Consider the following 133,132-nt stretch of genomic DNA (forward strand, 5'->3'; position numbering starts at 1 on the left):
TGATATCAATTATCATAGAGTTAAACTAGAATAAAGTTGAATGCAGGGAGATGAAATCACTGTGGTGAGATTCAGTTAGGCCTGTATGGATTACTTTGGATCGACAAGAGAAGACTTGCACTGTGTGTGTGTGTGTGTGTGTGTGTGTGTGTGTGTGTGTGTGTGTGTGTGTGTGTGTGTGTGTGTGTGTGTGTGTGTGTGTTTGTGTCTCCTGTTATGGCTGTAAGTCTCTTCTCAGTGACTGTGCCCTGGCCTAGATAAACCATATCACAACACCACTGAAATATTCACATCTCCATCTGCATTGTGTCTAACCATCAAAGTGAACAAACCATTTGCAATGACAAGTTCAGCCATGACAACTGCATGGGAACAGGGCTGTGTAGAGCAAATTAATAATATAGTGAACTTGTGTTTTATAAACTCTTCATTAGGTTGGCTTTGTTGCAACTGATAAATACCCTGACACTGCTCTTCTGTTCTGAAGCTGGAATAACCTTTCATTGCCATGTTTGTGAATGGAAATTGGGTCATATGCCTTATTTATTATGCCATATGCCATAATTATTATTATTTTAATAATATAACCTCATTCTTCTCAGGTCATTGGCCTGTTTCCTTAGTTTCCAACTTATCTTCGCTGTATGAAATATGCAACTTTTGATTAAAATTGTAAATAAAAGCCAGCATTTTGTATTTATTCTGTTGATTTAAAAAGACTTGAATGGTGTCCACATTACATTACATCATACCAACTCATCACATTCCCTTTACCTTTAAAGAAATAAACTCTGTCATAGAAACCTCACTAGTGTCCTATCTTTTTTTATCTCTTTATTTGTTTAGTCAACCCTGTTACCATGGTTTTGTATTATAAATGATTATTTAAAAGTGTATACTTATATAAACTTTAGCATTCTTTCTCAACATTCTTTCTAACAAACACATTGTAGTGTCATGACCCTCAGCACAAGGCTGGCTAAATTAATACCAAAACTTTTTTCAACACATTTTGTTACTATTCATTTTAGCTGATAATGACACAATAATTTACAAAAACAAACACGCCATTAAAGCTAAAAGACACATTCTTTGTCTGATAGAATTTTTAAACGGTTGAATGTAAAATCACCTATTATCACTCAACCTCAGGCAGTGAATTCTGTTTAGTTGATCTACAGCAGGTGGCAGCACATGCCTAATGCAAACCTGCCTTGAAAACTGCTAATTAAGATGACAGGACATTTTTAAAAAAAATCTCGGTTATTAAAATTTCCCCTTTAGCGTATAACAGAGTAAACATGAATACCTTACACCACAGAAACATTAAATTAGGCCTAATGCAATTCAAGAATGCAATATAACCTAAAGCATTTTACAGGTTCAGCTAACCAGGTGTTTTTCTTAAAAGGTTAGTTTTGAGCTTGTCAAAACAGTTCGGCAGTTTGTCTATCGTTTACTAGCGGGTAACTGGTTAGTGCGTTATGAATATTTGTTTCGGTTTATTCAGCGGAGTCCTGATTCCACCAATCAGATCGTAGCGCTCCAAACTTCCCACCAATCAGGGCAGCTCCTGTAACTTTCACGCGCAGCTCGCGTCTGTCGCTCTGTTTTGATCCGCGGTCTGTCTGTAGGTGGTGAAGCCTCTATGGGGACACTTTTGTTTTTATGCAAATATTTTCTTTTACAAACCGCGGCGCTTTTGTCAACGCTCAGGTTTATATAGGGGGGAATGATGACATCATTTATCTGCGGTTGAGGAAGCTGCCGTGTTTCTGAAGAGCCTCTTGAGACCGTCTAAGCCTCTGCCATGAGTTGTTTGGATGTTATGTATCATCAGAGTTATGGAGCTCATCACTACTTGCCTGCGACATCATCAGCAGCGGCGGCAGCGGCAGCTTACAAAGCGGCTTACTATCATCATCATCAACATCATCATCATCATCAGCAGCAGCAGCAGCAGGTAGGTGCTTTATTCTGACACAGACGACTCAAGAAAAGTTAGGAAAGCAAAGTTCTCCTTCAGACATTTTTGCTGAGATGATTTAAAAAGCATTTACAGCCTTAAGAAAAAAGTTTAAACATGTTGCCTTCTTTTCTTTATATACTAGGCTAACGTTACACTATTTTAATGAACAAGTCGGACGGGACATTAACAATTTTGCATTCGTGGTCATTATATATATATATTTACATTATATATATATATTATATATATATATTTGTTTTAATTCGTAATTCCCATACTTCTTTTTGTATTTTTTTTTGTAACATTATTGTTACTTGTGGAAATATGGAAAATAATAATAATGAAGACTGAGTTTTTCTCTAAATGCTGTTTCATAATATTTCACATAGAATTCTTCAAATTCCAAGCTGTGAATTACAGCTGAATGTGTTTATACAGTCTCTCGTATACGGAAATCTTCAAGGGCGTAAATCAGCGTACTACTAATGTGCCAAGCGTGGGCACTGGGCCACCAGTTCAGAGACAATCCTCAACAATCTATTTTGGTCGAAGACCAGGTGGTGAACGTGCGTGCTGCAGCTTTTAACCCTGCCCTGACCAGTTCAATTCTTCATAATGAACACGAACCTGTGTCTTTCAGCAGAAGAAGTTCGGTGCCTACAGCAGGATGGATTCAGAGGAGTTTCCCTCTCACTGTGGCCAGAATAAGCAGCCTGGAGCGCTGAAGCCCCGTCCCGAGCCTGAGCTTCCTCGAGAGGAGGAGCAGAACGCTGGGGAAGAGGAGCGCTGCAAGGAGGCGCAGCCCGCCGAGGCCGAGTACTTGAGTGCCAGGTGTGTGGTGTTCACCTATTTCCGTGGAGACATCGGGGACGTGGTGGACGAACATTTCTCACGTGCTTTGAGCCAGCCCAGCTCCTTCAGCAATGATGCTAAAACCGGCCGACTTCACTCTGGAGGACCATGGAAAGGTAGGAGACGGTGTTACCAAAAATCACATCATTAACATTAATAGTTCTCACACATTATAACATAAGATGGTTACACTTTATTTTACGGTGTCCTTGTTACAGTGTAATCATATGTAAGTACTAAGTCTGTGAAATAAAGAGCTACCACTACAAGTATATGTAATATGTAACGGAAAAAAAAAATGCTGGTTGAATTGAATACATTTGAATCATAATAAAACTGAATAACAGATCAATCACAATAGAAATGTTGAATGCACATTCCACAACACAGAATGTCGAAACTTTGCTTGCTGGTCCATGACTCTATGTGTAAAAAACCCTAAAAAAAAGTCATAGAATAGCCGATATTTATGACTACTTTGTGGGTTAAATTGACCCGCAACATAATATAAACGTGTATTTCTAGTCCTGGCTTCTGATTGGTCAGTACAGCATTGCTGCTAAGCTAAATGCATTCTTTCTTCCTGAACTGTTTTTCCAACATCAATATTGTATGTTAAAATGTATATGAATCTAAGGCAAAGTATGCATTTTTCTTTTAGGTTTTCAATCACGCTTTGCCTTCACGTGTTATTGTTAAGTGGTATGACAGAATACTACAAAACCATTTCAATCAGATATCCAGGTACTGAGGAACTAATTATTTGTTCTGTTTCAGAAGGAAACTCCCACTCCGAGGGTCAGTGTGGCTCCGTATCGTCGTCCCTGTGGGCTAGCGGTTACCCATCTCAAACCAGCCCGTGTGTCCCCTCCTCTCATCCTGACTTCCCCCACAGCGCCGCCTTCCACCCCGCAGACACTGGCATCTGGAGCAGCCACAGCCTGGCCCCTCCTTCTGCTCTTACTGACTCTTGGCACTACGGCCTGGGAGCCCAGAGTGGAGCGGGATACCCCCATGTACACGAGATGTACCCTCACATGCACCCCCGCCACCCACACCCCCACCGTGTGCTCCATCACGCTCACAGCCCCGTGCTGGACCCCCGCTTCAGCCCCCTTCTGCTACCCAGTGTAAGAGCGTCATGCAGTCCGACGTCCTACTCAGACGCCATCAAAACAGAGCTGGAACCGAGCAGCATCCCGGCACCTAACTGGCCCGTTTCTTTCCACGGGTCGGTGGACATCTATGATACAGGTGGGACAAGATGAGCGAACAGGTCATGTATCTGTACACTTTCACGGCATTCATGTGTTTGCGGTGTTATGCCGTTTGTAAATAATTATGTTGTCATTTTTATTGGGAAGTCAGCACGAAATGGTTCATATACATTAAATAACCATGTGATAATGCCTATTTTTAGATAATTCAGTGAAATGGATTCTTTACAGTCAAAAGCTTCATTTAATACACTTCAGTTTAAAGCTTTTGAAAGAAGTCTCTTATTATATTTGAATATATTTTAAAATGTGATCAAAGCTGAATTTTCAGCTTCATTACTCCTGTCTTCAGTGTCACATGATCCTTCAGAAATCATTCTGATATGCTGATTTGATATGCTGCTCAATAAACATTTCTTATTATTATCAAAGTTGAAAACGATTGTGCTGCTTTAATTTTTATGGAACCGTTATTTTTATTAGGATTCTTTGATAAAAAAAATTAAATGAATCGAAAGTTCCAAAAGAACAGCATATGTTTGAATTAGAAATATTTTGTAACATTATAAACGTCTTAACTTTTGTCTCTTTTGGTCAATTTAATGCGTTTGCTAAATAAAATGATACATTTCTCACTGACCTCAAACTTTTAAACAGTAATAAATAGCAAAAACATCTAATATTCATCTAGATCTAATATTATAATAAGACCCTTTAACTATTTCTTCCTTTACTTGATTAGTTTAAACATTTCCAACTCTTGGTTTTCACATTACCTTTATTTTGTTGTTCCTTTCACATATAAATAATGTAAAGCGGTCCCATTTGTATATAGGGATGCATGATATCTGTATTGGTCGAAATTAGAGATGTTTTATTTATTAGTCATTATTAGATATGTCAGTGGATGCTGCATACTAAATTGTGCATAATTTAGTTTACTTTTACCTATTTTACAGGAAAAGTTAATTTCCTGTATAGACCATATAGTATAAACTGTCATATGTTATGATGCAGGATGAAGCAAACTTGTTTCAACAAGATTTATGTCCTCACCCACAGCACCAGAGCAAGACAAAGCGAAGGCCAGTGCCTGGTTCTGACAGAGAAGATTCACTGGACTACAAGTTAGACTGGACCACACTCTTCTGCATGTGGAGTCTTTCCTCAGAGGACTGTCTTGGGAACTATTCAGGGGGTAGATCAGTCTCTATCAGTGAGACAAGCACAAAAACAGCTTTGGGGAAGACTAGTGTTTTTGTAAAGCATACCATCCTGTCTGAGATTGTGCGCTCATGGACAGATATCCAATTCAGGACGCTTCTTCTCCCATCTGGGCTTTCCTGTATGGATGCTAAACATCCCAAATGAGGTTTAAGAGGTATATCTTTACACAAAGGAGGTTTTCTCGACATGGTTGATGCTTTAGAACTGCGTTTATGTACTTGCACAGGTTCTGTTGAAAGAACTGATTGTATTAGTACAGTACAAGGCAGAAATGTGTTGAATGTCTGAGAAAATCTTTATTTACTTTAATATATTTGTCTAAAATAGTCTCGTGACTTTACTGATTGGTGTTTTCTGTTTGTAATATGTGTTAATAGATTATTTTTTTGATGTCAAATCGTCTCGCCTTTGAGGAATTCGTTTTACTGCCTTACATGAACTGCTAAGTTTTATTGGCAAACAACCTTGTTTTTGTTTTGGATGGATTTATTAAATCATTACAGTGGTTACTGTCCCTTTAAATGTTGTCAGTGGTAGTGCTTTCATCTGTTTTACTTTTCCCCGTCAATAGGATGTAAGGCATTTGAGAGGTCAGTGGCACCAAAACACACTGCAGAATAACTCTTGACCAATTTTGGGAACGAAATATGCAGAGCGCAAAGTCCCAGAAGGGATAGTTTCATTCCATTCACATTTAGCTTCATCTCTCGCAAAGCCACAGGATCTGGGACGTGTCATAAATTGCTCTGTTACACTGCAAAAAAGTTTATGTGAATGCTCTTAAATGTCAGAAGTTGGAATGTGCTTCCTGTCGGGCTAGGAAGTTCGATCCAAGACCACTTGAACAATTGCAGTGAAAACAGACTCCTCTTATCCACTGCAGAAATGGCCTAATGGAGAATGGCGATCGGCCTGTAACGTCAACCAAAATCCACTCAAAGAATGCTGAGAGTGTAGAATATGCACTCCGGTGTGAAATCGAGCATTATTTTGGAGAGATGCAGCTTGAAATATTTTTATACAAGCACCAGTGCCAGATATTGCATTATATTTGTCGTAAAAGACAGCTGTTGGGCTGGTTGTCCTGTGAGTTAGTGTGAATGTGGGGTTGGGAGTGAGATCTCTGACCAGGTGGCGGCACTGACCGCACTTTCCCTCTGCAGCTCTCAGAACATCACCAGCTGCTTCATACTGGGGTAGAATCACAAACTACCACGTTATATTTCTCAAACTCTAGACCAGAAACACTATTTTATGTAAACTCAATTGTAGAGTACTTTAAATCCTAAAAGTTTATTTTTAAAAAATTGTAAAATGATAAATAATATTAATAAAAGGCTACTTAAAGGGTTAGTTCACCCAAAATTAAAATTCTGTCAGTATTTACTCACCCTCATGTTGTTCCAACCCCGTAAGACCTTCGTTCATCTTCCGAACACGAATTAAGATATTTTTGATGAAATCTGATATCACTCCTGCTTTCTAGTCTATAGGCTTCTTGAGGAATTGAAACTTGCCGGGCTCAAAAAGTTATTAAAGACATCGTTAAAATAGTCCAAGTGACTACAGTGGCTCAATCTTAACTTTATCAAGCGACGAGAATACTTTTTGTGCGCAAAAACAAACTTTTCGAGGCCAGCAAGTTTCAATTCCTCAAGAAGGAATTAAAACTAAATTATTTTTATGATCTCTTTGTGAACTTTTTGAAGTGTGAAAGTTGCATAGATGTCAATGAAGAGTCAAAAAGGTCTTCATTTGTGTTTTGTAAGATTAACGAAAGCCTTAGTTTTTTGAATAACATAAGATAAGGGTGAGTAATTGATGACAAGTGTTTCATTTTTGGGTGTACATATATATTACAGTTAATATATATTAAATATACTAAACTGCAACTTCATCATTACACATGTAATTACAAATATATTTAAATCCAAGAATACAAGTTCAAAAAAATTTACGTTAAAGTTTTTTTCTTTCCCATAAATGCTTGTCAGAACAGTCATTCAGCAGTACAATTTAACAATATATTTAAAAAAATAATAATTATAAAATCACATATTAAGATGTATACAAGTATCTCAAAAACCACTCATAAGTTCAACTAATTACATTTAAAATAAATTAAAACAATAAAACATTTTAATTTAATTGCAGTTAAAGTGTCCGAAAACATTACTATTAATATTTCTTATTTCAGTAATCTTTTTTTTTTAAAGTATGCTTAAAAGTGTTCTTTTTCACAAGGGCATAGGAATTAGAGTTTTGTAATGCCAACATTTTTTTTAATTAAAATCATGAATGATGGCCCGCAACAAGGATTTTATCCTTCACAGCAAGAGCCTACTTTTGCAGGTCTGAATCTAACAGCCATTGTGCTGTACCTTGTTTCATCCATGTCCCTCAATGTTTTTGTCCATGTTGACCATTAAAACAAAATTATGGGACTTGAATAATTGCTTTTTTCTTGCTCTAGTGGATGAATAAGCCTGTCCATATCAGACGGGTACACCATCCTTCTGCTTTGCTAATTGCTCTACTTGATTATATAAGTTTTGAGATGGCCCTGTGATCACAAGCAGTAGGAGAGCTCCTCAAGTGGTCATAACAGACCCAAAAGCAGCAGATAAATGAGGGGTAAAGAGACCTGCCAGCTGCATTCAGCCGCTCTCCGCAAGAGTGACATAAACAGCAGAAAACACATGGCCGCTCGCTCGCTCTTATGAACCTTTGGGACTGCACAATATATCGGAGTGTTTACTGCATGACAAATACAGAAAGATCATTCATGTGATTGATGAACACAATATGGAAAGACAACAGGGCGACACTAAGTGACCATGGTGTTTATGATGTATTATATTTACAATTTTATCAAGACCCAGGAGTCATTTAAAGGGATAGTCCAACCAAAAATGTAAATTAGCCCATCAATTACTCACCTTGAAGACATCCTATGATATTCTTCTTTCAGACGAATACAATCAGAGTTATATAAGCTACAAAGTCGACATGCGTACGGCCGATAAAGGTTTAAAGATGGATATTTTTCTTATACGAACGCATCGCTTCACTTTACTAAGTGAAGTCCTTCACTAACCCACACAGAGCTGTGTCGGGCACTCTAATCCCACTCAAAAATATACCCATTGACTTTCACTATAAAGCTTAGAAGAGACTTTTAACATAACTCCTGAAGAACACCTATAGGCTGACTTTAAGGTGAGTAAATCATGAGATTCATTTTGGGCTGAACTATCCCTTTAAATGATTCCTGGATTAATAAACTCAATATTCTGTGTCAAATTATTGATTTATTTGGTAGGTAACAATGTTATAAGTGGGAAAATGTATAGCGAGGCCGTTGTTACAGAATTCAACCCCTTCAGGCTGAGTCAAGACCCCTCCTTCGCGTTAGAGTTTGCGGGGTTGTATTCGCTATAACAACCGCCTTGCTATTATCCCCTACTTTATTTATCTATTTCTATGAGGGCTGACGAGACAAAATTACTGTCAAGTGTGTTTAAAAAGTGCGGTACAGCAAACAAACCAGCACTATCATTTTTCAAGTGCCAAATTGGACCTTTCACTGATGTAATGCCGCAATGACGTGCACTTGCTAGCCTGTTCCATTTACGTGTTCTCCGAATGCTAAAGAGGACCCTCGCCTTGCCTCTGAAGGAAATGACTTGGAAGGACCCGTCCTGCCAAGGAAGAATCCATGACATTGAGAAACACCTTATGAAGACATAAAGGAAACACGGGGGGAAAAAAAGAGTTACAAACTAAGAGTCAAGGAAAACAACGCATTCTCACCCCAAGGCGTCACCTTTGACCATGCTTCAATATTTGACGTTTTAGGCGCCCTTTAGCGTCACTTACATGACGCGATCCTACGGCGTCATCTAACTGACGCTAAAGGAAAGCGTCAGTTAGAGGACGTGGTTAGGTTTAGGTGTGGGGTGGGGGTAGGGTACACGCGATCCTAGGGCGTCATCTAACTGACGCTAAAGGGCGCCTAAAGCGTCAGATATTGAAGCATGTCCAAATGCTTTCCAAGGCGTCAGTTAAGTGACGCCTTGGGGGTGAGAATGGGCTGAGGAAAATGAAACAGAAACCAAACAATTTTGTTTACAATGCATAAAAACACAGTGACAACACAGCAATGTCACAGTTCTCTCAATTTATCTCCTCATTAATTCTTAGACTCTCAGCGGTGTACAAGGAAGCTGAGTCTCTTCATGGGCTGCTCCACAGGCTCTGCCCCTCCTTCAGGAAACCGGCCATTGGAGACACGGAGCCCCTGCCAACCCAAGACTGAGACCGCAGCCTTCACATTAGCATGGGATGCACTTCTATGCTAATTCCTGTCAGCTCTCCATGGCACCCCTTGGAGATCACAGGCTCTTCCAAACCAGGACAGGGCCTATTCTAACGTTTAGAAAGTCTCCTAATCAAAACAAACACAAAAATACATATACTTTTCACAAAAGTGTGGTACAGTACGAATAGTATTGTAACAATGTGTGTTTGTCAAATGGATGAACTTCAAGGACACCTGAACTTGAGGAGAACTGACTTCACACGTCCAATAAAAATCATCAAAACATCAGAAGATTAAAATGAATGAGTTTATCTCTCAGGAAAAGCCATTTGTTTACAGGTGACGTATTTTTGGGGTCACTTTATGTAATTGACATTCATAACATTTGTAGCAGTTAAACAGTCAAATATTCAGACTATTTTTCTTTCATATTTGTAAGTTCTGCATAAGTGCCTTGGAAAGTCTATGAATACGTTCTTTTCTTTACAGTTCACAATCTGCCAATCAGAAATAGTTCCTCTAAATTGAGTGAAATCAAATGAATGGCCCGACTGTGAGTCAAACAAAAGCCCTGTGCATGAAAGCTGGATGTCCACGCCAATTCACACCAGGAGTCAGAAAAAGGCCAGATAAAGCTCTTGAGTCATATCATGATTCTTTTAGAGCGTTAATTGGTCAAACTGTCAGACAGACTGTATTTTCCTAAAGCTACATTTCTAGTTAATTATCAATTTACTCATTTAAAAACAAAAAGCGAGTTCATTGAAAGGCTCGATTAAACTTTAAAGATTTTTTTCTCCACATGATAAAACAAGATACAAAATTAACATGTTCAGGTATTCACCAATGTTACATTTAGATATTTATATCATCAACTTCTATTTCTGCTTGTGACTTATCATAGTTGTGACAGAAAATATTTACTATAAAAACTGTAATAAATCTATTTTTATTTTAATAATACAATTATTTAATTGTGTAATTTAATGGTGTCAAATTGTAAGAACTGTTCAATTTATTTTCTTGTTTTCCGTTTTTCTTTTTTTATGAGTAATTTATTTCAAAGGAACGTATTGTATTTTGTTTTTTATTCATGCATATGAAGGTTTGAGTAATGGACAGGTGTTTTACCGGTTGTGAGTGATAATGTAATCCCTTGAAGAAAATTAAAAAGAGAATAAAATGAAATGGTACATTTGTTTTAAGGACCTTCTAGAGATCCTCTGTGCTGCAAAGTATAAAATGTTGCTGTTTTTATTGGCAGATTTGACATTTGTGATGTTGCGGCTACATGATTTCTAGACAGTGTCTTAGAAGTCCATAATTATTTGAGGAATATTTCGAGGAAATACACAGATTAAATTGTCAAAGTGTCAAATCCGGAAAAAAAATGAATTTTTTTAGTGCTTAATGCTGGATAAATACATGAAAAGCATGGTGTCAAATTCTCAAGTCTTAGTAAAAGAGGGTCGGCCTGCAGAGAGGCTTGACTTCTCGCCCCTGGAGTGCTGAGCTGTCAAAACAGAGCTTTCTTCCTCGTCTCTCAGGCACATTCCTGCGTAATTGAGCTGATGATTAGTCTAACAATCACCAACACAATGCCAGCTGCCAGGATGTGAAATGGCCTAAATACAGGCATCCCTGTTTCACTGGACTCGATCGGCACTGCTCTGTTTGTTCAGTGAGGTAGAGAAGCATATGGCAATCATAAAGAGCGGTTTGACCAAATATGATCTGATCTCTCACATTCACATGCCAAAAACTCTTTCAGTTTGACGGATACATTTTGAATAATTTACTTTCCTCATGCAAGTCAGCCGAGATAAAATGCTTCCCTCTGGCTCTGTTTGGACGTTAAGGGCAGGGTCCATTTTCTCCAGCCATTACATGTCAACACCCTCCTAAGTTGAATTAAATGGAGCGTGGTGCTTGAATTAAACTGCTTATGTCTTCAGATTGGAGCTTTTGCTTGTTTTAGTGTCACCTGACCATTCAGTAGTTAATTGAGAATAAACAGGCCGCAGAAACGGTGTTGGGGGATAACGCATTACAAGTAACGGGAGTTATGTAATCAGATTACTTTTTTCAGGTAACGAGTCTCAGCAACTGACAGCTCTCCTGTTCCCATGATTAGAGAATTAGGAAAAATAAGAAAATAAAATTTAATTTTTATTTCCTTCAGCCTGAGGCTTATTCATTTCACTTTTGGTGTAAAAGGGCTATTACACTAGCAAAAAAAAAAAAAGCCTTTACATTTGCAAAAAACATAAACAAATAAACAGCCCAGCCCAGTAACTGAAAAGTAATGTAATGCATTACTTTCCATAAAAAGTACTGAAATTAGTTATTTTTTAGGGAGTAACACAATTTTTTAAAAGTGACTTTTTCCAACACTGCTCAGAGCAATATGATTGTTACAGCTCTGGTTCTTATAACATTTGCCATTTTTACAAGAATTTGTAAAAGATATTCATAAAAATGCTGTGGTATGAAATTCATCACAGATTTCTAAGTCTGAATTGCTCAAAACATGTTTACGTGTGACCAGGTACACTACCGGTCAAAAGTTTGAAATCGTTTATTTATTTTTATTTACTTAAGTCCCTTATGATCAAAAATACAGTAAAACAGTTAAACTGTGAAATATCTAAAATATCTGTTTTTCCATTTGACAATATCTGAAAATGTAATTTATACCCGTGATTCAAAGCTGTATTCATTAGTCCAGTCTTCAGTGTTACATGATCTTTCAGAATTGATGATTGCTGCTCACAAAACATTTATTGTTATTATCAATGTTGAAGGTTTTTACTGCTTAATGTGGAAACTGTTATACCATCCAAATACCATTACAAGAGTAAATTTTAAAATATTTTCAAATAGCAAACAGTTATTTTAAATAGCAATAATATGTATCATTTCAAATCAGAATCATTATCAATTTTACTGTATTTTTTGGTCAAATAAATGCAGCCTTGGTTCTTTCAAGTGCACCAGTAGTGTATACTTCTGGACTTTCTTGTAGGTCACTTACAATAATACACATGTACAGAGGGGACTGGAAGCTATACCTGTCTAGGGTTGGGATCCACCTATTCGAATGCATTAGGTTTGTATACATGTGGCATGTGCAAGCAGAAAATGCATATTTGAACAGCACTGTTAAATTAGTGGTGTGAACATGTGGTCTGCGGAAACGTTGGCAGCTGTCGTGGCAGTAAATCAAAGTGAAACACAGATGTAATACATGGGCTTAAGTCGACACTGATGAGGGTTTAAAATCAGCCTTTAGGAATATCCCATCAACATTTCTATTCAGTCCACCTGCAGAGCACAAGCCCACCCACAGTGTAATGAGAGTGCATACCTCACACTTAATGACACTTTAGTTTCCTCCCTATTCACACTGTGCAATAAAAACATAATTATGCTATCAAATATTTAACACCAGATAGTAACTGTATTTATTTAATATGCAAAAACTAAATGAACATGGTAGATCTATACTGCATTTAAAATGTCAACAATATAATCTGTGTTGGAATGCATGTCTTATACTAAAATATAAAGAGGGGTCAAAGAGTCTTGGCTGCATATCTAATAATAGTGGTTTGGATATGAGATAATAGCGCTTTAATTACTACTTTATTTTAGCCAAAGTTATTTTACGGAACTCTTATTACTGAGACAGATGTTATTTCATATAGACATGATATTTCCCCTTGAAGATTCCATTGTTCATGGAAATCACAATACCTACACACATTAAATGAAGAAATGCTATGACTCTTTCAGAGTAGTTTAGTATGGTATTTTGCTTACATCTGCCGATTGATAAATGTGCAAGGACTGTTAATGAAACCAAATGTCTATCAGTTCCAATATTTCTTCTTGGATCCAAACTAGTATATGATCACGCAGATAGCTAGGACATTTTAATAAAATAGCCTGCATTTATAACTTTTATACTTAGCTACATTATATTAGCCTACGTCTCTTTATGTCTCAAAATGACTAATCAGGTATCTTACTTGCATTGTACTAGTCTACTCTTCTACCCAGATCGATTATTTAAATGCAACCAATCAAATACAGAAACGGGCTGCAAATATTCACAATGCAACCAAATACAAAAAATACAGCAAATAGCACAGAAAGATAAATGTTTAAAGGGGACCCCAAGAAGTATGAAATGGAAGTTGCGATCATCTTCTCTTTTGTAACATATATCCGAGTGAACCTACGATGATGGCTGAGAGCTCAATGTGTTGCAACTGAAGAAAACACATGCAAATAAAAAAACACCAGCAAATTAAGAAAACATCAGATTGACAGAAAATGTGCTGCAGATGCTCACAACTCAACCAAATACAGAAATGCACTGCAAATACTCACAACTCAACCAAATACAGAAACTCACTGCAAATACTCACAATGTAACCGAATGCAGAAACGCACTGCAAATACTCACAACGCAACCAAATACAGAAACTCACTGCAAATACTCACAACGTAACCAAATACAGAAATGCATGGCAAATACTCACAACTCAACCAAATACAGAAATGCACTGCAAATACTTAAAATGCAACCAAAAACAAAACTGCATTGCAAATACTCACAACTCAACCAAATATAGAAACTCACTGCAAATACTCACAACTCAACCAAATACAGAAATGCACTGCAAATACTCACAACGTAACTAAATACAGAAATGCACTGCAAATACTCACAACGTAACTAAATAAAGAAATGCACTGCAAATACTCCAACCCTCACAACTCAACCAAATACAGAAATGCATTGCAAATACTCACAACTCAACCAAATATAGAAACTCACTGCCAAATACTCACAACTCAACCAAATACAGAAACTCACTGCAAATACTCACAATGCAACCAAAAACAGAAATGCACTGCAAATACTCACAACTCAGCTAAATATAGAAACTCACTGCCAAATACTCACAACTCAACCAAATACAGAAACTCACTGCAAATACTCACAACGCAACCAAAAACAGAAATGCACTGCAAATACTCACAACTCAACCAAATATAGAAACTCACTGCCAAATACTCACAACTCAACCAAATACAGAAACTCACTGCAAATACTCACAACACAAACAAAAACAGAAATGCACTGCAAATACTCACAACTCAACCAAATACAGAAATGCATTGCAAATACTCACAACTCAACCAAATACAGAAACTCACTGCAAATACTCACAACGCAACCAAATACAGAAACTCACTGCAAATACTCACAACGCAACCAGAAACAGAAATGCACTGCAAATACTCACAACTCAACCAAATATAGAAACTCACTGCCAAATACTCACAACTCAACCAAATACAGAAACTCACTGCAAATACTCACAACACAAACAAAAACAGAAATGCACTGCAAATACTCACAACTCATCTAAATGCAGAAATGCACTGCAAATACTCACAACTCAACTAAATGCAGAAATGCACTGCAAATAGCACAGAAAGATAAATGTTTCAAGGGGACCCAAGAAATTGCGAAACTAGCAGGGACTGCTTATTGTTCAATGTCTACTCTTCAGTGGTGTTGTCGATGACCTGTAAGATAATTTATTTTGTTTATTTTAACATTCTAATCGTATGTATGTTGTGAGTATTTGCACTGTGTGTCTGTATTTGGTTGCGTTTTGTGTATTTGCAGCACATATGTTGTCAAACTGGTGAAGATGTTTACTTAATTTGCTAGTGTTTTTGCTATTTGCATGTGTTTTCTTCAGTTGCAGCGCGTTTAGTCTCTTGAGTACAACATGAACTGGCTTCTCAGGAACATATGTAGGGTGGGGCTTGATTTTGTCCATCGGGAATTGATTGGATCCCGACCTCACGCCAGTAACCATCCTGACCCCAGTCTAACTAAGATCTCATTTAAGACTACAAATCTTATAATCTCTTGGATGTTCAAAGACAGATGAGAAAATTGATATTTTTAATCGTGCACAATGGTTAGTTTTATCTCAAGTATTAAGACCAATAAGAGTACATTTAGAAAACACACTGGCTACATTTAGTGAAATAATTAACTCACAGACCTTGCAGCTGTGACCCAACTTGAACACAAGAGGAACATAATGAATTGAAGAGTATGAGGGAGTCTGAGGGAGGAATCAGGCTGCAGACAGGTTCCCCACCCCTCACATTCGGCATTCTCACCAGGACACAGAAAACACTATTCTCATTCCCTTCCTTTGGACCACTTCCTAACTTGCGTGTTATGGTGGCAATACTATTGTTCAGAATGAACAACACTTTAAATGGTCCAAATCAATTAAGTGTAAACACAAGAAGCGCCACATTTTATAGGTTCATATCATATTGTTTCACCTTAAAGTACACTAACAATGTAAGTACAGTGTCTTGTGCTACAAAAAGTCATACTTTAGTTTATTTTTTTTTAACCACACGGCCCAGATGTGAGCCAGATCTGGGCCGACACTATGTTGCTGTCTGGGAAAGTTAGAAAAAGCCCCGTCATTCAATAACAGCATGATGTCAAGCAAACAACAACCTGTCCTGAAATGTTTTCTGTTGCTTGAATAGTAGAGCATGGTGCTAGCAATGCCAAGGTCATGGGTTCGATTTTGAGGGAATGCACTGATAAAATCCAATGTTTTTCTGGATAAATGTCAAATGAGTAAATGTGTAGCTCAAATTGTTAAGATCAGCATTTTAATCGCTTATTTCGCTTAAATATTCAGAGCAGTAGAGGCAGGGTCAGAAACGGCACAAATTTCTACGTTTTCATCCATTTTTTCTGGTATTTATGAATAATAGCGTCTATATGCTCAATAGGCATAGGGAATCAGTCTTTCCCCCAAAACATTTATTTCTTGCTCAATCTAAGTAAATTTAAAATGCCTGGCCAGTCCCAAACATGTTATTCCAAATCATATCCATCTTATCCTTGTCACAAGTGTGAATGCTATGTTGGAAATCTGAGTATAGAGCTCTAGAGTCCAATACAAAGTCTCCTCCTGCAAAACTCAGTTATAAACATTCCAGTTCCCTCCACGAAGAGCCAGTCTTCAAGGCTGTGGTGTCTAATGTGGATGCAGACACACAGCCAGAGTTATTCAAATATCTGAGCTCTGGCCTCCAGCCAGATAAAAAATTTGGTCTGGGCACGGTCAGTGCTTATAAGCTTTAAGAGAGGGATTCCTCTTTCCTCCCAAGAGCTGAAGACCAAACATTTTCATTAGTGGTGCTAATCACTGAGACTCACGGTCATCTGACGAGAGGAAGACATTCATTAGGAGGCCTTCTCCCGTTCATAGACGGGCACCTCTGTTTCCTTTGCTCATGTCTAAACTTTCTGTGTTCTGCTGATGGATGAAGTGAGCAGGTGGAAGTCTGATTCTTCAACAGGTTTATCATCTCACTCACTCTATCTTTACTCCACTGCAGAGACAGTTCAATCTATTTAGCCTGTCTAAAATCTCTGATTTTAAATGTGTGTCATTTCTGTGCAACTAGTGGCAACAATGCAAATTGCAATGTGTTTGTTTGAACAGCCTGACTGGGCTCAATGCAGGACTTCTACTAACATGGAGAAAGCTATCTGTTAACATTCCCCTTACAGTTATTTACAGAATCTGAAATGTCATCTTGGCTGAAAGCGTGCTCCGAGGACTCAAGGTTTGTGCCCTGTTAACCACAGACTTTCTTCAGTGGAACACATTTAAAGATTTTTAGGAGAACTACCCCTTTAAGACTAATTGGATGCTTTAAGAGTTCTTTAAGTAAAAATCCCATTTGTTTTCTTCATAGGGGACTTTTAATATTATACACCAATAACTATACACGTTAAAGATTTTAAAGACTACCGTGGTTGCTAATCATCAATGGTCTATGCTTTTACTGAAACCATCAGCCAACGTTTTTACAGTGGAAGAAAAACTACATAAACCATGATTCTACAGAGTAATATATTGCAATAAACAAAAAATATATTGTTTCTATATATATATATCAATAGTTTTATATTTCTCCATCAATGTCATTCGCAATGCAATGCCTCATGGGATTTTAGTTCTTTTCATTTTCCATGGATCTCCATTATATGACTGATAGACAACAATAAAAATATCAAAAATTTTAAATACTGTGGAAACAAAGACACCTACATCTTGGATGCCCTTGAGGTAAGCTAAAACAAATCAAAAATTTATTTCAAAGTGAACTATCCCTTTAAGACAGCCTTACTTGTCAAGAAAATTTTCAAATGCTCTTTTGCTTCAAAGTGTGTAATGTTGTGATTTACCTTGTTGCTGGTTAGTTTAGTTCATTCAGACCCTTTAAAATCCCTATGGGGAAAAAACGACTCGGGGTAAATAATTCCAGAACCAAGGCCGCTGAAAACATGGACGAACACTGTTGTGTTCTGAAGGCATCGAGATAAATGCTACTTTACACAACATGGCTAATCAGGTAGCATAGGTTTTGCTTTTCTCTGAATGACATATCATCGATATGTGAGCTGTGTGGGGTAAAATTTACTTCATTTTTCAAATGACCAATTTTCCATGGGAACGTGATTTACCATGGGAGAAGCACTGCATGACTTTTCTCTGGTCTGTTTTCCCTTTTAGCCAGAGGCACTTAACTAAGCCTGTGAGCCCTGGCTGTTAGGTAATGAAAGGCAGTGCTCAGCCAAAGGCTAGAATAACAGAGCGGAGCATATGCATAGCTAAAATATTTCTCCTCTTTAATAAGAGATTAGTAGGCACCCTCCACCTGTTTCTAGGGTTCAGGCGCTTGGCAACGGGCAGAGTGGGCTCAGCGAGAGTGCAGCCCCTACATCTGTTTGGCATGTTGCGCTTTTCAATCACTGTGCCGGGCCACGGGCTTCTCATGCTCACAATGAGATCACTGTGTTCTCCGAGGCCTAAACCGGCCCTCAACAACCACCGCAGCAAAGTAAACAAACTCAGGGGAATGTAAATTCGCAACACCACCATGTATTTAAAATCTACTTACAAGCGGTAATTACATTGTTGGCTAAAAAGGAAAAACAACTGTCATGCTCGTGAGATATAAATGATACTGTAGAGTAGGCCGTGTCCAAAATTAACCAAGGGAGAATTTAGAACATTTAAATATCAAAAAGATTTTTATTGTTTTATTTATGACAATGGGATCTATTTTTCCTTGTTTATTTGTGACGAACAGCACCGGTCACTCACAGCATCGTATACTATGTGGCTTTTAAATGCTTGAATCTGATTATTACACTGAATTATTTTCAGGGAAATCAATTTTAAGCAATGGCACGATGTAATATTTATGTGTATTTCACGTTACCTCATGGATATTTTTTTTCATTATTAGACAATTTGTAGCCTATGTTTATGATTTGAATCATGTACACAACTTACATCAGCAACTGTTTGATTTTTGTTCTTACTTAAACCAGGTACCCTATTGATGCTGCTCCTATAAAAATAAATAACTGTCAACTACAGGCAAGTCAATCCATTTTATCTACTCACCAAAGCAATTTTTCACATTTGGACTGATAATGGATGGTCAAAAATACAAGGCGTTGTGCACAACAGGAAAATGCCATACAATAAAAGCCATGTAAAACTTAAGATGGTACTTGACATGAGAGTTTAAGACAGACAGAAGTACCAGACAGGCATCTGAAATCACTTAGAGGTCGCGGCTGAGAAGCACTGAGGTATGTAGCAGACAGAGGAATGCTGCATTGAGTCTGACATTGCAGTCTCTCACATAAACCAAACAAATACATGCAATGACTCAACGCAGGTAATAAGGAAGAGTTAACCAGCCAGAGCTCCAATGTAATATGCAAGCCAGTCATTCATCATTGGCCTGTAACATGCAGCCCAGTCATTCATCACTAGCTTCCTTACGACCTCCAAGGGAAAGAGGCTGAGACTGTTGCCCAGGCCATACTGTATTAGAGTAGCTTTAAGGTACAAGCAGCATGTCAAATAAATTAAGTCCGGCACTGTATCTCATTCATATGGAAGTGACATGAATTGCTTCACCTGTTGATGGACAGTTTTACTGGAATAAGTCGACACTGCTCATATTTCACTATGTTGAATACAAAACAAAAGCAAAATAAACCCTTACAATGGCCGCTTCAATGATATTGTGTCACAATCTTGATAAAAACACCATAAAAAGTAGAATACAATATTACTTGTGCTGAAAAAGACAGTTATAGAGGTTTGGAATGATATTAAGGAGAGCAAATCAAGTCAGAATTTTCATTTTTGCATGAACTAGTCCTTTCATAATGATGGAAAGATACAATATCTGTGTCAGTGTTGTGTGGGGTGGGGGGTGCTCTTTTCCTCTCCTTGTCATTGACCTGCTGGTTTCTGACGGCCCCCTGTAGATCCGAATCAGCCTAAATCTACAAACTGCCAATGCACTCCCACAGTGGTCCCACACTCCACCCTATCCCTACAAACATGGCCATTGTCAACTAACTGAGTTAGAACAGGCGCTAAGGTTCATCCAGGAAGCGATCCGTCAAAATCCTGTCTTGTCCCCAATTAGGCTCATCAACTGGACCGCCATTAGCCATTCAACTTTGCAATTTAATAATGCACAGCATTTAATGCCTGTGCTATTCATCCGCTCCGATTTACTTTGGACCAAGGCTCCGGTAGAAGCTCCAGGATCCTCGCGACCCTATAGAGTATTGCAGGGATGAAATTTTTTTAGGCCAAACCCTGGAAACAAATTAGCATTTTAGCACTGAAACCAATTGTTTTTGTTTTTGGCTAAATGCATGAAATAAGTTATATGATTAACACAAGCTTAAAGCTATACTCTTTTAGTCTATTCTTTAGCTAAAAACACTTAGTTCTTTCAAAATGTGCTCATTAATGTATATTTACTTCATTCAAGTAATAAAGCATTCTCGTGAGTGTAGAATGTGCCATTGAAAATACATACTGGTAAGGGGTTCTAATGTCGGTCGCCATGTTGCCCCTCCATCTTGAAAGTACATTAGTCAAAGAGGGACATACCCGTTAATTCAAGCTTCGCCTTTCGCGTTTACGTTTGAGTTAACCCTCATGGACAAGTTCGAACTGGAAGCCATGTTAATCTTGGACTAAATTAGCCACCGTAGGAGTTCAAACAAAATCGGAATTGAGAGGAACGGAAACTAATATTCTCTGGATGGTCATATAGGCTACCTTTTCACTGTTAGATGGGGTAAAAATCACAAAGTGTAGCTTTAGGATACTATTTTTTTTTTTTTTTTTGTCTTAACTTGTTTTTATAATGGTGGTTGATAAAGTGGCTAAATGGGACTACATAGGCTTTTAGGGACAAGTAACGAACAACAAACAGGAAAACTCATCAACTCACTGGTCTGTTTTTTACAACCTCATTGTGTTTATGATTGTGAACTATTCTAACTCAAACTTTCAGGGAAAATGCAATCATGTTGTAGTTTGTTTACAGCCTACATTTAGCTTTGTACTTCTGTTGTTTACACAGTGTTCATTTGTGAAGATTATCATAATGAAGTAAACATGTAAGAATCTATGACTTTTATTGGTCACAGAGTTTATTTCCTGATCCTATTTGAGGGCACCAGGGTAATGCTAACCTCCAAATTTGCCTACAGAAATCCCTGCAGAACTCTAAGTAGTTTTGAAGAATAGATAGTAATCCTTCCTCTATTCGATTTCAGGCTTAAACGCCTATATTCAGAGTCTTCCAAAAGAGGAGTTGTTCGTTCCTGCAGCTCAAACAGTAGAGCATAACGCTTGTAATGCCAAGATAATGGGTTTTACTCCCAGGGTCAGGGAATGCTTTTACTTACACCTTGAATGCGAAGCAAATCACTTTAGATAACAGTGTCAGCCAAATGCATAAGTGGAAATCAATGCATTCCTGGGCTATGTTTCCCAAAAGCACTGAAAGCCATAAGAAGATCATAGAAACCATTGGCACCAGTGGTCTCTACGATGTGCTTACACTGATTTTGGGAAATGCAGCCCTGATGTGGTCACCACCTCGTTGATTCTGCTCTGATATTCATAACCCACGCTGCCACCTGCACCCATTAACACAGTCAGGAGAGCCAGGGGAGGGAAGACATGACAGGAAGGAGGCATCTCACATATGTCAAATGTCTTCGTGAAGCCAGGCCCCTTTAAACAAGTGTCAATCAGTTGCTCTAGGAGCCCAGAGGAAGTTGAGTTGAGGAGGTGGGTGCGTGTAGAGCTGGGCCGGGGCTCCTGTCGCTCACTCTAAGACAAGCCCGGCAGGGAATCTGATCCAGACCCTACCCCAACCCAGCAGGCTGGGCAAGCAAGGAACAAGCTCTCAGTGGGTAGGCCAAGCCCTAAACAAGCAAACCTGCCAGGACCCTGAGAGAGCAACCCTGTTGCTGTCGAGGACTGAAGCTGGATGGCAAGACAATGCCCGGGCGAATACAGGACAATGGAATTAGCTCCCAATTTGTATCACTTCCCTGAAGGATTGAGATGTCTTATCCTGTTAGGAGCTCCTCTCTGCTGAGCGACACATCCCTGCTTTGAAGCATGAGAGGGATAAGCAGGCTAAAGCCCTTGTTATCCCACTTTTTCCTCAAAGAGATTACAATCTTAGCTGCGGTGCGGCTTTTGGGTGGCGTGCGCGCGTCAACTGGTGCTTCCCACGCTTGACTGACACCGTGCCCCGGGAGGCGTCATTCCTCCAGGACACATCAGCTGTCATGGGACTGTGTTCAGGTGCTGAGCGCTCTTTGCGACGCCCAGGAACCGCCGCTTTCCGGCAGCGTCCGTCCTGTTTCTCGCACGACAGCTGTAATAGACAGGTGTAATAAAGAAGGGCCCACGAGAGAGAATTGGCCCCACTCGAGGAGAGGGAGAATGGAGGGGAATGCACTCTCTTGTGCATCAGGGGGCAGCATGAGTGGAATGTGTTGGTGATAAAGACTCTTGGCGGGTTGGTTCTGTTCGGCTCATGCCACAATGGCGTCTTTGACAGCTGAGAGAACAGCGCTTTTGTGGGGCCCTTCCAGTGACACTACACATTGTTGTGAATGCTCCGCATAGCCGGCATTCTCCATCATGCCTTCCTCTGTGCTCAAGGCTTATCAAGAATTCCTTCTTCTTTCTCTCTCGCACTTCTTTTTGTGAGTCTGTACATTGTGTTGCATGCTACTGTGGAGGCTGAAGGACTAGCACAGAATGCCAGCTCCTGCTGATGACCTCATTCACACATGGACTGAACAGTCAAAGACTGGTTAATATGCTGCCATTACAGATCTCAGATACCATGTCCAACGAACTAAAGACAAGTTTAGCAAATTAAGTTTCTTAATCAGCTCTAAAACAGGGTGTCCTTCCTTGAGTACTTGATAACAGTGTCTCTTTTAACAGAAATTACTCTTGATGTCACTTAGCATTTTCACTGATGTTATTAAAATGGTCATTACAGTGGTTCTTTTTTTTAATTAAACAGACTTGGTGTCTTTTCAGACAAACAAACAAATAATTACTAAGTAAATAAATAAATTGGATGGACAAAACACAAATTATTATTTTCATCATCTTCATCATCACCACCGCCATCATCATTATGTCTTTTTTATTCATATATTTAACCTATTGTGTTGTTAATAAAAAAAACACACGATCAATTGGTTTTATGTATATACATCACTTGACCACCCAAATATTTTAATAGCATATTCATATTATAAGGCAAAGCAAAAACAGTAAATCTTTTAAATTTCCCTTTTACATGAAAACACATTTACTTGTGTTAACTTGGTTAATAATCAATGCTTGGAAACATCTCTGGAAGAAATGTTTATTTATTTCAGAGAAACTTATCTCAGCTACAGATGTGTCCATCCATGCTGCATCCATCTGTGACCCACAGCTGCTGAACGGGAAAAACAGGATTATTAATAAAATAGAAGATTATATTGTTTATGCCAGTCTCCCATGAAGCTGGGAAGTAGCGGAAAACACTTCAGTGTTCTTCTTTTATAACATCTCTGGATGTTTCTGATTAGAAGTAGAGTGCAACCACAAGTGGGCAAAGCTAATTGAGTTTCCATCTTTTGAGTGGATTTGATCACACACACACCCCCACACATGCACGCACGCAACTTTCTGCATTTTTACATATTCAAAAAACATCAATTAGTATGTTTCATTTTTCCTGTTTTCCTCATGTGGAGCAAAAAGTGTCCCCACAAGGTCAAGGATTTCAGATAATGCCACATTTTATCACCATAACATGATGATTTAACATTGGTTCATTATAACTCTGTACAGTAGTCTCCACCTTAACTTTTAAAATATTGATATTTGGAAATAATGCATGTTAATGAGAGTATAAATAATAGCACTTGCAAAAATTGCATACTGGGTAAGGGGGAATTAAACTAATAAACAAGTGTAAACTTGTTTTGTATTACAAGTTTTATGAAATGCCATATTGAAATATGCAAATAATTTTCAAATATACTCATTAGCATACATTTTCAGAATCTAAACAATGGTCAGGTTCAAAATTCTTGTTTTTTAGGGGTTTTGGATATTTCATTGTACTGTATTACTCAATAAAATCAGAAAATACCGTCAACAGCCAGAAAAAAATGCTGAATAGATCAGAAACCTTCTGAATAGATCAGAATAAAACTTTAAAATTTAAGCGCTCTAGTGATTTGGCTCAGTGCATTAGAAAAAAACCTCCTCTTGACAAAATAAGAGATGTAACGGAAATCTACAGAAGCAAATATATAATCCCCGGTTTAAGAAAAAGACTTAAGCCTGGTCCAGACTAAAATGCATGAGCTGTTTGAACAGTAAAGGAAAGTAACTTGCATGGACATATCTTAAAATACATCACTGCCATTGTTTTGTCTCAAGATATTTTATTTTTTTTCAAAGGTAGTTAAATGTTGCACTAAGGCTTAATCCTGGCTTAATCTAAGCCCTTTTTGTGAGACTGGGCGAAAGTGTAATAAAATAAACACTTAAATGTTTTTGATGCTTTTCCACTAGTCTGAAAGAAGACAAAAAGCAAAAAAGTCTGAAAAAACAGCGCTTTTGCCTGCCTGTAATGTTTTGCCTTAAAAGCACTTAATAAACAGATTCAAACAAATGTATCTAAGGTCACAATGGTCACTCCTCTGATTCTTCTTTAAATACTTTGACGAAAGCCTCTGAATACAGTCTAAATGCGAGTTGTTAGTGAACAGTTTGGCCCTGCTCTTATGAGGAATCACACTGTGCAAATTGAAGCTTTGCCAACAGAGCTGACATTATAGTATCTGAACCGTATCCAAAAGGGCATGGCAATGAAGCTGGAACTGGGCCGGCTTCGTGTCCTTTCACCATGCGACAGAAAATAAGGGATTTTATGAAGAAAAAACAACTTTTTGCCATGATACAGGACTCCTCTATTTCTCAGCATAGCTCAGTGTGAGTGTATGACACACACATGAATTCTCTCTCTCTGGTGTACGATGAGGATGCTGAAGTTTCTGATGTCATGTTCACAGCACTTCTGTTAATGTGCTCGGGCAAACGCACCATATTTGCTAAATTAGAAACTAATGAGTTTCTGCACATTAGGGAATAAAATACATAAAATGGTGACAATATCGATGGATAATTGACATGGTGCTCTGTACACGCATAAATCGCTAACAAGTATTTCCAAACACATGCAATCACGCTCAAGCCTGGCAAACATTCACCTCCAGCGGCTGCTTTGCCAGCTTGCTGATGGGCGCATTGTTTGATCTTTTCGATCGTGCAGCTGTAAACTGAATCTGCTCTTGTTTAGTGTGTTTATGTCTCATTCACACGTGTTCCCTGATATATGGCACAGATGTGACAGATAAAGGACATCAAAGACTCTGTCCAATGCCAGTAATAATACTGCACTGAAAGATACACACATTGCAATGCTCTTGCTTTTAAACTTCTCCAAACCAGATCACTTGGGGGGATCTAATTAAAACTATACTTTAAAAAATATTATCAAACATGTGGTTAACCTTTGTTCTACTGACGTGATGTTATAATTGTTAACGGAAATTCACTAATAAAGCTGTAAACCTCTGAAAAATTGGTCACTGGTAAACATCTAATATGATTGAATAAAATGACATAATTGAATATGAATTGTTTTGAATGTGCATTTGTGTTGTACTTTTAAAAAATCACTTTTGTAATAATGTCAAGTTTTACTTTAAACTCCATTTTAAATCATTATGTTTTAATCATCGTTTGTTGTGCTTAAAGAAGTACACATATTTTCATGTGTTGACTAACATACTAAAGCTCGTGTAAAGCTCTTGATTATAAGTTTAACTGTACTGTGTTATTCAGTATTACATTTAAAGTGAATGTATTTTAAATGTGCTAAATAGCAACTGCATTACAAATTAGAAATTACAAATAATGTGTATTTAAATTCATGACACAAGTTGAAATGACATTAAAGTATATTTTAGTTTACAATAGCACATGCGTCAGTACACTTTAACCGCATTTCAAAGGCAAACGAAGTAATTATGAAATATCAAGATGTACTTAAGTCCTTAAGTACTCTTATATATTATTTTCATAATGAGTCTTTTAAAAGTAACGCTAAAGTGTACTTCTTTTTCACAAGGGATACCTTTCATACTTTGTCACTCTGAAAACAAAGGGTCTGTATAGCCTACCATAAAACATCCGTAAGTTTATTTCTCCTTTACATAAGAAAGTGCTGGAATTTATTTCATTGATTGCAGTGCAGTTTTTTTAATGCCCACCAAACACAGATTCACTGTGGTGATGATAATGGGCTAATGTTCCACTCCTTTCTCATCCTCCAATAACTGAATGGCCCTTCCCAAAGATAAGATCATGCACGTTCCATTAAACCTTAGGGCTGCCCTGGGAGATTCTGAAATAGTTTCTAGACGACTTTGTTCAATTTATAACCCCCTGCAATGGGAATAAAATAATGAAAGGAATTAACTGTTATTGTCCTTCTGGGATTTGGCTTGTAAGGCAGAGTGTCTGTTTCTGCATGGGTGACTTTTTATTTGCGGTAAGACATGTTAAGCAGTTTACAGAGCAAGGGAAATGGTCTTTAAAGACATCATGTTTTGAAGAAGGAGATAAAGGGAGGTGCTTTACAACTACAAGGGACAGTTCACTTTCATAGTTATAGTATTAATGTCCTCCTCTGTGGAACACAAAAGGAGATATCTAGAAAAATATCCAAGCTACTGTTTTCCATAATAATGAATGGCGACCAAAAGAGATATTTATCCAAAATGTCCAAAAAAAAGAATAACATAATTTCTTCTTATGTTTCCGAAAATGTGTTCATGTTTGATGACAGAAGTTTCATTTATGAGTGAATTATCCCTTTCAGATTCCAGTGGGAGACACTGAAGACTCTTTCTCCATTAGTGTGGACACTTTGCCAAAGGGCATCAAAGCACTGGTCCTGCAACATGAACATCAGCAGCAAATGTCCTCCCTTCAGCAGAAAATAAGAGCTGTCATCAAATGATGGACCTCAGCGTTTCGATTCACAGTATTGCTCAACTGTGATAAAAGCTATTCTTAGAAGTGCTTTTCCGTATTGCATGCGGTGGGAGGAGAAGGATGATCAGCGGTACCTGTCTGGGTGTCCCTGAGAACCCTCTGCTATTCGGCCCGGCTGACTCCAAACACAGCGCTGGCCCTGAGCCGGCTACACATTCCACAACTTCCAGACAGCTCCAACTTTATTTTCAGGCAAAACGGCATCAGCGCACTCACATGACATTCCCAAAAAAGGCACTGCGGCCCCAGACTACCCTGATTCTCTATATGACTTAACCATTGAGGAATTAAAACAACATGAGTTATGTCAAAACCAGTAGGAGAGTGGCCAAAGTCTCCAGTGCACTAATGATACGTTGATGACGCTAGATACAGTGGGGTCCAAAAGTCTGGGGCCACTATATTTTGCATAGCCTAAACACACACAGGTTAATACATTACTAATGCTAACAAATAAACCCTTATTGTCAAATAAAACACAAGCATGATCTCCATACTTTCCATTTTGTTGATTGAAAATCTAATATCGATTGTCCACTCAGTTCCCATCAGATTTATGAATCTTCACAAGTACATATTTGTCTAACTATGCAAAAATGAACCTCACAAAATCCACACTTTCTAATTCTGTGATTAAAATCACATTTTCTGACAGTCTCTTACAGCTTAAGGGTATAAACTACACATTAAAATATTCATATTCCAATTAAACACAGTAAAATTACTGCCATAAATATAACCCGACAGCATGCATGAACAGCCAATAAATGGTCAAAGTAAATCTTTGAAACCTTTAATATTTAAAAACTTTCATTTCCCAAAATCTGCATGAATGTGCCCATTGCTTTCCCCAAAGAGTCAAGATTTAAGCCGTCTACAGATTACACATTTGAGTTTTAAGCAGGATATTGACTGGTTTGCATCATACGAGTTTATGAAAGGTCTCACAAGCGTTGACTTTTCTCTATGCCCCAGATAAAAACTGGAAAGAGGTTCATTTTGATAAATCACTCTGAGTCTCATCCCCAGTTTGAAGAATTTAATTGCACTGGGCATTTATGACCCAATGCATCTCTTTAAGCAGCTCATCTGCATATGCAGCATATCTCTAAGGACACACAATCCAACACTGATTGAAGGACAGTCATTTTCAGCCCAGAGTGTAAGCATTTTATTGTAATTGCGTCACTGGCTGTTGTATCAAGGGCCAGCAGATAATTGGACAGTCAGCTGAACCTGGGGAAGTTGTTGGTAATTTGAGAATTTGATTGCTTTTTCTTGTTATCTCTCAAGTGGATAGGTGAGGTGCCTTGAAACAACTGGCACATATTGTTAGCTGTTAGCATCACTGCTGCAGGACATAAGTGAAAAGAATAATCAGGTGCAGAAACATTATAATAGCCAACTTTAAATTATTATGCTATAGCCTTCATTTGAGAAGATCTAATTGAAATGGCCTTTCTGTATATTTAAAGGAATTGTGTCAGTTTTAAATGCATTAGTTCCAGAAGAAACGTGTCAAATGTGGCTCAGACTCTCTGTAAGTTCAGACCTTAGAGTAGGTTCAGACAGTAACGCACTACTGCCCTCATCTGGATATTAGTGTAGGCTATAGCTGTACAAGTGCTTTATAATCTGTTAGCAGGCAATGAATAACAGTCACGTGGCAATACCTAGCATTAAAACAGAAAAGCGGGGGATTTAATACAAAATAAGGTCCGTTTACTTTATCTATATCCCGAGGGGGAATGAAATCGGTTGCAAATGACTTAATTTTGCCCAGATACTAATTAGACAAAAAAGGCAGCATTAATCATCTGTCTGTGCTCAAAAAGCCCCCTAAGCAGTTTTTTCAGCATTAGATTAGATTGTGTTTACTAGTTCCTGCAACCCGGTATCACGACAAGACGTGAAATAATCACGTTGGTCCACATTGGAAAACGTGTAGATTTCACGCTTTAAAGCGTTAGTTCACCCAAAAATGAAAATTAAGTCATTAATTACTCACCCCCATGCTGTAGGCCTACCAACCCCGTAAGACCTTCGTTCGTCTTCGGAACACAAATGAAGATATTTTTGATTAAATTTGAGAGCTGTAAAACTAGCTACCACATTGGCTGCCTAAGGGACTGCCTCTTGACGGCCCAGAAAGTCAATGAAGAAAATGTTTATATCCCAAGTGACTACCGTGGCTCAACTATATGTTTATCAAGCGACGCGAATACTTTTTGTGCGAAAAAACAAACAAAAATAACGAGTTTATTCGACTATTTCTTTTCTTCCTTGTAGGCCAGAAACGAGACTTCCTTAGATTTCCACGACGCATGCGCGAGAATTGCGATCTGATCAAAATTTAATTCTCTCAAATTTAATCAAAAATATCTTCATTTGTGTTCCGAAGACGAACGAATGTCTTACTGGGTTGGTACAGCATGGGGGTGAGTAATTAATGACTTAATTTTCATTTTTGGGTGAACTAACCCTTTAACCCCCTCAAACGTGAAACTAACACGTTTGCGTTAACACGCTCCAGTGGAGAGATACCCGGATGTTGGTTTTCATTAAACCGAGAAAAAAGGAATTTTTATTCATTAGGCTACTTCATTAAAAACGGCGTGGATCAAGGCATGTGAACCATTTTCACCTTGAAAATAATAAATGTTTTTTTGAATTTTAAATAATAGAACATTTTCTTAGTGATCGTCAATAAAACAAAATTCCATTTTTCTCGGTTTAATGAAAACTAATAGGTCGTTATGGTATCTCTCCACTGGAACGTGTTAGCAAATGTATACGTTTCACGTTTGAGGGGGTTAAACCGTGACATCTACACGTTTTCCAAAGTGGACCAACGTGATTATTTCACGTCTTGTCGTGATACCGGGTTGCAACGTTCATGAATTGTTTCAGTATTACGGGGGTTGATGATCAACATTAAATAGGTGGAGGCTGATGGTCTTATCTTCTTATCTATTGAGTTAGACTATTGACAGCATCAGCATGATCTCTTTTTTTAAGGGAATGAAAGCGAGGCTGTTTACATCTTTGTTCTTGTAGCATAGGCCTACTGATATTATTACATTTATTTTGGGATTGTTCCGATGGCAAAGGACTTTTTTTCTAAGTGAACTAGGCGGTTTATACAGCGGATGCAGTCCAGGCAGTCCAGTCATGGCGCTGCTCTGAATAAGGTCTATCAGATTGAATGGCTTGTTGAATAGCACCACCTGCTGAAACTGAGAGCACAGGCAGGACTACTGACACAGGGAACCTGTCGATCTAAATAGCATATGTGGCTACATTTATATAAAAAAGGCAGGCTTATGCAATTAAAACAGCTAGGCTACATGTGTATTACCATTAAGAATTGTGTGAGATAACAGTGGGCATTTTTGCATTGTTTTTGAAAATAGAAAGATATAATATTGTCTAAAAAAATATAACAATGGCTTTCCACTAAATGTGTCTGAATAAATCAATAGATATTAAATAAATTATTATTTCTTTCTGATCATTCCTCCTCCGAAACCTTTCGAGCTTCATCAAATAACCACGGTTGTGTTACACCTACACCTGCTGAATGTTTGTAATACTTAGATCTAACTTAAATAAATAAATAATTCTACTGCAACTTTAATTTACTGTTAATTTTCTGATGGAAATATATCTATGCAGTTCATTAGCCTATTTTAGTTTTAGTTTTTTTTAATACATCAACTTAAACTAAATGAAACATGTTGGAAAGTAATTGAACTAATAATTTCCGATCAAATTTATCAGCGACAATGACAAAATTAAATTAAATTCTCAAATATTTCTCAAATATTATAGTCTCAAATATTTTTGAGTGATTTTGGTATATGAGTGTAATGTCCTCTAGGAGGCGCACGTGTCCACTCGATAGGCGGAGATGTGAGAGAGGCGAGTGATGACGTATTTCCTGCCGCTTTTAAACCCCGGTGTCTTAAAGTTTCTCCCCCTTTTCGAAGATATCGCAGATGAAGCAGAGGATCTTAGAGTCTTAGTCCCTGTTTACACGAGAACGCTCCGCTCGCTGGTGAAAACGTAAAAATATTTGATCGGATGTTCCTTTCGTTTACACGGCGACGGCGTTTTTGAGGCTTAAAAACGCAAAAAAAAAAAAAAGAAAAAAAAGTGAAACCACCCTCTAGAGTAGAAATCTTATAAACGCTCCACCGCCGCGTTTCCGTGTAAACATAGCCTCAAAAGAATCAGTGAGCGAAATTACTATCCGCTACAATGACTCCTCAAGACGGCATAGCAGGTAATCTGAACTTTAACAACAATGTTAAATGCACACGTATCTGGTCTGAAGGTTGTGGTTTTCCACGCTGTCCAGGCCTTGGCCTGCGGACCACGTGTTCACCATCATGCCTCGGCCACCATGAACTACTTGATAATTTATGTTGTTCATAACAAATTATATTTTAACATGTTGTGCATTTTTTACTTTTAAATGTATAAACTATCTTATTTCAGACAAATATTAGTCTCTTGGTGCAGTTCAGCTTAATCTGGAGTTTGTATTAAATATACTCGGTGTTAAAATATTTTCATGCTAAATGCTTATGAATTTGGTCTAAAAACAGATTTTATCGAATTGGACCAGAGGTGCACGTGACAAGTTTTTAGATATGTAATCAGAATCAAATCATACAAAGCTGCAATATGTATGCATCATTTTCTATACCGTTAAATGCAATTTCCGCTCATCTATTTTATTAACTTAGTAACGTAATTTTTTTTTTAGTTTGATTTTTTCACCTGAAAGAAAAACGCCCTCATAGATTTGTTATCATGAATTGCATGCAGTATGTAATGTATTTAATTATTTTGACAAAAAAAAAAAAAATCCCCTGACCCTTGATAATGATTGAATGGCCGTAGTTCTGGAATGGTTAATTGACTCTCCTCCTTTTCTCACTAGATGGGTTGCAGAACCGATATGGATCGCTCTCTCACACTGGAGTCCGAGCATCAGTCGAGAGCAGAGGGAAGGTGCCCATTAAATGAAAATGCGTTTAACATGGTGCTGTCAGGTACTGCTTTAGCATACAAGTGCTCACTAAGTCAAGAGCCCTTCTGCCTCATGAATATGCAATAAAATTGATATTATACCTGTGTGGCATATATGATGGTGAATAAGCTTAATGTGTTCTATTTTTTTCCTCTTAGGTTTGCAACTTTAAAGACAAGATGAAGTCAAACTGAATGTCACTCAAAGAAAATAAACAATGTAAATGATTACAAGGTATGATACGTTAAGCTAACTTAGATGCACCTTTATTGCAAATAGTTAAGCAACATGGACTAAAATGAATGGGGTAAAGTTGTGCAATGATGACTACAAAATTGCTGAGGTCACGACCAGTGAAACTACATAATAGCATGTATTAGCTGAGCACACATTTTCTCTGCAGGTTTGTATGCCTGAAGGTCTGAGGACTCTATTTTTGACTCCTTCTCTTTTGTCAGTTTTTCCACAGGCAGAACTATAAATCCAGATGGCATGGATGATCCACCCAAGCTGAAGAAAAATAACAGTGGAGGACCGAAAGGCTGAGAAAAACAAATGTATGAAGGTGGTGATGGAATAAGAATTTCACACCTACAGTACCTACCACACTTAGCTCTCACACATCAGATAGGGAGAAAGCATAGATGAACACATGTAAATGTAGTATACAAGACATTAGGTAATGTTATTGTCTAAAGTTTTCCACTAGATTTTTTCCTGTTGTGTTATAAACATCCAGCAAGGAATCCAAACAAAGAATGCTGCAGTTGTTTGATGCTCATTGTAATGACAACATGGGGTGGTGATGGTGCAGTGGATAAGACACATGCCTTTGGTGTGACACCTGGGTTCAAAATGAATAAATTTAAATGAAAGTGCCTTTGCCTTCATCTTAAAAATTGTAGCTCATTATTGAATGTTGAAAGAAAAATATAATTTTATACACTACACTGCTAAAGGCACAACTAAAACATCCAAAAAACACTAGAATGGTGTTACATATTGTTGATTTGTGTATTTAAATCGTCTTGTAAATCAAGAGAAATCAGCCGTTTTAACCAGTGTAACATCTGTCCATGACGTCATATCTGCCTTGCCATCGATTTCCAGTTTTTCTTCTATGGCAACACCACAGACACTTGAATGTGTTTTATTAGGTGGACAACAGTTTGGATGGCTTTATCCAATCTAAATGAAATGTTGCATCCAAATAAAAAGTCTATGTAGTGAACATTGTGTTGCCTTCATGCTAATTTAATGGAAAAAAGTTTGAGTTAAAACTGTTGAGAATAATGATTGCAGCAGGTCTAAAAGATGTTACGGCAGGGGATTACAACCCTAATTAAACACACCTGCCTTTAATTTTCAAGTGATCCTGAAGTGATAAATGAAGTGTGTAAATTTTTGCACACTCTAGACCTTGTTTATGCACTTTTACTGGAATGAGTGAAGAAATCAAGTTAACGATTATTTTAACCATTCTCATTTTGATATACAAAGAAATATTTTACTCAAAGTTAAGGACACAATTCAATTACATTAAAAAAAAAATCCAAAAGGCCAGTAAAAAATTATGACTACATAAAAATATTTGTAGTGGATGTACTGTTTCTGAACATTTCCTGTGGCACACAGTTTTAATGTTTGACACTGAAGAGTGCTAGGTGCATAATTTCTAAGTACTAATAATCAGCCAACATCCTTATCATTTACATGCTATTAGGCAACTAGTTTATAGTGAGAATTGGACACTAAAGTAAAGCGTTAGCAAAATACTATTTGACAAGTGAAAAAGAATAAATTATTTTGGAAATGTATTAAAACAAGACTAGGATACCAAATGATTTTTAGAAATGCAATGTAACTGCATTTTTACTGCATTCAGGTTTACTTAAGATATTGTACTGTTAAACATGCATAACTTGGAAATGAGGATATGCATAGTAAACCATGTTGGGGAAGCTACTCAAACTAGCTTCACAAGCTACTCACAAGTTGAACGAATCTTTTTCCAAGTCATTTTGGTTCAACGAACGAATTGACTCAGAAAAAGATTCGTTCATTTTGATGAACGAGTTTGAACAGGAGAGTCACAAACGTATATCACAGTACAGAGCAAGGCGAGCATTTGAGCTTATAAAACTTAAACTTTGTTGTTGTTTTTTTTTTTAAATGAAGGATCGTTTCGCTTGATAAGACCCTTATTCATCATCTGGAATCGTTTAAAGCCCTTTGAACAATTTGCACTGAAAGTGTCTTTTGGACCTTGAACCGTTTGGTGCCCACTGAAGTCCATTATATATGGAGAAAAATCCTGGAAGGTTTCATTAAAAACCTTCATTTCTTTTCGACTGAAGAAAGAATGACATGGACATCTTGGATGACATGGGGGTGATTAAATTAACAGCAAAAGTTTTTTCAAAAGTTAACTACTCCTTTAACTGATGAGAGTTATGCAAAATATTAAACTAATGGGAAAAAGTCCAAAGGGTATCTGCGTTTTCATTTATATTATATGCTCCTGTAACAATCACACACAAGTGCTCTTAACTCAGAAGAATGCAAGACTCATATGCAAATTGAAGTATTCATTTCATAATGCTCTTGGAGAAACACTTTATGTAACCCAAGAAAAAAAGTATATCTTCATTTCTTTTCTACTGACATCCATTCCACCTGAGAGTTAACAAGGTCTACGAACAAGAGACCAAAAAAATCTGGCAAAGCCACAGAAAGAAACAACAGTTGGCATGAAAGAAAACAGACCCCCAGGCTTATGTAAACTGGATTACTCCATTTTTTCCTCCTCCTCCTCCTGTCCTTCCTCATAGTGGCGATACTCTGGTTTCAGCTCCCAGGTGCTCTTATGAGGCCCTCTAGGATTATACACACCGATCTCCCTGAGAATCTCCTTCAGGTAAATCTAGAGGAAGAGTAGATAGACAGGGTGAACATGCTGCCAAAATCCAATCATACATGCAACCATGCTACAACTTTCTGTGTCATAATCATTTGCTAACAGACAAGAATTCATTACTTCAATGAGCTTAACTAATACAACTTAAAAAATAAAAAACAATGTAAAAAGACAACTTTGTGAAAAGTAATACATTCTTTATTTAGCCTCACTGGTGCAATCTATCCTCTAAATGGCGAAATCACTGTGGGGAGTAATTTTCTTACTCAGTTTAGTTTCTTTTTAGTTATGACTCATCTAACTTCAATCACATTTATATTTCCACAATCCTTCAGGGAGACAGAGGCAGCAGTCAAGTGGCATTTATTCATAGGAGCTCACTTATCTATGATAATATAATCAAGACCAAATCCATGTTAAACATGTGTGATTTCTTGTTATTTGGTTTAATCTCTCTTGTGTATGATTTCTGATAAGAAAGACAAATGAGATTTACGACTGTCATCATTAATGTTGTCAGAAAAAAACACTTGTGAAAAAGAAAAGCTTAATTGTATTGAATGCACACTCATGTACAGCACCTCAAAGTAGCCTATATTAAAAAAGTACTTTTTCTCAACACACTTAGATACACTTAAAAAGTGCGCTTTGCAATAATATCACCTTAAAATGTTTCATTTAAAAGGTGCAGTATGTAATATTGACAGCTAGCAGTTAAAATGGGTACTGCAGTCCAAATTAAAAATACTGGAGAGAGCCGTTTCTATTCCTATGGCACAGTGTTTGCACGTTTAATCATCTTGAGCTGAACAACTCACCACCGGTTGCTTTGTGATGTCCACCAGGTCTTTTATGTTGTAGTACTGGTGCTTCTCAAAGGCAGAGAAGAGCATTTCCAGAACCTTCTGTTTATCAGCTCTTGAACGCTTGCCTTCTTCTTTCTTTTTCTTCTCATATTCCAACTGAACAGAAGCATAAGCAAAACAGAGCATTCATTAATAGTTTTGCTATCTAAAACTCAAACCGGTCCGCATGAAAATAGTTGTACACACATTGGGTTTTCCATATTTTGGAGACTTTCCATTAGCATTATACTGTAAAAACTGTATAGTCTATCCCATAACCCTAAACCTACCAATCACAGCAAACTTCCTGCCTTTTTAAATTTTCAAAAAACATAATTTAGTATCATTTATGCCATCCTTGTAGAGATATTTTTTTACCCCATAACATAGGAAATACCCAAACCCCACACACACTTACATTATAGCTGTGGTTGGACACAGGTTTGTAATTGGTTGTGATTGCTTTCTCAAGCTTCTGAGAAAAACGAAGAGGTTTGGTGGATTCTTCAATCTGCAGCCTGTGAATAAAACATGAATAAAAGACGATCAGATCAAATACATATGACAGGATCAAAGTATTCTGAACAGTTTTGACTTACTTCTTTAATTTCATGTAGCTCTCACTGACTGCAGGTCTGCATTCAGCTCGCTGAACAACCATGCCTTCAAGAGCCAGCTTGTCTTAAAAACAACAACATTCGACTTGGTACCAAAAAAAATAAAAATGTCTGAATTTTGCAAGGGCAACTAATGGCCTTTTCTCTCTACTAAAACATTAACATACTTCAACAGAAAGCGCTCTCTAATAAAGCGTTGGCACAAAACCCCTCTTTTTAGGTGACAATTGAAATACTGTGATTCAACCAGGTGGTTTTTATGGCACTATTCTGAAGTGTTTGACTCTTGTATGAAAAACGATGGGGTCAACTAGACATGAGTGATGATTTTAATCAGACCCAAATGTGCCTCCCTCCTGCAGAACATCATTGTGTTGCCCCGCTGCCATTTACTGGCACACTGTGAAGCCAGTCTAATGGTTCAGCTTGCTTCTATTGATTGTATTAAATGTACAGAGGTGCCTGTAATACCTTGTGGTTATTGTCCCACAGGCCTTTTTAAAGGGCAGAAATATTTCACTCACAAAATCCATCAGAGCAGCACTAATGCGCACAATTATTGGCAATTATTGCCAGATGAGTGTTAGCACTTGTTGGAGTAACTCCATAAAAACGCCCACTTGTGTTTCACAACTTCAACAAAGCATCCATTTTCCTCGCAATTACCCGGAGGCTATGAAGAGGGGTCAGGGCAAACCAAGACCTCAAGGTTCGCATCTCCTCTGCGCGGTCCCTCCCCAAACAACACATGACTCGCCCATCTTATGAGGCCAGTAACGTTACATAAGCATTTCCATAGAGGAATCCATATTAATCAGCCGGAGTTGCATTAACGCTGGCTCTGAATGGAGTACTGTGTTTGGGGGTGGCGTGAGTTGCTCAACCCGTTGGTGGGCAGCAGATCCGATGCTGAGATGATAGAGAGGTTACGGGGGTCGGTCTTCCACCTCCGCGCAAGATCCCACCAGTTTGACTTCCTCAGAGACACCGAACAAGAGCAATAACATCCCGAGCATTCAGCAGGACACAGCCTCTATAGCCCCACAAACTCGCACACACACACACACACCCACCCACCTGTAGGCAGATCTTCAATCCCTCCATGTCTCTTCATCAGCACACAGCAGCATAAAAAGAAGCCTTTCAAATGCCTCAAGGTCTCAAACTCACTCACTCAGCGCCTGTTTATTTTGAAATGTGCCTAGCACATGGGCGCCATCCAAAAACTGTATTGTACCATTTAATTTATCCGTTTCAATTAAGATTTTTCATAAGGTATCACTTACTGATGGACTATCAGCCTTGTTCTTTTCAACATCGAAATTTGTGAAGTGCCATAACACTGAGAAGATTTGCCAAAGCATAATAACAGTTGTAATCGGTTTAAAGGACTCTGAGGGAGTAGAGGAAGATATTTTGGGACAAGATAGGACAGTAAAATAATAATAAGCCTCTTAATCATATGCCTCAGGGGCTTTTAAAATCATATTTCTCCCGCTCTCTCTCTACTGGCTCCATTTCCACATCTGTTTTGAAATACTGTGCATTTAATACTCTAGTGTCTGCTAGCACCATGCAAATATGATAAACGTCAAGCAACCGTGTTTTTTCACTCGGCTGCCAATTTCACAAACTGCATACAATGGCATGTATGGCAGCCCCAAATGTACTGTATTTAGACACTTAAGTCACAATTAAAAATGCATGAATTCCATAGCATTCGTTTTAAAAGCTTCCCTTCCACAATTGGTCTCAAGGCGATTCTAATATCCGAAGAGCAGATCATTTGAAGTGAGTGCGGGGTCATTACTGTCTCATACAGCCATACGTCACTGCCACTTTATTTTGAATCGGAATGTTTCCATGACAACAACATAAAAGCTAAATTCATACTTAAAGGGATAGTTCAGCTACAAATTAAATTTCTGTCATTAATTTCCCACCCTCATGTCGTTCCAAACCGGAGAAGAAATTGTTAGTAGTTCATTTGGGGGGTTTTTTGTCCACAAAAAGTATTCCCATCACTTCATACCATTCATTAAGGTTTAACCACTGTAGTCACATGGACTATTTCATCTATCTTTACTACCTTTCTGGGCCTTGAAAGTGTTAATAACGTTGCAGTCTGTCTATGGGATTCCATCAAAAATATCTTAATTTATGATCCGAAGATGAATAGTCATGGGTTTGGAATGACATGATGGTGAGTAATTAAAGGGATACTTCACCTCATGGAAATATGAATGTGAATAAAAGTTAAAAGTGAGTTAAAATGGGTCATTTATGAAATGTGAAATTATTTCTGAATTTGGAGCTTTCTAGACTGAGAAAAGGCAGAACATTTATTTTTGGCTTATGTGGATGAAAGACAACAACTCCCTAAGACAACTAGAGGTACCCTTCCTGAAGAGATATGGTTGCTTGCTTTCTTTTGGAATGACAAAGTTGCACACTTTTCTTGCAGTTTCCTGCAAGGTGAGAAAAAGCAATTTTGGAATTTGCTTTTAGTGGATGTACTGTATGGAGTAGATGGAGATTTGTGGGATGCACATCCAGGGCACAAAGCTCCCGTTCCACCACATCCCAAAGATGCTCTATTGGGTTGAGATCTGGTGACTGTGGGGGCCATTTTAGTACAGTGAGATCATTGTCATGTTCAAGAAACCAATTTGAAATAATTAGAGCTTTATGACATGGTGCATTATCCTGCTGGAAGTAGCCATCAGAGGATGGGTACATGGTGGCCATAAATGGATGGACATGGTCAGAAACAATGGTCGGGTAGGCCGTGGCATTTAAACGATGCCCAATTGGCACTAAGGGGCTTAAAGTGTGCCAAGAAAACATCCCCCAAACCATTACACCACCACCAGCCTGCCCAGTGGTAACAAGGTATGATGGATCCATGTTCTCATTCTGTTTACGCCAAATTCTGACTGTTCATCTGAATGTCTCAACAGAAATCGAGACTCATCAGACCAGGCAACATTTTTCTAGTCTTCAACTGTCCAATTTTGGTGAGCTCTTGCAAATTGTAGCTTTTTCCTAACTAATAACTAATTATATATCTGGCCAACAAGCACAGCATTTGCTCCAATTTGTGTTTGTCAAGACTTCATATTCTTCTGCATAGGTTAACTAGAATAGTTCCTATCCAAGTGCTCTGACATTTGCCTGCTTTTGCCAGTCTGCCACTGCTGGACTAAAATCAATTTGGGCTTCTTCAAGCTGAACAAACAAGTGCACCAATTAAAACAAAAAGATAGATGAGCAAAAGCAGGTCAACCACCCACTATTTTCTCTGGCATAGTTATTATTTAAATCCTGTTTGCAATTCAAATGCAGATGAACAAACCCAGTGATCAAATGATGATTAAACCATGACCAAGCTATCGTCTATAACAACTATAATCAGTCATATATGACCATAATGAACTGTCACTGAATCTATAATCTAATGACTATGTGCACTGGCGGCACGGTTTAAAAGAGTAATGAGGACTGTGGCTGCGGTGCACATTTGAAGGCTTCGCTTCTGAATATTAATTAGGCGATTTTAAACAATTTAATATAATCTTATAAAGTTTTAACAACTGTGACATTTGACATTAATCTAGAGATCTAGTTAACTATAACAATTTGACACAACTCTTTTGATTATGCCGTTCTTCAAAACTCATCCAAGAAAAAAAAGTGTGAAATTTAAACTATCTCATGAATATGTAAAGCCAAATTGACCCCAGCCTCCACCCCGTCTCAGCTGCTAATGACGTACACAGCACAACATGTGGCTCAGAAGGGTCCATCTCCCGTCCTGGGGCAACAGTAGAAGAGCGCCGTCATTCAAGAATGATTGACAGACTGTCATCTGTTAGGGACATCACATCACTGAGAAAGATGTCATGGCGATTCTGCTGCTGTTTAAGGGCACGTCCTCTTTGCAACAGTCGACGGTTTGAGCTTTTTGTTTGAGCTCACTTTTATAAGGAATTATATTATAAATATCGATTTCGGGTTCTCTTCTCTAGGTGGTTTATATGGTGACACAGCACGGTACATCTTTGTAGCATGTACAACACCCTTAAAGACGGCTTGGGGCCAATTACGAGCTCAGACCCCATGACTTCAAGTGAAGGCATAGGCTTCCTCATCAAAGGCTCACTTCTTGGCGTCGTCGATAACTGGGTCATGGACGAGTGCCTCAAAGCGAACCCAGCATCTCAGAAAGAGCGAGAAGGCTTCAATGCGTTCATCCCTTTTGATATGAAGACTGACAAAATAATTTACATAACTACACCTACACTGTACACGAAATGGCTCGTTTGGCGATAAAGCTGCCAGTTGTCGGCACATCACACAGACGGCTTTTCAAAGCAACGACTTAACACGATAGACGTGAAAGCATTAACATCTCGCTCCTCTCACACTTTTGTTGGAGGGAGTTCATTATGTGGGATCCCTGTGATTTGGCCCTCTCGGTGAGTTCACGTGCCGCCACCCAACCGAGGACTCCTTTCATCAGAGGGCAGTGACGCTAATTGCAGAGCCAGAGAAGCGCTGAAGTGGAAAGGTGATTAAATTCAGCCTTTAGAGCGGAGAGCAGCGAGCAAAGCACTCGCTCTTTCCGAGCCCACACCACTGACGCAGTAGAGCCCACCCTTAACACCCCTCCTCCCACTGCATGTTTGCGTGGCTGTGAAAGGCTCAGACACTGTTGGCAGCGCACACTGCTCCCGCGCTTCATGCCAGCGCCGCTCAGCTGCGCTCCTATTTGTCCGCCCGCCCGCTCACGCGTGCGCGCACTCCCCACACACACTCCGCCAGGCTGGGTGTGAGGAACGGCATGGAATGGAATCTCAGAAGGATGGAGAGCGAACTGAGACAGATCAATCCCGACTTGCTGCAGCCCAGCAAGAGCTTTAAGAAACCTTCCTCCGGCACCATCACCATCAACGTGGGGGGCTACCTGTACGCCGCACAGCGCCAGACCCTGGCCAAGCACCCCGGGTCCCTGCTGGAGGAGATGGTAACCGGGAAGAAGCCCGTAGTGCACGTGGACTCCATGGGTAACACCTTCATCGACCGTGACGGGCCCATCTTCCGGCACGTGTTGAATTTCCTGCGCCTGGGCGAGCTGGTGCTGCCCGAGGACTTCAAGGAAGGCGAGCTGCTCCGCCGAGAGGCCGACTTCTACCGGCTGAGCGAGCTGGCCCAAGCCCTGCAGAGCTGGGAGCATCAGCAGGCCACGCAGCGCGAGCCCGCCTTTCTGGAGGTGACGGACAGCCACGAGCGCTCGCAGGGTCTGAAGGTCTACAGCAGCGACAACAGCTTCATCGAGAAGGTGAAAAGCCGCCTCGTGCAGATCTCGAAAAGTCGCTTGGACGGCTTTCCGGAGGAGTTCGAGGTGTCGTCCAACGTCATCCAGTTCCGGCATTTCATCAAGTCGGAGCAGGGCTCTCGGCTTGTGCTGAAGCAGGACAGCACGTTTTTGTGTACACTGGAGTGTCTGAAGCTGGAGACGGTGATGCTGGCACTCAAAGGAGGTTTCCGCCTGCTCACCAGCCTAGACAGCAGTCGCGGATCAGTGGTTCAGTGCGAGGCACTGCATTTTGTCAAGTGACCCGAGCGGAACCGTCACCACTAACCACACGACCTGCCGAAAACCATCTTGCATTAACAAACACCAGCGTCCTCAACCGAAAACCTGTTCTGGAATACTCCGCTAGTCTGCTTCTACATGACACACTCGAAGGACAGCCTTGAGAAACAAGAGAGATGATGTGTACCGTATTGTGGGGTTTTGTTTGGCTTGTGTGTGTAGTCGTCTTCTGTTTGCAGTTGTTTTTACAAGAAGAGCAACGGTTTGTGATAGTGATAATGGATGTGGAACTGTTGTGGGAAAAGGCTGAGTGTGATGATCATTACATTTGTGAGCAAGTTTTGTGATTTGTGAACACGTAGTAAACAACAGGTTGTAATTTTGAGTCTGTGAATGTTTTGCACAATAAAGCCGCATTATAATGTATTCAAAGCACTGTTGAAATGTTTATGAATGAAACTGTGGTTCATCTTCTAGGTGAAAATATACACTGGCAAACACTGCATATGGTTTTGTCTGTGAACTGTGGGATGTACGCTGACAAATTACTGTGGGCTGTATAAATAGAGCTTTATTTTTTCTTATTCGCAGTGAAGTATGCTTGTAAGGAAGATACTCTGCCCTAAATTGAAAGTTTGTTATATTATGCAGCAAAATGTGACCTAAAATTAAATTTCCTCCAGCATTGATCCAAATTCAGATGGGTGTGATCATTTCTAGAGCACATGGCATACATACACATTTTTCATTATGTGTGCACCGATTCATACACATCTGATCCATCTGATGTTGCCAGAAAACTCATTTAGCACAGAAAAAAAATATATATATATATATTCTTATTCAAATAAGAAAGTATTCAAATGTTGCACATCCATTAGTCAAAGCCATTACCGTGGGAAAATATTACGTTCAAAATAGATCAATCACCCTGTGAATTTGCAACAAAATACATTCAGAGCGCAGTCAGTAGCGCTGAGTAATCCTAAAAAACAGCTCTACTCGACACAGCTAAATTCAGTTACAGTCTAAGTCGGCCGTTTCAAAGAAAGGCAAAGGCAGACATATGGTTACACTCACTTTGGATTAGCCGACATCTCCACACACTACTATCCATCTGTTATCCATCATATCTGTCATGCAATATCCCACTAAAATGAGTCAGAAGCACATTTCTGACACGGAGAAGAAGAAAAAAAGAAACAACTTCAAATCTCCACAGTCTGTCATGTGGACATCAAAACAGGGTTCTTTTTAATTGCAGATATCAGTCATTCATATTTGATGAGACACAGCAGGGCTTATTAGCCCACCGTCACTGTCTGATGTGTTTCTAAACCACTGCCAGCAGGGGACTGGAAACCTGCGGGAGGGTGCTGGTAAGCGGGAGCATTTATTTCAAATGGAAGAAATCCATTAACAGCTGAAATATTCATGGATTAGTCTCACATCCAATTGTTGCCAGGCAAATAAGACTCCTACATACCATAAAAGAAGCCAAAAATTTCTCATCGTGTGCTCCCAAGGAGGCATGACTAATGGCTACCTCTCAATTTGATCAAAATGAATGGTCAGGCGAACATGTGACTTCAAGGACTCATATACCCTCAAGAGACCAATGTCTCATCCACATAGAGAGAGAATGGAGACAAAGCAAAGAATAAAATTCCTGCTAATGTACTTTTCAAAGTGTGAGCTTGAATAGAGGCACATCGCCATGTTAGAACAATGTGAAATGGGCAATAGTCAAGGCCATCTGTAAAAGAAAAGCACGATGGAAAGAATCAAAGTAAATATTTGGAATAAGAAAATGGCATGTTTCAACTGCCGAGAGAAACAAAGCCTGCATATCTTCATGCTGACTTTTGATATTCAACAAGTATTCACCAAACCATCTATTATCACAAATACTCAGATTAAAATTAAACATCTGTAACCAAGAATGTGCCAGCTATAAATGCATTAAACATTCTTACAGCATGTTTACTGTGCATATCTAGAAAAAACTACCTTCTCAACCCCCAACATCCAGCCTTGATTACCAGTCACATGACTCTTTTGTGCAAGCTGAAAAGCGGCATCTCTATTTCAAGCCACAGATGGAAATCGGCGCTACTGTGTGCACAGAAAACAGCTTTCGCAACTTTCAAAAGAGTAGCGCACATGTGCGCAAGAGTCCAACTCTTTGAGTCTAACTTTAACCTTGCAACATGGAGGCTTTAAGTGCCCATATGTCAATCAGTTCAAGCTTCCTCTTCAACCTATCATTGTGAAGGACTTAATAAGAAAAAAAAAAAAGCTTAAAGTCTCAGCAGCTCCTCCACACACCACTGCACCTGGTCCATTTATACGCTGCTGCTTTCTGACAGATCGACTGTTTCAACAAACACTGAAAAGCTGTTACAGAAGTCAGCCTCAAAATGAGAAGTTATATAATAATCAAAACTAGGGCTGTCAAACGATTAATCACGATTAATCGCATCCAAATATAAAAGTTGTGTTTACATAATATATGTGGGTGCACTGTGTTTAATTATTATATATAAATACACACACATGCATGTATATTTAAGAAAAAAAATATAAAAATATGCTGCATATTCATATTCCCCTCAGCAGGGTGAATACACATCGTCTTTCCTTAAAAATAATAAGCTGTATAAAATATTTCAACTTACCGTGTGGTTTTGAGAAGCATCGCGCGACGCGGAATCATGAATTATTCTACTACAAGCTGAAAGATTTGAATTTTTGAGTGACAGACAATTAGAAGGGTGGGGGCACACTGGGGGGCCAATCAGTTTTCAGGAGGGGCCAGTGCCCCCATGGCCCCTCCCCTGGCTACGCCACTGAATATGCACCCACATATATTATGTAAACACAAACTTTTATTTTGGATGCGATTAATCGCGATTAATCGTTTGACAGTCCTAATAAAATCATGTACTATTTACCCCAAGTCTGCCAATACGTTGCTTTGCAGAACACAAGGCTACAGTTAAAGGGATAGTTGACCAAAAAATTTAAATTTTGCCATCAGTTACTGACTCTTTCTAAACCCATAAGACTTTTGTGTAAGTCTTTAAAACACAAATTAAGATATGTTAATGAAATCTGAGAGACTTTAAAAACAGAGCACTCAAATAAACCAAAAATCTTAACTGTACAAGTACTTGACATGTGAGAAAGAACCTTACTGGCTTGAGCTTGCATTTACCATCTTTGAGTTGTCGATGTGCGTTCGCTGATTAATGTTTATATGTGAAAAGACTTAATTAAATCTATTAATCACATAAAGTAATTGTGTATACTCAGAAGCCTTTGGATTAAATCGCTCAATTATTATTGATTTGTTTTACACTCTTTTTTGAACAGTTTTGTGTGAACAGACTTTCAATGGAGAGGACAGACATCTCAGATTTCATTATAATTATCTTTCATTTGTGTTCCCAAGAGGAGCAAAAGTCTTACATGTTTGGAACAACATGAGTGAGAGTACATTTTTTGGCCGAACGATCTCTTTAAATCAGTGAGCTTAAAGCCAAGGACACATGTGTCTTAATCACATGCATCCCAGCTAGGGTTACTACTATTAAAACACATAGATGTGCTGTTCAAAATCAATCTCTAAACATGCACACCCTCGTTATGAAGGTTTTGTTTTAGCCTTTATGACAGAAAATACAAAAACGTGATCTTTCTGCATGACCTCAATCTCTCAAATAGTATGTCCTCTTAAACACCAAAAAAGAAACTAATGCCAAAGAAACGTGTTTATGCATGCATTAGCCAATAGAGAGCAGTTCATACCCTGAACCATTTCAATTCATAACTTACTGAGAAAAAGACACTGTTACCCTTCCACCCCCAGAAAAAGCTTTTAACTGTACAAGTAGAGCCTCTATTCATTGCCAACTTCTGTGGCCAACCTGTTGCTAAGCAACCACTTAATCAATACCTGGGGCTTGTGAGCGCTAAGCAGACAACTGGCGAAAAAAAAATATCATAAGTGAACAAAAGCGCACAACACAATGATTGCAATTCTGCACTTAGCCTTGTGTGATTTTCAGTAAGACTGTAATTATTAAGCTGTGCATATGAGCTGCAGTTATACAGCGATCTTCAGTGGGGTCACTTATTACAGATCTATATCTGTCATCTTCCAATGGGAAGTAAAAGGATGGCCATTCAAGTTCGCAAGTTTATACAGTGTACAATTCCAGCTTTGAGGAGTTTGATAATGAACGATAAAATGCTGCATGGCACAATACAGTCGTAGCAACACACAATTAAAACAGTAAAATATCTTATTCCAATTAAAAATTATAAATATTTCTATTTGAATATATTTGTCAAGTTGCATTTAGTGTCACGTGATCATTCAGAAATCATTCTAATATGCTGATTTGATGCTCAAGAAACATTTCTTCGTATTATACATTTTTTTTAGGATTCTTTGATCAATAAAAAGTTCACAAGAACAGCATTTGTTTGAAATAGAAATCGTTTGTAACATTATAAATGTCATTACTGTCACTTTTGATCAATTTGATGTCTCTTTGTTGATTAAAAGTATTGTTTCCTTTCCATTCAAAAACGTTTGAAATTTGCTAATGTGCTTTTTTTTTCATTTGTTGCATCCACGCCGATGCTGTTTTCAATATCTAGAACAAGGAGCCAGTATAAAATTTATTCTAACAATAATATGTACAAAAACAAACTGCTAAATAGATTAAGCAAGCAAATGTGATAAATAAAAACAACAATTTTAAATGATCCTTTACCAAGTCTGTTTTTGAATTATCCGCACACTCATTGGATTTGGCACAGGTATTAAGCCGGATGCCCTTCCAAACTGAGAGTGCTGAGACACACACACACACACACACAGACGCCTACCCTTCCACCTATCCAGCATGTCTTTGGAATCGGGAGAACACAGAAAGGACTCCTGGCTCTGGCGGGCTCGTCCCGGGCACCTTCTTGCTGTGAGGCGACAGTGCTACCCACTGAGCAACTGTGCCACCCTCAGAAGAATGATTAATTTATGCTGATAATCTCAACATATCCAAATATCATCCAATAATTTGGACTGCTTACTGGATATAAACACAGACTTCAGACTTAAGCCTGGATATAACACTTAAAAACTCCGGAAGGTTGCGTTCTGCAAGTGAACGGCGCCTTGTGGTGGCATCCCAGAGAGACACAAAATCACTTCCACTGACCTTTAACTTGACTGTTCCCTGCTGGCGGAAGGACCTTCCTAACTCAACCCGAGCTGCTGAGTTGACAAGAAAAGGCTAACGACGAATGTTTTTCACTTAAGGGTTTGTTCACCCAATAGTGAAAATTCTGGCATTAATTACTCACCCTCACGTCGTTCCAAACCCGTAAGAATTTCGTTTATCTTCTGAACACAAATGAAGATATTTTTGATGAAATCTGAGAGATTTCTGTCCCTCCATTGAAAGCTACGCAACTACCACTTTAAAAAGAGACTCAATCACTTTATATGATAAACAGATTTAATTTTGGCGTTGATTCACATATAATCATTGATCAGTGAACATAAACAGAAACTACATTGAATCTGACTGATGCACAAGAACAATTGGTTCAACTTCTGGCAGAACCTCAAACGTGCTGCGTAACATGAGAATGAATCTCATTGGTTCTTGCAGAAGCTCAAACGTGCTGCGTGACACAAGAATGAACCTCATTGGTTCTTGTGGGGAGGGCAGGACAAGTTTGAGAAGCACTGTGATATATTAACTGGGGCTTGTCGTTGCCTATTGTTGGTTCGATTGCTTTTATTGTTCTCCTCATTTGCATGTCGCTTTGGATGAAAGCGTCTGCTAAGTGATTCAATGTAAATAATGAGGAATTGACTACAACACTTAACCGTTTATGTTGATCTTGGTTATGTTATACTGACCTGAGCTCTCTGTAAAGACAGCGAGACTCTGACCTCCCACCGTCTGCATGGTGAAGGGATGTTCTCTAGGGCTGCGCACAGATGAAACCTTCTCCCCAGAGCACTCCACAACTGTCAGGTCCTCACTCAGATTGAAAGACACCTGAGGAAACAACGAATCAATCAGTGTCTGCAACAGCACCATCATAAAATGATCTCTCTCTCCAGCCTAGGGTCTGATCACAGTAATTATGCAAATAAACTGTAACATCTGAATAAAACATGAGCAAATACTTCCCCTCCACAGTGCAGGCCTTAAAGACATTAATACAACTCACCACAGTCTTTCCTTGAGCTCTAGAAGACAGGAAGAAAGCATGAGTGGAAAGATTTCAGAAAATAATTTCCATTTTGAAAGGGGTTTAAATATATTACTTCCATACTTCCCAATTTTGAGTTTGCCTACTTCTCCTCGCCCAGCTGCTTTTGCCCATTGCTGAGAAAGATATTTGGGAACCTAAAGACAAGTGAATAAGACAATTTATCTACTGCTCTGTTTCCTCATATTTGACTGAGTATAACTATTGCCTTAGTTTAGACACAGGTTCGAATCCACTGCGAGACACCAATGTGTCCCTGACCAATACACTTAACCCCTAGTTGCTCCGGAGGTGTGCGACCTCTGACAAAAAAGGACAGCTTTGGATACAAAAAGGTCAGCTAAATTAATAAACGTAAATATAAAAGATTTACAAAACATAACAATTTTGAGGTTTAAATAAATGGCACACCATCTATTGTTTTTGTAATTGTTAACATGGGTTTTGTATTTGGTCAATGTTTTTTCTAACTTGCTTTTCTTAACTAAAGTGTTCTCTGTTTGTATCATATTTTAAATTTAAACACTTAAAAACAAATGAGTGTAAACTGAGCATTGTATAAAAATATGATTAATAGGCCTACAATCTAAACTGATTTATTTCTCTCAATCCTGTTGTTTACATCTCTCACCTACTGACAACTAACTTCATTTTTGGGGCAGGTTTAAACAGCACTCTTTAATTTACATATATTAGAGATTCGTAAGACTTAGCCTTCCAAAGATTTAATTTAGGCTACAGTAAAATTAGAGAAATCATATCATAGTTTGAGACTAATGACGGCAACTTCTATCATTCATGTCTACCTTATAAAGTTAGTTACGTGCCATAGTTCAATATTCGAGAGTTTGTGTAACGTAACGTTAGGCCTGAAACCCAGAAGCAACTTCTGACTGATAAATCACCGACCTTTACCAACCAGACTCCGGTATTTTGTTTGGCTCTGGTTAAATCGACGTCTTTTCCTTTTTCTGACATGACTGAAGGGCTCTGTGTTATGAACAAGAATCTATAACTTAAAATAAGTAAATGTATCTTTGGTTTATGAAAGGCAAATCGCACTCTACATAGACTGGCCCACCTCAGAGACTTATATATCTATTTATCCCCATCTAGTGGCCATGTGAAGAAATTATATTTACTTTACATTGCATCAATATAAAGATAATCACAACAAAACCAGACGTTTTTAAGCGAGTTAGTGTAGATTTGACTGCCAAGTTTCATAAGCAGTTAAATGAATTTAACTACAAACTATGTAGCAGGCAGAATAGTATATGTAAAACCTTACTTCTCACTACTAATATTATTGGCTAGGCTACATAAGAGTGCAAAGCTAAATCACAAATCCTCAAAAACCCATATGGATTTTTTTTCTCTGTTTGAGTTTTCAAAGCAAGCAATAATTTGTCTACGATAAACAATAATAAATTTTCACAATTTGATATTTTGTCACTGTCAAATGACTCTTGAAGATATAATTAATTTGTTCAGATGGAAATGTTTACTTTCCTAACCAGTTGAAACTGTGGTTTCAACTGTGAACTGTTCAGGAAAATCTCATGAAAATGGGAAATCTCATGAAAAACTCAAATGGGAAATCTCATGAAGTCACCACTAGATGAAGCAGTTTGACCTGCTTTTGTTTCAATAGTCCTCAAATCTAGTGCCTATTCTAAAGGCATGAGATCAACTGAATACAGCATTTATTCGTCCATTCAAATATGAAGCGAAGACTTAATTATAGTATTTAGAAAGTGTTAATAGTGGTGACTACATTTGTATCATCAGATATAGGCCTATCACTTAAATATATCCCAAAAAGATAGTTAGATAAAATAGAATTCAACTAAAGAGAAGCTTAAAACTACAAACAGGCTGATTTACATTTTACAAAACACTTTCTAATTTATAATATTCTGTCAAAGGCCTTAAAAATATATTTTTAATTCAATTCAATAAATCTTTCTGGTTTGAGAACGTTTAGTTTTGACACAGGTGGTTTACACATCCTTACTCATAGGCCAAATTTCTTGCCTTTCACCACATGTTCATATTTCATGTGAATTCAAACCTTTTCTGAAAGAAGCTTTGTGAAGATTGTTCACATATTACAAAGTGCTGAAATGTAGGGAGCGCCGTCCTTGCTTTCACTGTCAAGGACATCAACTCATGAGGCAGAGGAGACTGGAATGAAATACATTCACATTCATTTATCCATAACCAAGTTTACAGAGTCAGTATTTTAAGATCACAACAAGCAAGGTTATGATTGAAACAAAGTGACTAAATTATACAAAAGTGAATGTTACCCAGCAGGCCTCACAGAGTACAGAAGAGGAATTTATCAGGTTTTCAAGCCAAAAAAAACAACAAAAACAAACAGATAATGCCACATAATGCTCCTAATCCTTCACTTGCCTTGCACGTTTACGTGCCCTATAAATAAACCGGATCAAGTTAGTAAACTTGCAAAACCTGCTTGAGTATGTTGCATATTCATCACTTTCCACTGTCAATGCAAATTCCAAAGTTAGATGATCATATTCATAATTGACCTTTCTTGCCCAGTTTGCTTACTTCTTCAACATTTCACAGCTTCCTGAGCCTCTCAGAATTGAATAGTCATACTGTTGTGGATTTATGTCAGAGGTATTGTGTGTATAGGATGCTTTGTCTTGAAAGTTCCTTAAGAAATGTATGAAACTACTTTAAAACAGTTGCATTTCCTCATTGAGGCATAAAGGGGGTCCAGGCCAAGCACTTATGATTCATTTGCAAAGGGAAGAGTCAGTGTAAAGTCAGCTATAAGCATTTCCTCTTAACCAAATAATGCATTATAAACTGACACAACAGGTGGTACAGGGGGGGGTTTATTTAGAAAAAGACTAATCAAAACAAGTCAAGTCAAGTCAAATCAAATCAAATCAGAAACATGAAAATAACAGAATTCCTTCAATTACTTCAATTTCACCTATAAAGCAGCTCTTCAGAATATGATAGTATCTTTCTTCCTGATAAATTCCTCTTCAAATTTGATTAAATTCAGCTAACAGTGTCAATGTTGAAAAGTTTAACAATTATGAAACAACTTCAAAAGCAACAGAAGACAGTTCAAGTTTTGTTTTTATTATCTGATAATCAGGTATAGTCAAATCGATATTATCCTGAATATTGAGTGTTTTAAACCCCAAATTCTGAAAACTGCTGGGTTGTTTCAACCCAACTTTGGGTCAAATATGGACGAACCCAGTCGTTGGTTTAAAATTTTAAATTACATTTTTAACACAAGGTTTGGGTTTGTCCACATTTAACCCAAAATTGGGTTAAAACAACCCAGCATTTTTTAGACAGTGACAATGATCCAAAACTCAGAGTATAGATTAGAGAAAGAAAAAAAAAAGAAAAAGAAAAAAAAAACATTGGGAGAAACCCCAGCATGTTTACCTTATAATTTTCACTGTTTAAAAAGTTCATATCATACATGATTTAGTTTTTTTAACCCTCCTATTATCCTTGGGGTCAATTTGACCCCATTCAATGTTTAACATCTGTAAAAACATAATTTTATTTATTTTTTTTTGCTTCAAATTTAATGACTTTTCCTAATTTAATGGGGACAACTCTGTAAACATAAAATTAACCTGCTAATATTTTTTCAAAGTCCTGTACAAATTTTGTAGCATCGGTGTTCCTTGGGGTCAATTTGACCCCAGGCTCTTTTAGTTGTATAATAAAACAGAAGAAATATTAAAATTTCACACACATTTGTTTTGGTTGTTATATTGAGGTCATTATAACATGTTATAATTTAAATTTATAATGTTCATTGTAATTTTACATATTCAATATCATTTTCAAAAAACGTCCCTCTGTTTTAGGGCTCTAACCAAACAGAACCATATCTGTAGTATTGCGAGAACTACTAGTAGTTCACATGACATGTGACATAATTCTCAAGATAACTAATAATTCTTTCCTGTGTATTTGGGAGGGGAAAACATGATTTTTTGTGAGAACTTTGATGTTTCCCGTGCCATGGGGATGGAGAAAACATAATTTTTGTGAGATTGACCCCAAACATAACTCGTGTTACTATCTTGATAAAATAAATAGTTTTTCTTTCCAAATGTTATAGATGACAAAAATCTATACTTAGAAATATTATAAAACAAATAAAACACCAGATGTATTTGTACTTTTCCAATTTTAGGTCAAATAAGTAAGATTTTATGTTGATTTGTAAATTTGTCCATAGTCGGGCAATGGGTATTCTGGATGTGTAAGGGGTTAGGTGGAGTTAGGTGGGGTTAGGTGGGGTGGGGAGGGGGGTGGTGGGTGGATTTCAACTTAAAATGTTACTTAAGTAGTCAACAAAGACATAAATTAACTGAGACAAACCTTTGTACAAAAAAATAAACATATTGTGGAGATTTAAATTACTGGGGTCAAATTGACCCCAGAGGGTAAAAAGTGTTATCAGATTTGAGGATAACAGGAGGGTTAAAGATCAGTCCTTCCATTCTTTATTAAACTGATTTGTAACTTCTTGTCACCATTACTTTCAGTTTTTCTTTTCATGGACTTTTAATTTGGAATTCTTTAGTTCCTGGTTTCCTGTCTTATTGTCCAGCCCGATTCTTACTTTGTTTGGATTATTAGGGCCCAAGCCCTGAAAGGGCGAAGGCCCTATTGTTTTCCTTAGGATTATTATTATTATTATTATTATTATTATTAGGGCCCAAGCCCTGAAAGGGCGAAGGCCCTATTGTTTTCCTTGGGATTATTTTTCTTTACTATTATTATTATTATTATAATAATTATTATTTTACTACCTTTTGGGCACTTTTGGGGCCCTTAACATGCTCGAAAACTCTTGAAACTTTGCACACGGGTCAGAACCCGCGGCCATCAGAGCCGGGCTGAAGCTGGTACCCGGGCGTGGTAGGGCGGCTCGTCAGCGCCCCCTGGAACGGGGTCCGAACACTTGGTCCATAACTCAAACACGCTTGTATGTAATAATATGAAACTCGGTACACATGTTGATCTCATCGTTTCATCTATACCTCACACTCTTACTTTTTACCCCAGCCCAACAGGAAGTCGGCTATTGAGGTTTGTTTGTAAAACGCTCGCAATGGAATGTCATATACTCCTCCTAGAGCTTTGATCCAAATTCGACGAAACTCTGTCAGCGTGAAGTCAAGACATTGAGGATGAAAGTTTGCGAGGGGATTTTTTATATCTCGAACGGTTTGTCCGTGGCGAGGAAACGAAATCATGGCGAGAAACGTGAAACAGGAAGTGTGTTATAACTTCAGCATACATTAACTGATCTTGATGACACTTCAGCAGTGTGTTCGCTGTAAGAGGACGATCACATGGATGTGACTATTGTGAGTCAAAGTTATAGCGCCACCAACTGGCAGCAGGAAGTGTGTCACTTTCAAAATGCTTTGATATCACCCTTTTATTTTTACCCGATTTGCTTCAAACTTCATATGTATAATGTAAACATACGGCAGATGTAGACCTGTGAATGGATTCTTAATATCTTTGAAACTGTTGCCGTGGCGACGCATCAAACTTTACCCTTCTTTTAGGATGCTTTTTGGATGCTTTTGAGACTCTTAGCATGCTTCAAAATGCATGAAACTCGACAGACACATCACATTTATTAGCCAGTAGACATGTGCAAAGTTTCAGAAACGGGAGTGGTGAGGGCTCAGTAGCGCCACCTTTTGACAAAAGTGGGGTTGTTAGTTTTAACTAGAGTTACAAAAATTGGTATGTATATTGTACTCCTCGAGCCGGACAACTTTCTAATTGACACTTATTAGCTAGGACCCACAGAAAGTCAGATATTTTTGTTTGAATATGGCCACTCTGAGCCTACATGTGTCTGTGTCTCTGTGTCTTTGGCTGGCTGGCTGACTGACTGGCTGGCTGTCTGTGTGTGTGTGTGTGTGTGTGCAGGGGGAGGGGGCTTAACCATTTCACTGCTGTGTGTATGACCTGCATAAAGAAAATACATTTCTCAAGCCTGGTATTTTTTAAATAAGTTTTTATTTTTATTTTTTATAAGTAAAGGCATATAACTAGTTTAATTGTAGTGAATTGACAATAGTTTTATATAATTAGTTTATTAATCAGATTAACTTGGTCAATAAACTTGGTCTGAAAATTTGGTCCATAAATCAAACACACTTGCATGTAATAATATGAAACTTGGTACACATATAGATCTCATCGTTTCATATATACTTCACACTCTTACTTTTTACCCCAGCCCAACAGGAAGTCGGCTATTTAGGGTTGTGTTTAAAACACATGCAATGGAATTTAAATTATTGCTCCTAGAGCACTGAACCAAATTCGACGAAACTCGATCAGCGTGAAGTCAAGACATTAAGGATGAAAAAGTGCCACAGGATTTTTGATACCTCGAACGGTTTGGCCGTGGCGAGGAAACGAAATCATGGCGAGAAACATGAAACAGGATGTGTGTTATAACTTCAGCATACATTAACTGATCTTGATGAAACTTCAGCAGTGTTTTCGCTGTAAGAGACCGATCACATGGATGTGACTATTGTGAGTCAAAGTTATAGCGCCACCAACTGGCAGCAGGAAGTGTGTCACTTTCAAAATGCTTTGAAATCACTCTCTTATTTTTAACCGATTTGCTTCAAACTTCATCTGTATAATGTAAATACACGGCAGATGTAGACCTGTGAATGAATTTTTGATATCTTTGATACTGTTGCCGTGGCAACGAAACAAACTTTAACATTCTTTTTTGATGCTTTTGGGACTCTTAGCATGCTTGAAATTGCTTGAAACTCAACAGATACATCACATTTATTAGCCAGTAGACATGTGCAACTATGGCAAAAGATTAAAGTAATGTGAAAAAAGTAAACACTAAAAGCCTCATATCTTCTAAAAATGTAATTATACATCATTTGTTTCTAAATTAAATTATACAAATATTATAACTTCCCCAATTTTTCCCTTTTTTCATTTAAGAATTATGTTTACGTTCAAAAACAGCCAGAATTGTTGTAAAATTCAGAAAAAAATAATAATCTGAGTCATACGTAGTGCTATACTGCCCTCTTGTGTTCAATATCAGGTAAGCCTATTGTGTATATTCCCACCGGTTAATCAACGTGTGACTCCGCTGGGACTTGGGAGCTTTTAAATCGCTTACTTAAAACCGAAAGTCAAAATACGGATGTCCGCACAAGACATTAATGGTGTGGAGTAGAGCGAGCATTTTAAATAAATTCCTATTAAGTAGGATTGAACTAAACAGAAAGAATGTTCACTCTGTTCTGCTGGTTCCTCGCTGGTGGATCATATGATTACTTTGTCATAATCTATGACAAAAATGCTATTATAAACTATATTAATAATAGATAATACACATTGCTCTTATTTTTAAAAAATACATTCATGAAAAACAAGATAACAAAAATCATAAAAAGATATAGCCATGGCTGCTATAAATGTTTGAAATGCATAGGACAGATGTTTAATGACGCAGCAACATATAATTGAAAGGCAATTAATAATCTGTCATTACGTCACTGCATTATGATATTACGGCTCTAATACGGTGCAGCACAAAGCACTTATGTGCATCCCGAGCGGAGAATGATGTGCTTGAAGCCACATGAAGTTACAGCGCATTGAGTCCGTATTGAAAAGTTCAAAGCACAAAGGAAATACATATTTATGAACAGTGTATTATACATTATATATCTATGCAATAGTTTATTGAGCCTTTTCTTTTAAAGGTTTTAAATTTCAGTTACTGTGTGCGTGAAGAACAATTATAGTGCTCTGACTCTAGTGTTGTGATCTAACCGACAGCGTCTGACACCCGGTAGAAAGTAACACGATTAAGTTACAGCAATAAAGTCCAGCAAGAAAAAGTTTCTTCATTCGAAAATATAGACCTTTAGACCTTTATCTTAAAGACCCAGTATAATAGGATTAACATTGAATCATCTTGAAGATCGTTTCATCATTGACTGTAACCGAATGCGACGTGCTGTTTGAATGCTGAATGGAGAATGACTGACAGGCGCAGAGAGGGAAAAGTTTACGTGTTCTTGAATTTAATGACTTAAATATTAATTTCTATATCACATAATAGCTTCAGAACACTTATAATACAGTACACAAAAACTTTATGGTACTTTAGAAAGTTTTTGTGCCTTTGTGCCTTACATAGAATAGTATATGCACAATATAGAATTTGAATCAGCCTCGTCAAAGATGGCAGTGTCAGAGCCGATACCGATCCTGAGTATCTAATCGGCGCACTTCTTTTCAACAGTCAAATTGAAATTGAAATTGCTTGAAACTCAACAGATACATCACATTTATTAGCCAGTAGACGTGCAAAGTTTCAGAAACGGGCATGGTGCAAGGACTAAATAGCGCCACCTTTTGACAAAAGTGGGGTTGTTAGTTTTATCTACAGTTACAAAAATCGGTATATACATTTTACTCCTCAAGCCGGACAACTTTCTATTACATAGTCATTAGCTCGGACCAAGAGGAAGTCAGATATTTTGGTTTGAATATGGTGAGCCTCTCTCTGAGCCTACATCCCTGTATGGCAAGCCCTTTTAACATTTAAAAGCTAAGTTTGCCTATCCGGAATTAACATTGTAGATATCAACAACGTCTTTCTGTCTATTCGTAATTACATTTTGGATAGTTTGTATTATCATTTAAGATATCTGTAACATAATTTTGACTAGTCGAAATGACAGAGTATGGCAAGCCGTTTTAACATTTAATCATGAAAGGGCCAAAGCCTTCGGCACCGCCACCCGGGTGCCTTTAGGTAACTAAAGGAACCGGGGTTGCGGTGCCACCGGCTTGGGCCCGCCATCGCTGCTCGCAGCTATATTTATTATTATTATTATTATTTATACGACTATTCGGGCACTTTTGGGGCCCTTAACATGCTCAAAAACTCTTGAAACTTTGCACACGGGTCAGAACCCGCGGCCATCAGGGCCGGGCTGAAAATGGTACCCGGGCGTGGCAGGGGGGCTAGACAGCGCCCCCTGGAACGGGGTCCGAACACTTGGTCCATAAATCAAACACGCTTGCATGTAATAATATGAAACTCTGTACACATTTTGATCTTATCGTTTCATCTATACCTCGTGCTTTTACTTTTTACCCCAGCCCAACAGGAAGTCGGCTATTTAAGGTTGTTCGTAAAACACTCGCAATGGAATTTTTAATACTCCTCCTAGAGCTTTGATCCAAATTCGACGAAACTCGGTCAGCGTGAAGTCAAGACATTGAGGATGAAAGTTTGCGAGGGGATTTTTGATATCTCGAACGGTTTGGCCGTGGCGAGGAAACGAAATTATGGCGAGAAACATGAAACAGGAAGTGTGTTATAACTTCAGCATACATTAACTGATCTTGATGAAACTTCAGCAGTGTGTTCGCTGTAAGAGGACGATCACATGGATGTGACTATTGTGAGTCAAAGTTATAGCGCCACCAACTGGCAGCAGGAAGTGTGTCACTTTCAAAATGCTTTGAAATCACCCTTTTATTTTTACCCGATTTGCTTCAAACTTAATCTGTATAATGTAAATATACAGCAGATGTAGACCTGTGAATGGATTCTTGATATCTTTTAAACTGTTGCCGTGGCAACGCATCAAACTTTACCATTCTTTAAGGATGCTTTTGAGACCCTTAGCATGCTTCAAATCGCATGAAACTCGACAGACACATCACATTTATTAGCCAGTAGACATGTGCAAAGTTTCAGAAACGGGCGTGGTGAGGGCTCAGTAGCACCACCTTTTGACAAAAGTGGGGTTGTTAGTTTTAACTAGAGTTACAAAAATCGGTATGTATATTGTACTCCTCGAGCCGGACAACTTTCTAATTGACACTCATTAGCTAGGACCCACAGAAAGTCAGATATCTTTGTTTGAATGTAGAGAAAATCTTAGAATTTTGCCAGTCTCTCAGTAGCCGCGTTTCCACTGCCGGGCTAGGGCTGGGCCAGAGCTAACAGCGAGCCGGGCCGAGCTAGTGGCCTCGGGCCCCAAGCACCGGGCTTGCGTTTCCACTGCCGGGCCAGTAGCCCCACAGCGCTGCCCCAGACCCCACCCCTAACACGCCTTTCAGGATCAAACGTCATAAAACCCAACCCATTTCAGCGGGTATTATGAATTAATTTATTTTTTAAATTAGGAAGATAGCATGTATATTAACTCAACTGCCGTAGTGGCTGCAATAGTGTCCCGAGACCAGTACAGGCGATTCTCCATTTTAAGCAGCGATTTTTTGCGCGATATAACAAGTAGGGCTGCGGGCACGTTTTCAAGTTATTCATTAATCGTTAACCGAGGCCCATCGGTTAATACTCGGTGCATAGTGTGCGCGCCGCAACCTCGAGATACAGAGTACATTTTTAACACCTTTAATAACTGATTGGACCCCATTTGAAACGAAATTAATTTATAGAAATAAAACGCAGCAAGTACGGAGCAGTTAAAGCCCCATTTCCATAACCCTTCAAACTGAAATTGCCAATTGAAAATAAGCAAAACGTCCATTTCACAAAAACTCCGTGTCTGCAAATAATAATAATAATAATAACCATCATCATCATTATTGTAACATTTTATTAGGCTGCATATGTAGAAGACGCCTTTATCCAAAAAAGGAACAGAGCACAAATAAACAAAATATTTTTGACAAATATCAGCGCATATCCAGTGGAGCACGCACTGATGGCTGCGAGACGCCCATGTGAACAGTTTCATTGCATTTCTTTTAGTGGAAACAACTTAAAATACTCTTTAATTTCTGGTCATACAGAAAATAATAATACATTATTCGCAAATAAATTTATTTATAACAAGAAAACGTTGTGCTTTAACAATTAATCAAGGCGCGCTTCATGATCTCCGTGAACTGAAGCGCGAGATCTGAAACAGCCACCGCACTCGAATTTGTTCGTTTTAAATTGGACATTTAAAGCTTTAGTCTACAGGGGTTATATCCTTTGTAGATTAAAGCTTTAAATGTCCAATTTAAAACGAACAAATTCGAATCGAAAGCCAATATCTTCTATGTTTATGTGACCGAGCGTTTAAACAGGGTTCGCCTAACACTTGGAAGTAAGAAAACAATAAACGGTAGCCGTTTAACTTTGGAACTCTTCTCCACTTTATTGCTTCACCTGTCAGATCACCAACTCTCACGTAAAACCCGTGACACTCTAGTACATACAGTGCGCATGACACATGCCTAACTACGGCAAGCCCCGAAGGGAAAAATACGTTGCATATACAATGAACGCCAGTACCTCCAGAATTAGTGCGTCATAACAGAATTCAACAAAGTCTGTTACATACGTCCCCCCCTCACAAAATAAACGTCCCCGTTTATGTTTCAGAATAGTAACATCATCAGTCATGGACAATAAACAGCTGTGTACCAAAAAAAAAACACAAAACAGAGTACATAGCATATTACTGGTACTGTAACAAGCCTATTGATAGAACACACTATTTTCCTCTGTAACTACAGGCTCCACAATAGAACAAATTCAACTTGCACTCTCCCATACACATAGGTATACAGTTACTTCAATACAAAACAAAATCCTTCAAATGGCCCGGAGGCCTATGAACTCTTCCAGTCCTACTCATGTATTGCTCAGACCCCTTAACAGAACATGGTGAGTCAGACAAAGCACTCAGATCTTTCTGGGGAGAAACACACTCCTCTCCACCAGAAACTCCTGCCTCTATGGAAAGAGACTCAGGCTGTGAGTCCGGAACATTTGACAACGTCTGGTCCTGTGACAGAGAAGAAACAGGCAACGTGTAAGGCCGCACCCTATTGTAATGTACGACCTGCGCCCTCTCACTAGAGTCAAAAGGATCTACAATCCGGTAAGTCAGTCCTTGTTCCCCACATGAATCCATGACTTGCGCTATTTTATACGGTCCCTTCCAATGGGGTGCCAGTTTCATGCGGTCCTCCACCGGATTGTGGAGCCACACCATGGCACCTACATCATAGGGCTGGTGACGCAATCTTACATCATGATACAGTTTTTGACGGTCATGAGCTGCCTCACTGTGCATCCGTGCACTGCTAAAGGCAGAGTTCAGTTCTGTCAGCAATTTAGAAACAAACTCAGCATGTGATGCTGACATCCGAGGAACAAGAGTACGGGTGGGTAACAGTACATCAGCAGGGACCCGTGCTTCCCGACCATGGATCAAGAAGTAAGGTGTGAAACGAGTGCTGGAGTGAGTCGTTGTGTTGTAAGCGAAAGCTACATGTTTCACATAATCGTCCCATTCCCCCCCATAGGTCAAAAGAGTCTTAGCCAGTTGATCAATCAGAGTCCGATTAAATCGCTCAACCATACCGTCTGACTGCGGATGGTAGGGTGTGGTGCGTGTCTTTTTAATGCCAAGCAGAAGACAGAGATTCTGGACCACCTCTGCCTCAAACTGACGACCCTGGTCCGAATGCAAAGTCTCTGGAACGCCATGAATCAGAACATAGTCCTCAAACAGACAACGTGCTACTGTCTGTGCTGACTGATTAAGCAAGGCATACAGGTTGACAAATTTGGTGAAGTAATCCTCCACAACCAGCACATACCGGTTTCCCTTTGAAGTCACAGGCAGCTCTAAGATGTCCATAGCTACCCTTTCAAATGGCCGTACTGACTGGGACCCCCCCATTGGTGCACAGAGGGCAGGAACCGGACCGCGCCGTGTCTGACACGCCTTGCACTGCTCACACCATGCTTTGATGTCCCTGTACATAGAAGGCCAGTAACAAAATTGTCTTGCCCGTTCCCACACACGCTCTGAAGAGAAATGGGCAGAAGCTGGGGCCCCATGCAGCTGCAAAAGAATATCTGATATCAGAGCAGAGGGTACAACCATTTGTACTACAGGGCCACTCGTAAGGGGACAGAAAACTGAGCGGCATAACAGCCCATCAATTACAGAAAGACGGTTGAATTCAGTCCAAAGTTTCCGTAAGCACCGAGAAGCTTCTTGAATTTTTCTCCTTGATGGCCTTTGGGATTGCATCACCCAGCTCAACACAGTCTTAATATCAGGGTCAGCATGCTGCATTGCCCTAATGTCTGATAAGCTGTGTGACAAAACATTCATGGAGGACATGCAATCTGAATTGTCATGTACGTTGACAGCGGTCGCATCTCCTGTCGAATCAGTGACTTCAGAGGAACGTGTAATGTCATCTGTTTGACCAGAACTCACCACATTCACTTCCAGTACCTCTTTAACACTGGCCTCTGCCTCGCTAGGGCCAGGTGGCTCAGGGCGGCGAGAAAGCGCGTCCGCATTCTTATGTTGTTTTCCATCTTTGTGTACAATGACCCAATTCAACGGATCAAGCTCCAGAATCCACCTCCCTCTCCTTCCTGTTGGATCATCATCAATGGACATACGCCGAAGCGCCAAGAGTGGTCTATGGTCTGTGATAATGGTAAATGAGGCAAGTCCAATGTAATGCTTGAATTCCCTTACTGCCCACACAATTGCCCACAGCTCACGATCAAAGGTGGACCAACGCCTTTGCGTGGAATTCAATGCCCGGCTGGCGTATGCGACCACATGTTCAAGTCCATCTCTGTCCTGGGCAAGAACTGCACCGACGGCCAGGTTGGATGCATCAGTGTAGATTTTGAAAGGCACACTGAAGTCAGGCAACACTACTACAGGATCGGATGACAACACACTTTTCAAAAGGTTAAATGATTTGTCGCACTCATCAGTCCACACAAAGGGCACATTTTTCCCGACGAGATGGTTTAGTGGAGCAGCGAGTTTAGAAAAATCCTTGACAAATCGTCTGTAATAGGAACATAGACCCACAAAGGCTCTCACCTCAGAAGGAGAATGGGGAACTGGCCAGTTCAAAACTTTCTCTGTGTTCTTTGGATCAGGTTGAAGACCGGTTCGAGAGACGACATGGCCAAGAAAGACCACGTGATCTCTGGCAAGGTGACATTTGCCTGGATTTAGTCTCAAACCAGCTGATTGGATTCTTGAAAACACCTCTCTCATGCTAGACAGGTGTTCTTCAAATGTCCTGTTATAAATTAAAATGTCGTCGAGATATACCATGCAGATGTGCCACGGGAGCCCTCTGAGGACAAGCTCCATTAATCGCTGAAACGTGGCGGGGGCGTTGGATAGGCCCATCGGCATGGACCGCCACTGATAGAGGCCCTGTCCTGTTGTAAAGGCCGTCTTTTCTCTGTCCTCTTCGGCAACTTCCACTTGCCAGTAACCGTTGGAAAAATCTAGCGTGCTGAACCACACTGCGCCTGATAACGCATCCAGTGTGTCATCCACACGGGGTAGAGGATGAGAGTCTTTAATAGTCGCACTGTTTAATCGCCTGTAGTCTACACAAAAACGCCATGTGCCACACTTCTTTTTCACCAAAACAACTGGTGACGCCCAGGGACTACAGCTCTCCTCAATAACTCCATCCTCTAACAGGCCAGCCACTTGTTTCTCTATCTCGGCACGTTTTTCAGGGGAAGCACGGTATGCACGCTGTTTGATAGGAGTCTGCTCACCAGTTCTGATGTGATGTTTCACCAGTGTACATCTACTGGAATTCCGTTTGGAGGAGCTGAAAATGTCATTGTATTCCAACAGCAATGCTGAAAGCGCAGCTCTCTCTGATTCAGAAATAGGTGACTCATCCAACGACACAGGAGGCGTGACCCTGGACAAAGTCGCTGCAGCTACGCCAACTGGAGCATGAAACAGCTGAACATCTGAGTCATTAACTGTGTAAAACTCACCCAGGTGCATACCTTGTTTCAATGAAATGTCCTGTCCGGTAGGATTCAAAACCCGAGCTTTTGTCAGTCCGTTGTGAACCATGCCAACTGTGTGAGCAACCACGAGACCAGAAGACTCAGCGACATTGGGTTCCAGATAGCCAACAAAGTCACTAGCCAAATGGGCTGCATTGGGTGTACACACTTTAACTGCCACAACTGACTCACTGAGAGGTGGCAAGTTCATAGTGGTGGCCAGTGACACGTTGCAGCACAGTGGAACAAAATCTTTGCTGGTAAGGAGAGGAACTGAGATGTCCCACAGTTGTAGCTCGGCGCGGCCGAGGTCCAGTAAAGCATGGTTCCTCAACAAAAAGTCCCAGCCCAGCAACACAGTCTGTGTGGTTTCTCTTATCACATGAAATACATGCTGCCATGACTCAATTCCCAGTTGAAATGTTACTGTGATGGTGCCGAGTGTATCCAGCATTTGACCATTCACAGCACGGGCTGACACATAGTCCTTTTTCAATGGCCGATTGCGAAGTGATGGAATTGACATACGGAAATCGGCACTCATGAGAGATACACTGGAACCAGAGTCCACTAAGATCTGAACCTCCACACCTTCAATTATTCCTCTCACGTACGACACCAGCTCCTGGCCATCATCCACAATCACATTGACGCTTTTTGAAATTGAGTCACCATCATCAACATTGTCCATTACAGGGCCCACAGACAACATAGCTGGTGTTTGGGCCACAACATCAGCTAAAATCCGTTTCCCGGCCCATTGCGGCGCTCCACTCCGCCAGGAGACATGAAACGCACTCCCCGCTTTCTCGAGTCATCCTCAGCGCTGTTCCAGCTGCGAGGACCGGGGCTAGGGCTGCGTCTTGCAGGGGACTGAGCAGAGTATGAGTCTTTATGACCACGAACATCCATACCTGATGTGCGCCCAAAATGTTGGAATGATTTCCTCTCAGGTGAACGGCCCCTCCGTGCGCTGTCAAAGACACGTGACTGGCATCCACGGCCCCCGCAGAGACACTGGCACATTCCACTCGGCTGAGAGCGGCCTCCATTCCACTCATCCATTGCTCTAGGACTCACACTGGATTTCAGTCTTTGGTTTTCATCACCCAAGCGCCTCAGCTCCATTCGCATATCTCTCATTTCTTCTGTTAATCTATCCACTGCTCTATATAGTCCTCCATTATCAGCCACAGAGTGAACAGCAGCCACTGCACCACCATCATTATTAGTATAGGCAGCATTAACAGGCATGTATTCAGTCTTTATCGAGTCTCTGGCATTTTCGCACCGACCTGCAATTATCACGGCCTCCTCCATATCTGTTGCTCCCTGTTCGTGGCATTTAGCTCTGAGCACAGGATCCAAACCAGCCAAGAAACGACGAAACTTTTCTTCTCTTTGGGCATTGTCGCCATATTCAGGAAAAGCCTCGTCCACTAACCTGCTTATCTCTGCCGCATACACCTCCAAACTTTCCCGTGGAGCACGAGGGCGGGCTGATAAACTGGCTCTGAAGCGATCCATAAACTGCCTCTGCCCGAAAGCCTCCTTCAGTCTTTCTTTTACAGCTGTATAGTCAGCCTGAACAGTTTTAGGAAGGCTGTCCCACAGAAGAAATGCTGCGTTGCTTAAACGTGTCGGCAGAATCCTCACTAGCTCATAATTAACCGACGCAGGACCATCCCCCTCTGTGAGCGCTCTGACGGCGACCTCGAACTGGCGCGCCCAGCACAGAAAGCTCTGCTTCTCGTCGCCTGAGAACGGCGGCGGCAGCTCGATTTTCACGTGCCTGTTGATCTTGTCGCGGTCCCGTCTCGGATAGAAATCATCATCCTCGTCTTTACACCACATGATGGCCGCGTCGACGTTGAACCCGCGCGTGCTAACTCTTTTCACTGTAAACTAACTAGTTAAACTCCCGCCGCAACACTGGATCACGTAAACGCGAATAAATCAAAACAACACCGCTGCCACCAATGTGACCGAGCGTTTAAACAGGGTTCGCCTAACACTTGGAAGTAAGAAAACAATAAACGGTAGCCGTTTAACTTTGGAACTCTTCTCCACTTTATTGCTTCACCTGTCAGATCACCAACTCTCACGTAAAACCCGTGACACTCTAGTACATACAGTGCGCATGACACATGCCTAACTACGGCAAGCCCCGAAGGGAAAAATACGTTGCATATACAATGAACGCCAGTACCTCCAGAATTAGTGCGTCATAACAGAATTCAACAAAGTCTGTTACATATATGTAGCTTAATTTCTCTCTAAATGTGCATCCGGAGATGGAGATATGTTTTTAGCCGAAAATCATTTAGAAAACAATAGTTTATTAATAAACAATTAATGCCTCGTTATTTTATATTATTTTATTATCAGACACATTTATTATAGCCTATAAATCACCCATAAATCCCCTTTCTGTAGGCTGTGGTTACGGCTCTTCTCATTCAGCACTGCGGGGAAAATATCATTTCCAGGTTCTAATTTGGCCTCAGAAAACCAGTAAAATATATATTTTTTTCATATTAATTTGTCAAATATTTTAAATGTTTAAGGGGCAAAAAAATCAAACAAATATCTGAAAATTTGTCGATATGTAGCTATATATAGCCTATATATTGTTGCGCAGCATTTGGCATATCCTACAGTTCAAATTAAAATGTTATGCAATTTTAAACGGTTAATCGGTTAAACATGGACACCCTTATGTGCATCTTGCTTCAGATCATAACGTTCCATAACACCGATAAACTCCGCCTTTTACCTTGAGCACGCCTCTAGCCCGAGCTGGCCCCCTCTGGCCCAAGGTATTCGACGAGCCAGAAATCCTGGCCGTTGGCCCTGAGGAAGCCCCGATCAAGCCCCGGAAGTGACAGTGGAAACGCGACTGGCCCTGGCACGCACTAGCACGGCCCGGCCCTGGCCCGGCAGTGGAAACGCGGCTAGTGTCTCTCTGTGTGAGTGAGAGGAGGGGCGCCTGTCAGGTTAATTTTAACCCTTTATTTGCTGTGTGCGACTTCTCTGGCATTTTCGGGGGCCTTAACATCCTCTAAAACTCTTGAAACTTTGCACACGGGTCAGAACCCATGGCCTTCAGGGCCGGGCTGAAGCTGGTCATCGGGCGTGGCAGGGCGGCTCGACAGCGCCCCCTGGACTGGGATTCGAACATTTGTCCATAAATCAAACACACTTGCGTGAATTAATATGAAACTCGGTACAATTATAGATCACATCAGGCCAAACAACTTTCGTGCTCTAAGTTTTACGACAATTAAAATGGAAGTTGAGAATTATGGGTTGTTTGAATAGTTGTCCTAGGAGAAATACATCAAATTACAACGCATGTGTTTACCAATCACAACCAAACTCGGTGTGCAAGAAGTCAAGACATTGAGGATGAAAGTTTGCGAGGGGATTTTTGATATCTCAAACGGTTTGGCCGTGGCGAGGAAACGAAATTATGGCGAGAAACGTGAAACAGGAAGTGTGTTATAACTTCAGCATACATTAACATATCTTGATGAAACTTCATCAGTGTGTTCGCTGTAAGAGGACGATCACATGGATGTCACTATTTCGAGTCAAAGTTATAGCACCACCAACTGGCAGCAGGAAGTGTGTCACTTTCAAAATGCTTTGAAATCAACCTCTTATTTTTACCCGATTTGCTTCAAACTTCATCTGTATAATGTAAATACATGGCAGATGAAGACCTGTGAATGGATTCTTGATATCTTTGATACTGTTGCCGTGGCAACGCATCAAACTTTAAAATTCTTTTTTTTTGATGATTTTGAGACTCTTAATGGCTTTTGAGGCCCTTAACGGGTTTGAAAACTCTTGAAACTTTGCACACAGGTCATATCCCACAGCCATCAGGCCCGGGCTGAAGATGGTACCTAGGCGTGGCAGGGGGGCTAGACAGCGCCCCCTGGAACGGGGTCCGAAAACTTGGTCCATAAATCAAACACGCTTGCATGTAATAATATGAATGAAAAACTTAATCTGTATAATGTAAACAAATGAAAAACTTAATCTGTATAATGATGAAAAACAGATCAAAAACTTCATCTGTATAATGTAAACATACGGTAGATGTAGACCTGTGAATGGATTCTTGATATCTTTTAAACTGTTGCCGTGGCAAAGCTTCAAACTTTGAAATTATTTTAGGATGCTTTTGAGACTCTTAGCATGCTTGAAATTGCATGAAACTCAACAGACACATCACATTTATTAGCCAGTAGACATGTGCAAAGTTTCAGAAACGGGCGTGGTGCAGGGACTAAATAGGGACTAAATAGGACTAAATAATTTTTGACAAAAGTGGGGTTGTTATTTTTATCTACAGTTACAAAAATCGTTATATACATTGTACTCCTCAAGCCAGACAACTTTCTAATTCATAGTCATTAGCTCAGACCAAGAGGAAGTCAGATATTTTGGTTTGAATATGGTGAGACTCTCTCTGAGCCTACGTCCGTGTATGGCAAGCCCTTTTAACATTTAAAAGCTAAGTTTGCCTATCCGGAAATTAACATTGTAGATATCAACAATGTCTTTCTGTCTAGTCGTAATTACATTTTGGATAGTTTGTAATATCATTTAAGATATCTGTAACATAATTGTGACTAGTCAAAATGACAGACTATGGCAAGCCGTTTTAACATTTAATCATGAAAGGGCCAAAGCCTTCGGCACCGCCACCCCGGTGCCTTTAGGTAACTAAAGGAGCCGGGGTTGCGGTGCCACCGGCTTGGGCCCGCCATCGCTGCTCGCAGCTATATTTGTTATTAAACTTCATGTCGGAACTTACTCCTCATCCTCGTACCTTCTTCTGCAAACACCATGACACTGATTCACATGTGAATTGAGCAACAGTGCTTTTGGTTTGCAGTCAGCTCCAATAGCTATAGTTTATTACGTCCCTATCCTTCAATAACAAACTTTCTGCAAGGCCTAAATTACATTACGTCAGATATGAAAAACAATCCCAGTTAAAATGTCCCACACAAACTGTTGAGATCGGACTGAAACGATCGGCAGCTTTGTTAAAGTAAACCTCGGCCACCATTGGCATGCTCAGGAGGGATAAGCTTTCATTTCAGAGTTAAATTACACTGAACAATGGCAATTCTCATAAAGGATCTCTATTTTTTCCCCAATATCACCAAAGATACCTGTTTTAATAAGTGTTTACAAAATGAAAGCAGACTCCAGTGTATAAATTGACCATTATTGTTCAGGAGCACAATAGCTCTCTGTGTTTTTTGTTGTGGAGTGCCAGTGTGATTTAAAGCTGCTGACAGCACCAGACGCTTACATTGCAATCAGCTCTCGCTGGCTCTCTCCCTCTGAAATTTGTATGGATGGGCACAGCCTGTCTGCTTGATCTGGATATCAGGGCACACGCCCATTTTGGGACTGTCATACCCCATTTCCTCATACTTAATGTGTTACACTGAGATCACTCACTTGTGTCATTCCAATTCACATTCAAACGCATGGGTTTGGCAAGTTCAATGGGATGTGTCATCCTAATCTAATGAGACACTCATACGTCGGCAATTTGATGTAATAAACAAGAAGAAGACATTTGGTACCTTGTCATAATGTGTCATCCCCACATTTTCTGTTAGTCCATATTAGAAAAATCACGAGCAGAGCTGTCAAAATCCTACATCATATCAGCTTTTACATAATGCCACATTGTATACACCTAATGTTATAATAAATAATGAAGAAATTAACTACAACATCAAATGTCAACTAAATATTAAACCTAATATTAAATATGATCTTTGAATATGCTTTCAGCATAACATTTCTCTTAGTCACACCATTACCCTTTACTGACAAACAGATTTTATTTTTTTTTTTAACTTGTTTACAAATTTCAACAGTTATCTGAAACCCATTATTTCACCTGGTAGCTGTGATGGCAAACCATCAGCGTTAATACGGTGTTCATACTTTTGAAAATGTATCTTCTTCCACACAACAAAGATGCTATTCTCACTGTCACAGCTGAAAGCTAAATATAGCTGGATCAGCACACATGAGATACATTCCTCGTTGTTATTTTATAACCTAGTTGTTGTTGTCTGAAATAAAACACATATTTTGGAATTAAATTATGCCTGTTTAAAGTAGGCTAAAACACACGCACAGTAGACACATAATGTATTTTGTGTAGTAGGTCTGCTGGACCTAGAACTTTACTTCTCATCCCTAAACAGTGGTGAGCAACAAACGGCATGTGTAAAATAACGGTCAGTGCAGATGTGTTTGGCTGTTCTTTTCTGTCTGTGGAAATATCTGGCTACTCTTTCAAACTAGCTGTTTTGCAAAAACAGAACAAATCATTGATGTCACAGGGTCTGTTTACATCTTGTTGATGTCGCTGGCCTGTACAGGGCAAAAACACACAGCAACACCTAAACTAAATACTCGTGTTTACTATTATCTTTCTCAGGTTAAAAAAATATATTTTCTGTTTAATGAGTTTTGAATCAATAAAATCCCAAAAATATTCTTTGTACATTATAGCTAAACCAATAGGCTATGTCAGCCTATAGGACCCAGAAATCCGTGTGATGTGTTTCTGTCCCCCTCTTCAATGTCAAATAATAATAACCACAGTGGACAAAAGATGTTATTCTGAGTGCTTGCTGCCACAGTTACCGAAGGCTATAATAAGAAACATCCCTCACCAACACAGTTGGCTGTACTCGGCTTCATTCGAGTGTTTTCGGAGCTCTTCGCCGACCGTCTCTAGTACACCTCCCTCCCCCCCGTCCTCCGCCCATCATTGCCAGACTCTCTCGGCTTTATGTCTGGCCGCTGTGAACGTGAACTGCCATGCGCGGTCGCCATGTTATCGCGCTCTCCTCCCCCTTTCGGGGACTCGTCACAGGCTGATAGCACTAGCACAGGCTACATTACAAGGAGGCAGCTGGTGAATAGGAGCAGAGTGGGAGAGAGACATAGCGCTAACACAGGACTAAAACAAAAGAAAACACGGGATGGAATAAAGCAGGGCAGCGCTGAGTTGCTCAGTTTCTCTCCGTCAACTGACGCTGGCTGAAGGACTTTGTTTCGTTTGATTTCGTGCTCTGGTGACGGGTGATACAACAATTGAAAATGCGCCTGGCAGTTTGAACTGTGATGGGGAAAGACGCTGTCGTTGTAACGTTGGATATCGATCAACTCGGCCGTCTGTGTCGTCTCCTTCACGTTTAAACTTCACCGTTATGCTGTGCTGAATGGTTTTGCGAGGATATACGATTTGAAAACAACAACAGCTGAAGCGAAACCGTGTCGGCTAGCTCGCTAGCGGCTGTTAACTTAGCATTGGCATTAGCCTGCTCCTCATGGTGGACATTTAAATACCACTTCAAGTGGAATTATCGTGGCAGTTAACGTTGCTGGAAAAGTGTTGGTTTTATGTGGAAATTACTCGAGCGGCTTCAAGTTGCTTCCCCAAAAGAGCTTGTTCTCTTGAGCTGTATTTATAACTTTGTCAGAGACTATCCTTCAGAAATGAATCACCACGACCGATCAGGAGACCCCGGCAGCGCCCGAAAAATGGTTTACCCCGTGAGCTTACCCAGACGGGAAAGCAGTAACAGCACGGTAGGTGGTTCCTCCTCATTGACAACTTCGGGAAGCACCAGCTTTAATAGCAACAACTTAATGCTAGGGGACGAGTATCCACCACCGGTGCTGATTCAGTCTCAAACACCGGCCGCATCCTCGCTTGGGCCTCAGAACCCTCCTCAGAGCCTCAGTATCCCCTTGCAGACCACTATATTTCCCCAAGCTCTGCCCACTGCAGTGGCACAGATGAAGAAGAAGAGTGGCTTTCAGATCACCAGCGTTACCCCTGCTCAGACATCTGTCAGCACCAATAACAGCATTACAGAAGACACAGAGAGTTGTGACGACTTGGATGAGTCCCACACCGAGGACTTATCATCCTCAGAGATCATGGATGTGTCCCTTTCACAGAACAACAATGCAGGAGGACCGGAAAGGAGCTCCTCAGAGGAGACGCTGAATAACTTTCATGAGGCGGAGACCCCGGGGGCCGTGTCGCCCAACCAGCCACCCATCCTCACCCAAGCACACCTGCATGGCACCATGGTTAATGGGACAGTTCACCATCATCACCATAATCCTGCTTCTTCTAAAAAAGCCCCTCCTGCTGGTGGGACACAGATTGGGAATCCTTTGGGAGTTGCAGTCACATCTTCAGTGACTTCAGTAGCTAGCACAGGCCAGAAAATGCCTTCAAATGTGGTAGGATTGATTGCGAATGCCTCTGTTGGCACAACCAGTGTCGTCGGCCAGCCTTTGGCTACTGTCGCCTCAGGAACTGGAATGATCTCTGTGACTTCAGGTGCCACAATTAGTACTGGTAATCCTTTAACAAATAATGTTTGTATGTTAAATTCCACCAGTGTGCCTGCAGTGGGTGGCAAGAGTACCAATATTAGCAGTGTAAACTACTCCCCTGCTTTGAATAGTGTTAGTAACCAAACCGTAAACTTGACGCACATTCCCAGTGGAATAATCGGCACGAGTGTCACCGCTGCTCTGACAGCTTCCGGTGGTGTTGCTCCGACAGGCGCAGGGCAGGTGGGGCCATCTGTCGTAGGCCAGCATGCAGTGCCTGCTCCCTCTGCCCCAGTGATGAATGCTCATCCTCCGCAGGCCCAAGTGCCTCCTCCTGCCTCCACCAGCTCACGTTTCAGAGTGGTCAAATTGGACTCTACTTCTGAGCCTTTTAAGAAGGGTAGGTGGACGTGCACCGAGTTTTATGACAAGGAGGTCCCGGGTGCGGCGTCCTCTGAAAATGCCCCCAGCACCAGAACGGTCGAAAGCATTCGCCAGTTTGTGCCTGAGAGTGTTGTGTGTCCAGACAGAGAGTCTGTAAGTGGGGGTTCTGTCAGCAGCTCGACCAACCATTACACAGACAGTCTGGGTAACGGAGAGACTGGTGGCTCCTCGGCTGCGAAACAGACCTTCCAACAGCCCGCTGCTCAAAAGCAAGACTACTCCTCTTCCAGCGTGTCCATGTCTCAGAGGCAACCCCAGGACTTAGTCCATGCTCATCTTAAGACTAATGCAGTAGCACCAATGCCGGCGAGCATTCAGCAGCCGCCGCCAGGAACTATCGGCGGACTGCAGAACACAATCGGGCATTCGTCTACAGCTGTGCCCACACATATGCCCAAACTGACATATGCCCAGGCAGCACAATCCTCTCCTGTGGTGACCCAGCAGCAGATTGGCTATTCGCCCGCACCAGCCCAGGTAGCACCAGCAAATGTTAACCCCTTAATCCAGGGAGGCAGCCTACCACCTGACTTCCCTCAATCTAAGCAGATCATGAACACTGTGCCACCTGGGTCAACACAAACACTGCCCCACCTGCCCGCCCCCATCCCGATTGTGGCTTCTCAACCCTCTGCTGCTCAACCTCTTCAGCAAGGCCTCCTGCAGCCACAACAGGCACCCACCGTGCAGATGGTCCAGATCGTGTCCCAGCTGGTGCAGTCGGGCACCGGTCTCGTACAGCAGACCCAGGGGCAGCAGCTCGCCCCTCAACCCTCCGTGGAGCAGCAGTCACAAGCTCGTGGCACACAGTATGTCCCGGCCGTGACCTCATCAGGCATTCCTCCTAAACTTCAGAGTGATTCGCAGTCCGGTTTGATACAGAACGGCTCAAAAGAGACCGGGCCGCAGCCTGCATTTATGCCCAGAACGCTGGAGGATGCCCAGCTCCTTCTGTTACAGCACCAGTCTCTGCTCATGCAACCCAAGCCAGCCGGTGGTGAATGTGCCTCCCAGACGGGCACTTCCCGTGGTCCAGAGGGAAGCAGTGGAGTCAGTGCCTTAACTGCCTCTGCCAGCCTGCTGAAGAGCTTACCTGTGGATGGAGAGGATGATGGGTAAGTTTCAGTACTTTTGTTTTTCTTGGCATTTGCTTATTCACTCTGTTTCCAATTCATTTGCCTTTGTAATTACAGTTGGAATAGCTTTATTAAAAATTTGATTACACATGCAGGCAGTGGATGATGATCAGTGATATGGCTTAATACAGTCCTATAAACATAAAGGGTGGTGTTGTGCTTTAGATAGTGATATGGCTTAATACAGTCCTATAAACATAAAGTGTGGTGTTGTGCTTTAGATATCACAGTGACAGGTTTGAAGCAGGGATTTAGGCTTCCATATAGCTAGAAGTGTTTTTTATGACAAAACTGTAGACCGTTATTGTGGTATTATATATAGAAAGATGAATGTTTTGCACTACAGTATGTCAGCCTGCCTTTAAAGACCCCATGAAATCACTTCAGATGGCTGTATTTTTGTACTGTTGACATTCACTTTGGGCCAATAGTCTTTTGTTTACATCACAGCCATAGTTAGCCTGGATGTAGGTGTTGTAGTGGGAGGTTCTTTCTCATTCTAGATAGAATTTGATTGGACAAAATGATTGCATTAAAGTCGTTTTTGGTCTATTTTGTAAAAGAACTATTGGAAATTTTAAATGTGTATATCAGCTAAAAGTTTCACTAATATATAGGTGGCATCTAAGCTAACATTTTATGGACTAAAAGCTGTATGCTTTTAAGGGCTCAAATACAGACTAAAAATTAGCTTGCTGCAGATGCTTTTTTTCTTTACTTCAAACTGTAACTCAGTTAAACCCAAAATAGATCACTGATGTGTGTCTGTGTAAACGTAGCCTAGGTTGACTCTTTTTTTTGCATACAGATAGCAGTGTACTCTTTTAGTAGATCTCAGCCTTTTTAAATTCCAGAAACTTTAGCTTCTGTCTACTTTTTGTTTTTACTGCAAGGCCAAAAATGTAACCTACATGAAAGCAAGTTCTGCATGTCATACTATAATCCAGGTTGCAATGCATACACACTTTTAAACATACTGCTAAAACGATGTGACAATTTTGCATTCATCTTAAGCTGTTCAGAAGAAACAGGCATGCATGTTTATAGAGTGCTATATGTTTATGAGTTGTTCATAAGTAAAGTTTCCTGTGCTTGACAGTGCTTGTCTAACAGATGTCTTGCTTTGTAATCTTACACTCTTTTTTGAAACGGACAGTTTTGTGTCAGTGCACACGTACAAGTGTGGCACCACTTCTTTAAGCAAGATTATGACTAACACCTGAGATAATGCTTTTATTGTCTGGCTTTTCTCTATAACAATGTCAGATCACAGACCAGATCTGTTCAGAACTATATTCAGACATGTAAATTAAAATGTGGTGGTCCCAACAAGACTTTTGCTGGGAATGAGATCTCGTTTGTATTGCACTTAATGACCGCATACATTTTTCTTGTCAGCCACAACTAGATGGTCTTCTAAATTGGTGGCATAGTTTTAAGACTTTTAGCGAGATTTTATTTTGATATGAATTTGCTTTCAAGTGGCGTTAAATAAGGGGTTCCCTTCCCTGGAAGATTCATAATTGTACATGCAAAACTTTTCACAATATTTAAAATATTATTCACTGAGTTTATAAACTCTTAATGTTAAATCAGATACTTTTAAATGTTTGTCTAAACACTCTAATGCTTTTTAGTAGTATTATAAAACTATTCTAATGTAATGGCCATATTAAAATCATCATATGGTAACACTTTATTGTGATGACCCATCAGACATTCTACTAATGGCGCTTTTCCATTACCAGTACCAGCTCGAATCGCCTCGACTCAGCTCGCTTTTTTCTCCATTTTCCATTTCACTCAGTCCTGCTACAAATAGTACCTGGTCGTAATAGCGACGCCTTTCGTTCCTCATTGCCCCATCAAGCTCTCGCTGGATCCTCTCTTCGGCAACCAAATAAAAGGAAAGTCTGCACCTCCTCGTTTGACCACGGCGTATTGTTCCGAATTGCCATAATAATAGTAGTAAGTTTAGTAACCATCTCTGGCCAAACTATTTAAAAATGGTGGGGGTATTCTGGATACTCCATCTGGCGCAAGTGAATGGTGACTTCTCTCTGCCCAATCAGCAGTCGGCATTGTTTTCATGTTACATTTTAGTATCGCCTTATCTCCCTCAGAACCTCGCCAGAGGTGATGCAAAAAAAAAGTTCCTGAAAGCAGGTACAGGTACAACTTTTACACAGTGGAAAACCAAACGAAGGTGAGTCGAGCTGAGTCGAGTCCAGTCGAACTGATACTGTGTAGTGGAAAAACACTTTAAGTAACTTTGCAACTGCATGTCCACTTACACCAAACCCTAACTTAAGTCTATTATAAGTTTACTACAGTCTCTACTAACTCTCTAATGAGAGTTAGTTGGCATAGTTGCAAAGTTACTTAGTAGAATGTCTAAAGTGAACCATTGAAATAAAATGATAATGTTACTTTGTGCGTCACCAGCAAAATTATTGCAAATATGTCCTGAATATTCAATATATTTCCCAGACCTGCAGATAGCCATGACCAATTTTGCTGTTAAATGTAACTTGGCATGTTGTTGACTGCTTGACACTTTTAATATCCTTTGAGTTTAATCATGTGATTGACACATCTGTTGGATTCAAGTCCATATGACCAGTGTCATATTTTCGGTGTGATTGTGTTTGGTTGAAGGACTGTAGGACGGCCTACAAGAGAGCCAACCATTCAAAACAAAATACATTTTCCTCTCAGTACACTTGTCAATTGTATTTCAACCTATTTCTGAAAAACTATCAGCTCATGCTGTTTTGGTGTAAAGCATGAGGCCACTTATAGGCTACAGGATGAGATCGTTCAGTTTTCTCCCTTTTTGCTCTTGCTCAATAACAGATTAAGTCGGCACAAATTATTTCAATGTTTTTATTATACTGTTCTTGGGTCACAGTGTACACTGGCAGCCTCATATAGAAAGATTATCTCACATTTCCTTTTTTCAATGTAATCTGCTCTTGGCAGTGATAAAAGCCACACATGTGAGACTCAATGAATCACTCATTGTGTAGAGATCAAGTAGATTATCTCTCCAATTAATGACCGTGTGGAACGGGATAGGAGAGGAAATGCTTTCACTCGGCCAGATCGGGCCAAAGCAGATAACGTGGCAGAACGTAAAACGGCAGTTTGTCTATGCTTTCTCTCTTGGTCCATTTAGTGATATTCATACTCTCCCCATCTCCATAACAGGGATAGTTCATTTAGAAATGAAAATCGTCATTTATCTAATTTTTTTTTTCTCAAATACATTTTTTCTTTGTTTATTTTGTATGTTGATTCTTAAATCTCAAGAATAGATCTTTGGGGCTATGCTGTTTTCAGTTGATGAATGAAAAAAGCTTTGTAGTGCGCCTCCAAAATATTGCTTTAATGTGGCATGACCTATCGCTCTCGTCGTAAAAAGTGAAGTGGCAGCGCGCCGCGGAGCACACAAACCTCTTTACTACTAGTTATAGCATGAAATAAACATGAATTAACATCAGATGGTATTGAAAGATATACATTGACTTACTGAAATGTCTCATGAAATCGTTCAATCAGTTTCAACTGCTAAAAGACGTCAATAAAACCACTTGTAAACAATGTTGCATAATATTTACCTCAGAAAAGCCATTTAATGTTCATAAACTCATTAGTCAGCTAAAAAAAACGTCTATAGAAACAATTATCTCATTAAAAAAGTTGTTATTATTGTAACATTATTATTATTATTATTATTATTATTATAAAAACTTCCTGATGCGTCACGCCTGGGAAAGAATATGAAAGCCAGCAGATTGAAACCTGAAAAGAGTTGAGACAAGCGCAAATGTCTGTTGTGAATGTGAGAAACCAGTTCAGCTGAGCTCATGAGGTCTCTGCCCCTATTAGCTTTCAGTCCCTAAAGTACTTCGCTGTGCTCTCTGCTCTCAGGTTTGGAAGGACGGGTTCTAATCCAAATGACATCATCCTAAAAAAGAAAGACAAAAGAAGACGTGCATACAAAGAGCCTCCTCTGGAAAAAATACTTCAAAGAACAGGATCTTGTCTTGCATTACAGCTGCAGAGCAATCCTGATGTCTGTAATTTGGCTAAAAAAAACCACGCAGATAATGAAAATGTTATTTATTCACCCCCTCATGTCATTCCAACCCTGTTTTGTCACCCATCTGGGGAAAAAAAGTCAGAATGTCTGAGCAGTTTTAATTCAATATAGTTAAAGTAAAAGGAACATTATAAACCTGGCCCATATGGCTTATCCTCTATATTCCGAGTCTTCTGCAGCCGGTGTGAAGATCAGGCAGAAATGGCATCGGTGGGCTAAACCGGCCGTGTTGAAGTAGGCGTTGATCTTCTTCTGCGGGGGTGGTGTTATCCTCTTTGACATCATAGTTCCCCACTTTGAAAAACGAGTCGTTTGCTGAGCCTGATGTCAATAAAAGCTTTTATTGGACTAACAAGGACGTTTTCAGTTCTGAAACTTACAGGATATTTTTATATGATGACCTCTTAGATGTCAAAAGCTCAAGGAAAAATTGATTTCTCAGTTCATCACCCCTTTAAAATTGAATTAAACCATAAATATCCATTACATTGTAAACAGTGAACACCAATTGACATATTACTATAATATTAAAACTTAAAATTAAATGATTTGTTTACTTAATTTTAAACATTATCCTTGAATGCTTTGGTGCTTCCTAAATCTCCTGATTGCCATTGTTTTTCTCCCATAAATCTCTGATTGTTCGTTTTCTGAATACACGATAGGTACATATTCAACATTCAACAAGTCGCATCAAAATTGTTGCGTTGAATGTTTCTTTGGCCATGTTCGACTCTGTTCAGTTGTCCAGAGAGAATCTCATCTGAACGGCTGCTAAGCAACACATTCACATGTAAACAGTTCATTATTTTGAAGCCTCTAAAAAAAGCGTAAAGGGAAGTGCCAAAGCGCAGCAACACGTTTTATTACTTGTAAAGCATATTTGCAGAGTGGATATTTTCATCTGGCCCATTTAGCCAGCCCGATTTAAGTGCTCTCTGAACAGCAGAATGGAGACCAGGCAAAACAACCTCCTGGCTGTTGCATTGTCATGTTTTAGCCGACTCCTTTGATCTGCTGGGTAAAATGATTGCAGTGCATGGCCTCCTTAATTGTATTTTCATTGCTTTTAATAATGTTTGTTCACCAGTGGGAGGAATTAGCAGTTTGCTTTTTTAGAGATTGTTGGGGATGGGTATTGTTTTATTCTTCTCTTTAGTAGATCTGTTTTTAAATGGATTAGGTATTTGCATAACCAAGCCTCGGCCTTTTGTGTGTCTGTTTTCATTGTGTCCATGTTTATTTGTTTGTTCTATTATCATCTGAAAATTATTTTGAAATGGACTAAAATAGTGTAAAACGAAAGAGATTTTATTACACAGATTTGTGTTTATTTTTTAAGCATTTTTTTTTATCTTCCAAACTCCAATGCGCTCATTATCTGACATGTAATGATAAAGATGCATACTTTTACTTAAAGGTCAATCCTCTGCTACCTGATTAATATGCCTACAGAGAAATCCAGATCGCTGCTCTGATATTAAAGCACTCCCCAGCCTAAGTCGTTATTCATGCCTGAGCTACAGCCTGTAGAAAGTTTGATCCCTACCTATTTTGGTTTTCTAAGAGCAGTCGGCACGTGAGTCAGCAGAGTTGGAAAGCTGCCTCTCTCTGTGGTTTCAGACTGGGGCAGGAAATCTCATGTGCAACCTTGAGCATGTGCCCATGCCGCACTCTTGCTCTGTTAAACATGTACAATGAGATATCCTCTTGTATCACCAGGCTGGACAGAGTGAAATGAGGTCACTGTGGAAAACATGGCGACCGCGCTTCTGATTTAAATAGGGTTTATTCTTCTCTGATAAATGTGAAAGTGTCTTTTCAGCTGAGATTTATGTAATTGCCTTAGTGCTTAACATAAACTTTTACTGACTCTATTAATTGGCTTGTCAGTTGAATGATTGAACTTCTTTGACAGTGGGAATTTCTTCCCACCAATCACCTTTGCTGGCTCCCCAAGGCATTGCTCCATCTGTGCAGTGTGTCTTATCTCCACTTCCTCCCCATACCTGCCACAAACACCATGTGTGTCACGGATTATCTGCCAGTCAAGTTCTCACCTCTGCACAATTCTAAACTCCTAATACCAGATAAAAAGCAAGCAGCTTGGACCTGTGCAAATTAATCTCTGCTTCAGTCCTTAGACACCTGAGTCTAGATCAGTGGTTCCCAAACTTTTTGAAAGCATGACAATGGCACCACTTTGTAGCATTTGTTTTCCCACGACACCCCAACCCAATTTAACTAAACGTACATTTTTAATATTGTTATGCTAATATTAATATTATTATAAATGCTCAAATTGACTTGTTTTACCAAATAACTTGTTGATAATATTAAACAAATATATTTAAATCGTGTCATTTAACCACTTTTTTACACTCACTGAAGTTAGCTGAGCAGTGTATGGGACATGCCAAAGTCACATACATCCAATCAAAGAAAATGGTATAAAATGAGAATCGCATTTCAAGAGATTTATCATTGTACTTCTATGCGTGTAAATGTTTGTTGATTTATCATAAAACTTCTAAAAAATTTCAAAATTTTGCATTGTTCATGATTGTTCACCAAAGCCACTTTAATGATTTTGACCCATGAATAAAATTAAATCTAGATGAGCAAACAAATGAAGCATAAACGGCAGTCTGAATTTATGAATGGATCGCAACAGACATTGTATCCTAACCAGACGCAACGCCACGACAGATGATAAAATTTATCTTTTCCATGTTAATCAGTTTTTGCCCTAGCTAGCCACAAAATCCATATGGCTTTAGTGATTATGAAGGTTCTGTGATTTGTGGATTACTGAAGTGCGAGTCCAGAGAAACAGGCGTTTATTTATTCATTCTCAGTGTTGAGAAACATAGTCTGCATGTGTTACGTTATTGTGTTGAAAATGACTAAATTACCTAATTATGTTACATATTTATTTTGTATGAACTTGCGTGTTAGTTACTTATGGATTAAAAAGTACCATTCCCATTGTATCAGATTCAGAACTGCACAAGCTCGAGCACTGACACGCGCACACAGAAGATAAGTGTAAAACCAAAAATGTAAAACCGGCTAAGTTTAAATTTTTTTCTTGGTTGTTGTTGTTTTTGTTTTTCTGTCAAAATGTCAGAAATCATTTTTGTGTTATCCATCCATGTTTTTAAAATTTGTTAAATGATGGACGTTTTACTATTAACTCAGCCCCATGTCGGATTCGTCTAAACTTTTTAGAATAAGTGATTCGCTTTGCTATTATTGGTCCTGTGACAGGACTCATGTCTATATTCATTGTCACCTGTTTTCTATATGTATTGGCTAACGTTTTTTCAGCTGATGTGTTCTGTTTAAAATGTACAATGTTCAAATGCAAAGACAGCGCGTTAAATTCAAGCCCTTATTTCTGGGATTTAGTATAATATTTGGTTCTTGCCATGGAATAATAAAGTAGGTTTATCTTAAATGTACACATCTATTTGTTGTTGTTTTCTAGGGGTTTCTTAATTTTAGACTAGTTGACCAGCACACATTATATGCAATTCAAGTTAAATTTTAAAACTTTAGAAGTCAAAAGTAGAATTATGGAGATAGGCATGTGTTTGTGTGTGTTGTATTGTCTCAAAAAATAATTAATATTTTTTAATTTTTTAATTTTTTAAAAGACAATGCAAGACACACACAAACACATGTATATGGTTTGCAGATTAATATTTTACCATTCTTTGTGTCCTGAAGTAAATGTCAGTTTTTCAGTTCTAAGAAAAGCAGCGGTCCTATTAAACAATGCTTAGAGGGCATTTGTGTGTGATTTGAGTTGGACTGAAATCTGAAAACTTACAGAGAATGACCTGTTTAGTTGGCTCAAAGTTAATTAAAACAACTATTTCAAAAGCTGAACTGATTTTCTTTTTTTTTAATTATAGTAATAATATGTATTACTTATTGTTTTAACTAGTCGAAAAATCTGAATAATCGTTCCAAACCTACTGATAAGTCGGTGAAAATCAACGATTAGTCGATTAATCGCCCTAATAATCGTTTGTTGTCAACATTGTCATACCCATTACCATGCCAAACGCAACGAGTTGTCATGACAGGAATCTTGTTATTGTTAGAGTTAAAAATATCAATGAACTGATGTAAGAACAAAAGCGTGGAGCTCTTGCTGATCATCTCTCCAGGACTACGTCTTATGGAGTTGCTTTTATTTGATGCAGTTCCATCCAATGGCAAAGTACTCTTTAGTCACGATGGGGTTTATCATCGTTCTCCCAACACTTTGTCCAAAGTAATACCACTCTCTTATGCGAGGAGGCTGAATGAGTGCTGGGCTCTGTATTTAGTATACAGCGTGCCGCTGTGAGCCATTAGCACTGAGTCATTGTTTCAGCCACACTGCCAGTGTCGCCTGGCCGCCGGCCATCTCGCGCTTTCTGTGCAAACCCCCGCGCGCTTGCCCATCCCTGTCCTTTACGCTGGTCTGCCCGCTCGTCTGAGCTGCCACCGAGCTGCTATAGCAACCGGCAGCCCAAAAACCCCCTAGCATAAGGCTTCCAGAGACAATTGTCTTCATCACTCACACTGGCTCTGGAGAAGCTGTGCTCATTCTGCAGGGGCTACGAGTTCCCATTTTAAAGCAACGCCACGCTTTGTGCTGGAAATCTGAATCAAAGGACTTAAGAATTATTGTTTGCTTGGTTGTTTTTGGACTAGCTGCATAATACATGCAAATTTATGCCTAGCCTTAGATCGGAGTTTGGCAGAATAGCAGTTGCTGTGCTCTGTCATGGTGGTTTTCTAGGAGCAAGGATAAAGAACAGATCTCTATTCTCTACAGAGGCTTCTGCTTTCTCATCCGGGGTCATGCCAGTTCAAGAACTGAATCATTACCAACATTTTTGCCTTGTACAATACCAGTATAAATAATTATTACTTGGATAACACAGAAACGGCATTTGGGAATGTCAATAGATTTAATTCGGTGTCAATAATTTGCAATTAATCGATCAAAAAATTTATATTTTAGTTCCTTTTTTTATTAAAAAGACAATGTGATATGTAGCAGAAAACAAATATCAGTGTTTCCTATGGAATGCAGTTTTGGCAGGAGCCATTTTTGTCAGTCATTTTCATATTTATTTCAACACAAAAAAAATGCAATATATCAACAAACTGTCATGGAAAACGATGAATCTTGGGCTGTCAGCCGAGTAAACAATTCAGTGTCAGTAAATCAGTGTCAATTTGCTATTTAATCAATTATATTTAGATGTATATATTTGATTTTTTATAATTCCTTTCCTTTTTAGGATAAAACAAAAAATGTGTTCAGTCTGCCATTTCATTTGGATGACAATGTAAGAAAATTGTCAGTGAAAATGGAAATGTATTTCCAGGAAATGTGTTTGTTGCTGTTTTCTTCTCAAATGCTTGTAAAAAAATTGAGTTGAGGTTTTCTTTAAATTCCACCATACAAAAAGAGTCCAGATGATTTTGCTTTTTACCATTCTGGATTTTATTATAGGTCAATAACAATGGCAAATTTGGTAAATGAAGTAATGGCCATGTCACATGACCTGAACTGCAGAACTACCATGTACCAAAATTATCATAAAATTATGTTATTGCACCATGGAGCTTTAAGTACTGATTTACCACACACCACTAGTATTTCTCTCTGTCAGTGTGTATCTCTCTCTCTCTGTCAGTCTTATGCATGGTGGAAATATCCCAGGAGTCAGCAGAGTGTTGATAATTGTCTGTAGTATATCAGTACTTGTCTCGGGCAGTTCTAGCTATGCGGGGTGAATCAGTGGGCAGTGCGACTGTTTGAAACGGTAGCCATGAGCTTGTGTTCTCAGACAACCTCCTGCTTCACTGTCCCACGGGTCCTGTGGCCATCGGTATTTGTAGCACTGGTGTCAAACAGGGACTTTCCAGGAATGGCCCCTTTTAACAAATCAGGCCCTGTTTTTGTGTTTCTGGCAAGTGGGAAGCTTTTTTTGTTTTTTGTTTTTTTCCTGTCATGTACCCTGGCCTTTTTTTGGAAGGGTTATAATCCTATTCTTAGTGAAAGATAAATAGTAATGGTACAAAAAAGAACCGAGTAGAACGTCTTCCAAATGACTGAAAGTGTGTCCATTGTTCTCCTTATGATGTGCAAACAGTGTGGTTGTGGAAGAGACGTGCTAAGGATGCCTTATAGCATCCTTAGAGCAGTCCTGATGGATTCTGGCAAGGGAAAAAAAATATTAAATGTAAGAGTTTATATATAAACTAAAATATACATATTTTCCAGTAGATTATCCAGTATCACTACTAAATAAAATCACATATTTTTATTTTTAATCTCATCTGACACAGATCAGAGTTTGTTGCACAAGTATAAACACAAAAATCAAATCAATAAAATCTTTACTGCACTACTAAAATAGTTATCTTTACAGTATATATTTTCAGCTAGATTTTGAGCTATAAACCTCCATGGTAGCTTTTAACTTATCCATGCTGGTAAATAATTAGTCACCCAAAGTGAATTCTAAAATAATTTTAGTACGGCCATGTCGCATACTAAAGCGATCACAACAGAATTATTTTTCCCGGGGATTAATGTAAACTCAGATATCGGATACCAGTTGTTTCCAGTGTGAATGTAAAGGGGTGGGACAAAAAAATAAATAAAAATAAATATGGATATGGTCAAAAGATCAGATCTGTGCATTAAGACTTGCAGTGTTAATACAGCCATACTGACATCGCCACCTTCTCATTCCTCTCTTATGGTCCTCTGATGGCCACAGAGGACTGGGGTTTCTGCCTTGGCTTGTTTGAGTGTGCAGTGCCAGAAGCTCATTGACTGTGCTGGGTTTGGCCCTTATAAATTAGAGCCATGTCCCCTTAGGCAACCCTCCCACATGCATCAAGAATCCTGCCTTTTCACTTACTCAAACCTGAACCACAGTACACAGAGCCTTTATTAGACTAGACACAAACATTACAAAATTCTGAAAGAGACTTGTTTAGCATTCATTTGCTCAGTCTTGTGCCGTGTCTACCCCAGATTTGTGACTGTCTATACTGGAAGCTGTCCATCACCTCAGAGCACCAACTAACAATGGATCAGTCAGTTAGACTTGAGCAATACTAAAATGAAAACTAGATTTTAGGTGGTTGCCAGGGTGTTCTGACTGGTTACTTACTTGCCTGAGTCAAAAGAGCCCACCCACAATTCTGGGATATTCTCTTTATATTCTATTTTTTAATGTATTTTTTTCTTTCGATTTATTTTATATTTATAAATATTGATTTTTTTAAAATGTTTTTTTATTTCTATTTCATTTTTTTTATTTTTTTAATCTTTTTTACTTTCTTTTAATTGTTTATATTTAATTTTTTTTTTTTTTATATATAATTTCTGCCAGGTGATAATTGGGTAATTGCCCGCCTTGACCCCATGATTTAAGGTATCCATCTATTAATCTCCTTAGGTGCCACCATTCATTGGTCTACAAGTAGACATTTGGATGGGTTAATTTTGAATGCTGCAGTGATTTCTCATCTGTGTAATACAGTTGCTAGTGTGCAGTGCCACACAGGTGGGGCTAATAGATTACTCTTCTTTATATTGGAATCTGTCATCAGGGTTTTTTTTAGTGTTGACTATTGGCTAATCTGCGGTGAAGCTGATGCTTTGAATTACTGGCTAGATTGCAGAGAGTATTTTAAGCCCTCTGTGCTGAAATCTGCTCATTCTGGCTGCTGTGAGGGGATGAGTGGATGTGTACTGCTGTATCAGGTAGGCTGTGTGTAAATCACAGTGAATGGGAGCATGTTGACAGTGAATGTCGTCCTTTCAAGATGTGCTCTGCTGTGTCAAAGGTGTTTTTTTTTTTTTTTTTTCCCCACTCTTTGTGTGTAGATCTTGTTAAAGATCGGCTGCATCTTAGAATGGTGTTAAACAGAATGAGGTCTAATCTCCGAGAAGAATATAAGAAGAATATATCTTATCTTAGCATTGTGATCCGGCACTGCTTTTGATTTCAAACCAAGCCTAGATCAAAGGAAGTCTAATATGATTTATGAACGTCCCAACTACTTTTGTATGGTAGTTTTGCTAAATGTGCGCACAAATTGGTTTTCTAGCCTCCAGTTAATTTTGTTTACAGGCTGTAGAGTACACACTCTAGTGTGTCCAGCTTTCTCAGAGGAGCATGAACGCACAGATCCAGTGACAGCCATGAAGTATTGATGGAGAACTTTCCTTTGGGCCCACACACAGGGCTTTCATTCACCCAGCCGTGGTGCCTAGTAATGTGAGAGTGTGTGTGAATAAGAGAGAGTGAGTTGGACGCATACGATGTGGTCTGCTCTCAAATTTCACTCACTTGTTTCCTCACTTTGTTTGTCTGTCACAAGCAGCACATAATCACAATACACATAACTGTCCATAATTAGACCAGTACTTCCCTTTACCTTTAAATAAGCTAATTTAATGTGCTTTTACATAAGCCCATCAGTTTCTTCTTTATCAGTCATTCAGATGAAGCAGGCTTTTAATTTAAGCCCACAGACTTGCAAGTCAGCATGTAGGTGCTGGTGGATGTTTTAATGACTGTGTAGATGGCTTTTGGCCCTGACTGATCGACCTCTGGCTGTTGTGATGAATCACCATGTCCTCATCCGTCATGATCTGTAAGGTGTCATTTATTCAATGCTTTTCTGCATTTGGCAGTTATATGCAGGTTTTAGTTTTCATCTACGTTTTGGTTTCTATTTTTAGGAGTTATTGAAGCATATGTGTCATGCTGTTAGACAGGGGTGCTCAAATGTCCTGTGAAGTGTTAACACCGTTTTAAGGTGAAGTGTGTAATTTCTGAGACACTAGTGGCAGCTTGTGGAATTACAAAAATACAGCATATTTTACAAATGACCCTTTCGCGTGTTGCTCCTCCCCCAACTTAAATATCACAAACACAACTCTTGTGATGCTTGTGAAGGCATGTCTCAACAGGTAAAAGTAGTAGACTTTGAGGCAGATGATAAAAATACAATCAACAGCTCCACAGCGCCACCCAGTCTGTTTCATTTGAACTAAGTTTCAGTGCTTGAGATTTAACGTGGATTCACTGCATTTACGACCAGCAAACCACCATAGTAAAATTCTAACAGTGTTTTTATTTTTCAAATAATAAATACAGATCAAATATTCCCATCTGTGCACACCCTTAAAGCTGGGAACACACTTAATGACTGTAAGGCCAATTATGAATGTAATTTGATGATTACTATGCGCATAAACGCTGAGTCAGAGACCGTTGCGTTCAGTCTGTTTAAAATCTGCTCCAGTCGTTGTAAACAGTCTGTAAGTGTGTTCAGTCTAGAATATTTCAGCTTGTCATTAACCCTCCTGTTACCCTCAAATCTGATAACACTTTTTACCCTCTGGGGTCAATTTGACCCCAGTAATTTAAATCTCCACAATATGTTTATTTTTTTGTACAAAGGTTTGTCTCAGTTAATTATGTCTTTGTTGACTACTTAAGTAACGTTTTAAGTTGAAATCCACCCACCACCCCCCTCCCCACCCCACCTAATCCCACCTAACTCCACCTAACCCCTTACACATCCAGAATACCCATTGCCCGACTATGGACAAATTTACAAATCAACATAAAATCTTACTTATTTGACCTAAAATTGGAAAAGTACAAATACATCTGGTGTTTTATTTGTTTTATAATATTTCTAAGTATAGATTTTTGTCATCTATAACATTTGGAAAGAAAAACTATTTATTTTATCAAGGATAGTAACACGAGTTATGTTTGGGGTCAATCTCACAAAAATTATGTTTTCTCCTCCCCCATGGCACGGGAAACATCAAAGTTCTCACAAAAAATCATGTTTTCCCCTCCCAAATACACAGGAAAGAATTATTAGTTATCTTGAGAATTATGTCACATGTCATGTGAACTACTAGTAGTTCTCGCAATACTACAGATATGGTTCTGTTTGGTTAGAGCCCTAAAACAGAGGGACGTTTTTTGAAAATGATATTGAATATGTAAAATTACAATGAACATTATAAATTCAAATTATAACATGTTATAATGACCTCAATATAACAACCAAAACAAATGTGTGTGAAATTTTAATATTTCTTCTGTTTTATTATACAACTAAAAGAGCCTGGGGTCAAATTGACCCCAAGGAACACCGATGCTACAAAATTTGTACAGGACTTTGAAAAAATATTAGCAGGTTAATTTTATGTTTACAGAGTTGTCCCCATTAAATTAGGAAAAGTCATTAAATTTGAAGCAAAAAAAAATAAATAAAATTATGTTTTTACAGATGTTAAACATTGAATGGGGTCAAATTGACCCCAAGGATAATAGGAGGGTTAAGTGTGTCCCCACCATTAGAGCGAACGTGAGCATCTCACTTATAATAAAACCATCCAACTCATCTGCAGGGGGCCACACCCCTCACAGTTACAACTAGTGCTATTGGTTGATCTGGAAAGAGTGATGGATCTGACCAGAATGCTCTCAATAATTTGGCACAAATTATTGTCTTAACAAGTGACTCATTGGATTATTCAGTCAAGCAATTCATTCAAAATGGCTGATTCATTCAGGGACAAAGCAAATTATTTTGTGCCGAAATCGCATACTGAGTAGTTAATAAATTTGAATTTACTTTACGACCGTTAAAAAAGTACTGCTGTTTTTCCCATACTATGTATTTGGACACAACTCTGTTGGCACACTGTTTTCACATACGATTTTGGATGCAGCGACCGTCTATGAGTGAGTGGAGTCATTCATTAAAGCGATTCGTTCAAAAACATGGTTTCATTCAGTAAGGAAATATTACTTTTTTCGGAAAAGCACAATGAATGCATTGTGGAATTTTTTGTAATTATTTTATTGGTGAAATAATGCAAAAACAGACACTATTTTGAGTCTATTCTGAATTCAATGTTAGTTAATAAACAAGTTAATATTACCTATAATTAGCTGTATAAATTCTATCACATTTGCTCATGCTCGTGTGACATTGCTTAAAGCTATACTATTTTGCTAATTTAAAGACAGTAATGTGAAGGTGCAACCTAAATTACACGAGAATTAGACATGTGCATACAGCTATTCATACTGAATATATAATGTTGAAAATTGGATATGTTGAATTGATATTGAACAATCAGTAGTTTAAATATGCATGGAGTTTTTTTTTTCTTTGCCCAGTGTGCATAAGGCTTTAAATAGAACATTTCTGAGAGTTAAATGAGTGTCCCGGCCTGCCTCCTGTGCCCGCAGCCTCAGCAGAGAGACTGAGAGAGCCTGTGGTTGTTGAGACAGTCGCACACACACTAACACAGACTGTGGCTCCTGGACAGACAGTATTGCATAAGAGTGTTAATGAGGACTAGATGCGACAGTCGGGCTCTTTCAGGCCACAGTGATGGCCAGGTCAAGCCCCTCATACTATGAATAGATATTTGTATGCTTTCACATTATGGTCTGTGCCTGGGTTTGAGTTTGAACAATTAAATCTCTGTTTTAGTTCTGATGATTAGGTATGTGCTTTTTTTTTTTTATGTGCTTTTTAATTTTTTTTTTTTTTTTTTTTACTTAAATTTAGTGGTCGATCGGAATATTTGGCATTTTTTTAAATATCGGCATCGGCCGATAAGTTTTTATGATTGGCCGATGTGTTGGAAGCGGGACTTTTATTTTGATGCCACACAGCGCTCACTCACATCTTATTAGTTTACGATCTCTGTCAGTCATATCTAATACTTTGTTTGACAGAAATGGGGGCTTCAGAACTGGTAATCAAATAAAGTAAAATGTATGTGAAAAAGTAACGCGTTTGCTTTTATATTATTTGTAACAGAAAAGGTAAACAATCAGCCTAAAATACTTTCTCATTTTCCTGTCAACACTCAGCAAATGTGCATCTACGTCATTTAAACACATCTCTGAATATCTAATAAATATTTAATTTCACAAACTTTGCAGATTTAATCGAATCCAGCTGTGGTATCTTGTGAAGTGTGCATTTGTAGCCGGCATAAACGTGTTAATGCGAGTGACGGTCCGTGCGCAGTGAGTGAATGCGAACAGAAGGTCAGCTTCACAGGAGACGCGATCGAAACATTTGAAATCTTTTATTTCAAAATATGCTGCGCTATAACTAGTTGCCCGCTGTCATATTCATGTGTGAAATGTATATGTAAAATTAGCTTCATACCTTGTCAAAAGTTAAAGTCAAAAAGTTAAGTTAAAGTTTTTTTTTTTTTAATATGATTATCAGTGTACCCTGATAATGTACCCAGTACCCTGTTACAGTGTTTACTTCCTTTTTATTCACATATTCATTTGTTTTTAAACAATGACTATCGTTTTATCAGCCACCCTACTCTCAGATATCGGCTTCTGCCAACAAAAGACCTATATCGGTCGACAACTAACTTAAATATTTGTATAATATATATATATATATATATATATATATATATATATATATATATATATATATATTAGCCTATACATTTTAAAAATGCATTTAAAATTCACCAAAAAATAGACATTGTCATCATTTATTCACCCTCATGTTTTTACAAACATGTATGAAATTCTGTTGAGCGCAAAAGAATCTTGTTTTTGTCAATACTGTAATAGTCAATGAGGTCTAACAAGTTTCAAGCTCCGAAAGCTTTACTCATGTAAAGCATGTGAAATAAATGACAATTTTCATTCTTTGGTGAGCCTTCTCTTTAAATGTGGTTGAACTATGGCGACGTGTTCACTAGCTACTTGGCAGGCAACATCGTTTTCTTATGACAGAGACCGACTCATATCTTTCATTGCTGAGGTCATGAAACATGTTTTATCAAAGCATTGTTGTCAGACTATGATAGCATCAAGGTCTCTATTAGAAATGAAAGGCTTGAATTAAAAGCATTCATATGACTGGATGTCTTCTGCTTTTGGGATCGGTTCTGCACCTGAACACAAATGAAGGAGCTCTATTTATTTTAGGGCCGGTTGTTTCACATTACCTGAAATGAACTCTTAGAGCGCTGCCACTCCCTCCCTCAGTTTATGTAATAGTGTTGTGAGGCTTTATTGGAAATCGAGACAACGATTTTGGCTTTTGATAAATAAGTTTTGGCAGGAGAGGTCAGTGTTGTCACAATCTGTCTGTGGATGTGGCAGCAATGAGTTGAATGTTAGTAGCTCTGTCTTCACATGTTTGCTTATATTGCCATCTAATGGCCAAGTGGGGAAATCTGAGCAGATCTTTATTAGATGGAAAAGCAAATTTAAATTAATTGTTAAACTAATTGGTAGAACCCCTGAAGTGTCTCTCAATCTGGGCTAGATCGTACAAACCGAGCAAACTCGAACCACTTGGATACAGCATGATAATTGGATGATTTGGGTTTGATGGATTTTCCCTCACCCTCATTCTTTCATGTTCACGTTGACATCAACTTCAAATCTGGCAAGGTGTTACAAGTCTTTAGTTGTCCAATGTGCTTCTAGCTGTAGTGCGTACAGAAACTATTCATACTGCATCAATACTTATGTTATGAATCACTAGTGCCAAAATGTTAAAGTATGTGTGACTGGTGTTGGTGTAGTGTTTGTCATGTTCACCCAAAAAAAGCATCCAATGTGCTTAGTCAGGCATGTAGTATGACCTCAATCACATGCAGGGTGTTACAGTGCCATCTGATGTTTAAAGCAACTTGAAGATAACCATAAAATAGCACAAAAAGAAGATAAAAACCAATTAGAAAAGTAAAGCCCTAAGAAAATGCTCGTTAATGATGAAATAATACTAAACGCTTCATACAGAGCTAGTCTGTGTCAAAATAATAAAAAAAAATGTTTAGGGCTGTTTCCAATTTTGCAAAAAAAAAAAAAAAAAAAAAATGCTAAAATTATAGGTGTGACATGTAAATTATAATCTTTAATTTTCCCAAATTCTGGAGTTCATTTGTAATTATTCAGCTTATAAAATCAAGTCAAAGAAATGCTGGTTATTCTGGTAGTGGTTGTGATTTCAGCAAATCAGTTTGAGCAAATGGAATGTGATTTTAATAGATGAAACCAGCAGCTCATCAATCCTTAGTGCGTTGTATATTGTTATTAGTATTACTAGTTATCTATTTTTTTAAACACAGATCAACAATATCTTAAGCACCACCATCAAATTACTACAGTTTTACCATTAAATAGTGTATGATTATCATAATATCATAATATAATGACTGCAGGGGCGGCTCGCCCATAGAGGGCGCTGGGGCGCCGCCCTCCCTCCGACCTGTCTGTCTGTTTTTTTAATATATATTATAATTTATAATTTTGAAAAATAATCAATGTTAATTATATGCTAATAATGGTTTTACTTTGAAAAGTGTTTTGAACTCACCAGAATGATATTTGCATTCACTTTCGTTACTTTTATCATGTTGGTGTAGTAGTATAGCCAATAGGCTGTCTTCTCAGGGCGCCAGTTCGCTCAGCCCCACAGTGCTGGAATTTAAGCCAATAGTTCCCCGGTTGCTATGCAAAAAAGTTTATATTTCGCCAATCAGCGTCGTCAAATTTTATGGTTTAGGGGCGCTGAAAATATCGCCCACAGTATCAGACTAGGGGAGTGCACCGTGCACGCGCACCACGGGACATTTTTTTACCTCAGATGAGAGCAGAATGGCAGCGTCAGTGACGTCGAGTGGAAATAATGTAAAGTAAGTCGTGGGAATTGACCTGTCTGTCTCTGTCACTCACTCACTCACTCACTCACACACACATAAACACTGTTTCACACACATTTGATATTAAAATAGTTATAGGAATATTAATACCTGTGTGTTTGCTTTGTTTTTGATGTTTTTAAGTTCTGAGCTAGATTACTGTGTTTCATACTAGTTAAAATCAACTTTCTTCTCATACTTGGGTGTTACCCGCAAGAATGTTGTCCCACCCTCTCCTTCACAGCCTTTTCTCTCTCTCTTTCTCTAGTATCAACACATTGTTATCCATTATCCAATTGTCAATTTGTCAAAAATATGTAATCTACAGCTGGGGATGGATTAAACTAGATTGTTGTATTATCTATTATTTTTTGTATTACCTATATTATAATTTATCAATATTATGCGTTTGCACTTTTTTTTTGTCAGCACACAGAGCATAATAAACAACTTGTTCATTATCAGTAACTGTCAAACTGTTATTATTATTATTGTATTATTTGACCATTGGTATTGACTGGTTTAAGTTATTTTATTGGTATAGGTCTAAGGCCTAAAATGCACCAGAATGCAGGAAATCACATCTACTAAATTCAAAATTTTCTGGGGGGGGACCCCCAGAACCCCCTCTTATTCAGCCCCCCCTCCAATATTTTTCACCAGCCGCCACTGAATGACTGATTGGCTGTCACTAGGGATGGGGCCGATCCGATCCAGTATCGGTATCGGGACCGATACCAGCGTAATTCACGTATCGGATTTTTCCGATCCAACCTGCGGAGAAATCCGATATTTATGATCCATGTCTGCGCTTTACCGTTGGCTGCTGAAATGACTCCAAAAGGGATTCCCCGGGGCTGCTAGTCTGCTAGCTGGCTGAAAACTGTGGAATGGATATCCTGAACGGAGGTGCAGCTCAATCATAGACTGTAAAAAATAGGGCTCAATGAGACACACAGACGCCCGCTCAAGAAATCCATTCCGCAGTTTGCAGCCAGCTAGCAGGATAGCATTGAGCTACCAATATGTTCGCTGTGTGGAAATCCTATGGTGGAAATACTTCACACTGGAAACTCCGCAGCAGAGCAAGACAGCAAAATGCAATGTTTGCAAAGCCGTATAAATGAAACTATTTGTCTGTGATGCATGTTTGCAATTCGCAGTCCAGAAGAGAAAGAGAGAGAGATCTCTCACGCGGTGCCACAGCACGCACAACACGACAGCCCTGCTTAATGAGTGACGACAGAGAAAACATAGCCTGATTACACTTTAGATCTGTGATATTAGTCTGATTTCCAAAGATTAAAGAATATATTGAGGTAAAAAAAAAACATTAAACAATAGCCGCATTCTGTGTAGCCAACTTCCTTCCCATCGCGGCGGTGCACTGTCATTTCTCCCTAAAACTCAAACTTTAAGACAGAATCAGCACGATCGGTAATTGTTGTAAAATGCCGTCCCTGCTGTTGCTAAATTGCGGGACGCTTTTAATAATAAAAAGAGCTATTAAAAGCACAAAATTTGCGCAAGAGGGCGGCGCGCGCTCCGAAACAGACAAGCAAATTACTTTGGGCTTCATATGCGCGTCTAAACGATCAAAAGTAGCCTGCACAAAAATGTCAAAACGACCGGCTTGGAGATTATCACTTAACTACGTTCATTTTAGACATAAACGGTTTATGGAAATAGTTGGGAGAAAATATGGTGCATCAGTAGACTATGAAATCCGCACTAGTTCTTAAAGGGGCAGCAGTATAAATGTGACGATTGCGACATTACTGAGAATAAAACAACCAAAGGCAAAGAGAAAATCACTCACAGCTCTTGAATGAATAACTTCAGCTTTAATAAGCATAAATCTATGATAAACTTTGCAGTGCTATTTTACTTTTGATTACTTTATTATAATTCTTTTTAGACGATATACCTGAATAATGTTAGTAGACCTTCCTGAAATTAAAGCACTGTGTAGGCCTGTATAATGCGTATATCTTTGTTTAATTGTCTATCTATTGTTTAATATATCTATTATATATATATATATATATATATATATATATATATATATATATTGACATAGGCTACATACGTACGTATCATCCTTGCTTGTAGAGAGGTGTTTATTTCAGCATCATAACAATAATGATAAATAATGTTAAAGCAAACACAGGTCTGGTATCGGAAAAGTATCGGTATCGGCCGATATCCAAAATCAGGTATCGGGATCGGATCGGAAGTGAAAAAATGTGGATCGGTGCATCCCTAGCTGTCACTGACGATTACTTTGGTAATCAATTAATCGACAAATTACTCTCTTTTTTGCTAATTAAAACAAACCTGATCAAACAATAGCCTTTTAAATGGCTCAAAATATATAAATGAGGTAATAATAATTGTTTCAAATAAGTTATCATAATCAAGTAATATTATAGTGTTATAGAAAAACACTGTTAATTCATTATATTATGAAGGCCTACATAATTTTTTGATATTCATATTGTATGCCATGTATTATAACAAATGCCTGCAGAGGGCACCAACAGCCTGGTGTTGTCCAACTTTACAGTGGCTCAAATCCTGGTTTTATATGGCCAAACAATGTTTAATTCCAATGTTAACTTAATCTTTCATATTTGGCAACAACTTTAAAATAGAAATGCTACAGCCACTGTAATATCTTAAGAAAATACGGACATCAAAACTCTGTAAATTCAGAGCGAGGACTTTAATGTTGTATATAATGTAATGTAACATAATGATGTATTCTCTTGTGTTGGTGTTGATTTATAAGTAATTCACCTTACAAATCTGATGATATGGCGTGCGTTGCATTCCCAGATGAACGTTATAAGCAACCCGAACTCACAGCATATGCAGAGATGGAGTTTGAGATGCGCTCCATGAGAGATTGGCATGGGGTACTTTCTATAAGATCATCTTTCAAAGTAAATCAAACCAGCTATTAGGCTAACAGAAATAAAACTATATATATATATATATATATATATATATATATATATATATATATATATATATGTGTGTGTGTGTGAAGAGTTCAGATGCAAAAGCCTCTAAATGCCATTTGAAATTTTCTTCTTTAATGATGATTTTTATCAAACTTGTATATTTAAGTTCAGTAATTTCAGTTAAATAACAATTAATAGGTAATTATCATTGCCATTTAAGTGAAATTACTGAACTTAAATATGCAAGCTTGATAAAAATTATCATTCTAGAAGAAAATTTCAAATGGCACTTTTGCATCTGAACTCTTCATATATATATATATATATATATATATATATATATATATATATATATATATATATATGTGTGTATGTATGTATGTATGTATGTACATACATTAAATAAGCAGTTTACCACAGTGAATCAGAGTAAGAAACAAAATCATTTTGGAAGAAGGATTTATGCAACCAGGCAAAATCAGTAGGTCAGATTGCTTAGAAAAATTTAAATGCAGGACAAGTGACTGAGGTTAAATTAAGTATATGATTCTTGCCTCACATTCTAGATTCAAGAAATAATTTAGGAAATTAGTAGTTTTATATTGATCAACACTATAATGTCTTGTCTCTGTCTCGAAAAAATTAGGTATTCACTAAGAGGATCGGAAAAACTATTTTTTAAGATGAATATTTCTTAACTATTTTTTTAAGTTCTTTTCTTGACAATGTTGACAAGTCTGTTTGAATAACGCCACTACTATTTTCCTTTTTTTATTTATTTTTTTATATGTATTTGGTTAGGGGTTTATGTTTGTTGGTAATGTATGTATGTTCTGTTCTTGCAATTCCACTTTAAATCAATGGATAGTATGGTGTCATTTATATTGGATGGTGAGGGATTGCGAATGTATTGTAAGAATCAATAAAAACAAATTTTGATCTAAAATGATCAACACTAAGTTACCGGTAACATTTTATCATTTATATAGTGACATGGTTTTAAATGTTTATCATATGGTGTTACGATATATCATAGTTTGTTTCCTTTTCTTTTGCTGTTGCCACCAATGAACACTAGGGGGCAAATGTGACCATCTAAACTGGTGTAGCGACCAACACTCTAGCTGTACTCGAGCCTTTATCCCTTTGTGTGAGGTTATATGTTTTAAATGTCTTTGAACCGTCTGATTCATTAAACCAGAGCAGCAATGCGTCTGTTGATAACCTATAGGCTATTTACCTCCATATGAGGTACTTTTGACCGAATCAAAGATATGCCCATACTGGAGAAATGTTCAGGTTTCTTTGACTTGATTTCAGATGATTTCTTTGAAAGGTAGCTCAGCTCATGTCAGATTGATGTTGTGTATGGAAAACCTTTTCGGTGTGTTTTATTGTCTTGGCTTCATGCTATGCTGAGCCTGTGAGATGGAGGAGTGCCGTTTACGGTTAGTTGGATGGCAGGTTCATTCATTTCCTAATGAGGAAAAGTGAATAATTTATTCAGTTCTTCCTAGAACTGGAAACGCTGTATAAATAACACACAAGTAGACCTACATTTGTTTTGAACAGCGCGTTATTTTTCAAAATGTTTTGTATGAAATCGCTAATCGCAAGAGACGGCATTCTGCTTGCTTCACCAGGTACGTCAGAAGCCGTGCCATTTGGAAAGTCCATTGAAATGAAAGATCCTTCACATTATCACAGAATGACGTCTTCATGCCCCAGCACAGCTCTAAGGTCATTTTAACAGTGCCGCTTTAGATCTTGTGCGTCCAGCTTTCGCTCATGCAGAGAGATACTGTAGAACGGTTTCAAAAACCGAAAGGTTACTTCTGCATGGTCAACTTTTATGACCAAAACAACGTCAGCAACTTCACACTGCCCTCTTGTATGGACCTATTTTGCAATCGGTTTTACTAGTGTATACCTGCCTGGCTCCATTCCTTGAAATCTTATGAAATTCCAGTTTTGTCTTCAGGGAAGAAATCTTCTGTGTAGTGACGGCGCATTATACTAGAGTTCCTAGAACTGCTGTGCAAACTTCATGGTTGTTGTTTTGAGTGAGTTCATTGAGTCTAACACAAATTATATTACATGACATGTTAAACTTGCGTGAAATAGTTTTCCAGGATATGTCTAGCCCCTAAGCATATATTAAAGAAAAAATATACGTACACAAATAGCATGTTTAATTGTTTCCTTAGAGTTTATTGTATCATAATGTTTGTAACAATTTTACAATTTACTTTGACGTGACTAAGCACTTTCTATAAAGAACTGTAGAGTGAGGCAGTCCAGCCTTTTGTATCATTTATTGAAGTACTGTTTGATTTGTGTATAGAAACTCGGTATAAAAACTAGCAGCTATTAGGTATCTAAGATACTTGGATACGACTAGGGCTGCAACAACTAATCGATAAAATCGATTATAATCGATTATGAAAATCGTTGTCAACGAATGTCATTATCGATTAGTTGGTCTGATTACGTCACGGGGATTGTTTACATGCTACATGCGCTTCTTACATGCGCTTCATGAGGCACAGACGCAGTCTCTCTCCCTCGCCGGTCTGTGCGCAACACGGACGGTTTGGAGCACATTATCTTCTGTCTCTCATGCGCACTCTTGATTCCGTGAGTTTGAACTAATTTGCGGGCATCAGGAAACCGCTATCAATATGGAGCATACACGAAAATCATTCACCTTTCGGCAAATTCGCCGTTTTGAAACCAAAATAGGCGACCTACGTTAATCGTGTATACTTTATGAAGCCATACTGTAGTATAATGTGAGATAGAAATGTATATTTAAGTCATTAAATTCAAGTTAACGTAAGCTTTTCCTTCCACTGCGGCTGTCAGTCATTCTCTATTCGGTGTTCAAACAGCGCGTCGCGTTCGGTTACAACAGTTAACATGATGAAACTCTTTCCAATATGATTCAATGTTATTATTATAATTGATCCGTAGATAAAGGTCTATGGTTTCGTAATATAATGACTATCTTGCTAGACTTTTATTGCTGTAACTTAATCACTTTCTACTGAGCGTCTGTTAGATCACAACACTAGAGTAGACTCGGCGCACTATAATTGTTCTTCACGTGCACAGTAGCCTAACTGAAATTTAAAACTGTTAAAAGAAAAGGCTTAATAAACTATTGCAAAGATACTGTATAATACACAGTCAATATTGCTTCCTCACTAAACAGCTGTGCTTCTAATTTTTACGATGTTTTTCATGAATGTATAACAACAATACAAAGAGCAATGTGTAACGTTTTACCATGAGTTAGTGCTACACTTATTGTCTCTTATTTTTTCCCCACTAAGGAATGTTTTTTTCACTAAATGTTCAGATTTTATAAAATTATTGTGCATTTGTGATTTTTCTAGGCTAAGTTTTTCTGAGTTATCCACTAATCTAGTTTACAATAGCATTTTTGTCATAGGTTATGGTCATATATAATTTTTTTTTTGTTGTTTTTCTTTATAATGAAGTTGTCTGTATTAAGTAGATTGTTTAACACACAAAATAGTGTGGTTTTTAGGGTTTTATTTAGTTATAATAAACAAAAAAAATGAAATAAATGTTTTATCCGATTAATCGATTAATCGAAAAAATAATCGTCCGATTAATCGATTATCAAAATAATCGTTAGTTGCAGCCCTAGATACGACTGAAATATTATATATCAGAGTAATTTTTATAAAACTGCAATGGCATATGTCATTTGTACATATATTGTTGCTTGTAATTTTAACATTTGTTTTGTAAATCGTAACTAAAAAATAGATTCTTAACTGGGGTGTAACGATAACCTCATGCCACAATTGTTAGAAATTGTGATGCTGATGGTTATTGCAATAATAAGCCAAAATAAGGTTTTATTTTTTTTAATTATTATTAAAATATTATTAAAATATTATCAGGACCCCCAAATATTCCCCCATTGCTTTATTATAAATTATATTCAACTTTATATATATATATATATATAAACATATATATATATATATATATAATATATGTGTGTATGAAAAGGTTCTTCATTATTTTTTATTATCCTTGTTTTCTTTTGGTATCTACTCCTTCAACAGGAAAAGATTATTATTATTATATCTCAATAAATATGACATAAATGCAAAAACATCTACTTCGCATTATATAACACTGGAATTAAAAACAAAACTGTAGAAAAACTATATTACCAAACCGTTCCCACTCTGAAATCTGACTGGATAAAGCACATTGTAAAATTATATTTGCACATAAATGTGACCGCATTATCATATTAATACAGCAACATTACTTGGCAACAACTAAAGCTCTGCAGTAATGTTGCTTTAGTTCTTCCGTGGCTTTTTTTAAAGGACAAATTGTATTCTTTATTTTAATCCACATTTTTCATCGCCCAGAACATGCGAATTACATAAAGCGGTCCAGCCCAACAAAAAGGCACACAAATATGTCCATCTGTAAACAATGTAGCAAAATCTCTACAAGTTGATACATTTCGACTGCCACTCTGTATTATACAATCATGCTGCCCGTCCCTATATTGTCTTTGTTCCTTTGTTGTTTTTAGCTTCAGTGTTGCTGTCATCTAAGCACTGCTTTTTGTGTGACCTTTGTTGGGCCTTTGAGACCTTGTAGTCATGAAGTGAAGCTGCTAGAGCTGGGTGCAAATGACAAAGACAAATAGAAAACTGAGGGATTCGAATAGGGAAAACCCAGCTGCCTCTTTGTAACTGTACTATAGGGACCGTGAGCTCCTCGGAGTCAAGAGGACCGGTTATAACCGGCTGGGCTCTGCCACTCCCCCCTCCATATCGCGGTCTGTTTCTCTCTCCAGCTTGCATGTCTTTCTCTGTGAACGGTCATCACATTTATTGGTACATGGTATACTTCTGGTATCTTTTGCATTTTATAACTTCATATCCAATGTTATCATAATGGAAGGAAAATGTTGACCATCTTAATTTAGCCATAGCCACACAATTCACCAGTTTTTCTATACGCACAGAACAGCGCCCAGAGATTAAGTCTTATTACAGTCAAGATGTGGGCGTCATGGATTTGCATCTGACGTAGACTAGTAGTAATCTAGTATATTGGGTTCTGTGATTGAATGTTTAATGAGATGAAGAGGTGATCAGGGTGTGTGGCAGGAAGAGAAGAACAAACGGGCTAAATATAGCCAGGCTTGAACACTAAACCATGTAGTATGAGGTTAAGAAGTCGCCACAAACAATGAACTTAAAACATTCCTCTTAAACAGCGTTATAGTTCCTAGTGTTCAGGTCGGATGTCGCCTTCATCAACAAACGCCGTTTTCTTGGCTCCATTAGTGTGAGGGGTAAATTCAATTCCCAGTAGTAATGTAAAACATTACCCGAGGCGTGAGCTTTGCTTGTCATTACACGAGAGTGATTTAACTGGCATCTTTCATAGACCAGACATGCTCTCTCCATCATAAATACCAAGAATGAGACGGTTGAACTTTCGTGATTCCTGAAAAACATCTAAAATCAGTTAGTCTTGGGCTCAAGGCTACATTGCTGAAAGACTTGCAGGTTTCAGTGTCCGTTATCCTGGTGAACTTGCTGATGACATTTTGAACATTACTGACAACTGTCATTTATGTAAGTGCGACATAAACAGTCATTTGTTTGAATCATCATGATATAAACCCTGTAAAAGATTGGGGTCCGTAAATTGTTTTAAGAAACTGTCACCCTCCGCTTAGAGCATGGATGTGAAGGCAAATGTATTGTACTAAACATTTATTTTATACAATTTATATTTTACAAAATATGTTTTACTCAAAAATCGCTATGAAATCAAAGCTACAGTATATGTTTAAGTTGAATATATATTCCTATGTTGTTGACGATTCCTGAGGTCGCGTAAAGTTCTTCAGTGCGAAAACCAAACCAAAACATTCTGAAATTATAAAATGTATCAAAACGTGAACTTTGATTCAGACCTTGGTGAGGACTTTCAGGTGTGAAGTTTAATCTAAGTTTAATCGAGCAATGCAAAAATATTTAGTAGTGTGAAAGTTGTAGCTTGGTGCCCATTTACATCAAAACTAGGCTAAGTTGTATTTTCCGCACGGCTTGTGCAACCGGCCCCAGGTGAAACCCACATTCCATTGAATGTTATGATGCAACAAATATGTCACAATATCATTCTATCTCAAAATATTCCAAAGTATGGCACTTTGAATCTTTCCGACAATAAGTGTTTTGTCAAGATTTTGAACATTTTTGATTTATAAAAGTTAAAAAAATAAATAAACTGTCCGTGCACACTTAAATCCTTAAAGCAGATTTAGAATATATAAAATAATAAGGCAGATTTATAAAATTTAAGATAAATGTTGTAATAGAAAACATCACACCGCATGATACGTAATGATACCTTCGAATGATACCTAATTTCTGATGACTACTAAAATATGTGAAAAATTACTAAAATGTGTTTTTTCGCAGGATGAATTTTGAGTGTTTAAGTTTTCGAATGATCCCTAATTTGTGGTGCTTACTAAAATGTGAAAAAAAGGCAATAAAAAAAGCACCAAACAATCCCGCTGGCGAATGGACAATTGTTGTCATAAGTGTTAAGACTTTTCAGTTTTTTTGACGTCGCCATCTTTTATTCTTTGGTCACTGTCGATTTGGTTACTTGTAAGAGTACGGGCTTGTACGTTCATACACTGACAGTGTTCGAGACGCTGCTTGAACGGGATGTTTCGAGACCCGCACCTGTAAGTAAATGCAGTTGTCAATCCCAAAAACTACCAGTGTGAACGTAGCTGTGGTCCGTACTTCATTTAAGAACACCATAATGTTTGGACACTGCAATATAATGCAAATTAAGGTCACGTTTAGCACTTTGTTGCATATATTTTGCATGCAATGGCTGCTTGAAGTCTGCAGCTCTGATATCACCCAGTGTGAGTGAGTGTCTTCTCTGGTGATTCTCTGTCAGGTCTGTGCTGCAGCCATTTTTAGCTCCTGCTTGTTGCGGAGGCAAGCGCCCTTAAAACGTGGCTAAAATGCAATGAAGCAGCTATGAATCATATCGGCTACGCAACACCATACATAGACAAATATCCTGTGTTAATTTAGTTATGAAAAATGTGCAGTGGAATGCAGCATGTGTAGGAGTTGGAAGCCCTGGTGAGACAACAGGAATCTCTCCTCCCAATCGGGAGGCACGTATCCCTCTCCCATAACCCCGTTTCTCCATTCAGGCGGAAGAGAACCTGAGGGAGCCGCAAGCCGAGCCGGTCCTCTTTACACGTTACGTAACCGCTGCTTCATTCAGTGAGGGGACCCCCGTTTGCACGAATCACTGTGCGGGAACACGGCTCCGCTCCCTCATCCAGTCCCCTCCCCTTTTGAGCCCGTTTGTTTAAACGGGAAAGGGACAAAGGCGCAAGGAACGGACAGACGTGGCAGCACAACAGACGTGTGCTGTTATTGCCAGAGAGCAATGCGCTCAGTGTAGAGGAAATACACCATCAAAGACTGAAGTGGCCGCTGCATTCATACACAGGGCTTGCTAACTGATATCTAGGTCAGATCATACACATTTGTGATAACCATTGTTTTTGTTTGTTTACCACATTTGCACTTAAATTCCGTTCCAATTTTAAGTGAATATGCATTTGCATTATTGTAGAGTTTGACTGAACGTGCATAGTTTGTCAACAATAATATATACCCTAAAAGAAAGTTTTTGGGTGAACTTTAAGGGTTCTTGCCTCTGAAACAAGCAGTAGAAGATACTCTCTCTCTCTTGCATATGATGATATCTGAGCCACAGACTTCAAGCAGACATTGCATGCAAAGTGATATCCAACAAAGTGACTTCAATTTGCATAATATTGCCAATTAAACTAGGGATGGGCATTTTTGTTCGATTCTAATTTTAAGTGAATGCTGAACATGCAATACAATGTTGTAGAGTTTGACTGGATGTGCATGGTTTGACAATAATATTTAAGTAAAAGATTAGTATAGATTAATATATCAGTAAAAGATTAAATAATTTACATTTTTTTGGGTGAACTAATTGATGGGATCAGTATTTGTTTTAATGAAAATAGAATTTGAGCAGAAAAGCTGAGAACAGGAGAGGGGAATGACATATGGTGGACTTAAACTGGCATCGCCTTCATGAGCACTAGGGCTGAGCTGTGTAACAGCTATGCAATACCGTTGGTTTATGCAATTTTTGACCATTTGAACTTAATCAGGTTACCTTTTAATGTGCAAAATGATTATTCAACAACAAGCATTACCAGATTTGTTTTTATATATTAAAGTTGTACAAAGCGCCTTTCCCAAACTCAAGGTTGCTGTGTACAGAAGGGCAATAATATAGACATAACAATATGCTTTAAAACATACACATAGTCTTGAAGGAGACTTGAAGGAACAAATAGTGATCATTTCGTTAGTTGTGGTGCTATCTATGACACTAAATGATCTGCCACCCATAGATGAGAGACAAACCCGAGGAACAAAGCTTGTGGACAGGTGTGTAGTGATGCAATGGAATGGCTGTCACTTAAGATTATTTGAGTAATTGGTCGATTTATTTTTGACAATTAAGCAAGTAATTGAATTTCTTTGTGGTGATAAAACTAGACCCAAGCAAATGATAGCCTTTAAAATGGCTTGCATATATAACAATAAGGCGATAATATTTGATTCAAATCAAGCATCATATAATTTTATATAACAACAATTATATATTATAACAAATGCATGGTGGTGGTGGTGGTTGTAACACTTTATAGCACGATCAAATAATTTTTTAATATTGGCCAAACAACATTTAGCTTAATCAAATGTCCACTTAATGGTTTTAATACATAGTGCAGCCTTAGAAAATCGACTAATAATGCGGTTCATGGATGCTTGCCCATGGAATGCACCACCTCTGGCTTTTTGCTGGTTACTCGACACCGCTAAATTGGAATCGGTGATTTTTCATTTTTTTTAAATCGAGTACTTGAGTTTAATCGAGAAATTGTGACAGCCTTAAATAGAACAATAAAATATGTATGTGTACCTTTACCCTTATTTAAAATGAGACTTTATATTACATCCCAGTATTAGAATCTCTTTTCTGCGGTCTTCAACTTTTATTTAATGTATTATTATGACTGCCACCCTATCTTTTAGTGCGATAAACAATAAGAGGCATGAATTGTCTTATTGTTTTAGTCAGTAATGCTCCCTTACTCTGCATTCAGTGAGTCACGTGTCTGTTTTTGCCAAGACTATAGAGCAGTTCCAGCGCTGTTGCAGGTGTGAGTGCTCACACAGGCCAGCACACGACTGCAGAGATGCTTCTGAGGTTTTTAAGCGTTGTGGAGGGAGGGCCTGGAATGCTTCCCACCTCATTGCCCGGACAACTCTGCGCCTCTCATTGCGGGCGCTTTTCCATAAGCAAACTGGATTCTGCCGGTTGGCACTGAGCGTATATGTTCTTCTCAGAATTAGGGCAGAGCAGAGAGAGAGGAACTCTCGTCACACAGGCTGACATGACAGATGGAGAGAGGGAGCAGGCGGGGGAGTCCGTTCAGTGAATCTGGAAAAACAGGCAGTGCAGTTTAGTATGAAAGAGAGCCAAAAGAGGCATGGTAAATTGGGGAAATGCACCGTGTGGGCCCCAGTGTTGTGTGCATTTACTTAAAGCATTTCCCTAGGTGTCTAACATGTAAATATTTGGGATTAGTGGTCGAAACTATGGGATTTTTAATGGCTGATGCAGCTACCAATATCTAAAGCAGATTGACCCATAATAATGCCTGTTGTCATTGCATTAAATACTTTTATGGTATGTTCACATTTGGCATGTTTGGTTTGATTAAAACGAACGAACCCTAGTGTGACTGCTCTGTTAGTGTGGTCCATTTGAATAACCGAACCCTGGTGCGCACTAAAAAGCAGACCAAGACCACTGAATATTTGGGTCCTGGTTCGCTTTCAATTGAACTCTGGTGCATTTGAATGAAATGTGAACACAACACGAACCAAAGACATGCAAAGTAACCAAAAACAGGGAATGATGCCCCTAAATGGACTGGTTTGAACCGAACGACACCCTTTAAACTCATATAAAATGTTGATCATCTTTTGAACTTTCTATTCATCCAACAATCACCAGTATATTAGAGTGATTTCTGATGGATCATGTGAAGACTGGAGTTATGGCTGCTGAAAATTTAGCCTAGCCAAAAAAATTAAATGGCAAAATATAATATCAGCAGATTTTCGGCTTAACACTATTTGAGAGAATTATTAATAACAAACTGCTTGGTGTTGGCTGTTTGGTATGTAGTTGCACATGAAACTGGAATGTCATGTTTTTAAAATAAAAATGAGCTGAGGTCAGGCCTGTTATCTCTTTTGCTGCTTTAGGGTAATTACTGTTCAGTCTGTGAACATGAACCCTGTTTCACCTGAGAACTGTGTACTTTTGGTCCCTTGCTGTTCACACACTACCTATCATATAGAGTTACAGTAGGAATGTTTTGTTAGTGTAAGTGCAGTCAGGAGATGCTTCTATATCACAGTGGGATGGATAGATGGATGGAGATAATGCAGTGCTCATACTGATATCAAAATTATAAGCATCAGCCTCAATGCTTTCTCTTCATGCCGTGAAATATCTCATTTGGAAAAACATTCACATACGTCCATTAAAAAACGGAGGGCTGCTGGGTGCTTTTGATCAGTTGTTTGGTTCGAAAGAAAAGTAGTTGTACAACTTTTTTTTTTTTTTCATAAAATCTATTTTAAATTAGTTTGTTGTATTTGGATTTGTGGTAAAGCACTTACTTTGTCTCAAAGCACTTATTCAATTCTAATTTATATTGACGCTGGCCATGTGTCAGACAAGGGCCCAAACATTTTAGTGTGAAAATGTACTAGTTTTACAGGATTCTGCTATATTAATCAAGTCCTTTTGACAACGTAAAAGCGCCATGTGGAGAACAGGCCAGCTTTAGCACACTTTTCATTTATGGTCTTGGTCTGAAATATTGCTACATCTTGACCGTGTCTGCAAACATACCGAAAAGCCCACAAATCGCATTAGGAGCTCGAGTGGAAGTAATACGCGTGCTTGACTGGCTGTGTGCATCAAGAACATAGTGTACTATGTAAACAACCCCCCTCTCAGATCCTCTTCAATTCGCCTATATCCCCGCTATTGTCTCGCTCGATCAGCCCCAACCAGCTGGAGCTTAACCGCACCATCAATGGCTGTTTGTCTCTGGCAGTTTAAAGTGTTCACTTGAGAAAAGTGCATTTATAAAGTGGTGAAAGCTACAATATATTGCGTGCAATTGGGCTATAAGGTGCGCACAATGCAAAATAACATGGGTGTGTAAATTTCCAGAGTCTTGCGTCTCTACAGTGCCTCGTCTGTCACTTTATATAAAGGCTACAGTGCGTCCAGACAAAGGGAGAGGGCGGACCGGTGCAGTTTTGGTTTAACAGCGGCAAGGCAAGAAGGCTTCTACTATTCTAGCCGCAGGCCTTCATGCTTTTTTGTAGTGGAAACTACTTCAATGAGTCGTCCCAGGTCTTTTCCTGTTTTGCTTTTGGGATAATCCTGTTAATTCCTGGTTTCACTCCACATAATTCTTATACCCGTTCCTGCTGTCTGTACAGTACTAACTGTTACATAACCACAAATGTGTGAGGAAGTCGGTGACCATTCACACTTCCCTAAACACTGGAGGAATAAAAAACCTGTGCTCCATGCAGAAGCAAATGATTTTCCCTTTTAAAAGACATTTCATTTAAGAGTAAATTGTGAAATTTTTAATTGCACAAAGTGCACATTTGCTCCTCTTATTCATCGTATTGAGTCATTCTGGGCAGTAAATGTGCACCCGTGCACTGAAGCTGTGTTCTCACATGCTTCTTTTCTTGCTCATGGAGTGAAACTTGCTGAGGTTGTCCAGTCTATTCTGTGTGTGCTGCACTGTCAGAGCTGGAGAATACAGGATGAAGCTCTGTTGTGCAACCTGCTGCTGTCAGCCCAATCGGCAAAATGGCACTTTCTCTCTCCCGCAGAGTGGCCTTCGTTTATTCATGTCGAAATCCCACAATGTGATCTCACCAATCTTCCCAGCTATACCATGTTCACGAGATGTGCCTCTCAACCAGTTCGAAGTTCGTGTAATTTGAATAGTGTTCTTGCATTGTTAATTTTAACGTTTTTTACTATTATTATTTTATAATTACTATTTGTTTCCAACTTGTGTAGTATTATGCAGGGTACACATTGATTCAGAGGTCTAATGTGTTATATTGGTGGACCGTTTCAGATGGCGTTGTGCCGTACTATTGTGAATCGGGCAAAAACCATAAACTAGGGTCAGGTTGAAGACTGTGGAGAATGGCATCTGCACTCTTGACTCAGATTAGTTACAGACACTGAGGGTTGCCTAGGGACAGTCCTGTCTTTTTTAAATACACGGTTTGTTTCTATAAATTCTGCGGCGCTGAAGGCTCGTGAGTATCGGGGAGCTGGCGACAGAGCTTCTGTAAGCATCAGTCCTCATCTGCACAGCTGTTTAAACAGTGTCCATTTCAGCTCCTCTCTCTAGGCTCATATTCAAATCATGGTAGTCTATTTTACATGTAAATATTGAGGCTGTTCAGTTCTTCTCAGGCTTAGACTGCCATGATTGTCAAGCGATAAATGGTCACTCATGTCTCTTGCTTAAAGGAGTAGTTCACTTTTGAAAACTTTTGCTGATAATTTACTCACCCCCATGTCATCCAAGATGTCCATGTCTTTCTTTCTTCAGTCGGAAAGAAATTTAAGGTTTTTGATGAAAACATTCCTGGATTTTTCTCCATATATATAATGCACTTCAGTGTGAACCAAACGGTTCAAGGTCCAAAAGACAGTTTCAGTACAAAGGGCTTTAAACGATACCAGACGATGAATAAGGGACTTATCAAGCGAAACGATCGCTCATTTAAAAAAAAAAAAAAAAAAAAAGTTTAAGTTTTATTAGCTCAAATGCTCACCTTGCTCTGTACAGTACTGCGATGCATGTTTGTGACTCTCCTGTTCGAACTTGTTCATCAAAATGAACAAATCTTTTTCTGAGTCAATTCATTCGTTTCGTTCGTTGAATGAACCAAATGACTCCAAGATTCGTTCATTTTGATGAACAGGAGAGTCACAACGTGCACTAGAAAATAATAAATTATCATTTAATAATAAATGTTTTAAACATTTAATTTATTTTTACATTTTTAATTGTTGAGGCACCATCATGTCCACTAGAGATGGCAACTGGTAATGCATTAAAATGTTGGATTAGGCAAAATGTGAAACTGTGAAGCCCGTATGGAATCATGTGCATTATAAGGCATTATCATAATGCATTATCATCATGTAAGCTGCACTGTGGACTTAAAATGAACTATTTAAATACACGCCTATTTTGAGGTCATATAGAGTGCTCTCATAGTGCACTACTGCATCAGAAACAGTCAAGTGCACATTTGGTAGTCTCTTTATATTCAATTCTTTGTCCCATAAGAAGTGCTGTATGAAATTAATATAAAACATAATTTGTTAAATAACATGACTTGAAATTTAAAGAGTACAATGATTAATATCTCAGACTATTGTGATCCGCTTATTATGTAATGATAGCCACAAGCCTGTTTAGTGAGTATTTTATTCACAGTGCAATGCAGTGAACTATAATACCAGACAGAAGATCACTGCCTTTTGAGTTAAGATTCTGAAGTATTTTGAAGGCTTGATTGTAATCCACTTGAGCTTTAGTCAGTCAAGTTGAAGTTCTGCAGCGGTGTTCATTCAGATCAGCTGTCTGTAGGCAACAGAAAGATGCAAGTACAGCAGCTTCACAATGCCATTCAAAGCTGTCACTGAGTGTTATTTGAACAGGTAAAATCCCTCCCAATGTTGGGATCCATGTTGTTTTTACTGCCAGCCGCCTAAGCTGAGAGACGTGTGTGCATGTTTCACCAGCCGCACACGCTGTAAGCCTGCATCGGGCTACGAGACTGATGAGAAGTGACAAGATAAGTCCCGGCTCAAGTGCAGGGGCCCGTCTCTCCTCTCCACAGGGGAGAAATGCACGCTTCTGTGCCGGGAAAATAGAGAGGAGAAGAAAAACATTGGGACGGGATAGGTTTTGATAGCCGTTGAGGGTTTCGAGGAAGGCAGCCTCCCCGAGAGCACGGGTGCGTGCGAGAAGCCATCATTGGGAATATTTTAATCTGTTGCTGGTTTATGTAACAGTCACGTGACCATGACAGTGACGTGACATCACAGCTTGCCCTACTCTTGTTTTCACTCAATCGTTCACGAATCTCCCTATATGCACAAAGGCAGTATAGTGAAGACGAACGGAGACTGGACCACAGAGCTATAACCAGGTCTTGTGGTGGTTCAGCTTTTACGACTGCTGGAGAAGATAAAGGGAGTGAAACAGTGGCCATGCCTCTTTGTGGATGTGCACGTGTGCGTTTTTGAGTCGTGTGAGGAACAGAGGAGCAATTCTGTGTTTGGAGGGCCGCTGATCGACATCAATGAGAGAAACGGTCCTTCCAGTTCACGGCCGAGACGAAATGGCCATGAAGCTTTTGTTCTGGGAATTAGAGCAGCATTTGAAAAGGTAAAGTGTGTGTTTACACTACCATATATATTAGATGTGAGACACAGCATTTTCTATTCATATGTTTTCTGATTCTTTTTAGGGAGATATTTTAAACCAAGATGCAAATGCATGACATCATGAATGAAAAGTGTGGCATGTATTTGTTGGAGAGTCTCAGGGGGTCTTTGTTCCTCTGAGCATCATATGTGTGTCAGATTATTCTGGTAATTTTAATGAGGAAATCAAATTCAGTCTGTTAATTTATGTGCAATGAAGTTAAATCGAGAGAATCAAAGTATACTTTGGGTTACAGAAGGAATGTTTAGTGCAAACTAATATTTGGTGGATTGAAATGCTTTTAGATTGTCAAATGTCTCCAATATTTACGTATTTCCTGTCAGGTGTCATTTGAAATTCATTTACATTTACACATGGCATAGGCTTTTATCCAAAGAAACTTCCATTGCATTCAAAATTGTTTTTTGTTAATGTATTCGCTGGGTATTGAACCCATGATTTGGGCGTTTCAAGAGCAATGATCTTCCGTTCGAGCTACAATTAAACTTTAAGTGGAAAGGGTAGATGGATGATTTGTTCTGTTGACCTTTGAACCAGGTTTCTGGACAGAAGCTTCTTTATCAATGACAAGATGTTCTTGTTCATTATGTTGAGTACTCTCGTTCCAGAGAACCTTCTACTGGTCCAATCAGGTGTTCATATAAATTGTCATAGCTTCAGGTACTAAGCCGGAGTAAATGGTCTGTTTTTTTAATTGTGACTTTCAATAGTGAGATGGCGAACTGTGATCGCCAAACAAAGATGTCAATAAAAAGGTAGGTGTCGTTTAGTTGAGCACACTGAATGGTGATAGTGTGAGGTCATGTCATGGACAGCAGAGGTATATTTGGACTTCATAATTGCTTAAATCCACTTCCAGTCAAAGAGACTGGAACAGCTAACAGCGTCCTGAGTAGCTTAACTTGGGGCTTCATTTGGTGTGCACTTAATTAGGATAAGTGATCTATTTTTACTGGATGCAAGCGTACACTTGGTTTAAACATTACAGCAGTGCTAAATCCCACTGCTGTTTTCAAAGGTTTGTCATTAGTGGGCAGGACTTATGCAATGTTTCAGAGGAACTGAGGATGTCTGTTGTCATTTGGCTGGAAATGATCCTGTGAGCGCAATGAAGCATTCATCTGAGCTTTACCGGTTGGGTGTTTCACTACCTTTATTATTAATCCATGTGTGGATGATGGTACACACCTTTACAACAGAAATTAACCAACCTAACCACAATCATTACTCAAGATGACAGCGTGTTGAAACTGCAAAGCTGATGTAACTGTGGATTGTGAAATATCCACATCTTATATGCAAAGTAAGGCGCATTATTAATATTATTATTATTACACATCTTTGTTGCCAGATATTTTAATTAAAAAAAAAAACTAAACAAAAAATGTTTAACTTATGTTAACCTTTCTCCTTATCTAAAAAACGTAAGGCGCATTCTTAATATTATTATTATTGCACATCGTTGTTGCCAGATATTTTAATAAAAAAAAAAAAACTAAACAAAAAAATGTTGATAACTTATGTTAACCTTTCTCCTCATCTAAAAAAATAAATAAATAAGTTTGTGGTTATTGTTGGAGATTTTCTAATTTTTCCACTAAGTCTTCATTATGCCATTACAACTGAAGTAGCGACAGATATTTTGTTCTATATTGTGGCATACACCCAAGTGAAATGGATCATCGGAAAACACAAAAATGTATGTCCTTGGTTCTGTCCATCAGCTCTGCCTCCATTTAATTTACAGCCGAAGGCGAGCTTGCATTCGATTGTAAGAAAGAGGCGCGCTTAAGCGGACTAAGTGATTGGAGAAGTCCAGCATGCGTCACTGGAGAGAAGTGTCATTTCACTGAAAGATTGACTAATGACATTGTGATTAAGAATTACAGGTCAAAACATGCATGAATTGTTCACAATAAAATTAATAATGTGCATTTAGAAAATATAATTTTCATTTCATGCTTTGAAAGCTGTATAGCTAAGTCCCACACAGGTAAAAAGTTTGAGATATATCATCGTTTCTTCACCATAGTGTGAGATGTATAACTGTCCTGTTGAATTAGTGTGTTTGGGTTTAGTTTGCTCTTCTCTCTTCTGCAACTGATTTGGCATCACACTGAGCCTTGAGTTGCAAACCAAGCACATGTGCAGGCGCAGATAATATGAAGCACGCTGATGTGTAGTTAAACACGTTAATTAAAGCTCACATGAGATTAGTTAGCATAGGGGACCGAGTTTTATCTGAACATGCTGTAGGCTTGATGCTTTCTGCTTTAAGACCTCAGCAACCAGATAGATGAACACACAGGAACACATGTGTACAAATAGCCTAATAGTTTGAATATTTGAAAATGTATGGAAAAATGTGGTGAAGTATCTGTTAAATTGATGGAGAAATTAATGACTGAATTTTTATGAGAACTATCACGGTTTAAGCACATTCAGGGTTTTCAGAGATACCAAATGTTTTGAGGTTTCACCATGACAATAACTTTTCCTTTGTCTTTAAATATGACTGATATTAATTTAGTGATCAAATTTAGCACACTTATGGAAATATCATCATATTTTGTAATTAAAATTGAAGTCAAGATGTTTGTCATAAATCCATCTCGGGAAAAAGTTATGGTTTAAAATCAAAATATGACTTTGTACATGTCCACTGTAGTGGTGGACACACACGGACTTAAAGCATGTTTGTCAGACATTTTGGGACATGAGTGAATAGGAAAATAATTTATTATAAAATATTCCTATGAAATATTAGATGTAATAAAATGAGAAGTGTCATAATTGGCAACATTTTTATAATATTTTGACATGAGAATATTTTATATGCAAATAAGATGCATTTTATAGATGCATTGTATTAAAGGGGACTTCCCAATTTTATCCACATATTGCATTAAGTAAAATAATAATTAATTCCATTATGTCTTTCATAACATGTTTGAGAATCATCTTTAAACATAATTTGTTTAAAAAAAAATTCCTGAAACCTAAAAAATGATTGGTGGAAAAAAATCCTTTTGTGTTTGCCCACTCTAAACAATGTAGCTGAAATAGTCAATACCAAAACTTTTTTTTTTTCTGGTTCTCAGGAAGATATGACGTTTTATCGGTAAAATGTTTCTTACTGGAAGTCCCTGGGGCAGTTAAAGGTCCTGATGGGGGCTCCAGTGGTCTTTGTAAAGGTGGAAACCCCTGCTTTAGGGATTCAGTCCACTGCAGTTCCGCTGGTTGCCGATAAGTGGCGGCATGTTAACACGGTGCTCAAAGCATAGGCAATTGCCCTTCAAATATTGTTTTCCCCATGAATTCAAATGTATAAAAACTGGAAAATATTTTTTCAGAAATCAGTATTTTACAAAAAAAAAAAAAAATCTCCCCCAGAAGGATCGTGCAAATGATTTAACGTGTAGAAACAATATTTCTGCCTGCATTATGTAGTAAAATAGATGCTGAGTAATAGAAATGGGCTGTTAGGAGCTGTTGGTGCCTTGAGACTTCTGATGGAAATAACATCAACTCGCTTCAACCGGATTGTCGAACAAGGCAAGTATAATAAATTATCCAGAGCGAGTCGGAAGAGCGTCAAATGGGGCGTTGCTGCATATATTAGTCAAATCCCCCTGCTCTCCGCCAATGGCGTGCTCAGCTGCGCTGGTGTAAAATATATTATGCAAATAGCCCAGGCTGCAGATATTCACCAGCGCAGAGATGAGCTGACCTTGGAGTTTCTTTGTGCTGCGGCACTGGATGTACGGTCTCTTGATAAAGCGAGCTTTTCTGCTGGGGAGTCACGGCACAATATCCCTGCAAACACACACAAAGGATGTAATGCTCGAAAGGCTGTAGGAAGGACACGCGCTCGCTTCCCTGCCCGGTTTCATATGGACGCAATAGCATGAATTCTCCATGCTATTCCGTGGCGATGGATCTTGGTGTTTGTCAGCTTAGAAATTTCTCAATATCTTTTCTCTCGTCGTTGTTGGGGACAGAGACTTCTTCCGTCAAGCTCGACAATAGGTAAAATGTCAGACTTGTTATGCTCGTGAGAGGCTAAAGCTCGTGTCATGTATTGTGCGGTGAAATTTAAAATATACGCGATGCTGTTTTGGAGAATTCGTCTCATTTAACGTTAAATCACAGCTGAGCGTTGTGATGGCTGGTTTTGCTTCGGTCCTAAGCTGTAACGTTAAGCAGCTTGCCCTGCTGCTTCAGTTCGCTGGCACTCACAGTCTCTGAAAGATGGTGCTGAATGAGTATATAAGTGTATCTTTCTGTAAGTTAGAAGCGACAGAATACAGTGGCGCTTGACGTGTTCTAGAGGGTTCTACAGAAAACATTGTAGCATGTGGAATATAACATTAACATTATCTTGAACGATGATTTTCGACGTTTTATTTGTTTAGGGTGATGTTGTTATACTGTTGCCATAGTTTCTCGTGTAATTAAGTGACGTTAGTGAAGTAACGTTTCTCCTTTTCCCCCACAGCTCATCGGGTGCCAGTGTTGTGGCCATAGACAACAAAATTGAACAAGCGATGGTAAGTCATTTTGCTTTTCTCATCATTAATAGTGCATTTCAAACAGATAACGTTATTTAGTTTACATGATGTAAGCAGTCTATCGAGTTGCATCAGTGCAAGGTGAATGAATTATGTAATCATCATCAAATGATTGTTGTTCTGTCATTATGGCAGCGTCGATTCAGTGACGTTTTATTGTTTTGAACATGGGAAGCTTTCGCTCTACTAGACTAGTCCAGGTTTAGTTTGTATTGAAAAGCTGATAAGAAAACGAGAGTTTGGTGTTTGTTTGCCTGCGTGCGTGCTCACGCGATCTGTGCTCCTTGTTACTGTTGCTAGGCAAACCCCAAAGCTTTTACGCCTAGTTAAAAATATCTCGGCTTCAGATTGGCCTGACGCGGTGTGGGACGGCCATTTTGTCGGTTTAGTGACGCCGAGCAGCGCCATAAAGGGAGGGGGAGGGACTGTGGGTGTCGAGTAGAAGCAGGTTAAAGGGATAGTTCACCCGAAAATGAAAATTTTGTCATTTACTCGCCCTCATGTTGTTCCAAACCTGTGTGAGTTTCTTTCTTCGGCTGAACATAAAAAAAAGATATTTTGAAGTATGATGGTAACAAGACGGTTGACGGTAGCCATTGACTTCCATAGTAGGGAAAAAAAACTATGTAAAACTGTCTGGTCAAAATATCATCTTGTGTTCAACCAAAGAAAGAAAACCTCCCTAAAACTGTGAACACGGCACCTCAGAGGAGATTTGTGTTTCCACATAACAATATGATGCATGTAATAAATTAAAAATGGTTTTAGTTTTGTTTCAGGTTTAAATGAACAAAAAGAAAGATATGAAAATAACGCTTTGCTGTCCACTTTCAGGATCTTGTGAAGAGTCACTTGATGTATGCTGTCCGTGAGGAAGTGGAAGTGTTGAAAGAACAGATTAAAGAACTGATTGAGAGAAATTCTCAACTGGAACAAGAAAACAACCTGCTGAAGAACCTGGCCAGCCCGGAGCAGCTCGCACAGTTCCAGGCTCAAGTCCAGACCGGCTCGCCCCCGTCGTCCTCCTCCACGCAAGGAGCGCAGCAGCCGCCCGCCCCGTCGGCCCAACTGGCAGCACAAAACTCTGGACCTTCGGCGTAGCGCAGGATGAAAGTTCCCGTTGAGGGCGACGGAGTGTCTCGAACCGTAAAGGAAACGGACTGAAGCTTATGAACAAACATGCCTCATTCACATGTTAGACTTTTGAAATTTGCACACCTTTCAAAACTTGACGCATGTCGATCCGAGGTGATTTATACACCGGTGACAATCCAGTTGGCTGAGGTTGGGACGTTTGCAAAATCCACAGAATGTGATTGTCAGATGGAAGAAAAGCAATCGGAGAGGACACGATATAAAGAATCACTGTGCCTGTGTCTAAAGTCATGTTGGTTTTCAGTCATGTCTCCCTTACCTTTGTAGTGTAAATGCTGACAGCGGTCTTTTTAGACTGCGAGCTTCTAGTAAAGCAAGCACTTTTCTGGTGACAAATGTGATGAAACTTTGAAGATCTGCCAATCTGTGCCCCAGCTGGCATGGGGAAGGCAGACGCATCGATGACGTTCATAGTTGCATTGAGGTAATCATGATACTCTTTTGAATGAAGAAAACGAGGAGGCATGATGCTTAAAATCTGCATTCGTTCTCTGCGCAGTGAGAACGATGGATGAGACGCAAGCTGAATTTGGAGGTGGATGGGCTGTATATTATTGTATGATTAGTGTAAGTATTTTGTAAAATAGCGATATCATGTGAAGCGGTTAAAGAGACACTATATAGGTTGTACATATTTAAAGGGTAGCGAGGTAGTTGGAGGAGACCACATCCTTTTTTTATGCCGTTAAGCCGGATCACTCTTACGATATTTATCTGACAAATGGAGAAGAAAAAAAACCTACTCATCTAACACCCGCTGTACACTACTTTGTTCACTTGAGATGATTTTGAAGTATTACAACCATGTGATTTCTGTTTTCAGTTTGGACAGTTAAGTATTCTGGATCAATCTATTAACTTACAGTTACTCTTGACTATCATATAGCTGACATGGATTTGCATTGTGTACAACTTGTATGCTTATGTTTCTGTGCATGTTCTCAAACCAGGAGATAAGTTGTAAAATACTGTAATTGCACTTGCCAGTTGCACTTCACAACTCTCAATAAAGTCATGTTTGTGAGAAAAATCCTTGAGATGCTTAAGCTTGTGTGGCATGCCAGGTGCATTCATTTAACCGGACTAGGGTTGATCATAGGACAGGGATTTGGTGAGGGTTTATATCATTACTGTAGTAGTAATTACGATTACTACTAGTACTGTAGTCACGTTAAAATCATTGTTTCTTGAAGACGTCATGAAACGGAAGTATAGACGGATTATTTCTTCTATGTTGTGAGCTACACCTGAGTGTAACGGATTATTGTAAAAAAAAAAAAAAAAAAAAAGTGTAAATTTAATGTCGTTTTCACTGGAAGATAGAGTTCTATTTCGTTTTAAAAATCTAAAAAATAGATTGTTCACAATAAGATCAATAACATGCTTTTAGAAAATGTTAAAGTTTAATCTTTGAACTGTTTAATGAATAATGGCTATATACCAGATGGGAATTTAACAATTATCTTATATAAATAAGTCCCTCTTTATGATGCTTGAAAATTTTAAATGATTTGAATTGAATTTCTCTTCAGTTATTCAATGTTTTCTTAGGGACTAGATGGGGGGAAAAAGGGTCAAGGTGACACAAACTTCATGGGATAGCTCATCCAAAAAGGAACATTTTATCCTTTACTTGCCCTCAAGTTGTTCTAAACCCATATGAGTTTATTTCTTCTGTTGAACATAAAGGAAGATATTTTGAAGAATGTTTGTAACCAGACAGTTGACTGTGACCATTGTACCTACTATAGAAGTCAATGGGTGTCAACTGTTTGACAACCAACATTTATTCAAAATATCATCTTTTTGTGTTCAACAGAGTTTGGAACAACATGAGAGTGAGCAAATGATTTTGATGAACTATCCCTTACATAAAGATCCCTGATCCAGTGGGGTCGCCTGTGCCGTAGTGTGCGATCTGCTAATTTTACATGACAAATCATAATCTACTGTCTGTAACATTCATGACAGATTACATAATGACAAAGTTTTGAAATGTTAACGAGGCATTATCCAAAAGTGTTTGACGTTTATTTGAAAAAGGCTCACGCAAACACAGTTTAAATAGAGAAATAGATCATGGCAATCATCAATCACAAATAAATATGATGTCAACAACAAAAATGCTTCTGTAGAAAAGCATGTGTTCCCTTCATCCAGGAACACTGTAAACATGTGTGACAATGTCATGTAGTTCTGTACATTAGATCCAGCTCAGCACACGAGCCTCTGACCCACGCCGAGGACGACTTCAACCTTCCAGTCTTCCTTCAGTTTGTATCCGATCACACGAACAATCTCATTCAGATGTAGGGCAGGGTATGTGATCAACACTGGGACTCACATTCCCATTCGGATACTTTGAATTATCTGAAAAATGGCTGAGAACAAGAAAGAAAAATGATAGAATCAGCAGGAATAGCAATCAGCACAGATAATCTAAAAATTAAAAAAAAAAAAAATTAAAACTTTAATATTACCTGATCCACAGACAACAAATACAAAGAGTGCCAGAAGCCATGGCCCCACCGGATATTTCTCCTCCTGCGGTCGCTGAAACAGTGAAAGTTGAAATGTTTCATAAATAAAAAAATCTATATGTCATAATAAACAAAACAAGCTGTGGTATCTGTTTACACATGACACATGTGTCTACATGATCACAGTAACAAAAAAACAAAACATGAAAACTTCATTTGTCCATACACAAAATTAGTTTTGTGCATCATTTTGTTTGCATCATGATATACCTAAAAGCCATTTTATCTAATACAGCCATTTCAGCTATTTATCTTTATATACAGGGGTTGGACAATGAAACTGAAACATGGTTTTAAACCATGCACAATATGATGTAGGGCCTCCTTTTGGGGCCAATACAGCATCATTTCATCTTGAGAATGACAGACGACAAGTCCTTTGGGATTTTGAGCCGTTCCTCTTCCAGAACAGTTGCCAGGCCCATATGTGATGCTGGTGGAAGAAAACGTTTCCAAACTCACTCCTCTAAAATATCCCAAAGTGACTCAAAAATATTTAGATCTGGTGACTGGTGACATAGCAGATGTTCAACTTCACTTTCATGTTCATCAAAGCATTCTGTCACCCGCTGTGTATTGGTGCGTTATCATGCTGATGCATGGCAACCCCTTCAGTGTTCAATGTTGGAAACATTAGGTGCACATTATCCTCTAGAATGGTTTGATAGTCCTTGGCAGTGACACCGTGTCCATCAAGCACAAAAGGGAATGCCACGATATTGCAGCCCAAACTAGCACTTATCCACCCTGTGCTTCACTCTGGGCAGCAACAGTCCAGGTGTTCAGCCTCTCTGGATCTTTTCCACACCATAACTAAAACAGATGTGGGGAAGACAGTGAAGGTGGACTCATCAGAGAACAATACATGTTTCTGTCCACAGCCCAAGATCTGCACTGTTGGCACCACTGAAACAGACTTGTGGCATTGGAACGAGTGACCAAATGTTTGGCTATAGCAGCCCGACATGGACTCTGTGGAGCTCCAGATGAACAGTTTTGGCAGCAACATGAGAATTGAGGTGCACACTTACTTCTGCAGTGAGTTGGATAGCTGTGGTTTAATTTATTTTTTTGCCGACATTACCCTGGATCCCACAGTTTCCCTCTTGATAAACCACAAAGAGTTGCTGTCCTGGTCATAGATGAGCCAGCGAGACCAGCATCAACACATGTATCCTCTTGGAGATGTGATACCAGTTCAAAAGACTCTTTTGAACTGGTATCACATCTCCCATTATGTTGTGTGTGGATTGCAATACAGCTGTGCTATTGTTCTGCTATTTCAATCTTGACACTCTGCTCTTACTGATGGAATGCAAAAAATCTGTCAAGTTTGTATAGTTGTGAAACCTCCAACACTATATTGGCCAGTGTTTCAGTTTCATTGATAAACCCCTGTGTGTGCGCGTGTGTATATATATATATATATATATATATATATATATATAGGCTAGAAACACAGAATTCAGTTCTCTTTCTTATTTATTGCAAAGTGCTCGTCTCTGCGAGTATCCTTGTAAACACAGTCGTTCGTAAACTGATCCACATAAGACATGTTAAATGTTAATAATCACTATCATATTCCAGTCATGATGGCCGAAATACTTATTAACGTACTTCATCATTTGGATCTTCATCAAGCATTAACCCATGCCACATTCTCACATAAATACTGCAGCTTGCCATACAGGGCAAAATGATTTCATTGATGCCTATGACAGATGTAGTGACCCGGTTAAACTGCACCTGTAAAAGGGAGGGTCACTTATGGTCAGAGATTCATCAGTTTGTACAACTGTAGCCATGGCAACAACACAGGCGTCAACGTTAACTAAATCTGGTTTGCAATCATAATGACTCAATAAAGCTTATTAAGCAGATTGTGATTATGTAAAACAATAGCACGTTTACGCTGCATGCGAATTACGCCTAATTTCAGATGATCCCCGATACTGGAAATAATTACTAGGTGAAGAATTAACGTTAGACTTGCACTCGCCTCATATGATGTTGGAATAAAACCATCGATAAAACTGATAATGGCTTCGAAATGAGTCATGATAACCCCAAATCATGCACATTAAAAACGAAATCCATACATAAATGACACTAGCATCATTCGTTTACGTTTATACAGACGACAAACGACCGTCTTACCAGGGTCTTCGCCACGTTCCCCCTCTGAGTGATGTTTTTGCTGTGCTTCTCGTTTGCCATACGGATTCTTTGTTTTGCTACCATCTTCCGAGCCAGCGTATATGTATAAATTCAACGCTACAGTAAATCAAATATATTGCTTTATCTGAGGTGATGCTTCAGTCCCCTTTCCCTGCACCTGCTCCCCTAAACCGATTTATGCGGGACGGAAGTGCGCCTCCATGTAGACTAACAACGTAGAGGGACGCGCTCGCACTTTAGCCAAGCTCCATCTCACAGCTCCATTGAACTGCATATATCTATGCTTTTCCTTGAAATATATATATATATATATATATATATATATATATATATATATATATATATATATATATATATATATATATATATATATATATATATATATATATATATGACAACTGAACTTAAAACTTTGATTTGTTACACTCTAAAGGTTAATATAACAATATAAATATGAATAAAAATTATAATGAATAATAACAATAATAAATATGAGAACTAAATAAACATGGTATTCCCTGCTGGGAAATCCAGCTGAAACTGGTGTTTGTTTTGGAACATGGTAGTTCCACCTGGCTGTTTATTAGCTGATTCAAGCTGGTCACTAACTAGTTATTATTAGCAGGTAAGCTAGTCACTATCTAGCCCAAGCTGGTCACTAGATGGACCATGTTGGCTATAGTCTAAAATGATTATTAGCATGTCTAATCAGAAAGCACTATATGTCTGCAAGATGTCTGTTAAAGATCACTTCATCTGGAAAGCATCTGCTGTTTATCTGATAGACATCTTTAAGATGTCAGTTTAACATAGCCTACATTCTAAATCATTACATCTTAAAGACATCTTCTAAACGTCCATCTGACAGGAAACGTAGACGTATTGCAGATGAGCAAACACAAAAAATACGTCTTCCAGATGTAAACGCACACATCGAATAGACTTCTCTGTGATGTACGTGTGCTATCAGGGAGATTATCATTAGACTGGGCCAAGCTGGTAAATGCTTAGGATCACTAGCTGGATCAAAATGGTTATAGCTGACTTTAGGATAGGGTTAAAGTTGGTCACTTGCTGCATGATATAAGCTGGTCACTAGCTGGATCTAATGCCTGAATGGTCATTAGCTGGTCCAAGATGGTCACTGTAGCTGAACAAAGCATTAGCGGGTCACTAGCTTGTCTACAATGGTTTTAGTTTTTAGGGTGACCATAGCTGGTCCAAGATGGTCACTAGCTGTTTTCAGAGTGGCCGTAGCCCAGGTTGGAAGTTGTCCTGTTGTTATTAGTGGATTGAAGCAGTTTATTCTCTGTCGTTTTTTTTTTTTTTTTTTTTTTTTTTTGGTAGTATTTTAATTTTACATTTGACAAAAAAAGCTGAAGTAAAAAAAGATACATTTTGAAAATATATATATCAATGAATGATAATAACAACAATAACAACAACAATATAAATTATTAGGGCTTTTATTTCAACTCCTCCTAACCTCCTAAAATTTATTCCCAAGCAACTTAAAGTTGCAGGGGACTTTTCCGTGTCTTTTTAGTTCTTCTGGGATTACAGTGCTTTCCCACTGAGTTTCCCCACAACTGTCAAGGTGAATAATGCCCTTGCTGTATTTTGGAGTTGGTGCCAGTAAGTCATACGAGGTTGCCATCGGCACAGGTCCTACAAGACGATAAAGTGGTTGCTTAGCAACTGCATCAGGGGGGTTGTGCACAGTAGCGCACACCTTCAACGCGAAGAGCTCAGGCGTTCTCTGGGATCACATTTCACATTACAACGCATGTTTGTGAAGCGGGTCCACAGTGCACTTTCTATTTCTGCTGTTCAAGACTCAGCCAGCCATGCAAAAATGCCACATTGTGCAAATAGCTGTGCCCGGCATTCTTTTGAGATGTTCTGACGCGTTTGCTTTATCTCCTGTATAATTAATCTCCAAGTCCCTTAGAGCATAAACACAACATCTTTTAAATAAAAGAAATAGTAATCAGCATTTTTAAGCTGTGAGCAATGCTTATTTTGAGGGATGAAGCCCTTATATGTTACACATCACAAATGTTCTCAAAGGCAGCCGTGTTTCACAGCCGCAATGCACTGACTTTTTGCATTCCTCGCATGCTTTACCTTTTAATATGACCTTAGCACATACCACAACACAGGGGAACTGAGATGCATACTAATACGAAACTGATCCATAAAACATAAACACTGCTTGCAAATAGCAGAAATTTTATATCAGAGCAGACATCATTCATAAGAAGTCTCATCATTTGATTTTAAGGAAAGAGGATGCATTGGTGTTCTGATTTTCAGACGAGTGATGGTTAAAAAGTCAAGAAATGAGGACATAATTAGTCCTGTTGTGTGATCATAGCAAAAAGCTAAAGGAAGTAAAACCTTTAACCTACATTAGATGTCACCTCAACAGTTGGTTTAACTTCCTCTGTTTGAGCTTAAAATTCCTATTTTTTTCTGTCTGTCTACCACAAGGGTTTCTCTTTCCCTCCCCTTTGCTTTCCCTCACACACGTTTATACATACAAATTGGCACATTCGCTCTCTTTTCCCTCACGTATCCTCAGCACAGTGTCCCTCTGTGTCAGGTGCCAGAACAATACTATAAGACGGGTCCTTTATGTTTGCTTTCAAATATTAACCATCAGGAGAAACACAAAAGTCTTTCTTTATTTATTTAATTTATTTATTTAATTTGAAGACTCCAAGTAAACTCCCTTGTCCTGAGAGTCAGTGCCGGCACAGCCGCATTTGAAATTCCTGAGCCAAAAAAAGGCGAGGAAATGTCTGACCTAGATTCAGATCTTATTAGTCCTAAATTACTCCTCCAATTATGCTCTAACTAAATATTCGTGATATATATAATATCTAATCATATATAATAATATAATAGATAATCATCATGGATAGCTTGAGTCATAGGCATGTGTCATAATTTACATAGAATCAGATGCTGTTAAAATGAATGGTGGATATAAACAACACTGAGGTAATGATGAACAGTACTTTATACGCCTGTATGAGCTTGGCACACCATCGCAATTTACATTATTGCAAATATCCTTCAACAACCTTCAGTGCTGAAAAATGAAAACTGACATCATTAAGTCAACCTCATGTCCTTCCAACCCTGTTTGACTTTCTTTCTTCTGAGGAACATACTGTAAAAAATGTTTTGAAGAATATTTCAACTGTTCTTATCCATTTAATTAAATTCAATGGGGTCCAAATGTTTCAAGATTCAAAAACAACATAAAGGTATAGCATGAAATAAATCCAAAAAACCCTCAATAAAACATCATTGGTTCTTATAGAAGCTCAAACATACGTAACACGAGAATGAACCTAATTGGTTCTTGCAGAAGCTTAAACATGATGCGTAACGCGAGAATGAACCTCAATGTTTTTTGCTGAAGCTCAAACGTTTGATAAATGTTTGTACGAATAAAAGCCTAAATCAAATCTGTTCATCATATCATATGGATTCGTTACAATCTCTTTATGAACTTTTTCAACCATCAAAGTGGTAGTTGCGTAACTGTCAATGGATCGTTAAAAAGATCTTAATTTGTATTCTGAAGATGAACGAAAGTCTCAGGTTTGTAACTAATGATAGAATTGACATTTTTGGGTGAACTAACCCTAAGCCCTTAGTTCTCCTTTGTTAACTGTCTTGTGTTAAAGTCACATTGTTACATGTAAGCTAGTGTTCTTCATGTTGAATAAAAGTATTTTATTATCAGAGGAAAAAATAATTTCCGAACTGCCGCAGTTAACAACTATAAAACTATTGATATTATAAACAAACATCAAACCTCAAAGGTCAAAATCAGGAACATTTAAACATTTAGGAAGAGAACTGTAAATATTCAGATTGATTTCAATATTATTAGCACAATATTTTGTGTAAAATCTGTCTATTAAAGCAAAAGGACGTGAGAACCACTGAGATAAAGATCAGAGGCAAGCACCATCCCCCTCCATCAGCCCATGAACTAGAGGCACGCATGTCTCAGACGGTGCTGCACGAGATATGTAGGTCATCATCATCATGAAAAGTACTTCCGTTCACCCAGACGCACCTCCTCAAAAGTCACAACCCAGGTCTTTGTCTTCACATCTTTATGCTGGTGGATCTGACACTGCAGATGCGTCCCTCAGGAGCAGACTGAACAAGAGGGGCCTATCAGAGACCCTTTACATCTCTGTAGAGCTTTTTGTGGAAGGCTGTTCCGTCTCGGGATTTTGGAGCCAGGGAGAGTCCTCTCTGGGACAGTCAGATTACAGGTGACCTGTTTGGCCTGGGTGGAAGAACAAACAGTAATGTCCTCTCTTCAGCTCCATTAACCCAGTAAAGCCTGACCCACCAAATAATAATTTTTTGAATTTTTTTTTTTTAATCTTTAGACAAAATATTAAAAATAAAAGATCTAAAAAATGTATGTGCCTTGATAACCAGTCACATTATAGCTTTGGCATCATTGAACTGCTCAGAGTTGGAGAAAAATGTATCAATACAGAAGGAATTTTTAATGGCAAACATGATTAGCTGACAGGCTGTCGAAAATAAGAGTACTATGCAATTTTATATTCGATTTGAACATTTCACAATCTCGCTAGAAGTAGTTGGTCATTACTTTTCAGCTCCTGTTTTATGAATATCAATTCAGACATACTGTACTATTCAGCTCACATACAGTTTTTGAAGTACTGTAAGCATATTCAAATATGCAAAATTAAAAAGACTGAAATTAGTAAAAGGAATAAATGTGACAAAAATAAAGAATAAAAGCCTTTTTGGCTTTTGCATGCTAATGCAAGTTTGCTATTTTACCATTAAGATGGAACTTCCATTCAAAGAGCTGGAATATCGACTCTTTAAATGAGTCTCATTACCATCTGAAAACTAATTATGAAAGACTAAGTGTTTTAGTAAACTTGTGTTCTCTGCATTTGAAAAAAAAAGGAATAGGCATGAGTTTTTGATGTTAAGTAGCCTCAGACTCAGTCTGATGTTTCATTTGTTTGCCGTATGAATAAACAGAGTGAAAAGACAAGAACGTATAACACACAGGAACAGAGTTCTGTTCTCACAGAGATGTATTATTGTTAATTTTTTTTCAGACTGCTGGGCTTGGTGTTCTTCTGTCCATTTGAGAAGTTAGTTGACCTACACACACAGACAGATCTAGCTCACTATACGCTCTGTGGGTCAAACGACAGGACCACACTCTGCTCAAAGGTCATTCATAATTGATTTACTGAACTGAATCCAGAGAAACGCATGCGACTGAGTTCTCACGCTAACACTCAGTCACACCCTTCCGAGAACCTGACGGGTTACCTTTACATGGAACCCAATACGGCCCATCTCAGACTAAACATAACAAATGCCCTTCACAGTAGCATCTGATTAAAGGAGCTTTGTAATTTAAGAGACAGCACAAAGCAGAGCCAGTCAGAAGTGCTTCGGTCAAATCCTCCTCGTATTCTGGGACAACAGAATATTCAGAGCAGAGACGTAACTTATTTCATATTTAAGTGAGGGACTTTGTAGGCTATGAGGTATAAGCCAACATTGCTAACACTGCAAAATCATTTTCCTAAAATAATTTCTATTTTTCTCTCTATCTTGTTTTTAGGTAAAAATATCTAAGATTGAGATATTTGTTGATATTTGTACTTATTTTCAGAGAATATATTCTGCCCTACAATGCAAAAAGGCAGTAACTGCAGTTTTGGTCAAATATTAATTATTATCATTTTAATGGCATTCAAGGCATCCTTTGTTATGTGACAAAACATCCTCTTAAATGTGTCTCGTTTTGGAGAAAAATTGTAGTCGTTTGTACAGTAACTGCAAAAAGCCCTATAGTGAAAGTTATTTTTCTCAGTTCTGCACTCTGTGTAGTTACTGCCTTTTTGTTTTGTAGGGCAGTATTGTTGTTGTTGTTTTTCTTAATTTTAATCTTCTGAATACATATATTAATAATTAATATACATTAATACATTAATATATTAATATTAACATAATATTAACAGTATTATTTATATATTTAAACATTTTTATTAGTAAATTTAAACATAACCACATTTCCCTCTTGTTTTAGGGTAAAATATCTTCAATTTTAAGAAATTTTTAATAAAATATTAAGACTTCTTTTCAGACAATATATTGTTGTCATTTCAATCTTAATAATCTGAATAATTTTAAATATTTGTTTCTATATTTTAAAATACATATAAAATTATATCTAAATATAAAAGCTTTTTTTTTTAATAGTTTTATGTACATATAAAATGTTTCAAGGTATAAATATTACCATTAATATATTTAAATATTAACAGTATTATATTTAAATAACCATGTGTTCCACTTTGTTTTGGGGTAAAAATATCGTAAAAATTACAACTTTTTTCAGAGAATATATATAAATATTTATGTAGACCCATCAGTATATGTTTTATGGTTATATTAAAATATTAATTATGAATTCATAATGGGTCAGCAGGAAACCTCTCTATAACACTCTGTTTTGTTTGTAAATGTCGGTTGCAACATAATTTAATAATAATAATAATTATTATTATTTTCTCATTATAATTTGAGGACAGTTTTATCACGCTGACAATTTTGTAATCATGCCCCCCCAAAAAACAATAACTAATTTAAATTTAAAAATAAAAACATCAATAATAAATTAATAGATCAAATCATTGATCAATAAAAAAAATGCTCAAAGCTTGCAAAAAAAAAAAAAACCCAAACTCAAATCAAGATTTCAAAGATTTTTTTTGATTTTTTTTTTTGCAGTGAACTCTATTTCAACCACAAAACACAACATACTTGGGAGTTGCTTAGTGAATAGTAATTGAGGGAGTGTCGTATAGATTTAATGAATGCTAGCAAATCTTAGGATTACAGAGAGTTTGTATTGTACACAAAAGCCTGGTAAGCAAATGGGTGTTGTAATTGTGGATGAAGAGGTGTGTGTGGGACAGGAGGAGGGTCTGTTTAGACTAGAGAGAGATGTATTCGGCTGGTCACTGAAGTGTATGAAGCATAGAGAGAACATGAAATAGGGCCATGTCGGCGGGGGGCTCAGTCCCGTTACTCGGCCCGTATTGTTTCAGCCCGGCGTGCGATTAGTGATGCCATTTTCTTCTTTGTCAAACACTTCTGGTGCTTCTGTAAGCTTGCCATTGGTCATATTGTTAATGCTGCTGGCCCACACAAAAATGAGCACGCTTGCGCCGTTTAAGCAATCAACCCGTTAGGAACAAAGCGCTCAGCCACAAAAGAGACACAAAGCGAGCCGGCCTGAAAACCGACGTCAGTGAAGTGTATGAATTCAGCAAGATGGGTGGATATGGATTCTGCTGGTACATGGAAATGAACACAAACATCATATTATGTGGGCTGGACGTGACCCATGTCATGTGGGAAAGAATACACAGTGGCATATGACAACAGATTTGACTGCGCAGAACTTTTGTTAGGAGACAGTTTTTCAGCTTTGAGGATGTTCAGTTTTGGAAAGTTTGTGACATCTGCAGCTGAGTTTCGTATGCAAAGCTTCTGCAAAATCATTTGCAGATTTTCACGAATATGCAACATTGGAACATAGAACAACGAAACATATCATGAAAATTTATTTTCTGGTTTGGGAGAGAAAATAGAGTTTAACTAAAGAACTCCACCTAAGCAACGCCCTAGAAACCACCCAAAACAACATAGCATCCCTGGCAACAACCTGTAACACAACCTGCAGTTTTGCACAGGAAAGCACCAGATTCAATTCTACTATAATAAAATAAATTATAACAAAACATGTAACAATATAGTTTTTGAAAATTTCTTGCTCACCAATGCTCACCAAGGCTGCATTTATTTGATAAAAATACAGCAAGAATGTTGTAACATTATTACAGTTTAAAAACCTTTTTTCCCCTATTTGAATATCGTAAAATATAATTTATTCCTGTGATCAAAGCTGTATTTTCATATACCCCAGTCTCCAGTGTCACATGATCCTTCAGAAATCATTTTCATATGCTGATCTGGAAACATTTATTATTACAGTATTATCAAGGTTGAAAACTGTTTTAGTGGAAACCAAAAGTACATTTACACATAAAGAATAATTAGAATAAAAATCTTTTGTAACATTATACATGTCGTTACTGTCACTTTTGATTAATTTAATGCATCCTGAAAAAAAGTATTGATTTCTGTAATTATATAAATATTATATTACTAAAATGTAATATTAAAAGGGTAAAAATATAGCATATTTAACCCTGATTTAGCATACAAATATTATGGTTTTAAATTATCACATTTTCTAGTGCACTGTAAAAAAATATATTTTCATGATTTGGAAGCACAACATTCTTTCTTTTGTCAAATCAACTTAAATAATTTATGTAGTTCAGATAACATAATATTTTGAGTTTCTGGTGATTAAATCAATCTCCTTCATTGTATTAACTATTTTTTTCAATTTCAATGAACTTACATTTTTAAGGCAACCAGGTTACTTAATTTTTTAAGTTAAACCAACAATATTTTTTTTTGACAGTGAGAAGGGATGCGCTGTCAGTTTTGGTCTAATGACTGCAGAGGCCTCTGATTTACAGCCCTCGTGAATATTCAATGGCTCATCCGCTCTCCGGCGCGTCCTTGCAGTGCTTATTTTGTGTCTCCATGCAGTCACGACAGAGATGTTATGACTGTGCAAGCGTGTGCATGTGTTTGCGCTGTCTGTTCTGCTCAATGACCCTCACATACAAAACAGAAGCTATAAGGGACAGAACTTAAGGTGATAGTTCACCCAAAAATTAAAACGTTGTCATTTACTCGCCCACATGTTGTTTCAAACCGGTTTGCATTTCTTTCTTTTGTTGAACACAAAAGAAAACATTTTTAATAATGCTGGGCTAAACAAGCCATTGACTTCTATACAAAAAAAAAAAAAAAAAAAAAATACTATGGAAGTCAATGGCTGCTGTCAACTTTCTGATTACCAACATTCTTCAAAAGACACATTCCTGTTTGGAAATGCCAATATTTACACACTTGGTTTTCCCTCACAAACTTACCACAATCAAATGAGATTTTTATTTAAATAAACAAAGCTTGAAAACTGCTGCCTTTCAGACGCTCCACAGCCACTCAATTATTTTCAAAGTAGCCCGGCTGGCCTCGAGTTGCCAAAGTCAACTAAATCAGCAAGTCAGGTTTCCTTCCACTCGCTCTACCAGGTCTTTAAAAAACCAAACTGAGCCACACAAAAGTTTAGAAGTGTGACTTGAAACGCCAGCCTGTGTGAATGAGCCATCTATGGTCAAACTGTGCCACAGTGGAAAGCGGGTCACTTCATGACAAGCCAAACAGCTTTCTGAATGAAAAAGAGCAGAGACTGTTGAGACTAGAGACTGCTGGACCACAATTAGTTTCTTACGGCCTTGCCTATAAAAACAAACAGTCTGGGTTTACAGGTCTCCACGCACGGCTGCTCGCATGCAGAGTTTCATGCGAAACTCCAGCGCTGGTGTTTTGAAAACATCGCCATGGTGACCTTATCTTTCTAGGAAGTCAGTGACACGTCAGCTTTGTGATGTCACGGGTCTGATACACCACTGCCAGGTGAAGCCAGTCACGGTCTACTTTTAGACTTTATTTGGGTTTGTGGGTGTGGTGGAGTTCCCTGATTGTGGATTGATCTGAATGTAAACTGCAATGTGCTGTGGCAAAACACAGAGGTGGCACTGCACATGAATTTCAGGAGAAGGCAAAATAGGACTTAAACAGTTTTAAAGAACTAACTTTGTTTTAATTTGGTTTTTTATTTTGATTACATTTTATGAATTAAATAGCTCGTAATCATATACTTTATCACTACAAACATCTAAGTATTGTGCAATTATTTAAAACATTTCTCCTTATATAGAAGTGTTTTTTAATTTGAGTCATGGTTCTATATAATCCCACTGAACCTTTTATTCTAAGAGTAGAAAATACACAGGATTTTTGTAAAGTAATGTGACACAAAAGTACACCCTGTTAATGGGAATAACCAGGAATCTACAGGACAGGTCAGGTGTATTTTAGTGATTTTATTGTTTGTGTCTGTGCGGGAGCTTGACATTTTGTCCCTTCGTGCCAAATCCTGAACACACACAGCTGAGCAGTTCATCCATATCTGGCTGGTGGTATTCTTATCCTGTCACTAATGATGTAATGTTTGAGGTGGGCATTCCCCATGGAAGCGTTAGTGAAGCACTCCTCAGTAAGTGACAGGGTGAAGGGCAGGTTTCACACATGCATGCGACAGCCATTGTTTCTGAGTCAGTGCAGGAATGCAGGTGAAAGTCAACAGCAGATTACATTCAACAGAAAAATTCCCAGACACGCTGCGCTCTAATGGTTACATAAACTAATGGTTTAAATGTGCTGGAAGTGTTTTCAGCTGTTTTGGCAAGCAGGTCATTTCAGTCTGATGTCAGCAATGTATCGGCCAACATGATTGACGGGCTAAAAGCATTTCTGATAGGTTAGGGTTCGGGCTGCTCCCTTTTGTTGTTGTTTTTTGCTATTTACAGACTGTTAAGGCTGTCGCAGGTGTGATTTCTCACATGTAATGTAATGAAATCTGTTAGCTAGAAGAGAGGTGTTCAACTCAGTATTTACATAATGATTACAGCTGCTTAAAGCTGATGTTTTATGATTAGTATTACTTTAATGTGTATATATATACATACATATATTAATATATATATATATATATATATATATATATATATATATATATATTTATTTATATATATATATATTTAGCATATATTTATTTATGTGTGTGTGTATATTGTGGAGGAAATTGTAAACTATATATATATATATATAAATATAAATTTAGTTTAAAAATAAAAATATCTTAAACTTTAGTTTAATATATATTAAACTAACCAAGCTAGACTAACATCTAACCTTATTTAATATCTAACATTTGAACAGAATGCACTGTAAGAAACCAATGGAAATCTTATGACTTTGAGTGCGAGTGTGTGCGTGTGTGTATAAATAACAAATATGGGAAATGAAACTAGACAGTCTAAGTTTGAAACCTTGTGATTATGAAGTAATGAAGAACCAATCAAACTGTAGGTAAATTATGTAATGTATCATGTCATTTTGCCATACCTCAGTGGGATTTTGGGATTTGATCCACAGGCCATGTTTATTGCTATACTTTTTGGGAGATTCTCTGAGAACTGCTCGAGAACTATCAGCCGTAATAAAGAAAGGGAATTACTTAAAGGACAATTACTCAAGTCTGTTTGTCATTTAAGCTGCGCAACAAGAGAACAAGTAAGTTAGAATTATAGGCTCAGCCATAGTCGTCTGGAAACACGCTGGAGTATAAGATTTAGACTCTGCAATAGTCGTCTGGAGACACGTCGGAGTATAGTTAGGGGCAAAACGCTGTAGTCGTCTGGAGACACTAATACAATTTTGGTCCACTCCTCTTCAATGGATGTGCGAAGTTGCTGGATATTGGCAGGACCTGGAACACACTGTCACATACGCCGATTCAGAGCATCCCAAACATGCTCAATGGGTGACATGTCCGGTGAGTATGCTGGCCATGCAAGAACTGTGATGTTTTCAGCTTCCAAAAATTGTGTACAGATCTTGCAACATGGAGGCGTTCATTATCATGCAGCAACATGAGGTGATGACTCGTGGATGAATGGCACAACAATCACTCAGGATCTCATTGAGGTATCTCGGTGCTTTCAAAATACTATCAATAAAATGCACCTGTGTTCGTTATCCATAACATACGCCTGCTCTTACCATAACCCCACCGTCACCATGCGCCACTCGATCCTCAACGTTGACATCAGCAAACTGCTCACCCACACGATGCCACACACACTGTCTGCCAGTGCCATCTACCCTGTACAGTGAAAACCGGGATTCATCCATGAAGAGAACACCTCTTTAAAGTGCCAGACGCTATATCGAATGTGAGCATTTGCCCACTCAAGTCGGTTACAATGACGAACTGCAGTAAGGTCGAGACCCCGATGAGGATAAAGAGCTTGCAGATAAGCTTCCCTGAGACGGTTTGTGCAGAAATTGTTTGGTAATGCCAACCAATTGTTGCAACACAGTGTCTGGTTGGTCTCATACATTCTTGGAGGTAAAGATAGTGAAGATGCTGCATGTGGAGGTCTTGGGCTGGTGTGGTTACACGTGGTCTGCAGTTGTGAGGCCGGTTGGATGTACTGCCAAATTCTCTGAAACGTCTTTGGAGACAGCTTATGCATTCAATTCATGGGCAACAGCTCTGGTGGACATTCCTGCATTTAGCATGACAATTGCACGCATTGTGCTGTGTGATAAAACTGCACATTTTAGAGTATTGTTTATTTTAAGAGCTGTTACAGAAGAATTTAATTCTGTTTCCATAATTAGCCATTATTTTCCTGTTTATCAACATAATGCTAGAATGGAAATGAACTGAAGGTTTTAAGATTTAGAACATTTTAAAACATTATGATATGAAATGAACATAGCCAGTTTTTTTTGTAAAATAAAAATGCACCACAAACCAAACTTTTCTACCTCACTTTATAT

At 38.6% G+C, this 133,132-nt stretch overlaps 6 protein-coding genes and 1 long non-coding RNA gene across 11 annotated transcripts; 4 read left to right on the top strand and 3 right to left on the bottom strand.

Annotated features, from left to right (window-relative positions):
* The first annotated feature begins 1,044 nt into the window (after positions 1–1,044).
* vgll3 (vestigial-like family member 3) lies at positions 1,045–5,787 on the top strand. 4 transcript variants are annotated; one of them, XM_089133350.1, is made up of 4 exons: positions 1,045–1,963; positions 2,610–2,937; positions 3,602–4,075; positions 5,101–5,787. In XM_089133350.1, exons 1-4 carry the CDS (start codon positions 1,811–1,813, stop codon positions 5,139–5,141), a joined length of 996 nt encoding a protein of 331 aa, XP_088989476.1. In that variant the 5' UTR covers positions 1,045–1,810; the 3' UTR covers positions 5,142–5,787. The 4 variants fall into 4 exon arrangements, with proteins under 4 accessions (XP_088989476.1, XP_039539515.2, XP_088989477.1 ...); XM_039683581.2 differs by having other exon boundaries at positions 1,051–1,963; positions 3,599–4,075; XM_089133351.1 differs by having other exon boundaries at positions 1,051–1,963; positions 2,616–2,937; positions 3,599–4,075.
* Positions 5,788–31,184: 25,397 nt separating this feature from the next.
* Positions 31,185–33,488, top strand: LOC120486969 (uncharacterized). The gene is made up of 4 exons (XR_005624338.2): positions 31,185–31,504; positions 32,168–32,279; positions 32,416–32,491; positions 32,716–33,488. It is a non-coding gene; the product is annotated as an uncharacterized LOC120486969 (long non-coding RNA).
* gtf2f2b (general transcription factor IIF, polypeptide 2b) lies at positions 32,732–49,607 on the bottom strand. Its single transcript, XM_039683118.2, has 8 exons — positions 49,442–49,607; positions 48,596–48,669; positions 48,491–48,509; positions 48,174–48,315; positions 36,619–36,700; positions 36,438–36,537; positions 35,993–36,136; positions 32,732–35,180 (listed from the first exon to the last, which is right to left on the bottom strand). The coding sequence occupies exons 1-8, from the start codon at positions 49,508–49,510 to the stop codon at positions 35,046–35,048; spliced, it is 765 nt and encodes a 254-aa protein (XP_039539052.2). The 5' UTR covers positions 49,511–49,607; the 3' UTR covers positions 32,732–35,045.
* Positions 41,237–42,924, top strand: kctd4 (potassium channel tetramerization domain containing 4). Its single transcript, XM_039683115.2, has one exon. The coding sequence runs from the start codon at positions 41,480–41,482 to the stop codon at positions 42,254–42,256; it is 777 nt and encodes a 258-aa protein (XP_039539049.1). The 5' UTR covers positions 41,237–41,479; the 3' UTR covers positions 42,257–42,924.
* Positions 49,608–64,163: 14,556 nt separating the features above from the next.
* Positions 64,164–65,279, bottom strand: LOC148978375 (uncharacterized). Its single transcript, XM_089133660.1, has one exon. It carries the CDS (start codon positions 65,277–65,279, stop codon positions 64,164–64,166), a length of 1,116 nt encoding a protein of 371 aa, XP_088989786.1.
* Positions 65,280–70,338: 5,059 nt separating this feature from the next.
* tsc22d1 (TSC22 domain family, member 1) lies at positions 70,339–116,781 on the top strand. 2 transcript variants are annotated; one of them, XM_039683176.2, is made up of 3 exons: positions 70,339–73,393; positions 114,524–114,575; positions 115,431–116,781. In XM_039683176.2, exons 1-3 carry the CDS (start codon positions 70,884–70,886, stop codon positions 115,695–115,697), a joined length of 2,829 nt encoding a protein of 942 aa, XP_039539110.2. In that variant the 5' UTR covers positions 70,339–70,883; the 3' UTR covers positions 115,698–116,781. The 2 variants fall into 2 exon arrangements, with proteins under 2 accessions (XP_039539110.2, XP_039539112.1); XM_039683178.2 differs by lacking the exon at positions 70,339–73,393 and adding an exon at positions 109,674–109,965.
* Positions 116,782–117,134: 353 nt separating this feature from the next.
* serp2 (stress-associated endoplasmic reticulum protein family member 2) lies at positions 117,135–120,733 on the bottom strand. Its single transcript, XM_039683179.2, has 3 exons — positions 120,449–120,733; positions 118,232–118,304; positions 117,135–118,132 (listed from the first exon to the last, which is right to left on the bottom strand). The coding sequence occupies exons 1-3, from the start codon at positions 120,530–120,532 to the stop codon at positions 118,092–118,094; spliced, it is 198 nt and encodes a 65-aa protein (XP_039539113.1). The 5' UTR covers positions 120,533–120,733; the 3' UTR covers positions 117,135–118,091.
* Positions 120,734–133,132: the final 12,399 nt, after the last annotated feature.

This window comes from Pimephales promelas, chromosome 7, assembly GCF_988280905.1.
Source record: "Pimephales promelas chromosome 7, fPimPro1.hap1.1, whole genome shotgun sequence".
NCBI lineage: Eukaryota > Metazoa > Chordata > Actinopteri > Cypriniformes > Leuciscidae > Pimephales > Pimephales promelas.

Coding starts and splice junctions, on each gene's coding strand:
- vgll3 (XM_039683581.2), top strand. CDS start 1,811: ATGAGTTGTTTGGATGTTATGTATCATCAGAGTTATGGAGCTCATCAC. Junction 1,964..2,609: donor ATCAGCAGCAGCAGCAGCAG/GTAGGTGCTTTA, acceptor TGTGTCTTTCAG/CAGAAGAAGTTCGGTGCCTA. Junction 2,938..3,598: donor CTCTGGAGGACCATGGAAAG/GTAGGAGACGGT, acceptor GTTCTGTTTCAG/AAGGAAACTCCCACTCCGAG.
- kctd4 (XM_039683115.2), top strand. CDS start 41,480: ATGGAATGGAATCTCAGAAGGATGGAGAGCGAACTGAGACAGATCAAT.
- gtf2f2b (XM_039683118.2), bottom strand. CDS start 49,510: ATGTCAGAAAAAGGAAAAGACGTCGATTTAACCAGAGCCAAACAAAAT. Junction 36,538..36,618: donor AGCTACATGAAATTAAAGAA/GTAAGTCAAAAC, acceptor TTTTATTCACAG/GCTGCAGATTGAAGAATCCA. Junction 35,181..35,992: donor ACATCACAAAGCAACCGGTG/GTGAGTTGTTCA, acceptor CTCTTCCTCTAG/ATTTACCTGAAGGAGATTCT.
- LOC148978375 (XM_089133660.1), bottom strand. CDS start 65,279: ATGTGGTGTAAAGACGAGGATGATGATTTCTATCCGAGACGGGACCGC.
- tsc22d1 (XM_039683176.2), top strand. CDS start 70,884: ATGTGGAAATTACTCGAGCGGCTTCAAGTTGCTTCCCCAAAAGAGCTT. Junction 73,394..114,523: donor GTGGATGGAGAGGATGATGG/GTAAGTTTCAGT, acceptor TTTCCCCCACAG/CTCATCGGGTGCCAGTGTTG. Junction 114,576..115,430: donor ACAAAATTGAACAAGCGATG/GTAAGTCATTTT, acceptor GTCCACTTTCAG/GATCTTGTGAAGAGTCACTT.
- serp2 (XM_039683179.2), bottom strand. CDS start 120,532: ATGGTAGCAAAACAAAGAATCCGTATGGCAAACGAGAAGCACAGCAAA. Junction 118,305..120,448: donor GGAACGTGGCGAAGACCCTG/GTAAGACGGTCG, acceptor TCACTGTTTCAG/CGACCGCAGGAGGAGAAATA. Junction 118,133..118,231: donor ATTTGTTGTCTGTGGATCAG/GTAATATTAAAG, acceptor TCTTGTTCTCAG/CCATTTTTCAGATAATTCAA.